This window comes from Lynx canadensis, chromosome B2 (assembly GCF_007474595.2).
Source record: "Lynx canadensis isolate LIC74 chromosome B2, mLynCan4.pri.v2, whole genome shotgun sequence".
Taxonomy (NCBI): domain Eukaryota; kingdom Metazoa; phylum Chordata; class Mammalia; order Carnivora; family Felidae; genus Lynx; species Lynx canadensis.
The window spans coordinates 68,594,013-68,715,908 of NC_044307.1; the positions used below are offsets into that span (position 1 = coordinate 68,594,013).

General features: G+C 35.1%; 1 protein-coding gene, 1 non-coding gene and 1 pseudogene across 3 annotated transcripts; 2 read left to right on the forward strand and 1 right to left on the reverse strand.

The window, feature by feature from the left end:
• The first annotated feature begins 4,617 nt into the window (after positions 1 to 4,617).
• Positions 4,618 to 121,696, forward strand: SENP6 (SUMO specific peptidase 6). Of its 2 annotated transcripts, XM_030315860.1 has the most exons (24): positions 4,618 to 4,771; positions 27,266 to 27,359; positions 29,306 to 29,366; positions 37,954 to 38,096; positions 39,139 to 39,243; positions 43,931 to 43,951; positions 54,463 to 54,533; positions 68,202 to 68,347; positions 74,570 to 74,867; positions 80,527 to 80,759; positions 83,525 to 83,695; positions 88,946 to 88,979; positions 89,387 to 89,581; positions 90,520 to 90,746; positions 92,069 to 92,178; positions 92,563 to 92,679; positions 103,817 to 103,939; positions 105,087 to 105,179; positions 107,804 to 108,231; positions 114,590 to 114,693; positions 116,256 to 116,344; positions 117,977 to 118,045; positions 118,145 to 118,295; positions 120,147 to 121,696. In XM_030315860.1, the coding sequence occupies exons 1-24, from the start codon at positions 4,720 to 4,722 to the stop codon at positions 120,354 to 120,356; spliced, it is 3,345 nt and encodes a 1,114-aa protein (XP_030171720.1). In that variant the 5' UTR covers positions 4,618 to 4,719; the 3' UTR covers positions 120,357 to 121,696. The 2 variants fall into 2 exon arrangements, with proteins under 2 accessions (XP_030171720.1, XP_030171721.1); XM_030315861.1 differs by lacking the exon at positions 43,931 to 43,951.
• LOC118517989 lies at positions 12,089 to 12,999 on the reverse strand (annotated as a pseudogene).
• Positions 50,400 to 50,502, forward strand: LOC115515133. The gene has a single exon (XR_003969186.1). It is a non-coding gene; the product is annotated as a U6 spliceosomal RNA (small nuclear RNA).
• Positions 121,697 to 121,896: the final 200 nt, after the last annotated feature.

Below are 121,896 nucleotides of genomic sequence, written 5' to 3' on the forward strand. Positions count from 1 at the left end.
AGATTTTGTAGCCAAATACAGAGAGGAAGCTTTGTTATTATGTATCTATTACCAACACAAATCCTCCTTCAGTCAGTTCCTGGCCTCCTGGAAAGAGCTCAAGTTGCTTCAGCATTGTAATCTTCAAACCCAGGCCCCAGGTTCACATCTGGATTGCTGATCCTTTTTAGGGCATTTATCATAGCTTTTTACCACAATGTTACTTTGGGCAAAGACATTTTCTGGACTTCTGAGAAGACTGAATTAGATGGTAACTAAGGAATCCAGGTTCTAGAATTCTACAATTCTGAATGTTCCTTGACAAAGATTATTTTAAATATGTTGTTTTATTCAGCAGATATGTATTAACCTACTGGTGCAAGTCCCTATTTAGACAAAAAAATGCATTGCAGATGGAGGATAAAACGTGTCCAAAGTCTTTAAAGTAGAAAAGAAGATGAAGCATTTGTGGAACTGAAAGAAGAACAAAATGGCTGGAACTTAACCGAGAAGGTGAAAATGCTGTTAAAGATGAGGCTGGTGAAGTAGGTAGGGAGGGCCCAGTAGATCGATTAAGGATTTAGGAGTTTATCCTAAGAGCAACAGGAAACCTTTGAATGGTTTTAGTGGGAAGGTGCTTTGATCTGATTTTTTAATTTTTTAAGATCATTATAGCTTTTGTGTGAGAAATGGATTAGAGGGTGGGCAGAGAGACCATGGAATGGCCTGTTTGAAGCTGTTATTACAGTAGTATGGCTGAGCCACCCTGGCTAAGACTAGGATGGGCTCATTGGAATTGGAAAAAATGTGAATAGATTCAAGATATATTCAAGGACATGGGGTGCCTGGGTGGCTCAGTCGGTTAAGTGTCCAGCTCTTGGTTTCGGCTCAGGTCATGATCTCATGGTTTTGTGGGTTCGAGCCGCACGTCAGGCTTCGTACTGGCAGTGCTGAGCCTGCTTGGGATTCTCTCTCTCTCCCTCTCTCTGTCCCTCCCCCCACTTGCACTGTCTGTCTCTCTCAAAATAAACAAATAAACTTAAAAAAATAAGCTAAAGATATATTCAAGGATGTAGATTCAATTAAAAAAAGCAAGTAAAAGATGATTCCTAGGTTTCTAGTTTGTGAAACTGGGTGGATGCCAATACTATGTACTGAGTAAAGAATCTCCGCAGAAGAGTAGCTTTGGAGAGGGTCTCATGCTCTTGGATCCTCCAAAAGATCCTGTCATCAGTCTCCACCCTGTTTTCCTCTGAATTCTGTTTGCATAGGATGATTGTGTTGCCTTGCAGATATGGGTCCTTTGGTCAATACCACTGACCATTGTGGTTGGAGATGGGATGTTTGCATTGTTGAGTATGGAAGACCGGGTTTAGAATTTAAACTTGGTACTGGATGACCAGACTAAGTAAGTAAAATGCTATTAGAAAAGAGAGGGCTTTAGAATTAGAATTAAAATTTTGGGGGGGCGCCTGGGTGGCTCAGTCGGTCGGGCGTTCGACTTCAGCTCAGGTCACGATCTCACGGTCCGTGAGTTCAAGCCCTGCGTCGGGCTCTGTGCTGATGGCTCAGATGGAGCCTGCTTCAGATTCTGTGTCTCTCTCTCTCTCTCTCTGCCCCTCCCCCGTTCATGCTCTGTCTCTCTCTGTCCCAAAAATAAATAAACGTTAAAAAAAAAAAATTTGGGTGGCAGATCTCTGCTTTGTTTTTCCTTTTTTCCCAAAATTTTTTTAATGGAATAATTAGAAAAATAAAGTAGCTTTTTTTATCTACTGTAATTACACATCCATTCAAGCTTTAGTCTAACTTTTCTATTTATCTTTTATGCCAGAATTAAATTGTGTTAAATATGCCAGGTTAGCTTACATCTTAATAGAATTTGCTAAATTTAAGCAATAAAGACATGCTAAACTTGTAATAAAAATTGATTGTATAACTCAGAGAATTGGTTTTGTAATTCTAACATTTTGTATTTCTACCATTCAAAAGCATTCTTAGTAACACCCCTGGGTATCATTCAAAATGTACATATAAAAAAAGGCTACATTTGTAAATATATTAAATATATACATATATATATGCATATATACTAAATATAGCTATATTTCAGGGACATATCCTCAATCTGACTTTTTCTAGGCCGGAATACCTTAAGAGTCACATGATGCTATCAGTTTTTAATTGATAATGTTCACAAGGAGGAGTAGTGATTTCTGAAATATCTTTAATCTTATACTTTAACATGGAAACTGATCATTTCACTTGTAATTGCAGACTCATGGAATTAAACTGAAAGGAAATTTAGAGATTGTTTAATCTAGTGGTTTTCATAATGTGGTCCCCTAATCAGCAGCATGTTGTAACACCTTGGGAACTTATTAAAAATGCAAATTTTCAGGTGCACTCCAGACCCGCTGAATCAGAAACACTAGGGGTGGGGTAGAGCAACCTGTTTTAACAAGCCTTTCCAGGTGATTTTGATGCCACATTTTTAAAGTTGGAATTATGTGTTCCCATAGACATTAGCTGAAATTCGTAACACAAAACAATGGACTTTGTCTTAAAGATCCTACCTCAGGCTGCTCAAAAGACGTCTTTTATATAACTACACCTTGTTTCCCATTCCATGTATATTAGTTTTCTGCGGCTGCTGCAACAAAGGACCACTAATTTAGCAACTTAGCAAAAATTTATTATCTTACAGTTCTGTAAGGTCAGTGGTCCGGACGTTCTGTCTCACTGAGTTAAAATCAAGCTGTTGGCTTTGCTTTCTGGAAGCTCTAACAGAATCCATTTCCTTGCCTTTTCTGAAAGCTGGCTTCCAGAGGCCACCCACATTCCTTGACTTCCCACACCTTTTTCCATTTTCGAAGCCAGTATGCATCTATTTTTAAATGAGAGATTATTTTTTAAAACTGTATTTTGGAGTCTGTACAAAGGAGTCCAGTCACCCACATCTGCCTGTTATTTACACACCTCAGTATTATACTGTCACTGGCACAGACTATGTCATAGAGCATCACAACTGGATCATTCAACATCCTCAAGCAACAAATTATAATAAATTATACTCATTATGTTACTTACACTAAATCAGGAAAGGTTATTCATGTTAGGATAAGGTTTTAAAAGAAGTTTTAAAGGGAAAGATTTTCTGCCTATGCCTTGGCTAACAGGACAAACGAATTAGAGCAGTTCATTCCTCAAAGACTGCACTTTAATCATACCTTTTCTGCATCAATTTAGTGGCTGTTGGATTTTCAATGATACATAGCAGAAATTTTCGTTTTTTAAAGAGGAATAATGAGGGATTTAAGAAAAATGTTCGCTTAGAGGACTACACACCTAAAAGAATTGAGTTTTGGTGGTTGGAGCCAGGCATCACTTCCCTTTCCTGTATTCCAGATTTTCGTTAATGAATGCCTTACTTTTATAATTGTAAAAAGCCAAAGAAAAAAGGAAAAGAAAAAATAAACATGATATAATAACCTGCAATTAATTAGAAGACCTGATTTGTAAGGCAGGGTATGGGTTTTGAAGTCTCAGGCACGTATGACAGGATTTTTTTTTTTTTTTTGTACACTGTCATCCAAAATGTACTGTAGACTCTTCCTTGATAAATTATTTTGAAAGCTTCTTTTAAAAATGAAGACCACAAATCATTTTCTTAACATGTGGTTGCCCTACTTCACTCTACCTACTCTCTTCAGTTGACTATGGTTTCAATTCTAAGGCCTGGTCAAAGAAAGGAACTTCTAACATTTTCTTAGGCAACTGTGGTGCCACAGAACCCAAGCTCATCACCAGCCTGGCTTAGAAGGGCTCACACACCAGGTCTGCCATGGGGCCCTCGGCGGTCGAGACTTTTTTTGGACGAAACGCGTCCAGGCCGAGTCGGCGCCGCGCAGGGCCCGCTCCACCGAGAGCCACGGCGTCTGGAGCCTCAAGTCGGTGTTCCGTGCGGCGCCGCAGACCGTTCTGCCCGCGAGCCGAGCCCGGGCTCCTGAGGGGGAGCGGCGCTGGGGGCGGCGGCGTCGCGGTGGGGGCGGGAGCCGGGCGGCAGCTCCAGCGCCCGTGGGGGAGGAGCGGCAGCGGCGGCGGCTGGAGCTGCTGTGGCGACGGACGCGAGGCGGTGGCAGAGGAGACCCACCCCTGTCCACATGGACAGTCGCAAAGGCCTCCGCTGATGCATTCACGCCTGGGCGGGGTGGGCGGACGGCCGTAGCGGCGGCGGCGGCGGCAGAGGGAGCGAAGGGCCTGGGGGCGCCTGACGGTCGCCGAGACCTCGCCGCCCCGGCGCGGCGGCTGCGGCCATTTTACGGCCCGGGACGAAGGGAGGTGTGTTTGTGTGCTCGCCTTCAGCCTCTCTTCCTGGGTCCCGCGGCTGGGGAAAGCGTCTCAGGCGGCCTGGGTAGGCGGTGGATGGGGAGTCGTGGGCCGAGAGGAACCGGGCCCGGGAAGCGCCGTCGCCGTCGCCGCCGCTCGCGTTCCCCCGGAGGGGCCTGAGGAGAAGTCCAGGCCGCGGGCCTTGCCACCCGCCAGCCCGCGGATAGGCCCGGGAGCGCCTGGCCTGCTTTTGTGTAGGCCCATCTGGCCGTGGGAGCGCCGCCCCCCTGACGGCCGAGTTCTAGGCCCGCAACCCTGCGGCGGCTACCCTCCTGCGGCGCGGCCCCTCATCCCGGCAAGCGCGGCGGTGGTGTGGGCCATGGATTAAGAAGGAGGCGGCGTGGGAGGAGGAAGATGGCGGCTGGCAAGAGCGGCGGCAGCGCAGGGGAGATTACTTTTCTGGAAGGTACACCTATTTCTGCCCTTGCAGGGGATAGGGTGGGGGAAATACAGGGAAGTGTGGCCCTCCTGGTCTCCGGATATTCAGTTATTCGCACAGGGTGGGTTTGGGGGCGGCAGAGGTACTGGGGGGGGGGGGGCGGGAGCTGCCCGGGCGATGGCTGGGAGGGAATGTGCTGCGAGCGCGCTGGGTTCGAGTCCGCCGGTGCGAGGAGCTTGGCTGGGGGCGGACATGGCCGAGAGGGCGCGGGTGGATACCGCTGCGAGCTGGAGTTGGTGGGTGTCCCTTGAGAGTGCACGCGTTAAGTCTTTGACATTTTAAATTTTTTGGTGGTGGCCTAAAGATGAGAGCGGATGGCAGTCGCATCTTGTTTGGTGTTGATGGAAAGTTTCAGATTGCTAAGGTTGGGTGAAATTGGGGGCCAATCCTAAGTAGGGAGGGGAGAGGTAGTTTTACTTGGGTATGTTTCATGTACGCTCTCTGCTGTTTCTGTTTCGCAGAGCTTCGGGCTTCCTTTTGCATCCAGTATTCAGATTAAGTCTGGCCATGTCTGATGTTCTTACGAAATGTTTTGCTAAAGATATTTTATAACATAATTTATCTGAAAATATAGAACGAGATTCACAATGTCAATTTGGGGACGGTCACCAAAGCTAATAGACAAAGTTTGGGTGGTTCCATTTTTATTCACTTGTGAGGGAAAGCCAAACATTTGTTGTAGGTGGACTAAGTCTTAAGAAAAGCTGCATGTTATTGTTGGGAATGGTGGTAATGGGTAACAATATTGGTTCCTTCCCCATATAAATACGGACTCTCAAATACTGATAAATCCGTTGTGACTGTGGACCAGGAACTTGAGTGTTTGCATTGCTCAATTTGAGTATGGGTTCAGTGTTTATCCCAAATTAAATATAAATTGTTTATAAACATGTTTGGAAAAACGAGCTTACTGTGCAGTGATTGTTAAAAAGGATTAGCTGGATACTTTCACAACGTTGATTTTCATATACAAGATAAGCAATCTTTAAAAAAAATAATTGATTAGAAACATTTCTCAATTAAGAAAATATATCTTAACTGTGGTGTAGGTATTCTGTAAGAGGGTGTAGAGGGATAGGTATTGCCTTGTTTATGGTTTTATTAACAGCACCTGGAACAGTGCCTGGACTACAGTAGGTCCTCAATATTACTCTGAACAAATAGGGCCTAATAGAGGTGGATAGGGAAAGAAATCTTAATTTTCTTAATTCTTCCTTGAGTATAGCAAAGCAAAAAAACAAAAACAAAAGAAACACTTACATGGCTATGCAAGCCAGCCTTTATTTAAAAGTGATGGGAGTTTTGTATGGGATTCCTAGTGGGAAGATGTGGAAAGCTTCTAAGTTTTTCTGGGTTCATTTCATATTACCTCTGTTTTACCTCCATTCTTGTTTGGGCAGAATAGATATCTATTAGAGGCCGAGAGTGGTGCAACTTGTGTTACAGGTGGTGTTGTGTGCTGTTATTTTTTGTTTTGCTATTGGAACCTCCAAAGATGTCTTACTGTTACTGATGCTTACTTAGTACATTCAGTATGCAGATGATTGATTATATTTTTGTACTTAGGTAACTTTTGGACTTCTATAGGCTTCTGGTTCAGTTTAAGTTCTAACTAGATGAACATAGGAAGGATGGAAAGAGCATAAATACAGCCAACAAATATTGGGCTGATTGTGAATTTCAAGCTATCGTTCTTAGTTGGCTCTAACTTAAGGGTCTAGGAATGTACAGTTATAATAATTTTGAGTTTCACCTTGTCTTCAACATTCTCATAAGGAAAGCAAATGGTAACTTGTTTAGAATATGAGCATAAGGGAAAGCAAGGATTTCAGTTTCTCATATCTGGTTTTCATATATTGTACTGCATTAATAAATAAGTAAAAATCCATTTAGAATAATTAAAAAAAATTTAATGTTTGTTTATTTTTGAGCGGGAGAGACAGGCGGAGTGCGAGCGGGGGAGGGTCAGAGAGAGAGACAGAATCCGAAGCAGGCTCCAGGCTCTGAACAGTCAGCACAGAGCTTGACTCAGGGCTTGAACCCACAACTGTGAGATCATGACCTGACCTGAAATTGGACACTTAACCGACTGAGCCACCCAGAAGCCCCTAGAATAATTTTACTCCATGTTTTCATAAAGTTCCCTTTTTCACTTTGTTCATGTCTACTCAGACCTGACGACCTACATAAAATGTCCCGCTGCCACACATACAAACCCATGGTATTCCCTTATTCTGTTTTATTTTTCATAATGCTTGTCACTTGATAAATTTGTTTTTCAATCTTACTAAAATATAAGCTCCGTGAAAAAAGTGACTTTGTTTTTTCACCATTGTATTTCTTACTCTTGGAACAATTTGTTGTTAATGAAGTAAACAAGGTGGTAGCAGTGTGATAAAGACAGGAATATATAGAGCAATAAAGGAGTGGAAAAGCTATTTTACATAATATTAAAATCAGTAAACTCCCTCCCGAGGAGGTGACACCTGAATTAAGGTAACATGTTAACTATAGGACACTTCAGAGTATGGCAGAGAGGATGATGCCTGTGAAGTTTTGAGATGCTGTATGGTTCCATTTTTGAAACAAAAAGGAGGTCATTATGGCTGAAATGTAGCAAGCAAAGGAGAGAATGATAAGAAAGGGAGGCAGCAGATCTAATATTCAAGACGAATTTTTATTTTATTGTAAGAAGTGGGAAGTCATTGAAGAGTTTGGGGCTAAGGAGTGTCATGATATGATTTATCTTTTTAAAAAATCACTTTGGGTAGAATGAATTAGAGTAGAGGAATAGTAAAAGCAGGGACATGAGTTAGAATATTGGAGTAGTCTAAAATAGAGGGGTTAGAATAGATAAAGGGTGTTAAGAGGTACAAACTTAGATTATAAAATAACCCACAGAAGTGAAAAGTAGAGCATAGGGAATATAGCCAGTATTACTGTAATAATGTTTTATGGTAACAGATGGTGACTACATTTGTAGTGGTGAGCATTGAGTAATGTACAGAATTGTTAAATCAATATGTTGCACACCTGAAACTAATATAATATTGTATATTAATTCTATTTCAGTAAAACCAAAAGAGGATCTTGGATTAGAATGGTAGCATTGGAGATTGGGGAAGAGTGGGTAGATTGAAGATATGTTTGGATGTAGAAGCTTACAGGGCTTCTTGGTAAATTGTATATTGAGGATCAGAGAATGGGAGGGATCATAGATGACCCCCAGGGTTTTGGTTGGAGGTTTTGGGAGTTAATTCCATTTACTGAAATGGAGGAGACTGGTAGTAGAGGAATGAGAAGTTAATAGTTCTGCTTTGGTTGAATTAAGTTTGAGATGCTTATTTGTCAATCATGTTCTAAATTATGTTTTATTTCCAAAGCGAGAATCATACCCCTAGACTAACAAGCCTGTTTTATTTCCTTATAATGAAGTAAAATGTTAATTCTATTTCCTTTTCTGACTTCATTAGAAAAAAGGAGACCTACTGGCTACTATTGTACTTAATATTTTAGTATAGTATCACACTGAAATTACTAAGATTTAATTAGGACCCAACTTGTATTGAACTCTTTTTTCTCTGTTTCTTTCTCTTCTATTAACTTAAGGTTGTTTTATACCCTTTTCTACTTGTGATAATAGCATGGCAGGATTCTCTTTTCCTTCATTCATTCACCAGGTATTTATTGGACAACTGCAGTGTTGTAGGTACTATGCTGAGAGAGGCACAGTGTTGAAGGGGAAAAAGAAGTGGTTTCTCCATGGAGTTTCCAGTTGAGTGAGGAGAGCCGATGGTCACATAATCACACTTGTAAATGTAAAGTTACAGCTGTCAGGTACAACAAAATAAATTATTCATAATAACAAGAATTTGATTTAATTAGGACATTTTGAAGGATGAGTAGGAGAAGGAAAGGTGGGAAGGATTTCCAAGCTGAGGAAATAAAATAGAGAAAGCATGACATGTTTAGGGAACTAAAAGGATAGTGTGGTACTGGCAAGGAGAGTGGTACAAGATGAAACTGGAGTTAACATTATCAGATTTGTTCCCAGAAAGGTCATTGGCTACCACATGGAAAAGGATGCTTTAGAGAAGAGCAAAAGATTATCAGCAAGATCAATTTAGGGCAAAGTTGATGGTAACTAGCTTGTTCTTGTTTCTTCCTCCTCCTCCTCTTCCTCCTCCTTCTCCACCTTCTCCTCCCCCTCCCCCTCCATCCCTCCCTCCCTTTCTTCTTCTTCTTCTTCTTCTTCCTCTTCCTCTTCCTCCTCTTCTTCTTCTTCTTCCTCTTCCTCTTCTCCTCCTCCTCCTCTTCCTCCTCCTCCTCCCCCTCCCCCTCCCCCCCCCCTTTATCTCCCCTGTGGAACCTTTAACAAATCTACTTGCTCTCTCATTTGTTCCTTTTTTTTTTTATACTACACTTACTCAAATAGAGCTTTTTTCTCCCTTTTTTTTTTCCTTTTTCTTACCAACTAATTGCTTCACCATTATTTACTCCCATTTTTCCTGGTCTTACCTTTTGTGTACAAACACACATATACCTACGTAACTACTTTGTTTCCCTTTTTACTTTGGGTCCAATTCCTTTTGTGGACTTTGACCACTAGCTTGAAAAGCCTGATGCTGAATTATTGCCCTGTTGCCCTCTATACCAGCAAAATGTATTAAATCTCCAAATGAAAAATGTTTTCTATTTCCCCTTAACCATACTTTTATTTTACATATAAGTGTAATTCAGAACCCAATCAGTTTGTCAGTTTTACCGAGAACTGTAAATAAATACTTCATAGGATCTCTTGAACTAAAGCACAATTTCTTCTAAATGATTGGCATTCCATGAATATGTGCAAGGTCTTTAGTTTCCACCTGCTAAGTGGAACACACCACAAAGTTACCCATTTAGCCCTGTTTCTTTTTCTGTTGATAGGACTACTCTTAGAAACTGCATCACAGTATCATTCCTTATTTACTCCTTACTTAAGTGTGCTTATTTCCTGGTTTTATCCCAGTTGAGTTGATTTCATAAAAGGTATTTTCCTTTCATTAGAAATGTAATGAGAGTGTGAACTCAGAAGCTGGATTGCCAGGGTTCAACATTTGGCTCACCACTTTTGTGTTTTCATATCTGTGAACCAAGAATGGTAACTGAAGTTACCTCATAAACTTTCCATGAACATTAAATATGTTAATATGTTTGATAGAACAATTCCGGGCATATAATCCTGAGCACTATGTGTTACTTGGTATTGCTATATTGATTTTCTTAGTAGTCAGAGAAAAAGAACTTCCTTTTCTTGCTTTCCTTCTCTTTCATATTGCCTTTGTTTTTATTTGAATTCTAGTTTTTACTTTTCTTTCACTTACTACCTTTCTTTTTCTAGGTATTAGCTTGTTGTTTTTGGATTTTATTTTATTTTATTATTATTATCTAGTAAGTAATCTCTACACCCATCGTGGGGCTCAAACAACTCTGAGATCAAGAGTTGCATGCGCTACCGACTGAGCCCACCTGGCGCCCATTAGCTGATTGTTCTTGATATTATAGGTTCATTGGTGTAGTCAGAGAGGAAGGAGGAAATGGAATTATATAGTCTACATGTCTACATTTCCATAAGTTGATTGTTTCTGTTGCCATTACAAAACTATGTTGAGTATTTGAGGAAATCAAGAGTTGTAGAGGGGTTATATGATCTAGAACAACTTGGTGGGAAAATCAGAACTGGAGCTTGGCACCTGACATATATAATCTTAACTTCCTTCAGCATTTCCTTCTCTCTTCCTTCCCTCCTTTCCTTATCCCTTTGCTTCCCCACTCTTCCTCTTTCCTACTTTCCCTTTGAGAGGGGTCTAGACAAGAGAAGGAAAAATAATAGGGAATTATGGGGAATTATCAGTTATTGAAGAAGCAGCACTCTAAGAGGACAAGAACAAGAGCCACAGATCTCTTAAGGCTTAATTTCAGGAATTTCCCAGTCACTTCTGCCACATCTATTGGCAAAAAATGTCACAGAATCAACCCAGATTCAAGGGGAGGGAAATAGACCACCATTCAGTGCCAAGAGTGGCAAAGAATTTGCAACCATCTTTATACAGCCACCTTTCTTCTCCCGTTTACCTGGTATGTATATATTTTTTAATTCTTTTCACAAAGCCAAAATATTGCTTAAACTTGAAAATGACAGTTCTTACGAGATCCAAAAGTTTCTAATTTCTTGGCAGTTGGAAGCTACAGAAGATGGAACAAAGTAGGCCACACAATTTGTAATTTGTTTCACAGGTATAAAGAGCAAAATAAACAGTCATTGGTTTGACTTCTCTTTGATCAGGGACTGATTCAAGAATTTCTGAATCCAGGTAAGCGTAAGTAAGAAAAGAGGAAGAATGTTAGAAAGTTTTCTTTCCTTTTTTCTTTCACTTGGTGATGTTTGGGTCATGCTGGAGTTGTTATTGTAGTCTTTTTCATTTTCATTACCTGAACTCTTAGAAAACGTGGTCACACTATTTATGGTATTAAAAATTAAACACTTTCTCCGTACAAAACACAACAGTTAATATACAAAGTCAAGGACAGCAGTCTATTAATGATCATGATTATAACCCACTTAACTTGTATACTTAAAGTCCTGTTGCTTGGAATGATGCAACAATGGATGGTAATCTGGTATTATGAACTGCAAATTATGGTTGCCAACATCAGCTTAAAAAAAAAAAAAGACAACAAGTATGGAAGGTAGATAATCTATGCAGTATCTGTTTGATATTACAAATGGTTTTTCTTTAGCCCTATTCTTTGGATTATCTTAGGTTTTGTACTTTACATAATTTTCTGCATCCATCACCAAAAATTAGGACCCCTTTCTCCTGAGGATACAGGACTTTCATTGCTAAAATTGGTACAATCATTGGGGTCACATGGAGACGTTTAGACATTCTGCCTTGTCGCAGGTTAACAACAATTACCTTGAGGACATCTGAAGCTACAAGCTTGAGTAGCAATACAACAAACCATATTCTGATCTTGCTTTTGGAGGCTTTTGGCTATTTCAAATACATTTCATGTTTGCTTTTTAGTATGGTTCCCCCCCCCCCATATTAACTGCATTATAGTCTTTGAAATAGAGTAGGGAGAACAACAACAAAAAAAGCCAGTGTGTGTGTCCAGCATATAGTAAATTCACTTCTTCATTTTTTGCAAAGATTGAAACCAAATGGCAATCTAATGAAGAACTAGAAATTCCCTGAGACCTGTTTGTAGACTATGTAATAACTTTGTTGTCTTTCCTCATTCAAAAATCTGCAAGCTTTCTACCCCACTACCTCCTATATATGAATCTGCCACTAAATTGTGAAAACATGGTGAAGATACTACCTCTTCACCATCATGACCTCTGTTGACTCTGCCTCTATAACTCCTATGACCACTGTTTGGATGAAGTGGGATTCCAAATATTTTGGCATTTGATCTTTCTTCAGCCTAGGTTCGTCTCCGTTCTATAATATCATAGGAGATTTTATCAAAGAATGATTTAGTTTTGTCATAATAGCGATTAAGTCTGGGAGTCTTCATCAGCATTTCCTTCCCAGTTTGAGTACCAACTCTTGAGTCTCCTTTGTCTTCACCATTTACAAGCTTTGCCTGTTTCTCAAGTTTACCTTCTAATTTAAGTTTTCTGTCAGTTTTTTCCTTGTTGAATTATGCATTTCATGTGCAGAATTAAAATGTCATTGGTCCATCTCCCTGGATACTGAATTCCTCTCTTACCCTGATGATCTTCTCACCTTTCTTTGACACTGTTTGTCTCTTACAGTCATATCTGAGTTGTTCATTTCCTGACTTTGGAACTTTGTGTGCATCAGCTTGAGATAACTGAATTTTTAGAGATAACTGAATTTTTTCTATCTTGTAAAGATAGAACCACCTGTATTACTTTGGGATAAGATACCACTGCTTGATATTTCTGTTCTATAGAAGATCAAGGAACTTCCAGAAACACCAGTAGCACCAAACAGCTGCCTGATAAAGACCTTGGACAGAACTAACTGTATGCTGGCATCCTGCCAAAAGGTCCATAGAAATCCACTGAATGGAACAAAGAAGTAGATAAACAAAGAATACTGAGCAGTAGTAGCTCCATCCCAATGCAAAGAGTATGTGGTTTTGGTGACTCCTGAGAAATCTAATTTAATATCACTCCCAAGAATATAATATATTTAGACTTCATTTTGAGATCGTTTTGGATAATCTATTGGTCTGTTTTCTGTTCAAAAGTACAAAGGCTTTATAGATTAGGGATTTGAGAAAGTCACCTCAGCTGGGTGATTCTTCTTTACATAACATATGTCCCTGGTCTGGAGGTTCCAAGATGGCTTCATTCAAATGTCTTGACTCTAGTAGATGTGGAAAGGTGGACCCTTCTCTTTCCATGTAGTGTAAAGGCCTCTTCACCTGGTCTCTTCAGCAGGGTACCTGTAACATGGTGCTTGGAGCTCCAATAGAACTGTCTTTGGAGGATCCTGACAAGTTCTTAAGAAAGACTGGGGCGATAGTGCTACAGAGCCACCTGAAATTGCTTTATTGAGATTTTCTGACATTGACATTTAATTCCTCTTTATATTTTACTGCTTTTACATTTGTCAGTTGCAGAAGTTTCAAGTTTAAAAAAAATATCCTATTTTTCATTATTGTAAAACGTTATGGTGATAGTTTAAAAGTTATTAGGAAATATTTTATATCTATGAGAAATATGAAGAATAGTGTAGCAAAAACTCATGTTCTGTTTACTAGCCGAAAGAAAACATTACCAGTATAGTTGAAGCTGGGGTAAACCCTATCGTTTTTGCATCCTCCTACCTCCAGGGGTAACTACCATTCTTAATTTGGTAGTTATCTTTCCCATGCATTTCTTTGTACTTTACTCTTTATGTATGTATCTCTAAACTGTGTGTGTGTGTGTGTGTGTGTGTGTGTCTGTGTGTCCGCGCGCACCCACACGTGCGTGCGCACGTGTAAATTATCTTGCATGTTTTAGAATATGAGTTATGTTCTGTATTTTTCCGCAACTTGCTTATCATTCTTACAGCATTGTTTGAGGGATTAATGTTGATAAGAACTTCCATTTTCATTGTCAATTAGTATCTCATAGTATGGATATACTACAGTTTATTTATACATTCCCATTTGTAGAAGTTTAGGTTGTAGCCACCTTTTTATTATTACATACATTGCTACTATGTATACCTTCATATGTTTCATATTGCTACTATGAAATCTTTTAAAAGTACATTTCCTTGTGCACGTGTGTGTGTTTCTGTAGGGCAGAGGTCAGCAAACTTTCTGTTTAAAGGGCCAGATAGTAAATGTTTTTACACTTTGCAGTCTGAACACTCTCTGTCCAATTACTCAATGCTGCTATTTTAGTAAGAAGGCAGTCATAGATGAGACATAAGTAAACAAATGTGGCTGTGTGCCAGTAAACCTTGATGGACGCTCAAATTTGAATTTTTTTATAATTTTTATGTGTTATGAAACATTGTTTTGATTTTTTTTTTTCCCTTCAACCATTTAAAAATGTTAAAGCCATCTTAGCTTTTAGGTCTCATAAAAACGGGCAGTAGTCCATATTTAGCTGGGCCATACTTCACTGACACCTGATCTAGTGTATCCCTTAAGCGATGGAATCATTGGGTCATGTACAGTTCCAGCTTTATGTAGATATTGTCAAATTGGTCTCCAGAGTGGTTTGATTAACAGTTTTTAAATTTTCCAGTTTATACACATCATCACCCACTTCGTAATGTTTGATGTTTTAGTTTTTGCCAGTCTGATGGGGTTATCAGATGGTGGTTTTAATTTATAATATTCTGGTCTGTAGTGAGATTGAGTATCTTTATTGCTCATTAAAAAACATATATATTCCTGGGTGCTTGGATGGCTCAGTCCATTGAGCATCTGACTTTGGCTCATGATCTCATGGTTCATGAGTTACAGCCTTAGGTCAGGCTTCGTGCTGATAGCAGGGAGTCTGCCTCCAAGTCTCTGTCTCCCTCTATCTGTGCCCCTCGCCCGCTAGCACACACTCTTTCTGTCTCTTTCTCCTTCTTTCAAAAATAAACATTAAAATTTTTTTTAAAAAAATACTCCTTGTTCATTGAACATTCAAAAAATATTGAGTGCCAAGCTGGAGCTAATCCCTGTTCTGTGAGCTTCAGGCTCTTGAGTAAACAAAATATACTATGAGTTTCTTTTTGTGCTTTTGTTTTTGTGTGTATGTGTTTCTGTTCTTAATTCATTCATATCTTCTGCCTAAAATAGGCATTTTCTTGGAATTTTGGAGTTCTATATTATATACTCTGGTTAGGAAACTTTCACTGAATTTATGGATTAAACATACATCTTATGAAATTATTACTTATTTTTTAATGAATAATTTTATGAACAGAATTTTTTATTTCTATTTTTATTTATTTTGAAAGACAGCGTGCATGCAAATAGGGGAGGGGCAGAGAGAGAAGGGGGTAGAGAGCGCTCCCAAGCAGACTCCGTGCTGTCAGCGCAGAACCCGATAGGGGACTTGATCTCACAAACCGTGTGATCATGACTGGAGCCAGAATCAGGAGTTAGACACTTAACAGAGTGAACCACCCAGGAGACCCTTGAACAGAATTTTTTAATGTAATGTAGTCATTTGTTGTTTTTTTTCCCAATGGCTTGTGCTTTTCGTGATGTAAGAAATCCTTTGGTCTTATTGGTCCTTTGTATTATAACTTTTTTGTTTTATTAGTTTTATGGCAGGAGGAGAATGCCAGTCAGGTATACAGGCTGGGTTAACAGAATTTGGAAGTCTATTTATAGTGTATATATTATGTTTTCTTTATACTGAAAAAGTATTTTAAAGACTTTATTAAGTATTTGTAAGTCTTATATTGTAAGGGATTAATATCTAAAATATATAAAGAACTCCTACAACTCATTACCAAAACCCCCAAATAATCCAATTAAAAATGGACAAAGGGCTTGAATAGACATTTTCCAAAGAAGACATACAGATGCCAACAGGTACATGAAAAGGTGCTCAGCATCATTCATCATTCCACTTCTGGGAATATATCGAAGGAAACAATGTCAGGGGGGAGATGGATGGAGGGATGGGTGAAATAGGTGATGGGGATTAAGGAGTACACTTGTGATGAGCACCAGGTGTTGTATGGAAGTGTGGAATCACTATATTATACAAGTGAAATTAATATTACACTATGTAAAAACTTAAGAAAAAAGTACCAAAAAGATAGCTGCACCCAGATGTTCACAGCATTATTTATAATAGCCATGACATTTAAAAAGCCTAAGATCCGTTGACCAGGAATGGATAGAGAAATAGTCATATACATACTTATATACTGTGGAATATTACTCAGCCATAAAAATCAAGGACATTGGCAATTTGAGACAACGTGTATGAACCTTGAGGGCATTATATTAAGTGAGAGAAGTCAGAGAAAGACAAATACTGTATGATTTCACTTATATGTGGAATCCTAAACAGATCAGATTTGTGGTTATTAAGGCAGGAAGTGAGGTGAGGGTTGGGGACTTAGAGAAGGTGGTCAAAAGGTACAAACTTCCAGTACTGAGGATTTAATGTACAAAATGATGACTCTAGTTAACATCTGTATGGTATTTTTTTTTTAAGTTGTTGACAGTAGATCATCACAAGAAAAAAGTTCTCATGAGTTCTCTTATGTGATGAGTTGTCATCACCAGGAAAATAACTTTTTGTTTTGTATCTCTATTAAGTGTTGGATGTTAACTGAACTTATTGTGGTGATCATTTCACAATATATGTAATTCAAGTTATTATGGTGTACACCTTGAATTTATACAGTGTTATATGACAATTACATCTCAGTGAAATTGGGAAAAAAAAAAAACAGGCTTTTTTTTTTTTCCCTAACCGTGCAAAGTATTTACTTATTTATTTTTTTAAAGACTTTTTTTTAAGAGCAGTTTTAGGTTCACAGCAAAGTTGAGAGGAAGGTACACAGATTTCCCATGTACCTTCTACTCCCACATGTGCATAGCCTCCACCCATATCAATATCTCCCAACAGAGTGGTATATTTGTTACAATTGATAAACCTACATTGGCACAGCATAATCACCCAAAGTTCATATATATAGTGTAATTCACTCTTGCTGTTGTATATAATTTGTGGGTTTGGAGAGATGTATAATGACATGTATCCATCATCATAATATATGGAGTATTTTCAGTGCCATAAAATTCAGTGCTCCACCTATTCATTCTTCAAACCTGCCTCCCCCAAAATACTCTTGGCAAGTACTGATCTTTTTACTGTCCCCATAGTTTTGTCTTTTTCAGAATGTCATATAGTTGAAATCATATAGTATGTAGTTATGCATTTAAGTTTTCTTCATGTTTTTTCATGGCTTGATAGCTCATTCCTTCTTAGGGAAATAATATTCCATTGTCTGAATGCACCATAATTTATCCATTCACCTACTGAAGGACATCTTAGTTGTTTCCAAGTTTTGGCAGTTAAAATAAAACTGCTATAAACATTTGTGTGTAGATGTTAGTGTGGATGTAAGTTTTTAACTCCTTAAATGCCAAGTTAAATACCAAGGAGTGCATTTGCTGTATGGTAACAGTATGTGTAGTTTTGTAAGAAATCCCAAACCGTACCATTTTGTGTTCCCACTAGCAATGAGTGAGAATTCTTTTTGTACATCCTTACCGGCAGTTGATGTTGTCAGTATTCCAGATTTTAGCTATTTTAATGGGAGTGTTTCTCATTGTTTTAATTTGCATATCCCTGATGACCAATGATGTGGAGCATTTTTTCATGTGCTTGTTTGTCATCTCTATCTTCTTTGGTGAGGTGTCTGTTAAGGTCTTTGCCCCGCCCCTTTAATGTTTATTTGTTTATTTTGAGAGAGTGAGCGTGCATGTGTGCAAGTGGGGGGAGGGACAGAGAGAGAGGGAGAGAGAGAGTATCTTAAGCAGTCTCCATGCTCAGGGCAGAGCCTGACGTGGGGCTTGATCTCACGACCTGAGCTGATATCAAGAGTTGGATGCTCAACCAGCTGAGATATCCAAGGCCCTTTCCTTTTTAAAAAAATTGTAGAGGGGCGCCTGGGTGGCGCAGTCGGTTAAGCGCCCGACTTCAGCCAGGTCACGATCTCGCGGTCCGTGAGTTCGAGCCCCGCGTCAGGCTCTGGGCTGATGGCTCAGAGCCTGGAGCCTGTTTCCGATTCTGTGTCTCCCTCTCTCTCTGCCCCTCCCCCGTTCATGCTCTGTCTCTCTCTGTCCCAAAAATAAATAAACGTTGAAAAAAAAAATTATAAAAAAAAAATTGTAGAATAGTTGACACACGGTGTTACATTAGTTTCAGGTGCATAACATAGTGATTCCACAAATCTATTATGCTCACCACAAGTGTAGCTACCGTCTGTCCCCATACAATGCTCCTATGGTACTGTTGACTGTATTCCCTGTGCTGTGCCTTTTATTCCTGTGATTTATTCATTCCACAATAGAAGACCTGTATCTACTCCCCTTCACCCATTTTGCCTGTCCTGCAACCCTCCTCCCCTCTTTTGGCCCATTTTTCTCCTCCTCCCCCTTCTCCCCCCTCCTCCTCCTCCTTTTTTAACAAGCAGGAGGGGCAGAGAGAGAGAGAGAGAGAGAGAGAGAGAGAGGGAGGGAGGGAGAGAGAGGGAGGGACAGAGGATCTGAAGTGGGCTCCGTGCTGACAGCAGAGAGCCCAATACTTGGCTTGAACTCACGAACCACAAGGTCATGACCTGAGACGAATTTAGTCGCTTAACTGACTGAGCCATCCAGGTGCTCCTTGGCCCATTTTTAAATTTGTTTTCTTTTTAATGACTTTAAGAGTATTTTGTATATTTTGGATACAATCCTTTATCAGATGTGTGTTTTGCAAATATTTTCTCCCAGCCTGGTTTGTCTTCTCATTTTCTTGATGTTGTCTTTTGCATAGCAGAAGTGCCTAATTTTAATGAAGTCCAGCTTATTAATTCTTTCATGGATTGTGCCTTGGGTGTTGTATCTAAAAAGTCATTGTCATACTCAAGGTTATTTAAGTTTTCTCTTATGTTATGTTGTAGGAGTTTTATAGTTAGTTTTCCATTGCAATCTGTTTTGAATTAATTTTTTTGAAGGATGTGAGGTTTGTGTCTAGAGTCATTTTGTTGCATGTGGATGTCCAGTTGTTTCAGCACCATTTTTTTGAATAGACTAACTTTTCTTACGTTGTATTGCATTTGTTCCTTTGTCAAAGATCAACTAATTATGTTCACGTGGGTCTGTTCTGGGTTCTCTGTTCTTTTCTACTGATTTGTCTATTCGTTTGCCAACACCACACTGACTTGATTACTGTAGTTTTATAGTGAGACTCAAAGTTGGGTGGTGTTAGTCTTCCAGATTTGTTCTTCATAAATATTGTGTTGGCTATTCTGGGTCTTTAGCCTCTCCACATAAATTTATAATCTGCTTCTCACTATCTACAAAATAACTTGCTGAGATTTTTATTGCAATTGCATTAAATCTGTAGATAATGTTGGGAAGAATTGGTAACTTGACAATATTGAGTCGTGCTATCCATGATATTTAGTTCTACTTTGATTACATTTATTGGAGTTTTGTAGTTTTCCTTATAGCTCTTGTACATATTTTGTTAGCTTTACAGCTAAGTATTATATTTTGGGGCATGCTAATGTAAGTGGTATTGTGCTTTTAATTTCAAATTCCACTTTTATATTATTGGTATATTGGAAAGCAATTGACCTTTTTGTATTAATCTTATATTTTTCAGACAGTATAATTGCTTCTTAATTGCATTTTTTTTGATGGATTATTTTGGATTTTATGTGGAAATATCATCTCTGAACAAAGTTTTATTTCTTCTTTCCCAATCTGTAGCTCTCTTTTTTCCTTCTCTTGTTTTATTGAATTAGCAAAATTTCCAGTGCATTATTGAAAAGGAATGATGAGAGGTCATTCCTCCCTTGTACCTGATCTCAGTGGAAAAGCTTCAGTTTCTCACCATTATGTATGATGTTGGCTGTGGATTTTTGTAGATGCTCTTTATTAAGTTTAGGGAGTTCCTCCGTATTCCTCGTTTACTGAGTTTTAAAAATCATGAATAAGAGTTGAATTTCATCAAGTGCTTTTTCTGCCTCTATCGATAGGATTGTATGACTTTTCTTTTTCAGCCTATTGATGAAATGGATTACATTAATTTTTGAATGATGAACCAGTCCTTCAAAGCTGGGACAAATCCCATTTGGTCATGGTGCATAATTCTTACACATTGTTGGATTCAATTCGTTAGTAAATGTCTCTATCTGGTTTGATGCTAGGGTGCTGTTGGTCTCATAGAATGCTTCTATCTTCTGAAAGAGATAATAGAGAATTAATACAATTTATTCCATAAATATTTGGTAGAATTCACTAGTGAACCCGTCTGGGCGTGGTGTTTTGTTTTGGAAAGTAATTATTGATTACGTTTCTTTGATAGAGGCTTATGTAGATCATTTGTTTCTTTTTGTGTGAGTTTTGGCAGCTTGTATCTTTCAAGGAAGTGGTCCATTTCATCTGGGTTATTAAATTTGGATGTGGAGTTAATACTATTACTTTATTCTTTTAATATCTATGAGATCTGTAGTGATGTTCCTTTTTCATTTATGATACTAGTAATTTGTGTCTCCCCCCCCCCCGCCGCCTTTTTTTTTTAAGTTTATTTATTTTGAGAGGGAGGGGGAAAGAAAATCCCAAGCAGGCTCCATGCTGTCAGTGTGGAGCCCGCTACAGAGCTTCATCCCGAGAACCATGAGATGATCAACTGAGCTGAAACTAAGAGTTGGATGCTTAACTGAGTGAACCACCCAGGTATCCCTGTGTCTTCCCTCTTTTTAATTAGCCTGGCTGGCAGCTTATGGATTATATTAGTCTTTAAAGAACCAGATTTTGGTTTTGTTGATTTTTTTTTTGATTGATTCCCTATTCAGTTTCATTGATTTATGCCCTAATTTGTATTATTTCTTTTCTTATGCTTCAGTTTTGAACTGCTCTTTTTCTAGCTTCCTAAGATAGAAGCTTAGGTGATGTAGTTGAGATATTTCTTTATACATGCTTTCAGTGCTATAAATTTCCCTGTGTATCTGCTTTCACTATATCTCTCAAATTTGGTAAGTTGTGCTTTCATTTTTATTTAGTTCAAAATATTTTTAAATTTATTTTGAAGTTTCTTCATTGATCCATTTGTTATTTAGAGGTGTTTTAATCTTCCACGTATTTTGGAATTTTCCATTTGTTGATTTCTAGCCTTTCACTTATAGATTTCTAGTTTAATCCTGTTCTGATCTCAGAGCAGACGTTGTGTGCTTTCTGTTTCTGTAAATTTTTTAAAGTGTTTTATGGCTTAGAATGTAGTCTGTCTTAGTAATCGTTCCATGTGAGCTTGGGAAAAATGTGTATTTTTGTGTTGTTGGATGAAGAAGTGGTCTGTAGATGTCCATCATCTCCAGTTGGTTGGTGGTATTATTGAGTTCAACTTTGTCCTCAGTGATTTTCTGCCCACTGTCACAGTCCATTTCTAATACAGGAATGTTACAGTTTCCAATTATTATAACAGGTCTCCTGTTTTCTTCTTGGAATTCTATTATATTCTGCCTTATATAGTTTAACACTGTTGTTAGGTACATACATATTAGGGATTGTTATGTCTTCATTGAAAATTGACTCTGTTGGGGTGCCTGGGTGGCTCAGATGGTTAAGCATCCTACTTCAGCTCAGGTCATAATCTCATGGTTCATGGGTTCAAGCCCCTCATCGGCCTATGTGCTGACAGCTCAGAGCTGGAGCCTGCTTCAGATTCTGTGCCTTTTCTCTCTCTGGCCCACTTGCGCAGGTGCGCTTTCTCTCAAAAATAAATATTAAAAAATTAAAGAAAATTGACTCTGTTAACATTATGTAATGCCCTTCTTCACGTCTAATAACTTTCCTTGCTTTTACACCTGCTTTGTCTGAAAACATAGCTACTCCTGCTTTCTTTTGATTATTGTTAGTGTGGTATATCTTTCCCCATCTGTTTACTTTTAATCTGTTTGTGTCCATTTGTTTATTTAGTGTCTGAAGTATGTTTCTTGTAGATGGCTTATGGTTGGGTCTGTTATTTGATCCACTTTGACAACTCTGTCTTTTGATTGGTGCACCTAAACCATTGATGTTCAGAGTGATTATTGATGTAGTTGGATTAATGTCTACTGTATTTATTAAATTTTTAAAAATTATTTTTTTAATTTTTAAAGAAATTTTTAGAAGTTTATTTAGAGAAGGAGAGAGAGAACACACAAGCAGGGGAGAGGCAGAGAGAGAATCTCAAGCAGGCTCCACACTGTCAGCCCAGAGCCCAACGCTGGGCTCTAACTCAGGAACTGTGAAATCATGACCTGAGCCAAAATCAGGAGTCAGGCGCTTAACTGACTGAGCCACCCAGGTGCCCCTAAACAGTATTTGTTACTGTTTTCTGTTTGTTGCAAAGTATTTGTTTTGTGAGTTATATTTATGATTTTTAAATGTTGATTCTTTTGGAATAAACTCTGCTCGATTAGTATATATTTTTCTTTACATATTACTGGATTTGATTTGCTGATATTTTATTTAGGGTTTTATATTTGTCTCCATGAGAGAGTGGTAATTTTCCTTCCTTGGGTGTCATTGTCAGGTTTGGAATCCAGATACTCTTACTTTGCGAAGTCAGTGCAGGGTATTTCCCCTTCTTTTATTTTCTGGGAAAATAAATGTGTTGCTCTTTCTTAAAAGCTTGAAAGAAATTACTATAGGGGCACCTGGCTAACTCAGTCATTAGAGCATGTGACTCTTGAACTTGGGGTTGTAAGATTGAGCCCCATGTTGGGGGTAGAGTTTACTTAAAAAATAGGACGAAATTACTTACTGTGAAATAAAAATAACCTGTATAAAAAAATTACTAGAGAGGCCTTTTGGGCCTGAATATTTCTTTATGGAAATATTTGTAATAATTCAGTTTCTTTTATTGATGCAGCAGTGTTCAAATCTTCTTGTGTCAGTTTGGTAATATTTGTGCCCTTGTAGGTATTTAGGTGTGTTTTCTCTAGTCAACTAAGTCAGTGCCTCCCCATCCATCACGTTTTCATCTTTCAGTTTAGTTACATCTCTCATTTACTGTTATCTCCTTTCTGCTTTTCTTTTTGTTCTTAAGGTTTCTACTTTTTCTCCTCTCCTTCCTTTACTGTCATTTTAGTGAAGCATATGGAGAAAAATGCATTTATTTTTGTGATACTTACTGGGATCCCTTCTTAACCTTTATCTCTTCTTCCACTTAATTTTGTAAGTGGAGTTTAGTGGACATAATTTTCTATTCTCATTATTACTAATGTCAGCTATAGCAGGATATTGAAATGTGAAATGCTCTCCAGGACTTTTAAGGATTTAAGGTTTTGCTCCTACTGTAAGTTGCCCTAAACTTATGTTTTAAAAATGTTTGTTTCTTCTAACTTATTTTTTTTTATTGGCAGTAATCACTTTCTCGAGGTTATTGTTCTTTTATTTATACATTTAGAAGTTCTAATCTGTTGATTGTTCTTTCATTTATACATTTAGAGGTTCTAATCTGTGGATTGCGAAATCATGTGACTAGATGTGTTAGAATTGTGTGTTTAGAACCCTAGTTCCTTCAGTGCATAAATAATAAACATTTCTTGACTTTTCGCTGCCTCGTGGCCTTTTTGACTAACTTGCCTATTTGATGGATACTAGTTGCTCGATTATGAGTCTTCATTAGCTTAGAAATCATTATAGTTTAATTACCTTTTCTGTCTTGGTACCATAACTTTCACCTAACCATCTTTTTTTTAAAACAGGTTCATTTTACTTTTGATTTTTTTTTTTAATTTTTTTTTTCAACGTTTTTTTTATTTTTTTATTTTTGGGACAGAGAGAGACAGAGCATGAACGGGGGAGGGGCAGAGAGAGAGGGAGACACAGAATCGGAAACAGGCTCCAGGCTCTGAGCCATCAGCTCGGAGCCCGACGCGGGGCTCGAACTCACAGACCGCGAGATCGTGACCTGGCTGAAGTCGGACGCTCAACCGACTGCGCCACCCAGGCGCCCCATTACTTTTGATTTTTTAATGTTTTTTTGGGGGAATAATTTTAAATTCATAGACAGGTTTCGAAGATGTCATAGTTTCTATATACTATTCATTTTTTCTTAATGTTAGCACCTTATATGATCATAGTACATTTGTTAAAAACTTGGAAATTAACATAACTATAATACTATTACCCAAACTACAGACTTTATTTGCACTTCCCTGGTTATTTCACTAATGTCCTTTTCTTATTCCAAGGTCCAATCCAGGATACCGCATTTTGATCGTTACATCTCCTTAGTCTCCTCTGATCTATAATAGTTTCTTAATCTTTCCTTCCTTTTTAAAAGCATACTAGTCAGGTATTTTGTAGACTGTTTCTCAGTTTATCTGATGTTTTCTCATGATTAACTGGCATTATGGGTTTTTGGGAAGAAGACCACAGAGCTGAAGTGGCATTTTCATCACATCATATTAAATACTACATCCTGTGAATAAGACGTCACTTTTGATTTTAACCTTAATTATGGCTGAGGTAGTGATTGTCAGATATCACTGTCAATTGACTTTTTTCCCTTTCTGTAGTCGATGCTTGTAAGTGAGTTACCAAGTCCAGTCTATACTGAAGGGAAAGGGAATTAAGTTTCATCTCTTATAGGAAAGAGTTTGTGCATATATCATTTGGAATTCTTTTTTAAGGAAAGTATGTCCCTTTTTCCCATTTAGTTATTTATTCATTCAGTCATTTATGTCAGTATGACTTCGTGAATATTTGTTTACTTTTGGGAGTTATAATTCAATACTGTTGTTTATTTTTGCTAAAATTGTTTCACCCTTGTTCAACTATTGGGAGGTTCAGTTTGGCTCCTGTAACCTTTTGATATTCCCCCATCTTTTTTTTTTTTTTGAAAAAGAACCTCCTTATTTCCTAGTATACAGAATATTCTAGGTTTATCTTGTATTTTCCCTGCCCCATCCTTAGAATCAGTCATTTCTTCTAGGAGCCTGAGCTCCGTTTATTAGAGAATGATATTTAAAAATCAGGATCTGGCTGTAAGTGTACTTGTTGCCACTAGGCTATCGCTGCTTTTTAGACTTCTCAGAGAAGAGAGCCTTAGTTCTGTATACTAACCCATGCTACAAGACATGCCTATATTTGTTCTTTTACCTATCTGTATATATGTCAAACAAATATGGATTCATACTGATATCTCTTTCTCTAGTACCATTAGAATAAACAGAGTTCATTCTGGTTTTCTTTTCTGTTGCTTATTTGTAACCTCTTTCTCTGACAGGGAGAAACCTTGCATCCATTATACACTATTATTTGTCCAACCCCAGTATACATGTAAAGAGGTTTCAGATTTGCTCATAGTGACTTCTTCCTTCCCATTTCATAATTTTGGTTGTGAACTCCTATTCTTTGAAACTCTTTTTGAGGCTGTATTGAAATTTTTCGAGAGGATTTATATTTGATTCTGCTAGTCACATAGAGGCTTTTTGCAGGGTGGGGCTTTAAAAATGGTTTTTTATTGTAGCAGAAATATACATAACAAAATTTACAATTTTAATCATTTTCAAGTGTACAATTTGGATTGTCATTAAGTACTTTCATAATGTTGTACAATCATTACCACCATTCATTTCCAGAACTTTTTCATCATCCCAAACAAAAACCATATGCCAATTAAAAAAATAACTCTCCATTCTTCTCCTTCTCCAACCCCTGTTAACCTCTGTCGCACTTTCTGCTTCTGAATTTGCCTATCCTTGATACCTCATATAAGTGGAGTCATACAATATATGTTATTTTATGGCTAGCTTGTTTAACTCATTGTAATGTTTTCAGGGTTGATCCATGTTGTAGCATTATTCAGAATTTGATTCCTTTATGGCTGAATAATATTCCTCTGTGTGTGTATGTATATGCATATATACACAGAACATTTTATTTATTTATTCATCTTTTGCTGGACATTTGAGTTGTTTTCACCTTTGGCTATGTGATTAATGCTACTATGAATATTGGTGTGTAAGTATCAGAGTCCGTGCTGTCCCAATTATTTTGGGTACAAACCTAGAAATGAGATTTCTGGAACATAGGGTAATTCTGTTTAACTCTGAGGAACTGCCGAACTTCCCATGGTGGCTGCACTGTTTTACATTCCCACCAGCGATGCACAGAATTTCCAGTTTCTCCACATTCTTACCAACACTTACTATTTCATGTTTTTTAAAAATAATGGCTATCCTAATGACTGAGTATCTCATTATAGTTTTGATTTGCATTTTTCCAACATCTAGTGATACTCAGCCTCTTGTGAGACTGTTTTAATTATAGACTTTCCTGGGTCCTGTAGGTTATGGTTATGAAAATTCTGGTCCCAAACCTGAGTAATTGTGAGCTTGTGGTGGTTAGGAATTCCCTAACCATGAGATAAATACACTTTGTCATCAGTTTAACCTAAAAACCCAGAGCAAAGGAAAGACATCAGAATTATTCCTACTTTCTTTCAGTTTCTTTTTTTCTCCTAGTTCACCTAATTTTAAGGTTGCCCTTCAGATCTTCTGGTCATCAGTTTAACCTCTCATCTTGCTGGCATCCCAAACTTGATCTTAAAGCCCAGGATCTAGGCCATCAGGTTTTTGACTCTGAGACAAATGCCAGCTTCAGAACTCATTTATCTCTCAGTTCCCACTTTCTGGTTGTTTATGGTTTCAGAGGGTTTTAGCCACTCACTTAAAATTTTAAAACTCATCATGAGTATATGTGGTGTTCTGATCTAGAGGATTTTCCTGGACGTTGAGTTCACCATATTGTCAACACAGAAAACATTGATTTCTCTTCTGTTAAAAGGCAGAGATGATTGACTGAAGTAAACAAAAGGCTAGTGTCTGGATATAGTTCTCATAAATGGTTTATAAACAAAATAACAAAGTAACAGGTAGTAATTTGATCAGTGATCAAATATGGACATACAGGGTTGGCTTTTATATATTTTATACATACTCATATGCTCCGCCTCTATTTTTATTGTATCAAATCTTACCAATTTGAGTTTTCTTCTTGGTAACAAACTCATGCATATGGACAACTGTAAATTAGCAGAAACAGATTTTAATGTGTTCTTTTTCATTTTGGAGATAAGATGTTTATAAGAAATATTCAAAAAGCAAGAAAATTAAGAAAACATCTAGACTAATCAAAGAGCTTGAGAAATGCTAAATTTTATTTCATATTGAATAGCTTTGTTAATGAATATTTATCTCTGTTTTATTTCAGCTTTGGCTAGATCAGAATCTAAGAGAGATGGAGGTTTTAAAAATAATTGGAGCTTTGATCATGGAGACGAAAGTGAAGGAGATACAGATAAAGAGTAAGAACTTTTTTTCTTCCGTCACATATTTTATAAGAATGACATTTCATTGAAGAATGATTTATATTCCATGGAAGTATTTTTAAGAGTATGGTATTCTTAAGAAAACATCTTTTATAGTAGCATCAAGGAAAGAAAAAGCAGATTTTTATTAAATAATTTTGCTTTTTCATTTCTCTTTTGAATGATTATGTGCATGTGAATGATTATGTGTCTTTTGAAATGATTATGTGCATGTAATACATGTAAGCTTATTAAAAATTGATCATTAAAGATTTTCAATTAAAGAAATTGTTCTTTTTTTTAAATAACATTTCTGATTTGAAAAGCTACTGTTTATCATGAGTAAGTGAACCCACATTAAGACCCCTGAGTTTTTTGTGAAAGTTTAAGTCCTATAGTGTATCTTTCTTCCCAGTTGCCCTATCCATCTTAGATCACATTACTACCAGAGAAAGCAGAAACTATATAAATGATAAACACAGATGTTAACTCAGGCAAAAGTTAAACAGAGTAGTTATTACACTTTGTTAGTGTGCTTAGAATGACTGCTTTGTAAAATTTAAATGATAGTTTTAACACAACCTTTTGCATATCATGAGATTTGTATTACAAAGTCACCGTTGCTATTAGGTGCCTTGGTTTGTTGATCTGGTTTTCCACTGGGCCAGAACAAATTCAGAGATACATAAATATATACAAGGAGTTCTACCAAACTATAAGTATTTTTAAAAATTTCTACACAAAAAGTCATTCAGAAGATATTGGCTAATAAACATTGTAGGTGCTTCACTTTTCTGTCTGGGCAACAGCTCCATTCATCATTACCACTTTCATGTGTTTTCATCTATGAGATATTGAACTGACTGTAAACTTTTATTCGAAGGAGAACTTCGAACTGGTAAGGTTTTCACCTAAAATTGGTATTTTGTGGTTATCTTTCTCTCCTGTCTTTTATTATTATATAATAAAAATAAAATACAAGTATTTTATTATAATTATATATATAATATTAGTATTATATTTTATCACTATAAATAATATATTTTTCTTATGTAATTTTGAAAATTTTGAATTAGATCCAAAATTGAGTAGAAAGTATACCACCTTTTAAATATTTTTGTAAAATGTTTGGAAAAAAGAGAATTTTTACTAGTAAAAAAGTTGGGATGTGTATAAACAGCAATGAAACAAATATTTTACATTTTTATTATAAATAACTAAGATTTTTCTAAAAATAGGTTAACAGTTGTCTTTAGAAGAATGTATTTTGACTTTCTTTGTTAGATTTGTCATGATTATATTACTTGTTCTGTATATTTCATTTATGAATCATACTCTTTGGTTTATCATTGTAAGAGGATCCTTAGGAGCTTCAGCTTTTTTAATATTTTGAGATTAAATAGATATATCAGTCTGATCTTTTAGAGTCTCAGGCCAGTGATTCTAAAGTGTTGATATTTCCAGGAGTTGCAAAGGTGTAACTGTTTTACTGTGGTAACACCATTGGAATTACTTTCTTTATATCAGCTAAGGTTTTCTTACCAGCTTTTTCTCTATTTTGTTTCTCTGTTCTTTTCCCCTAATTTTAAATCCAAGACAGAAAGGAAAAATTAGTGACTATAAATGGAATCTACAGTTAGGAAAACAAAAATTATATGTTCACTTATAGCAAGGGCAACAAACGATGGCCCATTGGCTGAATCTGGCCCATCATTAGATTTTGTTAATAGTTTTACTGGAACACAGCCACACCTGTGGTCTGTGGCTGCTTTCATACCAAAATGGCAGAGTAGTTGGTATAAAGACCATGTTTACTCTCTGGCCCTTTATAGGAAACATTTGCTGATCCCTGAATTAGGTGAGCAAAGAGAATAAAACTTCTGAATTAATGTATGGGTTGTAATTGTCACTTAAGGTTTTTTTCCCCCTTGTTTTCTGTGTAGTGAGGCAAATCTACTCAGTGTGGGTGAAGATGAGGATTCTGAGACCTCAAAAGGAAAAAAGGCAAGTGTTGCTTTTCTGATTTTTTTTTTTTTTGGTAATTTTTTTAGTTTATATACTAAAAACTAATACTTCAAAAGAAGATTTTTATATATGTATTTCTAAAGTTTATTTTGAGAGAGAGAGAAAGTGAGTGGGGGAGGCGGGGAGAGGGAGAGAGAATCAGAAAGAGAGAGAGAGAGAGAGAATGAATCCCAAAGCAGGCTCTGTGCTGTCAGTGCAGCCTCAGATGGGGCTTAATCTCACAAATCATGAGATCATGACCTGAGCTGAAATCAAGAGTCAGACGCTTAACTGACTGAGCTACCCAGGCATCTCTCAATATAGTCTTAATTTGCATTTCTTTTATTATGAGTAAGGTAAAATGTGTTTTCATATGTGTAGTCCATTTATTTTTCATTTTTGATAACTGTCAGTTAATATCTTTGCCCATTTTTTAAATTTAGTCTGTAGAATATTATTGATTCATATGAATTCTTACTATATTGAGTCTAAGTAACACTTTTTTGACATCTCTGAAATCTATCTAGATGCATAATAATAATGGCATGACATAGTTCATTTAGAAAAATTTGTTTGCACGTTTGTATTTACAATGATACGTGTCTTATAATGGTTTCATAGATTGATGAAATAGAGTCTTTTGGAGAATTTGGCCCCTTGCTGTGATACTATCTGCTAATAGTTTAAACCATTTTTTTTTGACTAGTCTTTTGCATTTGCTTTTGACGATTATTGCCTTGGATAAAAAGTTTTCTTATGTTGTCAAAATATTGATCTTTTTTCCTTTAATGGCTTTTGGGTTTAGTGTCTTTTTTCCTAATGATGTTAACTTAATTACTTACTTGCTTTGTCCTACGAGATTGTTTCACAATACCAGTACGAATATAATTACTAATAAAATGATTAATTTTTTTTTCCTTCTGTTTGCTTGTTGGTGTTTGGTGGCACCGTCAGGTATATCCTATTAGGAATGAGTATTTAAATTACTATGTTGTGTGTTTTTGTTTTTTTGAGTGAACTTTAAAAAAATTTTTTTTTGTTTATTTGTGTTAAGTAATCTTTACACCCAACCTGGGACTTGAACCCATAACCCCGAGATCAAGAGTTACATGCAGCTCCGACTGAGCCAGCCAGGTGCCCCTACTACTTTTTTTTTTTAAATCAATTAAAATGAGTTTGTTTTATAATTATACAAAAAACATTTTTGTGATTTGAAAGTCCTATCTATAAAAGAAGTTTTATTCAGAGAAGTCTAGGTTTTGTTCTGATTTCCTCTATCCTTTTCTCTTTCACTAATAGGTAACCTTTTTTAAAAATTACATGGTTTAGCCTTTCATTTTAATTTTCTTCCTTCCTTTTTTTTTTTTTTTTAACATTTATTCATTTTTTGAGAGAGAGAAAGAGAGACAGAGAGACAGAGCGTGAGTAGGGGAGGGACAAAGAGAAAGGGAGACACAGAATCCGAAGCAGGCTCCAGGCTCTGAGCTGTCAGCACAGAGCCCAATGCAGGGCTCGAACCCACAAACCATGGGATCATGGCCTGAGCTGAAGTCGGACGCTCAACCGACTGAACCACCCAGGCACCCCTCTTCACTTTTTTAATAGAATATACATCCTTTCTTGGAGAAACTGCCCACACTATTTGATACTTCGATTGTTTTGCTTAACAGTATAGTCTGCAAAGTATTTAGAGATCTTTATCATCTCTTGGGGCACCTAGGTGGCTCAGTCAGTTGGGCATCTGATTCAGGTCATGATCTCACGGGTTCGTCTGTTCAAGCCCTGCCTCGGGTTCACTGCTGTCAGTGCAGAGCCCACTTCTAATCTTCTCTCCCTCTCTCTCTGCCCCTCCCCGGCTCACGCCCTCTAGCAAAAATTAATAAAACATTTTTAAAAAAACCTCTGTATCATCTCTTTTATTGTTACATAGTATTCCTGTGAGTGGATAAACAGATATTTAGTTGATTGCCTAGTGATGAGCAGAGGTGTTTCCTAGTCTTTTGTTACTATAAGTAGTGCTTTAATAAAGCCTTATGCTTTAAAATAAATAAGTAAAGCCTTATGCTTATATCTTTTCATATCTTTACAGTATACTTTTGGGATAGATTCCTAGAATTGCAGTTGCTGTTTCAGAGGGTAAATATATATGTAATTTTGCTAGTTATTACCAAATGCCTCATTCATAGGAGTTAGCATTTGCCATTCCCGCTAATAATATATGAAAGTTCCTATTTTCTTGTAATCTTGGGAAGTATGTGGTCAAAGTTGAATTTTACTATTTTGACATAGTACCCTCTTCACAGATTTCTTGTATTTACAGTTGAATAGTATTATAGGGGCTTTTAAATTTACTTTCCCTCCATCTTTGTGGGGTTTTTTTTCTCCTACAACATCTCTATTTTGTTGTAATTAAGGGAATTTATAGAATTTGAAGATTTTCTCTTAGTACTCTAAAATTTTTCTTTATGAAGTTACAATGAAAAACTATGAGGTTTTTTTCACATTGCAGTTTTCCCTAGCTTTTTTTTTTTATTAAAAAGTTTTTTTAATGTTTATTTTTCAGAGAGAGAGAGAGAGATGGAGTGTGAGCAGGAGAGGGGCAGAGAGAGAGGGAGACACAGAATCCGAATCAGGCTCCAGGCTCTGAGCTATCAGCACAGAGCCTGACGTAGGGCTTGAACTCACGAACCACAGATCATGATCTGAGCCAAAGTCGAACACTTAACTGACTGAGCCACCCAAGTGACCCTCTAGCTTTTATTTTGACATCTGGATTGCTTAGAGTGCTACTGTTTAGGTGTTCTTTAGGTGGACAGAAATATAGTAAACTTTGCAGGGAAAAATAAAAGGTGTTTTCAGTTACTAACTTCTGTGACATTGGTTTTCAGTTTATGTGGTGTGTTTCTTTTCTTTAAACAATTTTTTAATGTTTATTTATTTTTGAGAGACAAACAGAGTATGAGCGGAGAAGGAGAGGCACAGAGAGAGAAGGAGACACAGAATCTAAAGCAGGCACCTGGCTCTGTGCTATCGACACAGGGCTCGAACTCACATACCGCGAGATCATGACCTGAGCGGAAGTCTGACGCTCAACTGACTGAGCCACCCAGGCACCCCTTTAATGAACTTTTTAAAACATTTATTTATTTTGAGAGAGAGGGAGTACGAGTGGGAGAAGGGGCAGAGAGAGAGGAGAAAGAATCCTAAGTAGGCTCTGCAATGATGCGGTGCTCAATCACAAACCATGAGATCATGGCATAAACGAAAATCAGTAGTTAGATGCTTAACCAACTGAGCCACCCAAAAACCCCTGTAATGTACGTTATAAATATGTAATCATTTAGTAGATTCTTTTAGGTTATCTTCTTATCTGAAATTCTTACGTGCTATATTTCTTGAATACTTATTTTTTCGTTAAATTGATTTATTTGATGTGTGATAAGTTCGGGTGGATGAGAACCATATGTTGATAATTTTTGCACATTTCATAGTCCCAATGAAAAATTTATTCATGCAACAAATATGTATTGATCACAGTGTTCCAGATGCTAGTGAACAAAGTAGTCAAGTTTCTTTTTCCTGTGGAGCTTAAATTCTAGTAACTGACTATGCTCATTTGTTGCTTGATGAATATATAATACAGAATTGGCAAACTAAGGCTTACAGGCCAATTTGGCCTACAATCTATGGCCTAAGAACCATTTTTAAATGATTTTCCCCAAAGTCAAAAGAATACTGTTTTATTACATGCAAATATTATATGAAATTTAAATTTGTGTTTATAAATAAAATTTCATTGGAAAACAGCTGTGCTTATTTGTTTATGTATTATCTATTACTGCTTTTATGCTATAACACAGATTTGAATTTTTTGGACAGAGTTGAGTAGTTTCAACAGAGACTGTTGACCCACAAAGTCTGAAATACTTGCTATGTGACCCTTTACAAAAAAGGTTTGCTGGAGCGCCTGGGTAGCTCAGTTAGTTAAGCATTGGACTTCGGCTCAGGTCATGATCTCATGGTTCGTGGGTTTGAGCCCTGCATTGGGCTCTGTGCTGACAGCTCAGAGTCTGGAGCCTACTTCGGATTCTGTGTCTCCCTCTCTCTCTGCCCCTCTCCTGCTCACTCTCTGTCTCTCTCTCAAAAATAAATAAACATTAAAAAAAAATTACAAAAAAGGTTTGCTGATACCTGTCCTATTGTTTGTACTGTGTAAAGGTTTTCCATGTGGATTGATACTCAGTTGAGAGAAACAGCTTTTTTTGGACGAGTGAAGTATTAGAGTAGTTCATCAGAGTATCAGATTCTAGACCTGCTAATAATTGTCCATTTTATAGGATGGTTGTGAGAATTGTGAGGCTACGTAACCTATATAGTGCATGGCTCCACTGAGTCTTCCACCAGTGGCTAATGCCTGTATTTAAAGTTGGTTTTGTAATCACGATTGTTTTGTGCTAATCCTTCTGTCTACAGTTCTCCTGATCTTATGCTTGCATTAGCTAGAAAACTGTGTTAGGCTATTAAACAGAGGGGCAGAGGGGAAGAAAAATTAAAATTTTTCAGATTGAATATATCATCTTGAATTTTATTTTTTTATTTATTTTTTTTATTACGCTTTTTTTTTGAGAGGCAGAGAAAGAGCACAAGTGGGAGAGGGGCAGAGTGAGAGGGAGACACAGAATCCAAAGTAGGCTCCAGGCTCTGAGCTGTCAGCACAGAGCCCGATGTGGGGCTTGAACCCATGAACCGCGAGATCTGAGCTGAAGTTGGATGCTTAACTGACTGAGCCACCCAGGTGCCCCTTGGCTTAAACAATTCTTAAAAGGAAAGATGAACTTTCTACATTTATATAAAGGAATATTTAGTGCAGTTCCTTTTTGGTATCTGTAGAATAGTTGGTATTCCAATGGTGAGTCCTTTCTGGAATAACACAGTTTGTTTCTGCTTTTTTCTTGTTAAGCATCATTATTTATATTTCTACAGCATTATAAACAGCATTATAAAAATTTCTCATGCAGTATAGTATGGGAGCACATAGACTTTGGAATCAGACTGGTCTTTAAATGTTTAAAGCCATTTAACTAGTTTGGACAGGTTACTTTGCTTTTTCAGCTCACTGATCTTCATAGCACAAGGATAGAATGTCAATAGAGTTTAAATGACATGTGGTGGAGAGATTTTGTTAAGGAGAGAATTGAAGTGGGAAATTAATCCTATCACTCAACAGCAGCAAGTAATTGACCTGTTTTAAGTGTGGTTGCTGAATCCCAATCTGAAGAACTACTGAAATGTGTAAAATATGGAGATTGAATATAAAGTAACTAACATAATGCCTATTCATAGTAAGTATTCACTAAATATTAGCTTTTGTAATTGCCTAGATAGAATGAAATTGTATGATCAGCCTTTTTTTTTTTTTAAGTTTTTTTAGAATTTACTTATTTTGAGGGGTGCCTGAGTGGCTCAGCCAGTTAAGCGTCCGCTTACATAGGTCATGATCGCATGGTTTGTGAGTTCGATCGCATGGTTTGTGAGCCCCATCATCGGGCTCTGTGCTGACAGCTCAGAGCCTGGAGCCTGTTTCAGATTCTCTGTTTCTCTCTCTCTCTCTACCCCTCCCCTACTTGCACTTCTGTCTCTATCTCAAAAAATAAACATTAAAAAAATTTTTTTTAATTAATTAATTTATTTATATATAGCTCAGGTGGGGGAGGGGCAGAGAGAGGGAGAACAGAATCCCAAGGAGGCTCTGCACTGTTAGCACGGAGCCCAACATGGAGCTTGAATTCAAGAAACCGTGAGATCATGACATGAGCCGAAACCAAGAGTCAGATTCTTAACTGACTGAGCCATCCAGGTGCCTTTATATGATCATTCGGTAATGGAAACTTTTTGCTTCTGAGATTCTTAACAGGCTCTATATATCAAAATCACCCAGAGCATTGACCCTCCAGTGTTAGTGTTCGTCAGAATCACCTGGAAGCTTTGATAAAAATATTGCTGGACCCCACTTCCAGAGTTTCTGATTTAGGAGATCTGGAGTGGGGCCTGATAATTTGCATTTTAAGTGTTTGCAAATGATGCTGGTTCTGCTGGTCCAGCAGCCACACTTTGAGAACCATTCATTGACTTAAGGCATTTTTTCAGAATAACATGGGGAAAGGGCTAGGTCACAATGACTAGACAGGCCTAATTTTCCTCAGATGAATGCATCTTAATGACCAGTTGTTAGGCTAAGAGAGAATACTTGTATTTCTAATTGAGTGGGAACTGTTGATAACTGAATTCCTACCCATCTGCCCATTGCAGGGATAGGCAGTTTGTGTATATTTTTGTTAATGCATGAAATAACCCTATGACTATAAGGAAGGTTACCCAGCTAGAAAGAGACAAGTCTGTTTGATTCCTAAATTGTTATCTTTCCACAATAATGCTATTCACCAAATGCAAAAGAGATGTATTCTTCTTCTAACAGAAATGAGAGTGTGATAATCCCATTATCTTTATCCCCTGTGGGTTTTTTTCCCCGTTTTTTAATTGTTTCTCTTGATTTGATCATGTGTCTAATTTCTTTGAGTCTGCTATGAATGTTAATTGCATATGAAAAATCATGGAGGTAGTTGGAGGCCTAGAAAATTATCTTTTTGGAAGAGAAATATATTTACTTCTGGCTTGTTACTAGGAACATTAGCAATCTCAGTCTCGGATCACCTTAATCCAGTGGTTCTCCAGATGTGGTATCAGCATCACTTGGGGACTTGCTAGAAATACAGATTCCTAGGCCCACCCTAGACCTAATGAATAAGAATAAACTGTAAAAGGTTGGACACAGCAATTTAATTCTGTAATTAATTATGCAAGTAATTCTGATTTACATTAAACATTTGGAACTTCCTTAATTGAACTGAAGGTTGAGATGATTAGAAGCTGGATTTCAGGTTTATGAAGGCTATTATTCATAGCCTATCATTCTGATCCAAATTTTGAAGGTTTATGAGGCCAGTCACATATGGTAGATGTGCATGCCTGCTTTTTGTTTCTCTAGCTCTCTGTTGGAAGTTCCGACTTAGCCTCTCAGTTGCATCTTCTGGAATCAATAGATGCATCAGGGGAAAATACAAATCTGGGCTCAGGTCTCTTGTGTTTCTTGTTCCTGATCTTAGTTCTTAATTCTTCACTGCCTTCGGAGTCCTCAGCTGTCTTAAACATACATTTTTTTAGTTTGCATTTTGTCCAGGTTTTTTTCTAGTTGTTTTCAGATAATGGAAGGAAATTGATCTGCATTACTTAATGTGCCATTGCCAGAAATGGAAGAGTCTAAGCACATGGCTGTAAAAGATTAGGAAGTAACAAAATGTCTCAAGGAGGAGAAAGTGATAAGCAGTGTGTCAAAAATAGATCTTTTTGGAATTTTGTAATGTAGATTTGCCTAAAAATAAGAATAGTGTTGGCAAAATGAACTCTGTACTCAGGAGGACTTTTTTGTGAGAGAGATTTTTTTAGGGAAATGTTAGGTTTCTATGGAGATCAATTGTGGAATAAAAGCCAAGTTCCTCTCTTCTTACAATTGTATTTTCTTGTATATGAGTGGAAAATAAAATATTAGGCCACTGATTCAAAAATAAAGTAAATAAGAGGGGTGCCTGGGTGGCTCAGTGGTTGGGCGTCCTGACTTTGGGCTCAGATCATGATCTTATTATGGTCTGTGGGTTCGAGCCGCTCGTTGGGCTCTTTGCTGACAGCTCGGGGCCTGGAGCATGCTTCGGATTCGGTGTCTGCTTCTCTCTCTGCCCCTCTCCCACTTGTGCGCGCGCTCTCTCTCTCTCTCTCTCTCTCTCTCTCTCTCTCTCTCTCTCTGTGTGTGTCTCAAAAATAAACATTAAAATAATAAAAATAAAAATAAGAATGATTTTGAAAGTGTTGTTTTTGGGTAAATTATCACTAAGAACTGTGGACCTTTGTCTTAATGAGTCTGAAAGTAGCTTTTAAATGTCTGATGTGATGAATGTAGTAAGAGTAGGTTTCTTTGTTTAAAAGAATTTTCCAAGGAATGGGCCATCCTGTTGTCACACTGTAATCTCCCAAAAGTGATTGTTGATATGCTATATATTATCACTGGCAACAATGAAAGTATCAAGACATTTCAGTTTCTGTGTTTGTATAGAAACTTTGATGCTAAGGCCAAAGTCCTTGTGTAAGTTGAAATGATGACTTATTAACACATTTGGCTGTACTTGTCCTACAAATAGCAGTAGCAGGGGAAATATTTTTCTTTACTCTCAGTAAAGCTCTGTTTGAAGATAGTCTACCCTTCATGTCTTCTGTTTTTCTCTTTTAATTATCTTAAAGACGTTTGGAGACACTTAAATGAAGAGAAAATAATATGAATACCCCTGGTCCTACATATTTGTGTTCTCTTTAGGAAAAAAAAGTATTACAGTTGAATTATTCTTAAATTCATGACACTGTCATCCTTCTCTCCCGTCTCCAACAGCTGGTACTATTTTTACAGCTTTTTTAATAAGTGAGTTTTCAAACAACCATATTGTGTTTATTGACTCTTTAACATTTATGGATCTTTTTACAGTTAAATCGTCAATCTGAAATTGTTTCTACCAGTTCTGGTGATCCCTGGAAGACATGTGCGAGACGAAACAAGGCTGACAGTTTAAAACCTTTGAAAGGCAACCCAATTGGACTTAACATGTTGAGCAACAATAAGAAATTGAGGTATAGTCATTTCAGAAAAGATAAAGGGTTTGACACCAAAAATTAGCTGCCTTTGTGGCCAGTTGACCCAGCCTATACTTTCACCTTTTTAGCAAGGTAAAGTTGTACCAGGGCGTGAATTCTTTGCTTTGAATTTGGGATTATGGTTGACTGCAATGATTTTTTTGGTTCTGAATAAAAATATTGCAAGAAAATTTCCAGTAGAGTGAGATTTCATTAGATGAGCTTCCTCTCATATAGTTAGTAAAATCTTGGTCATAATACTAGAAGTAGAAGGCACTGGAGGGTAGAAGGGTCATGTCTCCTTTAGGGGACACTGAATCAGGATTATCTCAAAAGGGATTTTTTTCTTTTTCTTTTTCTTTTTTTTTTTTTAAGATTTCTTATTCCTCTTTCTTTTCTAGTTATAATCCTTAGGGGTTGTCCTAGTGAACCACTTTTACTGATATGATTGATTGTGCTGTTATACCTCCCAGAAATAGGATTGAAAAGCACTGTTTCAATTTCAGTTTTGTCAACTTATAGATAGAAAACTGTGGTACATGAAGGCTAAGTAACTTTGAAGTCAATGGCAGAATCAGAAGTAGAATTTGGGACTCCTGACTTTTTTTTTTTTTCTTTTTCTTTTTTTTACAGTTAGTACATTTGATTTTTATTTTGACATATAAGAAATCTTTGTAATACAGTTTAAAAGCTTTTTTTTATGTATAGTTCCTAACAGAATAAGAAAAAATATATCTGAGTTAATTTATAGGATATCTTACAGTACAGAACATTCATTTGGATTCCTGATTTCTATTCTAGTGTTCTTCTACTGTTTTATCTTCTTTCATGAATTGTATTAGAAACATTTCAGAGACAAATTCAGAAAGTGGAAAACTCTTGGTGGACAATTTAACATGGTCATTGGATTGATCTGTAAAAATACATATTTTAGTGTGGAGCTTTTTGTGTATGTGTTCAGATTTGAAAGGATTTATTTTGCATGTGTGTATGTAATTTTTCCTCTGTTCAAATTATTCTTTGTTTCTTGCATCTGCAGTGAAAATGTACAAAATGCATCAATATGTTCTGGAACTGTAGTTCATGGTAGACGTTTTCAACATGCTAATGTACAGACGTCACTAGTAAAAACAGCAGCCCAAAGGTAAGGATTCTAATTGCCTTTGTTTAGTATATACATACCATCCTCTTTAATACTTCTTCACTGTTTTTTTTTGTTTTTCCTTTAACCAACTTTTTTACTTTGGGGAATTTTACTGTGTTTCTGTTGTCTGTAACAAGATATTCATGTCTCTGAAATAATTCATGTCCTAAGAATTTTATTTTATATCTGCTTTTGAACAAATCACGTTCTGTGAATAGAGACATAAATAAAAACCTTTCTATTACATTATATTCCAGTTAAATTAATCTGATTTTACAACATTGACTGTGCAACATTTGACAAGAAATCTTCAGGTGTTAGGTTTGCTCTGATAAGTAAAACTAGTTATTAGCTCATTTTAAGATTTATTGGATTTCATAGTTTCAAAACAAATCACATTATTAGCTTTAATTGGGAAAATTTTGTGTTTTAATAGTTTTAGTAGATTTGGATGTTCTCATTGATCATGAAAGTAATACTTAAACCTTGAAATAATGAAAGTAACAGTGGGGAAAGCTTGGTGTTTTAAATGCTTTGGAGGTTTTTCATAACCATTTTTTGAATGGTTATGAAATTTCAGTTCAATTTCAGTTCTGGGTCTATTTCAATTGACTAAGAAATTCTTAGGCTTCAACAATAAAATAAATAATCTAAATTTTTGCCTTATGAATAGTTGTGTAAAATGTTTTTATGAATAGTAAAATTTGAAGATTTGGTATATATGTTCTTCATTTTTTAAAAATGTCAGTCGAGATTATTGCTCATCCATAAAATGTGTCCTGACTCTTAGAAACCCTTGCTATGTTTGCTATGTACATAGATAGATTGGCTATAGCATAATAGATTTTCAGCCTAAAAACCTTAAATCTTTCTCATACTTTCAGATAATAAAATCTTTTGCTTAAATGTATTATTTTATCATAGTTTTCACATATTTGAGAAATGCAACTAAAAAGACCAAAAGAGAAATTACTGCACATACCAAAAACTTGTCTTATCTTACTGTAAAGTACACAAATCAAGCTCTCTAGCCAACATGTGGCACAAACATGAGAATAAATAATAAAAGGAGAGTAATTAGTAGAGAGGCAAAAAGGAGAGACACACTATTTTCACACACTGTTCACACTGATAGAATCCATTGCTGACAAAGATTTGTCTTTTTTCTGAAATGTGGTCCATGTTGAAATACTCATCTATAATTTATAATTAAGTGATATATTCTGCAACCAAAGTTATTGTTGCTTTTGAACTTATTTTTTAGTTTGGAGTTATTTGCAGTGTGACCTAGTTTCTCCATACCTCCTTTCATCATTGTTAATGTTAAAAAACTGATTTCAGTCTGGAAATTGGTTTGTGTTTTGTTTTATTCTAGGTCTTGGCACCTATTATACCTTGCATATGTATTATTGTTCATCTGCATAAAAGGCTAGATTCTGTTAATAGGAAATGGCATTTACTAGCAAAATATTGTTTCTTTAAAAACAAACAAACCTGAATTAGTTTATATTTAGAGAAACAATCCTGAATGAAAATACTGTTCTTACAACTAGGGGCAGTAAGGAAAACTGAAAAGTCATATCAGCAGGGCAGATTGTATTTATGTTTGTCTCTTATTTACAGAATAAACATTTCTTATACTTACTAAAGTGTGATTGTCGTTAAAAAGATTTTGACATTCAAAAACAGGTCACTGGGAGTTTTTCCAATTTTCTTCCTTCAAAATCATTGAGTGATTTTATGTTACATACTAGACATAGATGAGGTACAGAATAGTCAGAGGTGAATATAACAAAGTCCCTGCCTTCCAACTCAAGTTTGATTAGGGTAGAGGACAGAAAGACAAGTAAACAAATGATTACATGGTAAGTGCTGTGTAGTAGACACAGTTTGCATAGTGCTATTTACAGAGAAGGAGGCAGTGAAGAATTCACAAAGGAAGTATTAAAGAAGCTTTTTTTTTTAATGTTTATTTATTTATTTTGAAAGAGAGAGAGAGCATGCGGAGGAGGGGCAGAGAGAGAGAGAGAGAGAGAGAGAGAGAGAGAGAGAATCCCAGTCAGGCTTTGTGCTGTCAGCACAGAGCCAGCGGATGCAGGGCTTAATCTCACACACCCTGGGATCATGACCTGAGCCAAAATCAAGAGTCAGGCACTCAACCAACTGAGCCCCCCCAGGTGCCCCCAAAGAAGCTTTTGAGTGTACTCATTAGAAAAGACTCCATGCAGTAGGAACCACATCTCCAAAGGCATGAAGAAAGCTTTCACCAAAATGGTTACCACGAAACTTTTGGTTTTAACTGGTATAGTGTTGGCACAGTTGTCATGCTTCAGATGAGGTGAGCACCCTGGTTTTTACTGGCTTTTACAGTTTCTCTTAATTTTTCCTATTTTCTCAACTCTTAATTTGAAATTAAAGGAAATGCCATAAGCTGGTAATTCATACACACAGTCCTCTTGGGGAGAGTGGTATAATTTGTCTTTTAAAAGTAAATCATACCTGCATTTTGAATAATTTGCAGTTGTTTAATAAGATGTGGGAACAAGTACATCACACCTTTTTAATCCAAAGGGAATAAATGAAGATTGTTAAAATATCTGATCAGATTACTACTATTAGAACTACTCTTTGGGAGAACATTAGGATTTTAATCTATTTTCTTACTGCTACTACAAATGTTAATATAAGTCATATTTAAAAGAGGTTGTTTGCATACTAATAGTGATGAAGGAGGGTAGTCTTAGTATGGAAAAATGAAATGCAGAAATTAAAAGGTCTATATAACTCTATACCATCTCCACCCCTGACTTCAGTGAGACTTGCTAAAAGAAAACATTTACTGGTTTATGTTTTATTTACATTTTCACTTGTTTTTGTTTTTGTTTTTTATTAAGGATAGGTGAAAAGACTTGTAAGGACCATAGGGGAAAATGAATGTCTACAAAAGCATATATAATCCATAAATGGGAAAATGGGCTCCTGGAATAAGCAAGATTTAATTATTAATGAAAAGCACCACTTTGAAAGAATTTTTGAAGTCTTAAATCAGGTCATGGATACCAGAATCAATCAGTCTCTCTTTTTTCCTTCCTTTTTAAAAAATTTTAAGAACACTAGTACAGCACTAGTTCAAGAATGAAATAGTCCAACAAGAATGTAAGTTGACATTTTTACAAAGTCCTACATTACTAATAATGGCTTCCCTATCCATTTTTTAAAAACTTTTTTTTCTTTTTTTTTTCTAATATATATGCTCCTCCAGTGCAGGACTTGATAATAAACACATATTGAGGAATTTTATAGAAGTACAGTGACTTATAAATTAAATATCTTATCATAATAAATGCATTTTCTTCAAGGATAAGAGAAGTGAGCATGGGCATATGTATATTTTTTTGTTTTTTGTTTTCTTCCTAACTCCCTTGGTTTATTGGAAAGAACCAAACCTGTTTCTACTGCTACTCTGTCTTCTACTTATTTCCTTTACTCTATACAGGTGAGTTTATAAAACAAAAACGATAGACTGCTAAACTCTTCTCACTTCTTGGGCACAACAATGTAGAGCTAGAAATGGCTATATTAGGTATTAATGCCTAACTTTCAGTTTTCATTTTAGTTTTCCTGAAGCTCCAGAAGAAATAAATATATAAGATAAGCTGGACTTAAAGTTTTATGTTTATATTTTATTTACTTTAATAGGGGTGTAGTAATATTCCCTCAGTTTTTTGTTATTTTTCTAACATAAATTTATTTTATAGAGATCATCCTATTTTTTTTAATGGTAGAGATAAAATTTCAAATATGGTATTCATGTAAGCTTATAATTCTTTACTATTGAAATTAAAAAAAAACAGGTCTTTTCAGTGTTGTTTGTATAAACCCACATTACTATTTTTTCCCCTTAATTTACTATGATTGATGTTTTACTTGTTTGTTCCACATTATTGGAATGTGAGAGTTTATATGGGGACTCAGGGAGTTTGTAAACTATGTTTTGCTTACAGTTTTGAATATTTTGTTCATTTTATAATAAATAATTCTAGGTTATGAATCTTACTCTAAATTGAAGGTTTTTGTAATTTTACTATTGAGTAATTGATATTGATAGCTTTTTAGGTTTTCCTTGAATGTGGAGAAGGGTGGACCTGTTATAAATTGTATTTTTGATTGGAGGCCATGATTTTAAATCCAAGGCCTTTCCTTGTGTCTAAAACCATATGCTGCTGTATTTAATCTATGGCTTTTATGCAAAAGTTCCAACCTTAAAAAAATTTTTTTTCTTATTCAGAAGCTAATTTATCACACCTGATAACAGAATTGGAACCACTAAAAATTTGTAACTTTCAGGAAATTTTATTGTTCTTTGAAGACAATATAACTACTCTAAAATAACCTATCATCAATTGGTTGATGGTTAAATAAAGCTCTCCCAAGAATCTTTCATATCTTTGTACATCCTTTTTTCTTAAATATGTTTAGATATAAATTTTCTATATTAACAAAAACTTAAAAATAATTTACTTATCTGACAAGATTCAAAACTTAGTATATAGTATATATATAATGTGTTTAAAACAAATTAATCACATCAGAGTTTTGCCTTATTGACCGCAATTACTAAAACTACAATGATATATCAAAAATGAGGTCTTGCCTCTTACATTTTTTTTCTTTTTCATGTTTTAAGCAGTCTGGACCAAAAGGAAAGGTAAGCTTAATATTGATGAAATTAGAGCATGGATATAACAGTAAGATACCAGATTATTTATATGCTTTGAAAAATATCCATTGAGTTCATCATTAAAGTATATTGATAGGACTACTTTGCTTTTACTGATATACTTTTGTTTTTATACTTTACTAGATAGAGTTGAGGGGGAAGTGGAATTAGAATGCCTTAAATGTAGAGTTAAAACTCTAAACATCAATGTATGCCTATTCTGACCCAAAACAATTTTATGATTGCTGATTGTTCACTTTGTAATAACATTGGCAGGCACATGTCCTTTAGCAGAAGTGTTGAATGACGTAAATAACTTCAAAATAATTTTTTAAGAATGCACAGTTGTTTAATTACATAATTTTAACTCTATAGTTTCTTTAAAGGTGTATAGAAAGTAAAGAGGACAACTTGTATTATTTTATAAAATGCATATATTCCCCCTTACTGAACACCACAGTTCTGAATTATAAAGATGATCCTGTCAACAAAAAATTTAGTCATATTTTATAATTCTGAAATACTTCACAATTCTTACATGTTTTAGGTGAATGGATTGTGCAGATATTTTAATCTACTGGGGAAGAAAAATTATTTTCTCATTATGTTTATTTTTCTCTTTGAATGAAGCATTATTTTCTGTCAGATATAGATGGGTCATTATATCTTTAAAATTTTTAACTCATAAGTGCTACATATTTTTTGGAAATCCATTAATAAGATTTTTAAAATATAATTGCTAAAGAATATACATTAACTCTTTATACAGTCATAAACAAAACAGACTCATTTTATGTAAATACTTTCCTGTATGCTATAGTAGATAAAATGTAAGTACTCTAATATTCTCACAATAATATAAAGATCTTAAATTATTCTGTTTTTCACAATAACTTTGTAGGGTTTATGCTGATTTTTTGTACGGTTTTGGCTTATGCATATTTCTGTAGTGGAAATTTATTCATTGATACATTCAGCAAATATTTTCAATGACTTTATGTGCCAGGCACTATTCTAGGGGCAGACAGAAATCCCTACCCTCTTGGAATAATACTGGAACAGGAGTCAGAAGATGTGGAATTAAGTAACCAGCAGTATCAGTAGGCACATAACTTACTGTAAAATGAGGATAATAATATTTGCCCGATTTTAAGGAGATTTGTGAGGAACAAGTGAGATAATGATTTAAAACTGACTAAACTGTAAAATTTGAAATTTCTTTAAGTAATAGATGATGGAAAAAAAAGTAATCTTGACATTCTGTTAGTCTCTTGTACTAAAATTACTGCCAGGGATTAGATACGAAGCAGCTACTCTTTATAAAAAACTTGTAATGGATATACCTGAGTGCTTTATTCAGCAGCATAGTTATCTTTAGGTTGAATTTAGCCCATTAATCTTTGGATCCTTATCTAAAATTATTTTGTGTTTATCTTTGTTGGAGATTAGCTGAGAACTTTTGCGACAGTACATTTTACTTTGTGAATTCTTTTCACATAAGCCTTTTTGTTCCCTTCATGTGAACACTAAGCTACATCTTTTTTCTGATCTTTAAAGAGTACTAGAAGGTCCTTTATCTTTATCCCTCAATACATGAGAGACTATACATTTTTGAACTAAATTATTTATAAGAGAATGGTTTAATAAACAAAAAATAGATACTTGTGGAAGGTAAGTCTTTTCCAGGCTTTTTTTCATTTGTGTACTGAGCACAGTGAGGTGTGCTTTGAGTTTGAAACTAAGCTGGAATAAATAATAAATAGCAGTATTAATATCTAGAGCTTGAAAAACTTCAAAAAATTGCTGCCATTTTGTTGTTGTTGTTGTAGGTGACTTTGACAACTTGAATGACTCGACTTCCTTTCTGACTCATGGACAGATAGGTTCTAAATACAGTATATTTGGTAGCACCAGTAACCTAGAATATTTAATCTGGTATTAGAACTGGTTTTTCCTCTCTAGGTAAAGAATCTGTTGGCCCATTATGAAACTGAAGCATGCAGTGATTTTCCAATTTAAAATTTTTAAAAATACTTATCATTTATTAGTGTAAAAAGTATGTGGATATTGTAGAGAATTTTGAAGCATCAATAAAGTACAAAGATGAATAGAATACATTGAAAGAACATAGGTAAAATACTAGAAATGTTTGCATAAAGAGTATGTTTGAAAGATAAGTATTATAGAGATTTTATAATTTTCTGAAGGCTCTCAAAATAGAAAATTAAATTATTAGGATTCTGACGCATTTCTTTTTCAATGTTTTTTTTTCTGTGTGCTTTTTAATGTATGCATTTCACCTAAATGCATTGTAACATTTTTCACTTTTATTTATTAATTCATAAGCTTTTATTTATTCATTAAAAAATTTTTTTTTAACGTTTATTCATTTTTTGAGACAGAGAACACGAGCAGGGGAGGGGCAGAGAGAGAGGGAGACACAGAATCCAAAGCAGGCTTCATCCAGGCTTTGAGCTGCAGCACAGAGTCCAAAATGGGGCTTGAACTCACAAACTGTGAGATCATGACCTGAGCTGAAGTCAGACACTTAACTGACTGAGCCACCCAGGCGCGCTTAAGTTGACTTTTAAAAATGATTTTTAATGAATGCATAATAGGTTATCCTGCATATATTCATTATTTACTCATTACTTCATGACTTTTATATATGACACATTCAAGTACAACTTTGTGTGTAAATTTCTAAATGATTCTCTTAAGATAAATTCTCTGTGAAAGGATTCTTTGGACTAGGTTACAAATATTTTTAATGCTCTTGATAAGTGCTATTAAATTGTTGAGAGAGGTGGTACCAATTTATTATAGTATTATAAGTTGCTGTCTAAAGATATCTGAAAATAAAATTGTATTTAGATGATACTGTCTTCCTTATAAGAGTCATCTGAAACTTTAGAAATAATAAAGTTGAGCAAGATGGTAGGCTACAAGACTAATAGTATTAATAGTTTCCTTCATTCAACTCTGATCAATTGGAATATATATTGGAGAGACCAAAATTTTATTTACAGCAACAATTAAATATCCAGTAATAAAGTTAATAGTTATAAAGCCTTTATAAATGTATCTAAAGATACACTCGAGACCTCTATTACATTCTTTATTGGTTTACTCCTTAAATGCAATTTTAGACAAAATCTCAGTGACTTTGTTGTCATTTTAAGAAATTTGACCAGTTAATGCTAAAGTTCTTTTAGGAGAGTGAATATTTGAGAACAGCAATAGACTTTTTGTTTTTAAAGAATAAATGGAGGAAGAGAAGAATGATTTGTCTTTCCACATAAAATGTATTGAAAACAGTGATTGAATATGGAAACTCTAGAAGACTAGGAAGAAGGAGAATAAACAGTCTAGAGTCTGGGTATATTGTTTCCAACCAAGATGTCCAGTCAATATATATAAACAAATTTGCAGTGTCTTGTTTTTTTGTTTTTTTTTTTTTAATGTTTATTAGAGAGAGAGATTCAGAGTCCCAGGCAGGCTCCACGCTCAGCACAGAACCTCATGCAGGGCTTGATCCCATGACCATGACATGAGATCATGACCTGAGCTGAAATCAAGAATTGGTTGCTTAACTGACTGAGTCACCCAGGTGCCCCTGCAAGTGTCCTTAAATGCCTGAATTATGATATTTGCACCTTGGGTGAAAAATTAGTATTTTGGATTTTTGCATGGTGGCTAGTAGTGGCTCAGTTTTTACCAACACAACCATTCTTTATACAGTTATTTTATACAGTTATTTAACCTGATAAATGGACTCCTGACTGCATACAGCCTTTTAGATATACACGTTTATTCATTCCAAATATTTATCAAGTGCTTGCTATGTTCTAGCCGTAAGGATATAGTGATGAACAAAAAGGACAAGATCCCTGCATTCCTGTGGTTTACAAATTTTATGGGCAAAGACTAATAATGAACAAGTAAAACATGAAATAATAAGTTCTATGTAAAGAGTATAATTGAGTGATGTTACAGAGAGTGACAGTATGGTTTCTTTAGATTGCATGTTCAGAGAAACTTTTTATTAGGAAGCTAACATTTTAAGCAAGGACTAAATGAAGAGTCAGCATGCCATGATCACAGAGATAGCTTTTCCAAATAGGGAAGAGAAGGTGCTAAGATAGTTTTACAAGAATGAGTTTGGTGTGTTCAAGGAAAAGAAAGAATGACCACTATTGCTGGAGTTTGGGGAGCAAAGGAGAAAATGTTATACCATGTGGGTTTGGCAAGGTCAGCTAGGACTTAGGTCTTAAAAGGCTTTGTAAGGTGATCTGAAAAGTTTCCTTTTTTTTTTTTTTTTAAGTTTATTTATTTATTTATTTTGAGAGCAGGAGCGAGAGGGAGAGAGGGAGAGAGAATGAATCCCAAGCAGGCTCCACACTGTCAGCATGGAGCCTGATGCAGGGCTTGAACTCACGAACCTTGAGATCATGACCTGAGCCAAAATCAAGAGTCAGACGCTTAACTGACTGAGCCACCCAGGCACCCCTTTGAGAGTTTTGTTTTTTTTTTAATGTTTATTTATTTTTAGAGAGAGTGTGTGCATGTGTGCACGTGCACCAGAGGGGCGGAGAGAGAGATTCCCAAGGAGACTCCTGTGCTGCCAAGTGCAAGCCCAATGCAGGATGCAGTCTCATGACTTGCACAAGATCATGACCTAAGCCAAAATGAGAGTTGGACGCTTAACTGACTGAGCCACCCAGGTGCCCCAATCTTTGAGAGTTTTTAAAAAACAATCTTTTGTATATGATTTATAATTTGGTACAATAAACAACTTCAGTGGAATTTAATTAAGAGTAAGCATGTTCTACTTTCCAAATATCAATGTACTGCAAAGGAAAATCAATGTAGTCTATGACTACATATTCAAAACTATCTCAGCAAAATGTTGGGAGTTGAGGAGGTAGAAAAGTAGAAATAAAAGGAATCTTAAGGCCTTTTTCTGGGAGAATTGGGAGGGGTAGAAGTAACAAGATTTTAAAGACCTCATCTCATTAGGGATGCAATAGAACATCTTGCTTGAATAAATGTTTGGAATCTTGATAACGTGTTAACAGAAATATGTAATTGGAATAAAGGTTGAGAGAGGAAAGGTAACTATTAAATTAATTAGGGAGGGAAAACAAATGAATAGTAATTATGCAAACCAATAAAAATAGGGGAAAAGAGGAAACTGAAATATATACAAATATTAAAAAATGATAGGTAATAAAGATGAAAGGAAAATGTGAAATCTGTCAGTTGTTACAGTAATTGTGATCAGGTTGAATATATTTAATAGCAGACAAATTGGTTGGATTAAACCCAGTTATACTATGTCGTTTCTAAGAATCAGGCATAAACTAACAATCTATAAGGTAAAGGGTATTTAGAATCACAAAAGGTGAAAACAGCATGAGTTAATTTTAATAACAAGATGGAATTAGGAATTAGAAGTACTAAATAGGAAAGGCACCTGTGTGACTCAATCAGATAAACGTCTGACTCTTGATCTTGGCTCAGGTCATGATCTCACAGTTCGTGAGTTCAAGCCCTGTGTCAGGCTCCACACTGACAGTGCAGAGCCTGCTTGGGATTCTCTCTCTCCGTGCCCCCCCCCCCCCAAACTAGATAGATCTCTCTCTCTCTCTGTCTCTCTCTTTCTTTCTCTCTTTCTCTCTCCCTCTGCTTCCCTCTCTCAAAATAAATAAACTTTTTTTTTAGAAGAAGTATGAAAAAGGAAAAAGCATGTTTTGTAACAGGCATAGTCTATAAAAGTATAACACCTTAACATATAAAATGTCCCTAAATATTTAAAATGCAAGAAGTTCTTAGAGTATAGCTGTGGGAGATTTTTAGTATATCTCAGAAAATTACACCAATTTATGAGTTTAACATGAGTTTGGAATAATGAATTTTAACATTTGAATATGAATACATTTATTTCATAGAAATGTACATCTTATAGATCAGTTAGAGCAATGAAAAGATTAATAAAATGAGCTATAATTAAAACCAAGCAAAAACCAAGACAAAAACTCAGCACCTAGATCCTGGTTTCTTTTTTTTTTTTTTTTCTTTTTTCCAACGTTTATTTATTTTTGGGACAGAGAGAGACAGAGCATGAACGGGGGAGGGGCAGAGAGAGAGGGAGACACAGAATCGGAAACAGGCTCCAGGCTCTGAGCCATCAGCCCAGAGCCTGACGCGGGGCTCGAACTCACGGACCGCGAGATCGTGACCTGGCTGAAGTCAGACGCTTAACCGACTGCGCCACCCAGGCGCCCCTAGATCCTGGTTTCTAATACCACTCTCTAAGAAAAAGAACATGGAGAAATGGCTGATTTTAGGGATGGGGTAGGGAAAATACAAAATGAGTGTGGAGTGTCCTGTATTGTTAAAAACCAAGCCAAGTACTGAAAAAACAAAAGGGTATTTGCTTCAACAGCACATATACTAAAGTTGTAACATTAAAGAGAAGATTTTCAAGGCCCTTTGTAAAAAGATGACCTGTGGATTATGAAGCATTCTATATGTCTGTAAATTTTACATTATATGTATTTTATCAGAATTTAAAAAAAGAACTGACATCACATCAAGCAAGTGGACAAAGGAGCCAACTGAAAGCACTCCCAAAGACCAAAACTAAAACAATTGGATTATAATCTGAAGTATAAAATAAATACCCATATATCTTATTGATAAAAATTGGTTGAATAAATGAATCATTTATTTACTCAAATTATCCTGGGGTTTTACAAGCTATTTAAAATGAATTGAAGGAAATGGACAGTTGTTTATCATAGAATTCCAAATAATTTGCGTAGATATTCCACTCTTCAGGAAGTGGGGTTTATCTACCCTCATCCCTTTTGTGGGCTGGCCTGACTGATTTGTTTATTTCCAAACAGAGTGTTGAAAGGGAAAAATAGTAACTCTAGAATGGAGAAATCTGGCAACCACTACCTTAGCTAAATGATCAAGGTTAACATCACCAGTGATAAATTGTACTGATATTATGTACTTCCTGATGTGATGTGATGAGAGGGGCACTTCAGCTCTGCAGTAACCTTCCCCCTAAATTCATAACGTTGGTCTAATCATTAGAAAAACATCAGAGTGACCAAGGCTGAAGGGCCTTGACAGTTCTCTTCTAAAGTGCCACGGTCATGAAAGATCATGTAAGACTGAGAAACAGAGGAGCCTAAAAGAGACATGACAATTAAATGAGGTGGATCCTGGAACAAAAAGATATTTGTGGAATAGCTGGTGAAATTCAGGTAAAATTTAGCACTTAGTTATAGTAGTGTACCAGTGTTGGTTTCTTTTTTTGACGTATGTATGATGATGCTGAAGGTGTTAACTTTAGGAGAAGTTGGGTGAGGAATATAATTCTGAATTGTCTTTAACTCATGTAAATCTAAAATTATTCCAAAATTAAATTTATTTTAAAAACCTTTCAGAGCTGAGGCCTATCTAACCTCTAATAAAGCAAAGCATTTTGATGTTATTTCAATATTTCTGTACAGAAGAAAAAAAGCTTTCCAGTTGTTTCTGCAGGTTGTAAAATGTTGAGTTCATGAGGTGGGTTGTTGTTGTTTTTTTTTTTTTTTTAACTATACAAACAGAAACCCTCCCAAGCAAAAAAATCCTCCCACCTTGTAGATATCAGATGACAAAGAAGCTTCTGTGCTTCTGCTTGGTTTGAGGGAAAGAAATATCCACTGGTAAATTAAATCCTAGACTTGAGCTTCATACTGGCTTGGAGTTTGAAATGTTAGTATCTGTAGAGCGATAGCACCCTCAAACCAAGAAATTAGTATAAAATTTGGTTTTTGATCACCTAACAATTTTTTAAAAACTAAAAATTAAGGAACACAAGATAGTTTATGGCTAGAAAGTTTCTAAAAATTTTCTTGTCAAAGTAATGCTACTTTTGTCCTGAAATCCTTGTATTGTTATATTAAACTTTATGGTATGCTTTTATTTCTGAAATTTATTTATACACTATTTAAAAGAAAAATTAGTTTCCCCTGTTTAAAGAAAAATTAGTTTCCCCTGTTTCCATAAGGAAACATGGAGCAAATATTCAATACATTATGGCTATTAAGACCTGGGAATTTTGGTAAATACACAGACTAGTTTATTAACATTACAATACATGATAAAGTCATGGATATTATATGATGTATTCTGTGTGGTGTTTGTTCCTCATTAGCAAGGCATAGTTCAGTGCACTGTGTCAGATTGCAAAAAACATGGTGCATTCAGTGCAGCATTTTCACCAACCCCTGCACATGTATGATTGGTTGTCTCAGATGATTTATGTCAGTTATTACTGAGTAAACCTGTGTTTATAGCATACCCCGGAATAAGTCATCAAACAGGTTCAAAGTAACAAAATCTAAAATATCTATTTTCAGATTTTGTGCCCATTCTCTGTCAAATAAGTATTTTCTGTATTGATAATCCTTAGTATTTAAGAATGTATACTATTTGTGTTATTCACTATTTTACCATAATAGTATCATTGTATTTTGCTTTAGATTCATTGCCTCTGTTGCATTTTAAAGTTGATATCTTTATTTTTCCAAGCATATAATTATAAAAATTAAAGGTTAAAAGAATGAATTATCTGCTTTAAAGATAAGACTATATTATATTCCCTTTAGTGTGAAAGTGTATGAACTATAAAACCATGAGTTTTGTTTTAAGTTTAATAAAATTAGCTAAAAACCTATCTTCTTCATAGTGCTAGTACTACTACTATCTCTAAGGCAAATTCTTATCTTCACAACTTACGTCCTCATGAATCTAAAATTTTCTCAGGGTAGACATTGCCCAGTTGTACAAAAATGCAGCTCAAAAATGAAAATTCCATTACTTATCAATATTGATGCAATTTCCAGATTTCAGATTCTGGCATTGCTATTCAATAGTTATGTGAATATAGGCAAGTTAATTAACTTTATTGTGCCTCCATCTCCTCTATAAAATGCTAATAATAGTATATACTTCGTAAGGTAATTGTGAAGATTCAAGTACTTGATAGATATAAAGCACTTAGAGCAGTACCTGGCACATGATGCTCACTATCTGCTAACTCACAAACACACTACTATCCTTACTCTTTACTGTTTTCTTCTTGTGTCATTTTCTTATCTTCTTTTTAATTTAGGTCCTTTGACTTTTATAACATAAGAATATAAAATTCTTTTAGAAAAATTTCTTTAGAATTTTAGTTTACTTAATTATATTACTCCGATAGGTATTGATCACCAGTGTGAATGAATTTACAAATAATAGAATAGCCTCTTTTATTTTTAGTTCCCTGGTTAAGTAAAATGGGAATATGTTAGAAGTTTTTATTTAGGGTGAGTAAGTAGGTATTGTAGTTCCCAGGCTTATTGCACTTTTTGTAAATCTTTAATGCTTTTATCCCACAACTACCTGTAGGTTTTTGGCTTTACCCCCAAATTAGTGTGTATTTGGATTTATGTGGTATTTTAGGATCTTTATTTTCTGAGGATTATGTTCAAAATCCTGAAAATTGATTGTATATAAAGTGACAGTGTAATTTGATATATTTTTTCAAGTATAATTATATCTCCATAATATAGTGTGAGAATAAAATACTTGTTTCATATTGCTGGTTTGGGACATAACATTTTTTGTACTGTTTTTCAAATTGTCCTCAAAGCCAATATCCTAATCATCATTTATTCCTCTAGTTGTTGAATTGTTTTTAATTGCTTAGAAACATTTACAGCAAAATTGGGCATTTTTTTAAAATTTCTTTTTAACATTTTATTTATTTTTGAGACAGGGAGAGACAGAGCATGAACAGGGGAGGGTCAGAGAGAGGGAGACACAGAATCCGAAACAGGCTCCAGGCTTGGCTCTGAGCTGTCAGCACAGAGCCCGACGCGGGGCTCGAACTCACGGACCGCGACATCATGACCTGAGCTGAAGTCGGCCGCTTAACCGACTGAGCCACCCAGGCGCCCCAAATTGTACATTATTAAATAGCAGATTTTTTTAATTCAAAAAATGTGTGACAATGAAGTATTACATGCTCTTGTTTTTAATGTGTTTTATAAATTGTGATGGCAGTTTCAAAAGAAAACTAAAGTTTTGTACATTGAGGGAATAAATATATAACTTTGGTGACTACTTTGAAAGGACAATAATAACTTGGATCCATTTATAAAATATTTGTATGAAAGTTTGCAGTGGGGTCTGATGGATTAAGAGTCCATCTAAAATGTAGTCTAAAATGTAGTCACTGTTCTTAAAGATCTTACAATTTAGTAGGGTTTAGCATATTTGTATCATATAGTTTTATTATTTTATAGTATTTTTTTATACGGCAAGGAAGCTGTGGTTTGCCTTTTTGGGGGGGGTTACTTTTAATAAACACGTTGTAAGTGATTCCTCACCTTTTTGTTCTGAAAATATATTTTTCTGTTAGAATAATCTATGTAAATTTCCTTTTTTAGGAAAGAATATCCACCTCATGTCCAAAAATTTGAAAATAATTCTGTAAGGTTGAGTCGGCCTCAAGGTGTCGGTAAGTGTACGGTTTTATTTATTAACACCTGTGAAGGGTTTTGAATAGTTGTATGAAAGAAGGGTGGAAATAGAGATATGACACTGGTTTTAGAATATTCCCAAGTATAATAGAAATACATAGAAAAGCATTTTTTGAACTGATTTGAAGTTTTACTTACCTGTGACCTAACATTTTCAGGGAATAGTTACATACTGAAGAGATTACAGTTTGAAATCTTTTTTTTAATTAGGATTTGCACTACATTCAGGATCCACATATTAACTGTAGATGGATTATAGCTTCAAAATTGTGTTTGGGTGAACTATATTATAATCTTGTATAATGTAGTTTTCTTGCTTTAAATGGTTATGGTCCTAAAATTTAGAACATATTAGGCAACCACTGAATTTTAAAGAGACCATACCTGATACAATTATGTTAATAATAGATGTGGAGAAAAAAAGTTGTGGGTAGAAATTTTTGTTTTTATTGACATAATCTATTAATATACTAATATTAGTGCAAAAATAAAGGCAAATAACATTTACAGAAAATGTTTCACCATCAAATTGATTTTCGTTATCTAGAATAGTGATTTTTTAAAAACATATATATTTTTTAATGTTTATTTTTGAGAGAGAGAGAGAGAGCGAGAGAGAGAGAGAGAGAGATAACGACAGAGAGGGAAGGAGGGAGGGAGGCGCAAAGAGAAGGGGACAGAGGATTTGAAGCAGACTCTATGCTGACAGCAAAGAGCCTGATGCAGGGTTTTATCTCACTAAGCATGAGATCATTACATGAGCCAAAGTCAGACTCTTAACCGACTGAGCCACTCAGGCACCCCTAGAATATTGAGTCTTAATCTGTGAGTTTGTCCCAGTCCTTTACTTGCTTAAACCATAGCACTGCTTGTTCTTATCCAAAATCTAATTGATTTAAACAGCTGGGTTTTCCTGATAGCTAAGAGTTTGTTTTTTAAAGCATCTATATTCTTTTCTACTCTTGAGTGGAAATCTTTTATTTGTTTATTGAACATGGCCCTATTTTATAAAGAGAATATCCCAAACTCCTATTCATCCTTTTTTTTTTTTTTAAGTTTATTTATTTATTTTGAGGGAGAGAGAGAGAGAGCATGAGCATGTGTGCAAACATGAGCAGAGGAGGAGCAGAGAGAGGGGCAAAGAGAGGGAGGAGGAAGAATGCCAAGAAGTCTCCATACTGTTAGTGCAGACCTAACACGGGACTCAACCCCATGAACCATGAGATCATGGTCTGGGCTGAAATCAAGAGTTGGACACTCAACCAACTGAGCCACCCAGGCACCCCTCTTCATCCTTTATTAATAACTTTGTAGTTATTATGAACATGAATTACTGTACTTGGCACTACCTAGTTATGCTCATTAAGTTTAGTAATAATTGACTACCCTTTTCAACATTTATTGTGTTATACCTTAAGTCTTTATTGAACTCTTACTAAGTACTGGATGCTGAGTTAAATGCTTTGTATTCATTATTTACTTTTGTTCTAGCTCCTTATCCAAGATCCTTTAAGCTAAATTTAACTTAACCTACATTGGATACAGAGGAAACTGAAGCACAGAGGGATTAGATAACTTACTCATGGACACAGAGCTGGTATTGCAGTCTAGGCCTAGATGATGCCAAAGCTCATGCTTGAAACCACTGTGCTTTACCGTTTTCGTGCTGGATCAGAAAGTAAATTATTTCTGATCCTCAGAGAACTGCACGATAGGTGTTATAATTCCCATTGCACCAATGCATTTTGGTAAGTTAAGTGATTTGGCCCATTCATATGGTTTTAGATACAAATCAGCCCCAGGTTTGTTGCAAATAATTTTTAAAGTTTGATAACATTCATTTTGTGGATAAGAAATAATCCTTAAAAATTTTTTTTAATTTTGAAATAATTTTAGACTTACAGAAAAATTGTAAAAATAGTACATAGTATCCATTTATCCTTTACCTAGCTTCCCCTAATGTTAACATCTTACAGTCACAATAGTACATTTATCAAAACTATGAAATTGGCATTGGTGGCTCAGTCGGTTGAGCATCCAACTCTTAATTTTGGCTCAGGTCAGGATCTCACAGTTTGTAGGTTCCAGCCCCGTGTTGAATCCCTGCTTGAGATTCTTTCTCTCTCTCTCTGCGCCTCTCCTCACTTTTTCTCTCTCTCGAAATAAACTTTTAAAAAATATTAAAGATAAATCTTGATTTTATTTTATATTGAAAATCAGTCATGGTGGCAGCTACACGATAGAGAAGACAACTGTTTTTCTAGTTTGAACGACTGTAAAAATAGTTTAAAAAGCCAATACATAACCAGAGTAACAATAGTTGTTTATGTTCTGTCCCTCTTCTTGGGACGTATATCTGCTTCTATTATGAAAATTTTCAAACATACGGAACAGTTGACTTTTATGGTGAATACACATATTTCTACCACATGGCTTCTACAATTAACACTTTTCTCTGGTGCTTTATTATATCCATTTGTACATGAATTCATTTTTTTATGCATGTTAAATTGTAGATATCAGTACACTTTACTCCTTCCTAAACCTTTCAGCATTTCTATCATTAGAGGTCAATATTTGCTCATAGTTCTCTTTTTATTAAAAAGTTACATACATTGAAATGCTTAAATCTTAAGTGTACAATTGAATAAATTTTAATAAGTACACAAACTTTTCCAACGCAAACCCCTGGGAAGACAGCACAGATAGTATCATCAAAATTTCCTCATATTTTTTCTCAGTCCTCACTCCTGCCCCCTCAAAGGTAACCATTGTTCTTATTTTTCCCTGCATAAATTAATTTTGCTTATTCTGGGACTTCATATTAGTGGAATAAAACATTATGTACTCTTTTATGTAAGACTTTTTTCATTCAAGATAATTTGTTTTGAGATTGATCTGTGTTACTACATGCATTAGTATTTTTTCCTTTTTAGTATTCCATTGTATGATGTACCAGTTTGTTTATCCATTCGCCTGAGGTAGATTATGGGTGGTTTCCACTTTACGACTACTATGAATAAAGCTACCATGAACATTTTTTTTTTTAATGGAGGACCTTGTTTTTTTTTTTTTTTTTAAATTAGATTAAAAATTTATTCTGTATGTTCAACCAGCTAGTCATTTTTACTTGTAATAGCTTCCATATTCTGACCTTTCTGCTTAGCTGGAAGTAGTGTGGTATATTAAAAAGATGTTGCGCTGGAGAATCCAATAAGAAATATTCTAATCTTGATGTTCCTACTATTTGGTCTTGGGTGAACATTCTGTTTTCTTCACTTGTATAGAAACTGCTTTTTGTATACAATGAGTCTAACAAAGTAATTTAATCTTTATAGGAATACTGACTAAAACTCGGATGCTCTAGACTGGAGTAGCTTCTCTGTAACCTCTGGTGTTAGTTGTTAAGAGCAGTTTTCAGTTCCTCTCTTTGCCTAGAGGCCAAGTCTTTATGTTTCTAGATCTTCGAGTGAATGAGTATCTCTGTGTGACAAAGTTAAGACATTTTCAAAGATGATGTAGTAACAGCGTTTCTTCCTTTCACTCATGTAATTTCATCTTTTTAAAGTATGTCATACGGTTTTATCTTTTGCTGTGTGATTCATTAATCCATTAAACATCTTTTGAGCCCTTAGCTTGTACGGTTTCTAGACACTAGGAAAACATGTGGCCAAACATTATTTTCTGCTCTTTCAAAGCTGACAATATAATGGGAGGAAACAGATCAGTACAAATAATAACAGTAAAATACAATTAGGTGCTAATAGAAATACAGATTAAATGCTGTGGAAGCTCCAAGGATTGTTTATTTATGCTTAGTGTGGGGCAGAGGCAGCTTCTTAGCAAAGAATGGTTTGAATTTACTTAAATGGGGAGGGCTTTACTTGTGAAGAGAACAGTAATATGTAGAGCATGATAGGACATACACCCTGGAGAAATGAACCTCTTTGAGGAGCAGTTTGTTTGGAAGACTGGAACATCAACACAAACTTTTGCTTGCAAAGAGATAGGGTTCTGAATTTTTTCCTTAGCTACTAGAATCATTGAAAGATATTAAACATTAGAATGTAGTCATATGTTTTGTTAGATCACTTCGGCAGTAATGAGGAAGGATTCATTTGGAGTGAGGGAAATCAATGTAGGCCAAGAGTTAAGTATCTGAAATGTACTGGCAGTGGTGTTGGAGAGGAAGTAATGAATTTAAGAGCTGTTAGTAGAATTCCCTTGAATGTGAGGAAGGAGGCACAAGGAGAAGTCAGCTATTATTTAGATTTTCAGCTTTCTTGTCCAGGAAAGTAAAGTGTTTGAACTGTACAAATGCTGGAAAGGTAGAATTCACTTAGTGCAACTCTGTGATTACAGTAACAAGAATAATTGTATAGACTTCTTTTTTTTTTTTTTTTAATGTTTGTTTATTTTTGAGAGAGCGACAGAGTATGAGCAGGAGGAGGGCAGAGAGAGAGAGAGAGGGAGACACAGAATCCGAAACAAGCTCTAAGCTCTGAGCTGTCAGTACAGAGCCTGATGTGGGGCTTGAACTCATGACCGTGAGACCATGACCTGAGCTGAAGTCGAACATATAATCGACTGAGCCATCAGGCGTCCAAATTGTGTAGGCTTCTTAAGACAATATCGTATTTCAGACTCAGAAATATTACATAATATTGATTTGTATGTGTAGGTAACCTCCCTATTTAAAAAAATTCAAAGATAAGAGGATATTAGAGGCACTTGGGTGGCTCAGTTGGTTAAGTGACTCGATTTTGGCTCAAGTCATGACCTCACGGTTTGTGAGTTCAAGTCCCATGTTAGGCTCTATGCTGGCAGTGTGGAGCCTGCTTGGGATTCTTTCTCTCCCTCTCTACCCCTACCCCACTCGTGTACCTGCATATGCACACGCTCTCTCTTTCTCTCAAAATAAATACACTTTTTTAAAAAAGAGGATATTGGGGTGCCTGGGTGGCTTAGTCGCTTAAGTATCAGACTCTTGACTTCAGCTCAGGTCATGACCTCATGGTTTGTGAGTTCAAGCCCCTGTCAGCCCAGAGCCTGCTTGAGATTCTCTCTCTCCTTCTCTCTCTGCCCATGCCCTGCTTGTTCTTTCTTTCTCAAAATAAATAAATAAACTCAAAAAAAAATTTTTTTAAAAGAGGATATTGAAGATAGGAATATGGAAGTATATAACAAATTTGGGATTATGAAGGTAGAAAATTTTGGTTTGTAGACTCATTAACTTGTGTTTTAGAAACATGTATTGTCTTGCATACTTAAATCTTTGCTGATAAAGTCAGAGTGTAATAAATTATACTTTTTGGGTGTTCATTCAATCACTTAAAAATTCTAATTATGTCCTTAATGAAAAGTATTAAATTTGCATTGAAAAATAGTGAGGAAAATCCTTTTGTATTTCTTGAATAACAAACCATTAGGCTGAATATTAGTTTAGTTTCCTTTATCTAAACAGTTGCACCCAATGTTTGAATTCTGTTTTTTTCTTATTACTAATCTAAGAAGAGTCACTAACTTTAAGTGTGTATGTGTGTGTATGAGTGTGTATGAGAGAGAGAGACAGATTGATTGACTGACTGATTGGTTCGTTGTGGGAAGTCCCTCTGCTGTCTTAAAAACAGAATAAACTGAAGAGAATATTGGTACGCTTGATGAGAGTGGTCCACAGTGTGTGCAGATCCTGATGAGGAGTGAAAAGTAAAGCTACCAGGACATGATTATAGGCTACAACTTAAAGTTCTGGTTATTCTTTTATTATTACTACTTTTTATTGATGTATAGTTGACATGAAATAATGCATGTTTCAGGTATACAGCATAGTGATTCAACGATTATAAATTACACGGTGATCACAAATGTAGCTACCATCTATCACATGATTGTATGTATACAACACAATTACAATACCACTGACTATTCCCTATGTGTGCCTTTTATCCCTGTGACTTATTCATTCCATAATTGGAAGCCTGTGTCTCCTACTCCTCTTTACTCATTTTGCGTACCACTTCTCACTCTTGGCAACCATCAGTTTGTTCTCTGTATTTATGGGACTTTCTGCTTTTTGTTAGTTTGATTTGTTAGATTCCACACATAAGTGAAATTAAAAGGTATTTGTCTTTAGGGGCACTTGGGTGGCTCAGTTAGTTAAGCATTCATCTCGGCTCATGTCATGATCTCACAGTTTGTGGGTTTGAGCCCTGTGTCACGCTTTGTGCTGACAGCTCAGAGCTTGTAGTCTGCTTCAGATTCTGTGTCTCCCTCTCACTCTCTACTCCTCCCACTTGTGTGCTCTGTCTCTCTCAAAATTAAATACATAAACATTAGGGAAAAAAGGTATTTGTTTTTCTGTTTGACTTATTTTGCTTAGTACAGTACCCTCTAGGTCCATCCATGTTGTCACAAAAAGCAAAATTTCATTTTTTTTTTTATGTCTGAGTCATATTCCAGTGTGTATGTGTGGGGGGCACATCTTTATCCCTTCATCTCTCAGTGGACACTTAAGTTGCTTACATATTGTGGCTATTACAAATGATGATGTAATAAATATAGGGGTGGATAAATCATTTCAAATTAGTTTTTTAGTTAGTTTTTTTGTTTTTTTTTTTTTTTAATTCTTTGGGTGAGTATCCAGTAGCAAAATTATTGGATCCTGTGGTATTTCTATTTCTTAGTTTTTTTTTTATTTTTTATTTTTTTATTTTTTTATTTTTTTTTCAAAGTTTATTTATTTTTGGGACAGAAAGAGACAGAGCATGAACGGGGGAGGGGCAGAGAGAGAGGGAGACACAGAATCGGAAGCAGGCTCCAGGCTCTGAGCCATCAGCCCAGAGCCTGACGCGGGGCTCGAACTCCCGGACCGCGAGATCGTGACCTGGCTGAAGTCGGACGCTTAACCGACTGCGCCACCCAGGCGCCCCTCTATTTCTTAGTTTTTTGAGGAACCCTTATACTGTTGTCCATAGTGGCTGTACCAATTTACATTCCCACTCACAGGGAGCAAGGATTCCCTTTTCTCCACATCCTCATCAGTACTTACTTCTTGTCTTTTTAATTTTAGCCATCCTGGCTGGTGTAAGGTGATATCCCATTGTGGTTTTGATTTGCATTTCCCTGATGATTAGTAATGTTGATTCATCTCCTCGTGTGTCTGGCTTTGGAAAAATGTTTATTCAGATCCTCTGCCCATTTTTTAATCTGATTGTCTTTTTGTTGTTGAGTTGTGTAAGTTCTTCATGTATTTTGGATGTTAATCCCTTATCAGATAATAACACTTGCAAATTTCTTCTCCCATTCACTTGGTTGCCTTTTGTTTTATTGACGGTTTCCTTTGCTGTGCAAAAGCTTTTATAGTCCCAATTATTTATTTTTGCCTTTGTTTCCCTTGCCTGAGGAGACAGATACAGAAAAATATTGCTAAGGCTGATGTCCAGGAGTTGACTGTCTATGTTTTATTTTAGGAGTTTTATGGTTTCAGGTCTTACATTTAGGTCTTTAATCCATTTTGAGTTTATTTTTGTGTAGGGTGTAAGAAAAGTGGTTCAGTTTCATTCTTTTGCCTGTGACTGTCCAGTTTTCCAAGCACCATTTATTGAAGAGACTGTTTTCCCCCTTGCATATTTTTGCCTCCTTTGTTGTAGATTAATTGACCACCTAAGTGTAGGTTTATGTCTGGGCTCTCTATCTTGTTCCATTGCTTTATGCATCTGTTTTGTGCCATTTCTTTACTATTTTAATTACTGTAACTTTGTAGGATAGTTTGAAATCTGATATTGTGATACCTCCAACTTTTTCTTCTTTCTGAAGACTGCTTTGGCTATTCAGGGTTTGTGGTTCCATACAAACTTTAGGATTATTTGAGCTACTTCTCTGAAAAATATTATTGGTGTTTTGATGGGAGTTGCATTGAATCTGTGGACTGCTTTAGATAGTATGGACATTTTAACAATATTCTTCAAATACATGACATGGTATACCTTTCCATTTATTTGTGTCATCTTCAGTTTCTTTCATCAGTGTCTTACAGTTTTCACAGTACAGGTCTTTCACATAGTCAGCTAAATTTTTTGTAGATAATATTACTCTTTTTGATGCAGTTATAAGTGGGATTAAAAAAATTGTGCTAGGTTATTTGTGTATAGAAAATCAACCCATTTCCATATATTTTTTATTCTGCAACTTTACGGAATTCATTTATTACTTCAGATAGTTTTTTGGTGGTGTCTTTAGGGTTTTCTATATGTAATACCATGTTATCTGCAAATAGTGAGTTTTGCTACCTTACCAATTTGATTGTCTTATAATTTTTTTCTTGTCTGATTGCTGTAGCTAGGGACTTCCAGTCCTATGTTGAATAAAAGTGGTGAGAGTGGAAATCCCTGTCTTGAGAAAAAGCTTTCAGCTTCTCACTGTGCGTTTGTCCTATGTGGCATTTATTATGTTGAGGTATGTTCCCTCTAAACCCACTTTATTGAGAGTCTTCATTATGAACAGATACTGAATTTTGTCAAATGCTTTTTTATATCTATTGAGACGGTCATATGATTTTACCCTTTATTTTGTTTTGAGATGTATCACATTGACTGATTTGTGGATACTGAACTGCCCTTGCTTCCCTGGAATAAACTCCACTTCATTGTAGTGAATGATCCTTTGATGTATTGTTCAATTCAATTTCCTAATATGGGGCGCCTGGGTGGCTTGGTCGGTTAAGCGGTTAAGCGTCCAACTTCGGCTCAGGTCATGATCTCATGCTCCGTGGGTTCGAGCCCCACGTCGGGCTCTGTGCTGACAGCTCAGAGCCTGGAGCCTGTTTCAGATTCTGTGTCTCCCTCTCTGTCTGCCCCTCCCCTGTTCATGCTCTGTCTCTCTCTGTCTTAAAAATAAATAAACGTTAAAAAAAATTTTTTTTTAATTTCCTAATATTTTATTGAGGATTTTTGCATCTGTGTTCATCAAGGGTGTTGATATATAATTTTCTTTTTTTGTAGTGTTTTTGTTTGGTTTGGTACCAGGTACAATCAACCATTGTATTGATTTTGTACAATGAATTTGGAAGCATTTCTTCCCTTTTTTTTGTTTTGGAAGAGTTTGGAAAGGATAGGTATTAACTCTTCTTTAAATAGAATTTACCTGTGAAGTTATCTGGTCCTAGACTTTCGTTTGTTGAGAGCTTTGATGACCAGTTTCGTTTTGTTACTAGAAATTGGTCTGTTCATATTTTCTATTTCTTCCTGACTCACTCTTGGAAAATTATGTTTCTAGGAATTATCCATTTCTGCTAGTTTGTGCAATTTATTGGCATATAATTTTTCATAGTTATCTCATAATTCTTTGTGTTTTTATGGTATCAGTTGTAACTTCTCTTTTATTTCGGATTTTGAGTCCTCTTTTTTTCTTGGTGAAAAAGGTTTAGAAGTTTTGTTTATTTTTTCAAAGAATTTCTCTTGGTTTCATTTCTTTTCCATTGTGTTTTTAGTCTCTGTTTCATTTGTTTCTGCTCTGATCTTTATTATTTTCTTTATTGTATTAACTTGGGGCCTTGTTCTTTTCTGGTTCCTTTATGTGTAAGGGAACATTTGTTTATTTGAGATTTTTCTTGTTTTTTTTTTGAAGTAGGGCTATATCTTTATAAACTTCACTCTTAGAACTGCTTTGATCTATCCCAAAGTTTTCAAACCATTGTGTTTCCATTTTCATTTGTCTCTAAGTATTTATTTCCTCTTTGATTTCTTCATCGACCCATTGGTTGTTTAATAACTTGTTGTTTAGCTTCCGTATGTTTGTGGGATGGTGGGGTTTTTTTCCCCCTTCAGTTTTTCTCTTGTAATTGATTTCTAATTTCATATTGTTGGAAAAAATGTTTGATATATTTCAGTCTTTTAAAATTTGTTGAGACTTGTTTTGTGGCCTCACAATTGATCTCATCTGGAGAATGTTCCATGTACACTTGAAAAGAATGTGTATTCTGCTTTTTGGGGATGAAATGTTCAATATTTATGTGTTAAATCCATCTACCTAAGAATATGTTACTTAAGGCCACTGGTTCTTTATTGACTTGCCATTTGGATGCTTTTTCCATTAATGTGAATGGGGTGTTAAAGTCCCATATTATTACTGTTTTACTGTCAATTTCTCCCTTTATGTCTGTTAATATTTGTTTTATGTTTTTAGGTACTCCTGTGTGTTGGGCACGTAGATATTTACAATTGGTATACCCTCTTGTTGATTGATCCCTTTATCATTATTTAATACCCTTCTTTGTCTTTTGTTACAGTCTATGTTTTAAAGTCTATTTTGTCTGATATAAGTATTGTTACCCCAACTTTTTTTTCCAATTCCATTTGTATGGAATATATTTTTCTGTCCCTCCACTTTTAGTCTGTATGTGTCTTTAGGTCTGATGTGAGGCTCTTATAGGAGCATATAGAAGGGTCTAGTTTTTTCTTTTTATCCATTCAGTCACCTTTTGTCTGGTCTAGTTTTTTCTTTTTATCCATTCAGTCACCTTTTGTCTTTTTATTGGAGTATTTAGTCTATTTACATTTATAGTAATTATTAACAGGTATGTACTTATTGCCATCACGCTCATTGTTTTTGGTTGTTTTTTAGTTCTTTTTCTCTTGCTCTCTTCCCCATGATTTGATAACTTTCTTTAGTGTTATGCTTGGGTTCATTTCTTTATATTTTTTGGTGGTTTGTGGTTACCATGAAGATCATATATAACATTCTATATATTTAGCAGTCTATTAAGTTGTTGGTTGCTTAAGTTCAATATATACTAAATTCACTGCCGTTTTACTTCTTCCTCTCACATTTTATGTATATGATGTCATTTTATATTTTATATTTTGTGTATCCTTTGACTAATTTTTGTAGACGTAATTGATTTTACTACTTTTGGTTTTTAACCTTCATATTAGTTTTGTGTGTGATTGATCTATTGCTTTTACTGTATGTTTGCTTTAGCAGTAAAATTTTTTCCATAATTTCCTTCTAGTTATGGCTATTTCTTTTCTGCTTAAAGATGTCCCTTTAACCTTTCTTGTAAAGTAGTTTAGTGAGGATGAGCTTCTTTAACTTGTTTTTCTCTGGGAAACTCTTTAGCTCTCCTTTAATTCTGAATGCTTATCTTGCCTGGTAGAGTATTCTTGGTTGTGAGTTTTTTTCTTTTTAGCACTCTGAATGTATCATACTACTCCCTTCTGGCCTGAAAAATCAGCTCATAGCCTTGGTTTCCCCTTCATGTAACCATTTGCTTTTCTTCTGTTGCTGTTAAGATTCTCGCTTTATCTTTAATGTTTGACATTTTATTTGTCTTGGTGTGGTCTCCCTGGGTTAATCTTGTTTGGAGCTCTCTATCTCTGTTATCTCTTCCTCTATCTCTGTTAGGAAAGTTTTCAGTCATTATTTCTTCAAATAAATTATTTGCCCCTTTCTCATCCTTCTGGAACCCGTATAATGTGTTATGTTAGTATGGTTGATGTTGTCCTAGAGGTTCCTTAGCGTGTGCTTTTTTTTTTTTTTTTTTTCTTTTTTTAATTTTGCTTTTGTTCAGCTTGGGTACTTTGCACTAACATATCTTCCAGATCGTTCATCCATTCTTCTGCATCCTCTAATCTGCATCCTCCAATGTATTTTTCATTTCACTTACTGTATTCTTCAGCTGATTGGTTCTTTTTAATTTTTTACATCTATGTTGAAGTAACATAGATATAATTTGTTCATCTACTCTTTGTTCATGTCTAGTGAGCCTCTTTATGACCATTACTTTGAGCTCTTCATTGGGTAAACTGCTTATCTCCATTTCATTTAGTTCTTTTTCTGAAGTTTTGTCTTGTTCCATTGTTTGGAACGTATCTCACTGTGCCCTCCTTTTTCTGGCTCTTGCTGTTTCTATGTATTGGGTAGATCAGCTGCTTTCCCCGATCTTGAAAGTCGTTGTCTTATATAGAAGGCATCCTATGAGACCCAATAGCACACTTACCTCTAGTCACTAGAACTAGGTGCTCCAGGGGTATCCCTTGTGTAGGTTGTGTGTGCACCCTCCTGTTGTGACTAAGCCATCACTTCTGCAGGGTGCACTGATGAGCAGGGCTGGCAGAAAGGCCTGGCTGTAGCTGCTGCAGGCTTGCTGATGGGTGAGGTTAACTCTTGGCACAGCAGGCTGAGAGGTCCAGCTACAACTTTTGTGAGTGTGGTTGTAGGCAGGGCACTGTCCCTGTAGGATTGCTCACTGGGTGTGGCATTGTAGGAGTTGCTTGGGGTCACATGGGGTTTGGCTGTTTGATTAAAGTGGTTTCGCAGGGGAATGCCAGGGTAGCATGAGCACTGCTACTAAGGAAGATAGATAATGTCAAAACTGGCACCTGCAAGTGTCCAGTTAGCTAGGCTGAAGAAGAGCAAGGAAAATGGTGCTTCCCAGCATTTCTATTCTTGTATATCCCTCCCCCTTTCACACATGCCCTAAACTTAGTCAAATGAATGTCCTTCATATATAACCCAGGTGCTTTTCAAGGTGCTGTTTCTGTCCTGGGTCTTGGACTAAGTGATAAAATGCATTGATCCTTTAAAATAGAGTCTTTTTGGGGCGCCTGGGTGGCTCAGTCGGTTGGGCGTCCAACTTCAGCTCGGGTCACGATCTCGCGGTCCATGAGTTCGAGCCCCGCGTCAGGCTCTGGGCTGATGGCTCAGAGCCTGGAGCCTGTTTCCGATTCTGTCTCTCCCTCTCTCTCTGCCCCTCCCCCATTCATGCTCTGTCTCTCTCTGTCCCCAAAATAAATAAACATTAAAAAAAAATTTTTTTTTAAGTAGAGTCTTTTTTTTTCCCCCTTTATAGCCTTCAGCTTTCCCAGAGTTAAGGCCTACTGATTTTCAAAGCTCTTGGAGTTATCACTGCTGATTTTCAAAGCCAGGTGTTATGTGTAGCTTGTCTTCTTGGGGCTAATTCCCAGAGCCAGGGTGCCTAACTTGATCCCCTCACTCCTCTGGGAGGGCCTCCACGCCTGTGATACCACTCCCACTTTTGGATTACCTGCCAGGGATTTTGTTCCCGACTGCATCTCTGCCCCTCATACCCTCTCAATGTGTCCTTTCTTTTATACTTTTATAAAGATTTGTTCTTAGGGGCGCCTGGGTGGCGCAGTCGGTTAAGCGTCCGACTTCAGCTCAGGTCACGATCTCGCGATCCGTGAGTTCGAGCCCCGCGTCGGGCTCTGGGCTGATGGTTCAGAGCCTGGAGCCTGTTTCCGATTCTGTGTCTCCCTCTCTCTCTGCCCCTCCCCCATTCATGCTCTGTCTCTCTCTGCCTCAAAAATAAATAAACGTTAAAAAAAATTAAAAAAAAAAAGATTTGTTCTTATTCTTAAAATAATCTTAAGATTATTTTCAGAATGAGTTGCATTATATGTAGTTGTTGCCTTGGTGCCTGAGGAAGGAGGTGAGCTCAGGATCCTCTTAGCCATCTTCCCCTGCTCCCAAGTTTTGCTTACTCTTTGTTGTACATTTTGAAACATTAATTTATTTTAATCAAACTATAATAATTTGATAATATAAATTAGTATTGTTTATAGCAAAAGTCACGAGGAATTTATAAGATTTAATTTCAGTACATTTGTTTTTTTTTCTTCTTCCTTTAGATCGTGTAACAAAGAAAATTGAAGAGTCAGAATCACATCTGGAGTCTGAAATTAAAAGGAAAGTACCGCAGAAACGTCATAGTAGCACATATCAGTCTCTATCTCCTTTGTCTCCTGCTTCAAAAAAATGTTTAACTGATATAGAGGTGGGTAGAGAAATTCTTCTTTGTTGCTAATCAATTAGTTGGTATTTTTATCAGTATAACATTTAGTACTTACTAAATTCTAGGGGATCTTTCCTTATAGCACTAGAAGAGACATAGAAAAGTTTTTTTTTTTTTTTTAATGTTTATTTATTTTGAGAGAGAGCGAGTGTTGAGTGGGGGAGGGGCAAAGAAAGAGAAGAAGAGAGAGAATCCCAAGCAGGCTCCACACTGTCAGCATGGAGCCCAGTGTGGGGCTCAGTCCCACGAACCATGAGATCTTGACCGATCTGAGACGAAATTGAGAGTTGAACGCTTAACCTACTGAGCTGCCCAAGAGTCCCTAGAAAAAAAAATTTTTTTAATGTGTATTTATTTCTGAGAGAGAGTATGAGCAGGGGAGGGGCAGAGAGAGAGGGATACACAGAATCTGAAGCAGGCTCCAGGCTCTGAGCTGTCAGCACAGAGTCAGATGCAGGGCTCGAACCCACAAACCATGAGATCATGACCTGAGCCGAAGTCAGATGCTTAAGTGACTGAGCTGCTTAGGAGCCTCTCCTAGAAAGTTTTTTAAGCAGACTTTTCTGCCTTCACTATGTCATTTTTTTCATTATCCAAAATGTAAAACACATATATCTGGAAAGAATTTATCAGTGCCTTCCTGCAACATACTCCAAATAATAGCTCTCAACCAGAAATATTTTGAAATTATTTTAAATTTGCAAAAAAGTTGAAGAAATAATAAAACAGCTTACATACACTTCTATTAGATTCCTCAGTTTTCCACATTTGAAATATTGATCTCCCTCCTTTCCACCTTCCCTCTGTATATGTGTGTGTTTCTGCACCATTTGAGTATAAGTAACAAATATGATGCCTGTTTATTTAATGTTTTAGTGCATGTTTCCTTAGAAAAGGCAGGGGAGGGGGCAGAGAATGGGGCATGTTCCTATAAAACCAGAGTATGCTTGTCAAAATTTTAAAATTAACATGGATCCAAAATTACTGTCTAATCCACAAACTCCATTCACATTTCACCTAATTAATTTCCTTCACTGGAACGGGATCAAATTCAGGATTGTGTTATATTTCATTGTTGTAATCTTTAGTCTTCCTTAATCTGGAATAATTCTTAGTCCTTCCTTTCATTAAGTTGATATTTGTGAGGAGTATGTTTCTTCATGATTTATGCATTTTTAAAGAATCCTCTCAAATGATTCTATAATCTCATCATTGCATCATATCAGAATGTATACAATTTTCACATTATAACATTTATCTTAAGATGTACTTTCCTATATTTGTCCACCTTAAAGTTAATTAGTAGGTATTATTTATTAATAAGATGAGCTGCTGTAAGGCAGAGTGTATATAAAGTATAATAAAAGGATGTACCACTCTAAGGTAGAAATTTTCCTTATATTTACTTATTTCTTTATACAGCTCAACACATAGATCTTTTCTTTTTTTGGAAGTATAGTAGACACAACATGGATTCTTACTCAAAAAAATTATACTCTGTCACTGTCATTATTTTGATGCTCAGATTGTCCCAGTCTTGGCCCCCAGGAAGTTCTTTAAGCTGGCTCCTCTTTCTTTTTGACATAACCACATCATTCTTTGAATACTTCCTTAAGTTTTGATGTAACCAGATGGTCTAGACTTCTTTGTATCTTCTCTGTCTCAGCTCTAGAGTTATGTATTTCTCCAAGGGCCATTGTTCCTATAAGTGGAGGGACTATATTTGGGCATTAGTTATGCTTATTGCTAATTGGTATCATGTGCAGAGGCCCTCTCAGTGGGCAAAACTAGCAAATATATGTGTGTTTATGTGTTAATATTTAGTACATGTTAAAATGCATGCATTCACACTGATAGTTCCAGTTCTGGTGTAATACCACAGTGTTTATCTTAGCCTTTCCCACTTTGCATATTTGTAACTTCCTTCTCTGAGTGAGAAGCCTGACTCCCATCATTTACTTATTGGTTCAGTTGCTTTTTATCTGATCATTCTCCTGGAGTGCCAGCCTAAGGTTGGCCTAGCCCATACTGGCATTTTCCCGCGGCCTGGCCCACTGCTTGATCCAGGTAAAGAAGCAGAAAGGACACACTGTCCTTCTCTCCCCTAAGCATGCCAGTTGAAAACCTCAGAATTTTTTAACATCTAAAATAAATCTTTCTTTTACTCTTTACTGCATTCCAGTTGTTCTTACTCTGTTCTTAGTGAACATAAAGAATAGATTCTAGCCACCCTTTATGTAATTTTTAATTCTTAAACAAGATTAGTGTTTTTTTTTCCCCACATGTAGCTTGTGAAATGCTACACTATGTACTGTTTACAAGGAAACACAGTCTTTGATATTTAATGAGATTATACATCTTAAGGATATTTACTAAAAATGACATCTCATTGGTGTCTCATCAGAGACAGGTTCATTCTTATTAAGCTTACTTGGTTATTATTTATCTATAGAGTCTGGCAGATAGTATGTGTTACTGACTAGGATTTATTTTATTTTGTAATAGTCTACCTACCAAGAGGGGGAAAATGAGACTTTAATTAGTCTTTGTTTTCCAAAAGAAATTTTATCTAACATGAAATTATTATGGAAATATATAACTTCATACACACTTTACTAAAAGTAATTGAGCAGTTTTGAGATTATAGTGTTTAGATTGTTAGGTTGATACAGTTCTGAATCTGTAGTTTTTATCATGGAAAATTTAATATTATATTTGGTTCAGCTAACATGCATTTTGTTTTTGTTGCAAATAGTTCCAAGGTATGTGTTTCTTAGCTGATGGAAGGCATATGATAATAGTTTACAGTATAGGTCATTCTGCATTTTAATATCAGAAATTTGAATACTATGTGCTTTCTGTGTTTAGTATCAACTTATAAAAGGAAATATGTGGGAGTATTACCTTTTCATGGGGTTCTTTCCATTGAAATATGTACTATTTATCTTTGTTATAGGCAATGAAAAATTGGAGTCAGATTTTTTTTAAGTTTATGTGTTTATTATGAGAGAGAAAGAGAGAACACAAGTGTGCACACTGTCGGTGGGAGCAGAGAGAAAGGGGGAGAGAAAGAATCCCAAGCAGGCTCTGCACTGTCAGCATGGAGCCCGATGCAGGGCTTGAACTCATAAACCATGAGATCATGACTTGAGCTGAAATTAAAAGCGAGACACTTAATCAGCTGAGCCACCCAGGTGCCTCTGGTGTCAGATTCTTAAAAGACAGGGTTAGCTTATATGTAGTTGATTCCCACTACAACAGATGGGGCTCGGTTTTCCACATAAATTAATATCTTTAAACTTTTTTGGGGTTCACCAGGATATTTTGTAAACCTATGTAGAAATGGAAGTATTTCTTTGCTTATTATGAAAAGAGTGGGGTTTAGATTTTTCTGAGATGATTAGGTATTTTATCACAGTGTGGTATGCATAAGATGGGCACTGCTGTTTTGTTTGAGTTTCCCTTTTAGGTGCATTGTGACATGGCCAACCATTTGAAGTCCATTAGGGAATAATTATTTCATTTAAATGTACAGTTGACCCTTGAACAACACAGGAGTTAGAAGTGCTGATCCCTGCACAATTGAAAATCTGCATATTAACTTTTAACTCTTCCAGAATTTTATTCATTTATTTACTTCATTTAATTAACTGTTGTCTAGAAGCCTTACCAACAACACAGTTGATTGTCACATACTTTGCATGTTATGTATTATATACTGTATTTTTTTAAATGTTTATTTATTTTTGAGAGAAAGCACTAATGGAGTAAGGGTAGAGAGAGAGGGAAACAATCCAAAGCAGGCTCCAGGCTCTGAGCTGTCAGCACAGAGCCTTATGCAGGGTTTGAACCCACAAACCATGAGATCATGACCTGAGCTGAGGTCAGACGCTTAACCAACTGAGCTACCCAGGTGCCTCTGTATACTGTATTCTTACTATAAGGTAACCTAGAGAAAAGTACATGTTGAGAAAATAATAAGGAAGATAAAATACATTTACAGTACTGTATTTATCAAAAAATATTGTCATGTAAGTGGACCTATGCTGTTCAAACCTGTGTTGTTCAAAGGTTAACTATACTAGTATTTCTTTCCCTTATTGACAATAAGCTAAAATTCGAGAGGTAGGTAATCTGTCCCATGTTTGTGTCTAACGAGTTATTTGCATAGTTCACCTGTTAACTATACATCCCAAATACACAGGGCACTGTCACAAGTGCTATGAGAAAAAAATTCCTTATACCTAGATTCCACAAATAGTATAACAGAATTCTGCTATGTATTGGCAGAGAAAGAGACATGTTCTTTTTTTTTTTTTCTTATAATCTACATATGCTGTGATAGTGAACAATGTTCTAAGTTCAGCTTTGCCTTGGTTGAAGATTGGTTTCATTCTTTGTTGTTATCTGGGGTAGATCCTTGAATAGATAACATGGTTTGATAGAATGGCTCTGTTGTGAGTCATGTAAGACAAGGGAAACAGTTTTTGTCAGTTTTCCCTTGTTTAAAACAAGAAGATAAGACTAGACCAATGGTCCTTAGACAATTTCCTAAGTGTATTTAAGGTATAAATTTACATAGAATAAGATGTCCAGAACTTAAGCTTTTAGCTCAGTGAATTTTGAAATTTATGTTTATACAACGTGTTCCTCCTACAACTACTTGATGACTTCTGTCACCTAAAAGGTTTAAAAAATTTTAAACAACTATACATTCTCTTACATATTTTTAAGTTGACATTGAACATTTTTTGTTTCAAGATTAAATGGTTACATAGGAGGTAATAGTTGACACAGTGAAAAGAGTAACATTTTATTATTTTTGAGAGAGAGAAAACGCAAGCTGGGAAGGGGCAGAGAGGGAGAGAGAGGATTCCAAGCAGGCTCCATGCTGCCAGCACAGAGCCCACTGTGGGGCTCGAACCTACAAACTGTAAGATCATGACCTGAGCCGAAACCAAGATCAGATGCCCAACTGACTGAGCCAGTTGGTGCCCCAAAAGAGTAACATTTTAAAATAGAGAGTGGTTAATTAAATCACTCTCCTCATACATGGATCTGGTAACATCCAAATACTATAACACTTGATAATTACTATTTCTTTCTATTATTTCACTGTCAGAAGTATTTATCCACTTATTTCCTATTATATAAGACTCAAAGTGTTAAATTTATTTTTGATTGAGTTATTTCTGTTATTAATAGCACACTTGATTAAAACTATATGTTATAAAGTTTGATAAGTTATTTGACATAAAATTATTGGAAATGCATGTTTTAATTAGAGATACTGATTGTTTTTTTCAACTGCTTCCTGTGTCTATGAATAAATATTATGCTGGGCATAGTGAGACAATTCAACATCTATTCATATTTTTGCTTCTTAAAGATCTAAGTGCTAAAGAACCTTTTTCACATAAATAAGTACATGAGTATGAAAATAATCCTTAAACTTCTTCTAAATTATATGCCCCAAATCACAGGAAGCTCTACTATCAAGAAACATTTTTAATAATCTCACAATTGTAACCTACACTAGGCCTTCCTTAAAATATTTTTGAAGCACTGTCTTAGAAATCAGTTGTCTTGTAAAAGTTTTTATTAACCAGTGTTTAAAATTGATTCTTTTTTCCAACATTTAAATTATCCTTTGGTTTGGCTTGGTGGTTTTTATACTCCAGGGCAATGCACCATTGTAATATTTCAAATGGAAGTGTTTTGTTTTTTTAAGTAGGAGAACAATTCTGGCAGGAGATAGCTTGACATCAGAGGCATAATCAAGTCAGGTTTTGGAATGATATGTGGAAATTGAGAATTTTAGATGTTGATTCCCTTAAGATTATTTACATTCTGTATGCCATAGAAAATCTTTATATAGCCCTTAAGTAGTGTACATGGTCCAACATAAGGATTGCTGGATTAGATGGTCCCGAAAATTGCTTCCAGCATCCTGATGCTAAATCCCAAGTAACATGATGTATTCAGGATTTTTTGGCAGCCATGGTGATGATGATGTGGAGTGAGAGACTTAATTTTGAAATCTTATTTTTTATTCCATAATGTTGAAATAAAATGCCAAAGTCTTTTGATTTTTTTATTCTTTTGGAACTTAAGGTTTCTAACCAGTGTGGGTATTGTCCAAAATGTGGAAAACAAAAGGAAAATCAGACAAAATGCCAAAGTTGTGGTATTCTTTTTCCTAAGGATGTGCAAAGAAATTGCAGACAAGCTATAACTTTGAGTGAATCTACTGGACCATTATTAAGAACATCAATTCATCAGAATTCTGGAGGACAGAAGTCACAAAACACAGCATTATCATCCAAGAAGTTTTATGGCAACAGTCTGGGAAAGATTCCAGTTGATATTATTGTGAATTGTGATGATAGTAGACAGAATTATTTGCAGACTAATGGGAAAGTCATTTTACCTAGGGCAAAAGTAGCCAAACTCACAAACCTGAAAGAAAGGAAAACAAGCCTGTCAGACCTAAATGATCCAAGTAAGTATTTTACTCCCTTTAGTATTATTTATATCAATCCAGTATTTTTTACATATGTTTTTAATGTGAGCATGAGCATATTTGAGAAGTATAGTTTTAATAGGTATTTGTGTCAGTTATATAACATGTTCTTTGGGTAGATGATTAAAACTGTCCATGTAGTTGGAAAATAATAACTGACTTTGTTTTCACCCCATCCATCTTAAATAGTGGGGAGGTGGGGGGAGCACAGACCTTGACCCTGGTCTTAGGTCAAGTGCCAGTTATGCCCAACTTTCTAACTTTGGTCCAGTTCATTTAATCTCTCTGATTTGTAAATGGATTATTTTCTGCCTGATAGGGTTTTTGAGGAAGTAAATGAAGTAACATATAAAGTGCCTACCATAGCCCAGTAAATAAAGTGTTTGACATGTAGAAAGAACTCATTGAAAATTAGTTCTCTTACCACATTTACTCTTCCCTTAAATCTTTTTTTTTTTTTAAGTTTATTTATTTATTTTGAGAAAGAGAGTGAGAATGAGCGGAGTAGGGGCAGAGAGAGAGGGAGAATCCCAAGCAGGCCCCACATGGTCAGCATGGAGCCTGGCATGAGGCTCAAACCCTTGAAGTGTGAGATTGTGACCTGAGCTGAAACCAGGAGTCAGACGCTCAACCAACTGAACCACCCAGGCACCCCATCTTCCCCTAAGTGTTTTTCTTACCTTTAGATATATGTGTGTATATGAAATGCAATACTGTTTGTAATAAGTAGCGAAGATTAGAAACAAGGAGTAGTTGAATAAACTATAGTGTACGTAGCTGTAAGAGGAGAGAAAGATCTCATTTAATATTCTATAGAGTGAGTTTTAAGATCTTTAATAACATGAATAAAGCAAAGTACAGATCACAGTAGATAATGTGCTACCCTTTGTGAAGGTGGGAGAATGAATATAGAGGATTTTTTTTTAAAAGAAAGATACACTAAAAACTAATTTTAAAAATAATTGATTAGAAGGGAGGAAACAGTGTAGGAATTAGGCATAGATGCCGGATATCTCCAAACATACCTTTTTTGTAGATTTGACTTGAGAACCATGTAAATGTTTTACATGATTATAAAGCAAAATTAAATAGGAAATTTAAAAAAATCAAAACCAAGATGAAACTAATGAACCTAATTATATATCTGGTTGGTGGCTTGAACACACAGAATTATTTCAAATAAATTTAAATTAAAATAATACTGTGGCTATGCATTCCTAATGTGATATATTTTAAGGTCAAACAGAATTGCAAAGAAATTCTAAGTGCATTCAGTAATACTGTTAATAATATTGGTATTGCCATTTTTTGTATTGTTATTTTTAAACACATATATCGATAAAACAAATAAGCAATTTTATTATCTCCAGAATCCAAGATTTTCAGTGTTAGAGCAAAGGAATTCAAAAGTAAAGTCAAAGAAGTAACAATCTCATAATTTTAAACTTGGATTGGAGAGAATGGCATGAAATTATTATATATATTCTCTTAGATAGAAGTGAACAATTCTATTTCCCATATTTGTGTTTTTGAATACTACTTCTCACTAAAAATAAGTAGAACTCCTCAGAGAAATGGCTGACTCCAGGTCTGGAGCAGGAGTGTATGAGATAAATCTAGATCATTTACTCAGGAAGCATGGAAGCAGTCAAAAACTACTATGGACATGTCAAAAGACACAGGAGCTAAAATGAAAGGGCTCCTACTGACCAGTAATGGGACTGTATGACTCACAAAAGGTTTCATAACTGCTATTTATTGAAATATGCCAAATATATTAAATTTTTTTTTTTTTAGCTCGCAATGATATCATCTCCCTACTCCCCCAAAAGAAAAAAAGCGCCCAGTTGGTTACTTTTGGAGGTTGCTTAGGTTCCAAATCATTACTCTGAAAACTGGTAAATGAAAGGGGGTGACATAAAAATTTTTTTCTTAAAATAGATTTTACTTTTTTTAACGTTTATTTATTTTTGAGAGAAAGAGCACACGGGAACGTGAGTGGGGGAGGGGAAGAGAGAGAGAGGGAGATACAGAATCTGAAGCAGGCTCCAGGCTCTGAACTATGAGCACAGAGCCTGACGTGGGGCTCGAACTCACGAATTACAAAATCATTACTTGAGCCAAAGTCAGACACTTAACCGACTGAGCCACCCAGGTGCCCCTAAAAATAAAAAAAAAAATTTAATCTGAGAAATATGTCAAGTTCTATTTTAATTCAGTTCAATAGAAAAACCTTAGCTCAGCGGCCCCTACCTGGCTCAGTTGGGAGAGCATGCAACTCTTGATTTTGAGGTCATGAGTTCAAGCCCCACAATGGGTAAAGAAATTACTTAGATAAATAAACTTAAAAAAAAAAGCAAACCTTAGCTCATAACAGTGCATTAGCTTATTTTTCAAAAAGAACTATTAAAAAAATTATAACTGTGATAGGTATCAGCCAGCAAACACATCTGTTATGATACTATGATGATGTTAGTATTTGATGAATATTTTACAATACATTTTAGTGTTTTATCAGTGCGATATTAAATATTGTTAAAATAATTTAAATCTTTCCTAATAGTGAAGGTTTTACATTTTTATGGTTAGATATGAAGAAAACTTACTTATTAGTTACTGGGTACTATTACTGAGCCAAATGCTATACCATCCTGATGAAGTTTCTAGGATGAGAGAACTGGAACTTAAGGCTAATGTGATTAAGTTAAAAAACAAATTCATGTGGTTTTGAAGTGGCTTGAGTAGTTTACTATTCAGAACTTAACCTAGGACCATATCAACCATGCATTAAAACTGTAAAACGTAAATTTGTTCCCTTCCTTGCTCAAAAAATGAACAAACAAAACAATTGAAGACTAAGTATTTTCTATTAAAGTCCATGGAAAAATATGTTTTAAGGACCTTTTATACTAGTAATAAAAAATCTCATTTATTGAATGCTTACATGCCTTACTTTGTGGTAAAGGTATATACACTAACCAAGTTTAGTTTATTGTAAAAATTATTATAACATGTGAGGTAGGTACAGATATATCCCATTTTATTAATGAGGCAACCCATGATTAAGAAGATTAACTTCTCAATATTATTATATACATAAGGACTGTTGGAGTTTAGACTCTAAAAAACAGATTTTTCTGGTTCAAAATCTTGTTTTCCTTGTATAGTTAATTATTCTTAAATTCGTGTTCCTATTAAAATAGTTTATTTTCATGAAACTTCTCTTATGTCTTGGGTGGTGAAATAATAAAATGTACAGTGTCTGAAGTAGTGGTGATAAATTCTATATAGAAAAGTGAAGCAGGTCCAGGGAATAGAGAGTGCTAATTGTTAGATGTCAAGATGAAGAAGGGTGCTATTTTAAAAAGGTGGTAAAATAGACACTTCTGATAAAGTAACTTTTGAATAGAGCCCAAAACGAAGGAAGGAGAAAGACATGCTGATATGTATGGAAATAAGGTTGGAATGTAAGTACAAAGACCCTATATTAATCTGCTTGAGTTCCCATAACAGAATACCATAAACCAAGTAGTTTAAACAACAGAAATTTATTTTCTCACAGTTCTGAAGGCTGGAAGTCCAAGATCAAGGTGCCATTACTTTGTAGACAGGTGCCTCTTCACTGTGTCCTTACATGGCCCATCTTCTGTGCTTCCACACAGAGAGAGAGAGAAATCTCTGCATTTCTTTTTCTTATAAGGACATCAGTCCTATTAGATTAAGGCCTCACCTTTATGAACTCATTTAATCTTTATTACCTTCTTATCAGCTCTATTTCCAAATATAGTCACAGTGAGGGTTAGAGCTTTAACATATGAATTTTGAGGGGACACAATTCAGTCCATCATAGACCCTGATGCAGAATCTTATATATTACATAGGATGTATTCTATATACAGAATGAAAGCAGCTATGAGACCAGCTTTTTAAGTATATGTTTGTTGTCTTTGCACACTTCTCATTTCCTTTCAAATTATGGTGACATTGAGCACAATCCGCATTTATGTTAAGTTACTAAAACAAGAGGTATATAGTACAATTCTATCTGTTGCAGCTTTGGGGCTTTAAAGTAAGTTTTAAAGTACATATAGATGTTTTAATGTCCCTTAAGCACCATAAGAATAATTGTCAATAGAACAGTAGACTTCCCCCTTAATATATATTCATATATAATATATTTCTGTATGGTTTTTCATAAAGCAGTTCATGAACTTTTTTTAAAGCTTACATATGTCAGGCATTGTGCCAAATCTTTTACGTATTAAATCATTTGTTCTCATAACAGGTCCTTTGCAATAGGTACTATTTTTGTCCCTAATTTCACAGAGGCAAATAGTAAGTTACAGAACCTAACTTTCAAATGTGTATAAATGTATTTAGATCTTGTAATCTGGCATGTTAGATTTTCTGTTAATAAAATAACAGTTCTGAAAAAGATCCAGCTTTAGCATTTGCTTCCGAGACCAGATAACAAAATAAAAAAGACAGGTAAATGGTGATGGGAATGATGCCTCTCTGGGGCATATTTAGTAACTAAACATTTACATGTGGGTTTCTAAAAAAGAAAAATGCTTCTTCAAGTTTATATGTTCTTCCAACACATGATTTTTGAATTGTTTTCTTCACCAGGCAGTTTTAGACTGGGAGTATAGCAGTGGACAAGGCAATGATCTCATAGTTTATATGTAGTGGGGAGAGAGCAAGTAAACATCTAACAACAGAAAACAAAAAACAACAGAAAATTTATATCAGTTGTTGTGAATAAGCCAACTAGTTGCTTCCTTTAGATTGGGTAATGAATGAAAAAGCTAATATTTAATGACCAAAATGCAAAGTGTTAGGGGAATTGCAATCCAGACAAAATCAAACTTTGATGTTTGAGGAACAAAATAAATGGATGTTGTGCTTGGTGCATAAAGAGGGAGAAATGGAGCAGTATGAGAAAGTTGGAGAAGTAGGCAATGGCCAGATTATATACATTTGTAAACCATAAAAGGGTTAGGATTTGACTCAAGTGCATTGTGGGTGGCTTGCGGAAATTACGATATAAAGATGGATTTGTTAAGATCCAATATCATTATTCTACTCACGTAGAAGATATAAGAGCAAATTCCCTTCATTAATGTCTTTTCAGGTCCACATTCATTTACTCCACAGAATTTACTGAGCAATTTGACACTGGTTCATGTTCTCCTAAGGACCAATTACGATTTTAGTGATTACCTATGTAAAATAAAATTATTTGGTCACATGGAGTTTCACACACATTTACAATGCATGCTATTTTGTGCACAGTTTCTGTGCAGGTTATCTTTATACTTGAGACTTTCTAGAACTCTGAAATAGATCTATGACATACGGTTAAATTTTGCTGTAACTTGGGTGTATATCTTGTGTGGGTGATGGTAATGGACTATAGAATACTTTCATATTTGTAAGTCTATATAAAAAATGCCAGTTCTTATCCTTTCTTCATTTCTAATTGTCTTCAAATTTAACTTTTCATCAGATAGAATGGATTGTGTCTTCTTTCATTTTTATTAATCTTGGTTCTAGAAGAGATCCAAAGCAAATTTGGTATATTTCCCATTAACTGACAGAAATGAAATATCTGAAGTATTTAACATTTTCTTTATAGTCATTTTGTCCAGTGATGATGATGATGATGACAATGACAGGACTAACAGAAGAGAAAGCATATCTCCTCAACCTGCTGATTCAGCATGTTCTTCCCCAGCACCATCCACTGGAAAAGTAGAAGCAGCACTAAATGAAAATATCTGTAGAGTAGAGCATGAACTAAGAAGCATTCCAGCAGATTCAGAGTTAAATACAGTTACATTGCCAAGAAAAGCAAGAATGAAAGACCAGGTACTTTTCACATTTATTGACCTTTTACTCAGATTGGCTCTCCCCTTTGGGATGTAAATTTTTTTTTGGAGGGTAATTTGACAGTATCTTAAGGAGAAAAAGAATTATTTATTAAGTGGGGCTTAAAATACCACTTGGAAGTTTATTTAAAAGAACATTAAAACATACAAAAACAGATTTCTATTAAACTAAAAGCTTAAGGTGTAAAAAATTTCAAAATGAAGAAAAAACACCAACCTTACAAGTGAAATATAAACACATACTCTTATATAATCTGGTGGACAGGAAGAAGCTATATCACTGACTTTTAGGATTTCTATGGTGCTGGTAGGAGGAATACCAAGGTACAGAAATACGTGCTTTTTCTTTTTTATGAAGAACTTTTTAAAAAAATAAAAAACATACATGTTAAAAAATTAACGTGTGTGGGTGCCTGGGTGGCTCAGTTGGTTAACTGTCCCACTCTTATGTTATTTTATATTTTGTGTATGTGTGTATTTATTTATTTATTTAGAGAGAACATACAAATGCAGGGGAGGGCCAGAGGGAGAGAGAGAGAGAGAGAGAGAGAGAATCCCAAGCAGGCGGAGTAGAATCCTCATTGAGTGCAGAGCTCGATGTGGGGCTCGATCCCATGACCCTGAAATCATGACCTAAGTTGACATCAAGAGTTGGGCGCTCAACTGACTTGAGCTCCCCAGGTGTTCCAAACATCCTTACTCTTCATTTTGGCTCAGGTCATGGTCTCACAGTTTGTGAGATCAAGCCCTCCGTTGGGGGCTGTCAATGCAGAGCCTGCTTGGGATTCTCTCTCTCTCTACTCCTCCCCTGCTTGCGTGCATGTGCTTACACTCTCTCTCTCAAAACAAACTTTAAAAAAAAAAAAATTACGTATGTGTGTAAATGTTAGGAATTGTTATCAGTATAGATAAAATATGGAAAAATACATACTCAGTTGTTAAAATGGAAAAATAAAGTATGATGATAGAAGAAATATGGACTAATATTTTTAATATAATCTTGGGAATGCCTTTCCAAGTATTTCAGCACAAGCAAAAATAGTAAATAAAGAGATGAATATATATTATTAAATGAAAAGTACAGAACACTGTACCAAAATACCATAAACTGAATTTGATGGGTAGATGTGAGTGGGGGAAACAGTGAACTGTGTGACAAAGTGTGAGTTGGTCCTTTATAGAAGCAAACCATAGAAAAATGAATAAAGGAAATGAATAGAGTTTTTACAATGTAGTGAAGTACTGAAAATGAAATTAAAATACATTTTGTTAACTGTCAGATTGTTGAAAATTTTTAAAGTATATAATAGTCTGTAATTTTGGTTAGTGTTGGAGAAAGAGTGTTGGGTGTGTAAATTGGTATAGGTATGCTAGAGGGCAATTAGGCATTAGTTTATACACACACACACACACACACACACACACACACACACCCATGATTGAGCAGCAAAAATGCTTGGAGGAGAATAGTGTTGTCATGGGGTAAGATCAGAAAGAACTCACATGTCCAGCATAGGAGGGTTCAGTTAAATAAATAATGGATTTCCATACGATGGAGTTTGTGAGTGAACAGTTTTCAGACTGGCACAGTGAATAGTAAGAGTTTCTCAGTGCTCTTTCAGAGGCTCCTTGGGAAAGATGTGGACCACTCGTTTCTAGACTCAGTCTCTCCACTTTGGATTCAACTGGAGCAGCTCTTATAATTACCAATTTTATTATTGAGCTAAATGACATTTTATTTGAAGAAATAATTCTGAAACTGAAAAAGCTTTTAAACCTCTTTAGTAGGTTTCTGTTAATAATTTGGGGAAATATTCATGATTGATCTGTTAATGAGCCTGAAAACTCAGTATTGAGAAATAAATATGTGTGTGTGTGCACAGTTGTAGATATAGGTATATATACATATATAATATTTTAATACATATTTTTACCTATACCATAGATCATGGAAATGTTTCTAGAGGGACAGTGGGAGAATAGTGCCTGTCTCTATGCAGTGGTTTTGTTTTTTTCTTGCTTTCTATCAAGATCATGTTTTATTCTTGTGATAATTATTAATAAAATTTTTAGCGTAACTTTAGTTACATTTAAATTATATACTCCTAAAATGGTATTTTATATTATGATTAATTTGCATGTGGAAGTGACTGAAATTTTAACAAATCAAGTACATTTTAAAATATGTTAAAGAATCTTTTTGTAGTGTAAATAACCATTCCCCTAAATTATCTGTTTTCTAAAGAATTGCTGATTTAGTCCAAATATTACAGCCACTATCACTATTACTAGCTAATTTTTATCCAGCATTTTACTGTGCATGAAGCGTTGTGCTCAGCTGCTTATATACTCTACGTCATTTGAATAGATACTCTTCTATCTATTTTAGTTTAGGAAAGGAGTTTAGGAAAAGAGTTATTATTGTTTTAAAAATCAGATAATTACAAGGTGGTATAGCTATGATATGGACCTAGGTAGTCTGATTTCCCAAAGTACATTCTTGGTGCTATGCTATTACTGTAATTTCAAGTAATGACTAGGTGTAAAGTATAGTATAGCTGGACAAAATAAGAAGGATTTCTGTTATATGAAATCAATAAATATTTACATCCTCTGTTGAAGTAAAATTAGTCTTTAATATTTTGATAATTATGTTTTTTATGTTGGGTCTTCTTTGCATATTCGGCTTAGTTTCAACCTTGTTTTAGTTGCTTATAAAGTGAAAACATTTTTTTTCTTTTTCAGTTTGGTAATTCTATTGTCAACACACCTCTAAAACGTCGTAAAGTGACGTCTCAAGAAACTTTAGTTGATCCTGTATCTTTAAGCTGCCAAAGTTCCTTTGACAGTGTCATTTTAAACTGTCGAAGTATACGAGTAGGAACACTCTTCCGACTATTAATAGAACCTGTAATTGTAAGTACATTCTTAAGCTTTTTACTGTATCAGTTATAATTTTCAAAATTACATGGCTAAGGCTAATATATAATATTTTAAAACTTATAAATTAAAATATTTAATAGAATATTAAAAATTATTTCAAGATTTCAAATTGCTTTAAGAGTATATAGACAATTATAAATAGTTCCTTACAGTAAAAATCGTTGGATAAAAAATTCTAATGTAATGTTCAAGGTAGTGACATATCCATCATAAGAAGATACTTACTCTCACTGAGTTAGAAAACTAATACGTTACTGTTTTATTCTCATGCCAGCTCAGTGCGTGAAGAGAGTATTTTAAAGAATGATAATGAGAGAAAGATGAATCCAAAAACTTTGGGGTCTGTAGAAAAATGTCTTGCAACATTAAGACTCCTAGAAATAGATTATTGGAATACAGTCACCACACAAGAGGCACTGTGCTTTTGGACTAGTTCAGTGTCCAGGAAGCCCAAAGGACTTTCTGTAGTTCCTTTATCTTACTTGTCATCCATGTTATTCTGCTGACACCAATTTAATTCAAATGTTTATTTTGCATTTGAAATTTTAATATAATTTTAATATAATATAACCAGCTTTCTTAGTCATCATTTTTCTTCTTCCTAATGTATTCTGTACATTATTGGTAAATTAATCTTTGTTTAGCACTACACTTAGTTTGTAAGCTTTTATTTTATGATTGCTTAACTTGGCATCCCCAACTGTCTGTTTTCATCTATTGTTTGAAGCCTGGTCCCCTATTATTGTTCTTTAGACATAAAGTAATGTCTTTAAGAAAACACATTATGCCACATAAGGAAAGTTAAAACGTAGTTATACTGTTGCTATTTAAATTATGGTAAGTAATAGCTATTTATTTTCTAGGATTCATAGTTTCAGGATACAATATGGCCAAATATGGCCAAAAAGAAAAAATATATATAGGTTAGTATAGGAGAAAATGATATATGGACTTGATTTCTTATCAGAGCAAAACGGTATGTGAAACCTAAATTTTTTTTTTTAATTTTTAATTTTTGTTTTTTTACTGGGGGGGTGCAAATGGGGGAGGGGCAGAGAGAGAGATTGGGATGAAGAGAATCACAACCCGACTCTATGCTATTAGCATAGAGCCCAATGCAGGGTGGGAACTGTGAGGGCATGACCTGAGCCACAATCAAGAGTCAGACACTTAACTGACTGGGCTACCCAGACATCCTGTGTTTTTTTGGTTGTTTGCTTGGTTGGTTGGTTTTTTTGTTTTGTTTTGTTTTGTATTTTTTAATCAAAAAACTCCAGCTTCTCACCATTTAAAAACTAGAAGTACTCCAGAGATTTAAAGCAAATTATATATAGACTAGACAATCCATTATTACCCAATAACATTGTAACATATGTCAAGGTTGTCAAGGATTTATGAAATTTGTGTTTTGTTACAAGTCTTCATAGGACAGATTATCTTTCCTGGTTTCTGTCAGTTAACAAAAGTGTCATTCTAAGTCAAAATAGCTCAAAAATTCTCAGGGGCACTCTATAGGTTTTCTGGCTTTTTCCCACATTGACACCGTTAATCAGAACTTTACACGATGATAATTAAGGCTTTGCTGGCATTTTAGATATTTAGTTGAAAGGTGCACATTTGGTCTCAAGGCTAGCTATCAAGAACTACATTCGGGGGCCTGGCTGACTCAGTCAGTAGAGCATGCAATTCTTGATCTTGAGGTTGTGAGTTTGAGCCCCACATTGAGCATAGAGATTACTTTAAAAAAAACCTACATAACATCAAAATCAGAATGAAAAAATTTTTTATATGAAAATTATAGGTTAGTGTATATATGATTTAGTGAAGAAAATTAACTTCATGGATTTACTTTAAGAAGTAAAAGGCAGTATATGTACTATAGAATGTATTCACACAGATAATTTTTCTTTAAATGCTTAAGTGAAATATTTCAACCAAAAAGTTGTGCTTATAATGTGGAATTTTGCAACTGTGGTGTTAACTTTCCTTGTACCATGGGATTCTTCCAAAGAACATTCTTTAATGAAAGATAATTAATCTGTAATTTCTTCAGATAATATATTAAAGATGATTTGACATTTTCTTCTTGAATATAACTGCCTTGTGTTTTATAGTGAAGTGATTTATCTTCCATGTCATCATTAATCTCAGAAACAGATTTTAAATGTTTTATTGTTTTAAATATTTTATGAAATCTCATTTATTATTGGATAATTTAATTACTTTAATTTCATTCAGTGTAAGAATTGATACTATCTAGAAGTTCCACTTTTAAATCTTTATATTATCTTATTTTTAAGTAATCTGTCTATGCCCATTGTGGGGTTTGAACTCAAAACGCTGAGATCAAGAGTCACATGCTCGGGGTGCCTGGGTGGCTTAGTTGGTTAAGCATCCAGCTTCATCTCAGGTCATGATCTCACTGTTTGTGGGTTCGAGCCCCATGTCGGGGCTGAGAGCCTGGATCCTGCTGAGAGCCTGTATCCTGCTTCGGATTCTGTCTCCCTCTCTCTCTGCCCCTCCCCTGCTTGCTCTCTCTCTCTCTGTCTCTCAAAAATAAAAATATTTTTTTAATTAAAAAAAAAGAGTCACATGCTCTACCAACTGAGACAGCCGGACACCCCTAGAAGTGCCAATTTTATTTAAAAGTAAATACTTTTAATTTACAGGAAAATGGCTTACATTATTAGGAATAGCATTTATACCCAAATATAATACAATCCCTCTTTTTTCCAATGAGAAGATATAAAATTTAAGGTTTTCAGCTACCTTAAATTTAGAAACTCTTGGATATGATGGTGAGAAAGCGAAGTGTCTACTTGTAATTTAGTTACATACAAGTTTTTTTTTTTTTCAACGTTTATTTATTTTTGGGACAGAGAGAGACAGAGCATGAACGGGGGAGGGGCAGAGAGAGAGGGAGACACAGAATCGGAAACAGGCTCCAGGCTCTGAGCCATCAGCCCAGAGCCTGACGCGGGGCTCGAACTCACGGACGGCGAGATCGTGACCTGGCTGAAGTCGGACGCTTAACCGACTGCGCCACCCAGGTGCCCCACTTACAAGTTTTTAAATGACAGATACTTAGATATGCTTCTTTCTATTCTTATATCTCATACAGCAATTTTATTCAAATGCTTCCACATTAGTGTTTATGTCATCCTTATTGCCACTTTTTGAATCATCTAACATACTTTTTAAAGCATGTAACTTCAGCTTCTATGTATGTTGTAATGTTTCCCTAGCTACAAGTAAGCATTCTTGGTGTCCCCATTTATCATATTATCTACAGGCATAGTCTTTAGAAGGTATGTTTAGTAACATTCTAGACTTAGTAATTATTGTAATAATTACTGAATTTATTTTATATCTCTTTGCTTCCTTTTCTTCATTGTGAAAATTTTATTTACTTTTTAAAAATGTTTATTCTGAAAGAGAGAGGGAGAATGAGAGCAAGAATTCCAAGCAGGCCCCATGCCATCAGTGCAGAGCCCTATGTGGGGCTTGATCTCATTATCTGTGAGATCATGACCTGAGCCAAAGTCAAAAGTCGAACAGTTAACCAACTGAGCCACTCAGGAGCCCCTACATTGTGAAAATTTTTAAACAAAAGAGTTGAAATAATTTTACAGTGAATGCTCATAAAACTCCCAGCTAGATTCTGCCATGAGCATTTTACTAATAAACTTGCTTTTAATGTACCTGTTTGTTCTTTGGTATATCAATCCAACCTACTTATTTTTAAGTAGGCTCCACACCAAATGTGGGGCTTGAACTCATGACCCTCAGATCAAGAGTTGCATATTCTACCAACTGAGCCAGGTGTCCTCTAACTTATTTTTAAATGCATTTTGAGGTTCTTGTCTGCCTTTTGCATTCTCTTAATGGTAACACAGAAAATGAGTAGGATATATTGACTTAATATGTCTTCTCCATGTTAAAATTATTAGCAAATCGCCTTTTTAAAATTTTTTTTTCAACGTTTTTTATTTATTTTTGGGACAGAGAGAGACAGAGCATGAACGGGGGAGGGGCAGAGAGAGAGGGAGACACAGAATCGGAAACAGGCTCCAGGCTCTGAGCCATCAGCCCAGAGCCCGACGCGGGGCTCGAACTCACGGACCGCGAGATCGTGACCTGGCTGAAGTCGGACGCTTAACCGACTGCGCCACCCAGGCGCCCCGCAAATCGCCTTTTTATAAGTACCAATAATAACTGATTGAGGCAGAATTTTCAATGGAATGTAAAACCATTGGCGGAAAGGTTATTAGGGAACAAGATATTCACAAGCTTTCAAGTATCTCTCCACAGGTTACTATTTAATTACTGAGGGAAAAATAGTATCTTTACAGTGGAAAACCTGACACACCTTTGCTAAGTGATTAAGCTTGTTATTAGTACAGCCTGACATCCTGTGCCTTCCAGTGTGATGTCGTAGGAGGTATAAGACATTACCTGTGTGCTAAATTTGCTGGAAATGTGTGGCCTGAATTTTAAATTGAAGAAACACAAGTTCAAGATGTTGTACATTTTGTAGAACCTAGCCTGGATTCTTCAAAGGTCATGTCATGAGGAACAGAGGGGGACATATTTCTGGTCTAGACCAAGTTAGACAAAAGAAACAAATGTAACCTTGACAGAATTATGGCTTGGGGAAGGTAAAACACAATAAAGGAAAATTTGGAACAGTTGGGGAAATTGGAGTAAGAAGTACATGTTGGATGGAATTAATCGTGATTTTCTTAGGTGTAGTAATGCTGTTTTGGTTGTATAGGAGAATGTCCTTGTTCTTGGGAGATACATGCTGAATGACTTAGGGAATGTCATGATGTCCTCTGCTTGTTTTATGCTGGTTTAGCAAAAGGAAGTGTATATGCATAGAAAGAGTGATGGGGAGTAGTTGTGGCAAAATTTTAACAGTTGGTGAATCTAGGTAAAGGGTATTCAGGTGTTCATTGTAATGTTCTGTCAATATCTCTTTGAGGTTCTAAGAAATATAAACCAATATAAGAAATGTTCTAAGTATTTGAATAAAAAGGTGAAGCTTGCCTTTCTGAAGGAAAATTTGGAATGGGGGGGAGATCTCATATTTAAGTACATGGTAGATGGTTTTGTTTTTCTGCCTTCTATAGTCTAAGTCTCAAATAACAATACGACACTTAGGATATTTGTAGCAAAATCTTTGTAAGTTTATGATTGATACTAATTTATCTTACTTTTTAGTTTTGTTTAGATTTTATCAAGATACAGCTAGAAGGTAAGCTATTTTGTGTCTTTTTAGTCACTATAGCTTTGTTTACAATAAAACACTTTACAAGAATAAAATATTAAATGATATTCATAGAATTCATGAAGATGAATTCATTTTTACATGTTTTCTGGACAAAGGGCATGTATCTTAATAGTGTAATTTAATTCTCTAACATTATAAAGCCCGTGTTTAATTTTGTAAGTATACTTCATTAGAATCCTCTTTTCATTTAAAAAAAAAAATGTAGAAGCTTCTTTAAGATAGTTATAAAGATTTTTCATTTCCCACTACAGTTACTGTTTATAGAGCGTAGCAAATATGTGGTTAACTTTAAACTTGTATTTCTTCACAGTTTCCTCCATTCTTGATTTTTAGAATTAATTCCTTTTCTATTTCCATTTATTTTCCTCCAGAACCAGAAAATGATCCTGTAGGGATTACTTTAAATACCTCTGATCTAACTAAATGTGAATGGTGTAATGTCCGAAAATTACCAGTTGTATTTCTTCAGACAATACCAGCAGTTTATCAAAAGCTGAGCATGCAACTGCAAATGAATATGGAAGATAAAGTTTGGAATGATTCTAAGGGAATAAATAAATTAACAAGTAAGTTTTGTGGAACACATTAAAATAATACAGTGTGAGTGCACTTGAATAGATGTCCTATCTACAGTCCTTACAGTGATCTCGAAATATCTATATAGTCTCCCATTTTATAAATGACGAAAAAAGCCCACAGAAAGTGGAAGTTCTAAAGATAATACCCAGGTTTACCCATTTAGAAGGTTTTCAAAACGAGTTAAAACTCAAAAAAGATCTGCATTCCTTATTTTAAAACTATAATCGGAGTAAAATGAAAAAGAAAATTAATGCGCTAGAAGGAGTGCTAAGTGTAAATCAACCATATAATTCTGGAATCTTTGAAACAGCCTGAGTAGGAAGTTTGTGGCTTCTTAGAATGAGTCTTCATCCTCTACAATAATAGATGTAGTTCTCCAGTTTGTATCCCTTCACCTCTGACGTTTATGACATAGGATGACTAATTGTAAGGTAAATACTTTTCAGCAGTAATTGCTGCTTCAGCTTAATGATGAAAATTGATAGTTACTATTAAAGCTGTAAGAATTGGCATATTAGTGAATAGTAGTTTTTGCAATTAAATTCTCTAGAGCTACTAATAGTGCACCTGGCAATTTGTGTTTTACAAAAATGTTAATTAAAATATATTTAAAACTATAAATATATTTGGATTCTATTAGACGAGGTAAATTAATACATCCATGAACAGGTTTGTTCTTATGCTTCCTGCTAGGGTAATGTGTCCTAGTTCCTTTTTCTTAATAACTTTTAGGTGACATTGTTAGATGACACCGTTACTGGTCTTTATTCCAGTATTTATTATACATCCACTGTATACCAAACTATTTTAAACATATGTACCAGGATTTCTAGTGATATCCTTGGAAATAACTAGCTGTTACTCTTTTTTTAATATCTATCTACCTATCTTTTTCTTTTAGACTTAAAGTTATTTTTTTTTTCAGATTTGGAAGAACAATACATAATTTTAATATTTCAAAATGGCCTTGATCCTCAGGCAAATATGGTATTTGAAAGTATCATTACCGACATTGGTATAAAGAATAATGTGTCCAATTTTTTTGCGAAAATTCCCTTTGAAGAAGCCAATAGCAGACTTGTTGCCTGTACAAGAACCTATGAAGAGAGCATCAAAGGAAGTTGTGGGCAAAAAGAAAACAAAATTAAAAATGTAATTATGTTTTTTAGTTTTTTAATGTAATTTTAAATAATGCCTAGCTTTAAAGGGAAATATTGGAGTTAGATCTTTTTAATTCCATTTCAGAATTATTTGCTTTTATATGTGATTCATAAACTATCTTGTGTCAGAAAATTAATGGTGGGTAGGTGACTTGGGACACAAATAGTACTTGGTACAGGTCTCAAAAGCATTTTTTTAGTTCTTTCCACATTGCATTATCTTTTCATCTTGTCTTTTTCTCTTATCCTGTTTTCTTTTTACCCCAGTCTAAACATACATGTTCATACTGCTACATTCAAATTAATCGTTACTCTTAAATTTGCTAGTGGTTCCTAGTGATGTATTGGATTCAGTACAAATAAAGGAATTTTGGTCCTTGATGTACATTTATATGTACCATGTGTACACATAGTTGAAAATTTGAGAACCAAAGAATACATATCATTTGATTGTGACTGTCAACATATATATCCAATTCTAGAATAACTAATCATACAGTAGGTAACTCTAAGGCCACCTGAAACAAAGGCTGTGTACTATAATACATAGTATAATGTTACATAATAAAAATTTGTCTCCTTATCATGCAACTGAATTTTGCCAACTTAATTTATTAGAAATACTTAAAATCTTCCAACCTGCCTACAAATTGGAAATAGGGCTATCCAAGGCACAATCTTGGTGAAGCTGAGTAAGGTCTCACCAGAGAAGAGCTATTCACACAGTAAGTGGGTTGAGGAAAAGAACAGAAGGAAGAGGAACCATTCCCCTTCTTTTGTAAAACTTGCTATAAGAGATTGTTAATGAGGAAGAAAAAAGCAACTGGAGCTGTAAGGCAGCTGCAATAGAATAAAATTTCAATGCAGGGTCTTTCTTTGTTTTTTTGTTTCTTTCTTTGTTATTTTGGAGAACTAAAGCTCATTGGACTGCGTTCCCTGAACCTCTCCTCCCATATCCCATGGATTGCCTAGCCATTGAACTTAGATAGACCTCCACTCTCAGAAGAAAAAACCACTATATTTGTTCTTTCGATTTACAAACATAATCTAAATAAGGATGATAGGGATCTTAGATAAGATACCATAAAACCTTTGTTACAAAAATTGGAAGCATATCACTGTTCTTGAAACTACACATACAAAGAATGTGGACCATAGTTTTGCCTGTTTCTTTTTAAAGTCATGTATACTTTTTAAATTCATATTTGTAATTTTCTTTAATTGAAAAGTATTCTTGTCTTGTGCTTGCTTTTTTTTTTAGTGAAAAATTTCTCAGTTGACTTTGTAAACTGGTAATTTAATTTCCTTTACTAGGTGTCCCTTGAATCTAAAATACAACTTAAAAACAAACAAGAATTCCAGTTCTTTGATGATGAGGAAGAAACTGGAGAGAATCATACCATCTTCATGGGCCCCGTAGAAAAGTGAGAGTATTCATTTATGTTTGCAGTGCTTTTAAATTTCTTTTCCGTTTTATTAAATTTCAATTCTGGGGGTGCCTGGGTGGCGCAGTCGGTTAAGCGTCCGACTTCAGCCAGGTCACGATCTCGCGGTCCGGGAGTTCGAGCCCCGCGTCAGGCTCTGGGCTGATGGCTCGGAGCCTGGAGCCTGTTTCCGATTCTGTGTCTCCCTCTCTCTCTGCCCCTCCCCCGTTCATGCTCTGTCTCTCTCTGTCCCAAAAATAAATAAACGTTGAAAAAAAAAATTTAAAAAAAAAAAAATTTCAATTCTGTACATACACACACACACACACACACACACACACACTTGTGGTTTTTGCTTGTGTTTTTTTGTTTATTTTGTTACAGATTGATAGTATATCCACCACCTCCAGCTAAGGGAGGCATCTCCGTTACTAATGAGGACCTACACTGTCTAAGTGAAGGAGAATTTTTAAATGATGTTATTATAGACTTTTATTTGAAGTAAGTTAATTTTCTTTCTTTTAGCACATTTTTAACATTCTATAATGTATATCTTTGTTTTCTAGAGTCAAAACTTTTTAATTTTTTTATTCTATCACTACCACTTATGTGACATTTGGGAAATTATTTAATGTCCCTACCTATGTGTTTTCTCATTTAAAAAATGAAAATAATATCTAAAAGGGTATGAGAATTAAATAATACATGTCAAGCACTAGGAAAATACTTGGCAAATACAACATGTTCATAAATGCTAGATTATTATGTTGTTATTGTTATACTGCCTCAAGCCTTTTAAAAAATGGTTACTACCCTAGGTTAGGTAATAAATTATTGTGTAAGCACAAAAGTATGATTTTTTACTTGGTATTTCATCAAGTGCCAGCTATGAACCACGTACTGTGTTAGAAGTTTATGGTTTTGTAGGGAGCAGAAAAAGGGATTCAAGCTTTGACAGAAGCATTAACATGGTATAGATATAGCAGCAAAAGAATGTTTCATTCTCTTCATGGGTACAGAAATAGGAAGGACCAAGAAGCTTTCCTGGAAGAGCTTATATCATGACCCAGTATACACATGCTTAATACATGTGTGTGCAGTGTTTCTGTATGTTTAAGTTTATATGTGTTCAGTGGTTTGTGATATAAAATGAGTGTGTATATGAAACAAAACAGAACTTACCTATCAGTATGTCTAGCACTTGCCAATATTTTCTAGTTTATTCAGGGCACCTGGGTGGCTCAGTCAGTTAAGCATCAGACTCTTGATTTTGGCTTAGGTAGTGATCTCACGGTTCTTGAGTTCGAGCCCCCAAGTCAGGCTCTCAAAATAAATAAATAAACTTAAAAATATATTTCTTTCTAGTTCATTCAAATGTATTTCATAAAACAATATTTTTTTAAAGAACTGGTTGTTGAAAGCTGCTGAATTGATATTATAGCTTACTAATGGTTGCACTCAACAGTTTGGGAAAAGAAAACATTGTTATAAAGAGTGAAAGGTTTGATCAGAGAAATGTTTGATATTATAATTGAGCTTTCTTAAGATCATTTTGACAAGAATGTTCATTGTGGGTGTGTAGTTGAGAGATGACTTAAGGAAATTAATTAAGGTGATATAAGAAACCTGATTAAGTCATTTTATTTGGAGTGAAGAGGAAATAAATGTTTTTTAGGAGGTAGAGTTGTTTAGCAACTGATTGAATGGATATGAAGAAAGAGAGGAATGGATGGCAGATAACTCCTCGCTTTCTAACTACTGAGACCTGCCTAAATGATTTTGTCACTACCTGTGAGGCAGTGAATGCAAAAACAGAACAGGTTTGGATGGAGGACAGGATGAGTTCCTTTTAGATGTCTTTAATAACAACAGAAGGGACAGTGCCAATAAGCAGTTGAACATATGGTTCTGGAAGTCATTTGAGTTCTTGCTTGGAGGCATAGAGAGTTAGGAGGTTTTATTTTGCAAGTGGTAATTTAATTATGAGAATGGGTGAAATTGCTTAGGAAGAAATACAGAATGAGGAAAAGAGCTACAAGAACAGAATCTGGAAAGTTAAAGAGAGACAGGGAAGAAAGAGATTCTCTTGACTAAATTTTGAAGGATCTGATAGGTAAGAAGAAAAGTCTAGAGAGGGTTATGTCATGAAGTTGAAAGGAAGTGAAAGCTTTAAATAAAGAGGATACATTTAATGTCAGTACAGCAGAGGTCAAGGTAGATAAGGGCTAAAAGTAACTTTAAGGTTATAGTGACCCTGAGCTAGATCGGGGTCAAATGTAGAGCTGGACTTGTACCTGGTCCCTGGGGAATAATGAGATACTCTATTCTCTCCCTCTCTAGCAGAGGTGGTATCAATGGAGTCCTAGTGGGGAGCCTTCCATCCCTATTTACTATTAACATTGAGCCCCTCCACCTCTCATAACAATGGTGGCCTAGTAGAGAACCTGAACTTCACCTACACCTAGTGGTAATGAGATAGCACCCACCGCATCCACTGGAAGGCGGTGCCAGGGGAGGCCTGCTAAAGCACAAGAACTAAATCAGATCTAGAGTCCTCTAATATTCAAACTGTCCATATTTCACTTGAAAATTACTTATCTCATCAAGAAACAGAGTTCAAACAGAAAAACAGAGAGTAAACACCAAGATGGCACAGATATTAGAATTATGACATGGGCACCTGGGTGACTCAATTGGTTAAGCATCTGACTCTTGGTTTCGGCTCAGATCATGATCTCTCAGTTTGTGGGTTTGAGCCCCATGTCGGGCTGTGCGCTGACAGTGTACAGCCTGCTTGGGATTCTCTGCCCCTCCCCTGTTTTCTTTCTCCCTCTCAAAAATAAATAAACTTAAAAATTATGACAGATTTTAAAGCATCCATTATAAAAATTCTTTAATGAACAATTGTGAACATATGTGAAACTTAGAAAAACATAGATGTAAATGAGGAAGAAATGGAAATTTTAAAACTAAAACTGTAGTAACAAATGAAAACTTTGATAGGCTCAACAGCAAAATAAAGAAGAGAGAGGAAAGAATCAGTGATCTAGAAGATAGAGCATATTACTAACTACATTCAATTTAAATGCACTATTTATTTCAGTTAAAAGACCAAGATCAACAGAGAGTGGATTAAGCACCATAGCCCAACTATGTCCTGTTTACAAAAAAGTGACTTCAAAGATAATAATATATGTAAGTCGAAAGTAAAAGGATGGAAAAAGATATGCCATGCAAATATTAAAGCAGGAGTGAATTATGATATCATTAGAAAAATAAACTTAAGAGGCGCCTGTGTGGCTCAGTCAATTGAGTGTCTGACTCCTGATTTCGGCTTGGGTCATGATCTCATGGTTCTTGGGTTCAAGCCCCGCATCATGCTCTGCACTGACAGTGTGGAGCCTGCTTGGGATTTTGCCTCTTTCTCCTCCACTCTACGCCTCCCCAGCTTATGCGCTTTCTCTCTAGATAAATAAATACATAAATAAACCTTAAAAAAAAAAGAAAGAAAAATAAACTTAAGAACAAAGACAACTACCAGGGCTAGAGAGAGACACTATACAATGATAGGTGAATCTACTAAGAAGACTTAGCAATCCTAAATGGGTGTGTACCATACAACAGAGCTATAAAATATGTGAAATAAAAATAAACTGATCTAAAAAGACAGACAAATCCACAAATAGAGCTGGAGACCTTAATTCCCCCCTATCTACAATTGATAGAACAACTACACAAAACTGACAGTAACGACATTGTCAACCATCAGGATATACTTAACATCAGAGGATAATATTATATTACTATTATGTTAACTATATACCATTTCCAAAAGTACTGTTTTTCCTTTTGAAGATTTAATGGTATTGGAGTATGTTTCGGTAAGTTATAAAATGTATCAGATTTGCTAGCAAGAGAAACTGCCCTAGATTTTAAATGCTTGACTTTGCAGATTAACGTTAGACTCCTGTGACCTCTAACAAATTCATTCGAGTTCAAAGTTCTTCGTAGCTAAGTCAAAAGATGTTATCTCCTACAAATGGCCAACAATGAAAAAATTCTCGATATTATTCATCAGAGAAATACAAGTCACACCCACAATGAGTTACTATCTCATACCCATTTGGATGACTCCTATCAAAGAAAGAAAATAACAAGTGTTGCCAAGTATATGGGCAAATTGGAATCCTTGTGCACTGCTGGTGGGAATGTAAATGGTACAACCACTGAGGAAAACAGTAGGGTGGCTCCTCAGAAATTAAACATAGAACTACCCTGTGATTCATCAGTCCCACTTCTGAGTATATATCCAAAAGAATTGAAAGAATTTGCACACCCATATTCATAGTAGCCAAGAGGGAGAAGCAACTCATATGTCCATTATTGGATGAGTGGATAAACAAAATGTGGTATATAGATACAGTGGAATATTATTCAGTTCTTAAAAGGAAGGAAATCTGTCACATGCTGTAACATGGATGAATCTGGAAGACATTATGCAAAGTGAAATAAGCCAGTCACAAAAACAAGTACTATATGATTCCATCGTATTAGGTGTCTGAAACAGTCAGATTTATACAAAAAGAATATAAATGGTAGTTTTCAGAAGATGAGGGGTGGGGAGGGGAAAGGAATTGTTTAGTGAGTATAGAATTTCTGTTTTGCAAGATAAAGTTCTGGAGATCTGTTTCACAACCATGTAAATCTACTTAACACTGTTGAACTGTACACTTAAAAAATTCTTAAGATTGGGGGGCACCTGGCTCAGCTGATGGAGCATATAACTCTTGATCTTGGGGTTGTAAGTTTGAGTCTCATGTTTAAAAAATTGTTAAGATTGTAAATTTGATGTTACGCATTTTTTATTATAATTTTTAAAAACAGATGTCCTCTCTTAATTCTAATGTATACTAACTTAAGAAACCAAGCCAGAAGTCCTTAAGTCAGTGTGTAGAACAGTACCACTGTTGTTGGATGAAGTGTTGTTCTATGAGTGTCAATTAGGTCATGCTGTTTGATAGTGCTGTTTGGGTCATCTTTGTCCTTACTGATCATCTGCCCACTTCTTCTATCAATTATTCAGAAGGTTGTGGGCCTCCAAGTGTAATAATGGATTTGTCTATTTTTCCTTATGATTTGATTCATGTCTGGCATTTAAGGAACAAAACAAACTGAAAAAAAGAACCCAACCCCGACTTTTAAATACAGGGAACAAACTGGTGGTTGCCAGAGGAGAGGTGGGGGGAGAGGGGGGTGAAATAGATAATAGAGATTAATGATGAACACTAGTGTATAGAATTGTTGAACCATTATGTTGTACACCTATTCATTTTTGCCTTATGTATTTTGAGTATTTGTTGTTAGGTGCATACACATTTATGGGGTTTTTTTTTTTGGAGAATCAACCCTTTGTCCCTCTATATCCTTAATAATCTCCCTGTGCTTAAGCCGTCTTTGTTCAAAATGAATGTAGTTACTCCAGCTTTGTCTTGGTTTTTGTTTACATGGTATATATTTCTTCATCACTTTACTTTTAACATCTATTTATTTTTAAAATAGCTTTTGCTTTTGAAAGCATATAAAGTTGAATGTCTGTGTTTTGTTTACATTTAGTTTATTTCATACATCTATCTTTTTACATTGTGGTAGAGATTTTATAGTATGTGTGTATACTCTTAAATTTTTTACATTTTAGGGGGCCCCTTGACATTTTACATTAGTACTTTAAAACTACATTAAACGTGTATTATCTAAAGGTTCTGCCTTTTCTGATCCAAATCTGCATTCCAAATGGAAATGAAAACCTAACGAAATCCATGGTTTTTAGAAAAATCTGTTGTATTTCTCTCATGACATGTTTGGAAGTGAATTAAAAAGAAACTTTTATCTTAAATTTCACTATATTAAAATAAGTAATTCAGCTGTTACCAGAGCTGTTCATTCTTTTCCATTTCTAACTCTACAAGTAGGAAACGAGCTTTTTTTCACAGTGCTTTTCTTAATAGACAGTATTGTATTAGTTTCAGGTGTACAATATAATGGTTCAGCAATTCTATACATTACTCAGTGCTCATCAAGATAAGTGCACTCTTAATCTCTATTATCTATTTCATCTATCTCCCCAGCCACCTCTCCTGTGGCAACCACCAGTTTGTCCTCTGTATTTAAAAGTATAGGGATGGGTTGTCTATTATTTTCAGTTTGTCTTGTTTCTTAAATGCCATGCATGAGTGAAATCATATGGTATTTGTCTTTCTCTGACTTATTTTACTTAGCATATACCCCCTACATCCATCCATGTTGTTGTATATGGCAGGATCTCATTCTTTTTTGATGGCTCAGTAATAATCCATTGTGTATGTGTGTATGCCACATTTTAATCCATTCATCTGTGGATGACCAGTTGGGTTGTTTCCATGTCTTGGCTATTGTTAAGTAACACTGTGATAAACATAGAGGTACATATGTATTTTCAAATTGGTGATTTCATTTTCTTTGGATAAATACCCAGTAGTGTAATTACTGGGATCATATAGTAATTCTATTTTTAGTTTTTGAGGCACCTCCTACTGTTTTCCACAGTGGCTGCACCAATTTGCATTCCCACCAGTGGTGCATGAGGGTCCCTTTTTTTCCACATTTTCACCAATACTTAATCATTTCTTTTTTTTCTTTCTTTCTTTCTTTTTTTTTTTTTAAATCATCCTGACGGGCATAAGGTGATAACTCATTGTGGTTTTCAGTTGCATTTCCCTGATAATTGATAATGTTGAGCATCTTTTCACGTGTCTGTTGGCTATCTGTATGTCTTTGGGGAAAATGTCTATTCATGCCTTCTGCCCATTTTAATTGGATTGTTGTTGTTTTCCATGTTGAGTTGTAGAAGTTCTTTATATATTTTGAATATTAACCCTTTATTGAATATATCATTTGCAGATATCTTCTCCCATGTAGTAGGTTGCTTTTTTATTTTGTTGATGGTTTCCTTCACTTTGTGAAAGCTTTTTTTTAAATTTTGGTTTAGTCCCAATAGTTTAATTTTGCTTTTGTTTTCCTTGCCTGAGGAATCCTATCTAGAAAAGCATTTCTGTGACGATGTCAAAGAAATTACTGCCTATGTTTTCTTCTAGGATTTTTACAGTTTTCAGATCTCACATTTAGGTCTTTAATCCATTTTGAGTTTATTTTTGTGTATGGTATAAAAAAGTGGTCCAGTTTTAATCTTTTGCATGTAGCCATCCAGTTTTCCTGACACCATTTGTTAAAGAGACTGTCTTTTCCCTGTTGTGTATTCTTGCTTTCTTTATTTTAGATTAATTGACCATGTAAATGTGGGTTTATTTCTGGGCTCTGTATTCTGTTCCATTGATCTCTGTGTTTATTTTTGTGCCAGTGCCATATTGTTTTGATTACTACTACTTTGTAGTAATTCTTGAAATCAGGGATTGTTATACCTCTAGCTTTGTTCTTCTTTTTCGAGGTTGTTTTAGCTATTCTGGGTCTTTTCTGGTCCCATACAAATTTTAGTATTACTTGTTCTACTTATGTAAAAAAAAAAAAATTGCTATTTTGATAGGGCTTATATTAAATCTTCAGATTGGTTTGGGTAGAATGGACATTTTAACAGTATTGATTCTCCAAATCCATGAGCATGTAATCATCTTCAGTTTATTTCATCAGTGTTTTATAGTTCTCAGAGCATGGGTCTTCCACTTATTTGGTTACGTATATTCCTAGGTACTTTATTAATTTCTCTTTCTGCTACTTTATTATTAGTGCAGAGAAATGCAATGGATTTCTGTAGATTAAATTTGTGTCCTGTGACTTAACTGAATTCATCAATCAGTTCTCGTAGTTTCTTGGTGGAGTCTTTAGGGTTTTCTATATATAGTATTATGTCATTTGCAAAAAGTAAATTTTTATTTCTTCCTTAACAATGTGGATGCCTTTTATTTCTTTTTCTTGCCTGATTACTGTGGGTAGGACTTCCAGTACTATATTAAATAAAAGTTTTGAGATTGGACAGTCATCTTGTTCCTAATTGTATGCGAAAAGCTCTGTTTCTCACTATTGAATATGATGTTAACTGTGGGTTTTTCATATATGACTTTTTGTAATGTTGACATATGTTCCCTCTAAACTTTGTTGAGAGTTTTCATTATGAATGGATATTGTACTTTGTGAGATGCTTTTGCTGAATCTATTGAAAAGATCATCTGGTTTTTACCCTTTCCCTTATTAATATGATGTATCATGTTGATTGATTATGAATATTGAACCACCCTTGCATCCCAGGAATTAATCCCACTTGATAATGGTGAATAATGAATTTTTTAAATGTATAATTGGATTTGGTTTGCTAGTATTTTGTTGAGGGCTTGTGCATCTATGTTCATCAGAGATACTGGTCAGTAGTTCTCTTTTTTGGTAGTGTTTTTAGCTGGTTTTGGTATCAGGGTAATGCTGGCCTCGTAGAGTGAATTTGGAAGCTTTCCTTCCACATCTACTTTTTGGAATAGTTTGAGTAGAATAGGTATTAATTTTTCTTTAAAGTTTTGGAAAAACTCACCAGAGAAGCCATCCAGTCCTAGACTTCTGTTTGTTGGGAGATTTTTGATTACTGACTCAATGTCATTGCTAATAATGTGTCTGTTCTAATTTTTTGTTTCTGCTTCAGTTTTAAAAGGTTCTATATTTCTAGGAATTTATCCATTTCTTCTAAGTTGTCAAATTTGTTGGCATACATTTTTTCATAATATTCTCTCATAATCCTTTGTATTTCTGTGGTGTTTGTTATTTCTCCTCCATTTTGATTTTATTTATTTGAGTCTTTTTTTCTTGATGAGTCTGGCTAAAGGATTATCAATTTTGTTTATCTTTTCAGAGAATCAGCTACTAGTTTCATTGACCTGTTCTTTTTTTTTTTTTTTTTTTTTTTGGTCCCTACTTCATTTATGTTTGCTTTAGTCTTTATGATATCCTTCCTTCGACTTGTTTTCAGTTTTGTTTCTTCTTTTTCTAGCTCCTTGAAGTGTGAGGTTAGGTAACTTATTTGAGATTTTTTCTTGCTTCTTAAGTAGGCCCGTATTGCTATAATTATCCCTCTTAGAACAACTTTTGTTGCTTCCCAAAGATTTGTTTGTTTGTTCATTTTTGGAGGGAGAGTGCATGAGTGGGGGAGGGAGTAGGGGGGTAGAGAATCTTAATCAGGCCCCATGCACAACATGGAGCCTGACGTAGGGCTCAATTCCACAACCCTGGGATAATGACCTGAGCAGAAATCAAGAGTCAGATGCTCAACTGGCTGAGCCACCCAGGAGCCCCTGGACTGTTGTGTTTTCATTTTTATTTGTCTCTGTGTAGTTTTGATTTCCCCTTTGATATCTAGGTGATCCATTCATTGTTATTTAGCCTCCATTTATTTGTGACAAACTTAAACTTTGCCATTATTAAAAGAAATAGTATGGTATTGCATCTAGAGAGTGTTAATGAAATGTGGAAAAGAAAATAATTATTTTAGTAAAAACTACCTTCAAAGTCACACAGAGTTGCAGATTAACCTTAAAGTCATCTTTTAATTTAGTGACACAATTTAAAAAGTTATAAAATGATTGTTAGATTGTTCATTTTATGAAGTAAGCAAGCAAACAGCTTTACTATGATATCTGATATTTAAGTGATTTATGCAGTAAAAGAAAAAAATGCACCCAAATCAAAGAAATTCCTACTACTTGGTTGTAATAAACTTGGATTTTCCCTTTTATTCTAAAATAAGTGACATGGGGCACCTGGCTGGCTCAGTCTGTAGCACATGCAACTCTCGATCTTGGGGTCATGAGTTTGAGCCCCACATTGGGCATAGAGCCTATTTTTAAAAAATAAATTTAAAAAAATCATTAAAAAAAATAAGAGACATGGCTCTTCTAATTAATCTGTAGTTCTAATAACGTGTGTAAAAAAAAAAATCCCCAGAATTATATATAGTCAAAGAAATACTTATGGATATATATATCAGATCATAAAGACAAAACTAGGTACTTTTAATTAAAAAGCATAGATTTATTTACATATGAAGTAGAGCATCAGTTTTCTTAAATCGCTTATATCTTTCCTTTTTGAAGTTGAATTATGTGTTTATTCATTTTAATTTTACAAAATAGTCATGTAGTTTAGGGAAGTAAAAGCTGCCTGGTTCATCCATTGTGGTGTAGGTCCTACATTCAGATCTAGTTCAGGACATGTTCTGTTTTGAGTATGTAATTGTAGAATTCAGCAGTTGATATAAATTATGCCATGAGGTAATTTATTGTCTTAGAGTATCTTTTGTGGGCACACACTGAGTTGCCGTAAAGCAAGAAATCTATAAGTTCTATCCTGTTCGTCAGAAGTTGAGCTTTAAAAAAATGTTCAAATATTATGGTAAAAGTGACCAGTCTCAAAGATATGTCCTGTGGGATATTTGCTGTTTCTGTGTAAGATTTTATAAGGCTTTCAGATGCTTTTCATAGTAATAAAATGAATATGGTCATAAGCCTGAATTTGCATAGCTTCTCTGAGGGAGCTTGGAGCATTATCAGTTAATCATAATTTCCTTTTATAATATTAAGGATCACCACTGTTTGTTTTGATATAGACCCATAGAAAAAACAACCAAGCAAGTAAAAATTAGAACCCATGTAAGATCACTTTTAAAAAAGTCATTATTACAATTTCACTTTCGTACAGCTTCTAATTTTTTCTGTCTTTATAAAAAGTAGTCTGTGGTTGGGTCTTCATGTTTTATTAACTGAAGTACTTAAAATAGAAAAAAACAGTTCATAAAAATAACAGCTTTATTGAGAAAAAATGCACATACCATTATAGTACTCACTTAAAATATATATTCAAGGGTGCTTGGCTGACTAAATTGGAAGAGTGTGTGACTCTTGATCTTGGGGTTGTGAGTTTGAACTCCATGTTGGGTGTAGAGATTACTAAAACAATTTAAAAAATATTTAAAATATATATTCACTGGTTTAATATATTCAGACAGTTGTACAGCCATCATAATCAATATTAGAACATTTTCATCCCTCAAATGAACCCCAGTACCCATTAGCATTGAGTCCTCATTTCTCTCCAACCCTACCCCCAACAATAGGCAACCACCAGTCTCCTCTGAAAATTTCATATACATGTAATCATGCAATATGTGGTCCTTTGAGACTAGTGTTGTTCACTCAGTGTATTGTTTTCAAGGCTATTCTGTGTTACAGCATGTATCAATACTTCATTTCTTTTTATTACTAAATATTCTGTTGTGCAGATATATCACATTTTATTTTTCTCTTCTTTGGTTGATGAGCATTTTTGTCATTTCCACTTTTTGACTTTCATAAATATTTCTATGGACGTTCATGAATGTGCCCTTGTTTTAAAAATCATATCTTGCAAATCATAGTTCTATCCTCAAATATCACTTTCATTCCTTGAAAATAATCTATTAATCATTGTCTAGAATATGATGTAAACTTGGCTAATAAATTCTTTCAGTTTTAAGAAATAGAGACAGTGGTGGCTAAATAGATTCTTGACCACTGTTTGTTTCTAATATAAACTGTTAAATTCATTATATTTGTTTCTTGTTTTAATAAAATAGATATTTGGTGCTTGAAAAACTGAAGAAAGAAGAAGCTGACCGAATTCATATATTCAGTTCTTTTTTCTATAAACGCCTTAATCAGAGAGAAAGAAGAAATCTACATGAAACAACTAATCTGTCGTAAGTCAAAATCTGAAAATATTTAATAGATCTGTAGTAAGTCTCTCAAGTTTAATTTAATTTAAAAAGTACTTAATTTATATTGCGGCAATATCTTTTAATTCTGTTGTCAATTCATAGTCCTCTAAAGCCTCAAGAATACCTGGAATTCAATAAAGATTATTGGTCCAATATCTAAATCAGTATTTCCCAAATATGCCTGATAGTTTAAAAAAAAAAATTACTTGGATACTTATTAAATACAGATGGCTTTGTTTTACCCTAGATGTTCCATTCATAATATTTAAGAGAGCAACCTGTGAATCTGTACTTTTTTTTCTTTAGAAGAATTTTTTTTCTTTAATGTTTATTTATTTTGAGAGAGAGCAAAAGAAGGAGAGAAAGAATCTCAAGCGCTAAGAGCACGGAGCCCAAAATGGGGCCAAATCTCATTAACAGTGAGATCATGAACAGAGCCCAAATTAAGAGTCAGGCACTCAACCGACTAAGCCACCCAGGCACCCCGAATCTGTACTTCTAACAAGTTATTTGGATAATTGTGCTCAGACAAGTTAAGGAAATACTGTTCTATATATTAAGCTCCAGTCAGTTTGTTTATAATTCCTTTCCACATACTGATTACGTCCAGCTCTAATATGTACTGATAATTGGTCAAAAGATATATACAGAGTGTCCTAAGTTCTGTCAAATGTCTTGAATTGATGGCTGCTGTGCATATTTCATACTATTTCAGTGATTTCCTAATTTAGATCTTAGAGTTGATGAGAGTGATTGGTTAGACCAATGTTCATAGTCTTTTTTATTTCATCTACCGTAATGCTCACTTTTCCTGCTCTCTTCTCTTCAGGTCATGGTCTGATACACTTCTCAATATAGTTGCTAGTATGTAGTAATATAAATGGTAGCACTGGTTCACCTAGTAAGTAGTAGCGGGAATTAAATAATTCTTGCAGATTCAGTAATGAGCAGTTTCACATCTTCCTGGGTCCATCTGAAATGTTCTGTTTTCTTTTCCCAGCTTGTTAAATCATCTTACACAATTGTTTTCTTTGTTAACATCGTAGCCTTCATAATTTTAAATGGCTACATATAAGCTGAAGCACTGGAAACACTTCAGAAGCTTGATACTTTATCTCTTGTCTTACAGAATACAGCAAAAGCGACATGGGAGAGTAAAAACATGGACCCGGCATGTAGACATTTTTGAGAAGGATTTTATTTTTGTACCCCTTAATGAAGCGTGAGTAAGAATTTTCTTTATGTAAATATGAAAACGTGTTATTTTTAGAAAACGTGTTTATGAGGTGAAGAACTTACTCATTTTAAACTTCTTTCTGAAATTTGTTGTATATATCCATATTATACTGCTTATTTTATGAAAATGCAGTTTTCCAGTGAATCATTTAAGACATTGTATTTTATAAACACTGGCAAGAGGTTTTCCTAATTTTAAAAAGGTTTTATGTGTCCATGTAGAATAACGTCAGTTTTAAAAAGTGGCACTTGTGGTCTACCAAACAGCCTGTGAAAAGGCTTCCTTATAGAGAGTAATGACTAGGTCACATAGAAGATTTTGTATCTTTACTTTAAAAAACACTTTGACTCTTAACCAAAAAAAAGAAAAGATGACTAGATTTATGTAATTTACTTAAATTGAAAACCATGCTGACTACTTGAAGCTGTTTTCTAAATAAATGGAGGTGGTTAAATATTTTCTGTTATTCTCCCACAGTGACCAGAGAGGCATTGATGTGTAGGATCAGAGTGTAGACTTGAGAGTTTTTATATTTCATTTTTCTGTTCTCCTGTGCCTTCCAGCCAAAATCCCCTAGGAATGCACCTGTAGTTGGACAGCTTGGATTTGTTCCTTGCATCAAGGACCACACACCATGGGCAACCATGGAGCCTCTAAGTAAAAGTGTGTTTGAAACAGCCTCTAACACAATTTGGGCTTTGGTTTGGTCATGTGGGGAAAGGTGTAAGGAAGCAGTTGTTTGGGTAAAAAAGTGGCATTTACCCATTTAGCAAAAAGGGGGAGTATTTGGTATTCATTTGGTTGTGCTGTGACCTAGTTTGTCTCTGCTTAGACAAATTGAGAAATGGCCTTGCATTGTCTCAATTTATTATGGTTGTGGAGTAAGTTTGTCTGAAGTTGATATTCAATAAGATTGTTTATGTCTAATAAGCCTAAGTGTGCCAGACTAGCTTCTGAATGTGTTCTCTTTTTTTCTCACTATGAAAAACAAATGCAGTCAGTAGTATAATGAAATTGTTTAAAATCATACGTTAATCATGAGACCTGTGGTTTCTAATGAGTGCAGCCACAGATAGGTATCTGTTTTTTGCTGTTTGGTTTTTAATTTTCCTGGTGGTGGTAGTTTTTTTAAAGTCTGTAAGCTAATCCATCTTAAGTGAAATTGTTCTAGCCTCTTCTCCCACTGGTGATTTAAGGTCAATGTAGCTGCTATTAAAAGGGATCATAAAAGCAAAACCCTGTCTCTTAGAGGTTGAAAATTACCTCAGATGTGTCTGATTCAACCTTATCCTTTCAGCTAGGTGAAGAAAGAATTTTTCTTAGTTTTTAGGTGTACAACAGAAAATTTATGGTTTATATGTATTGTCATACCTAAGAAATGTTAAAAACTATGATGGACTTAGGTTATACCTTTAGGTTGGGAATTAGTATGATACCATATTAATTTTCAAAACACATTTTTTCACATTTAACTTTTCTGACATTGAGATGTGATTTACAGTCAACTATGTCTTGGAGTTAAGGAAGGGAGAAGGATGGTGTGTTGCTCTTTGTACTACGCCAGCCCGATCTAAGTCCCTAGGATACTGAGGATCAATACTTAAGAACAGGGAGAAGCATTCCTCCATCTTGCCTTTATAATGCTGAGGATGAAGCCAGGCTCTGTCACCCTGTTTTTAATGCAATCTGATGAAGAGACATTGTTTCTTAGTATTACCTTGGGGAAACTTAACATTTTGTAAAAATGAGAATGTAGAATAACTTCTATTTATGTCAAGTTAAGCATTTTTCCTCTCAGCAAATACCTATTGAACACCTACTATATGACAAACGCTGTACTCAGCTAATAAGTTCTCTGACATCTATAGCATGTAACACTGTCTAGCAAATGGTAAGTTAATAAAATTCCTTTTTAGATTAATATTAGTCAATGTTAGCTGTATAGCTCTTTACTCATGGCTTATAACCTATTTTTGGAAACTGTGATACCTGAATTCAGCTATATCACGAGCACCCACCTGATAGCTGGAACTCTACTAATATTTGAAGTTTTCTAATAATGCTTAAAGTAGAAAAAAAGACAAAGAATTAGTATTTTCAATAGTAAGCAATTCCTAATCTTATTCTTAAGAAAAACATAGTAAAAGTCTTTTAAAAGCTACATATGTGCAATATTTAGAAAGTGTTCAAAATTATAGTCTAATTAGACTTCTGAAAACATTTTAATCTTGAGGCTAGTTTTCTATCCTTTGACATAAATAGGTCAAGAAACAAAGGTAAATGGAAATGGTGAATTACAGTGATCGGAGTTCTATTTTATTAAGTTGCCTAGAAATAAGAATGAATTTTTCATTCAAAAGAATAAAGATACAAAGGATTGTTTGCAAAATAGAATGCAGGCTACATAATTCTGAACAAAATATGTTATTTTTGAGTAGATATTGCAGTCTATTAGTGACCATATAAAACATAAGAGAATCTTAAAAATTGAACATTCTTAATAAGTTTGTTGGCAAAGGCTTTAGAAAAAATATTTCAATTGATATTGCCAAATATAATAGGCTCTTCTAATAAATAATGTATTCAGTAGTTTCATTTGTTTTTTACAGTGCACACTGGTTTTTGGCTGTTGTTTGTTTCCCTGGTTTGGAAAAACCAAAGTATGAACCTAATCCTCATTACCATGAAAATACAGTCATGCAAAAATGTTCAACTGTAGAGGACAGTTGTATTTCTTCTCCTTCAGCCAGTGAAATGGACAGTTCACAAAATTCTTCTGCCAAGCCTGTAATTAAGAAGATGCTAAACAAAAAACATTGCATAGCTGGAATTGATTCAAGTGCTGAACAGGAAGAAAGTGACCCTCATTCTCGGAGAAACATAGGCAGTATGAAATGTAGTCTGAAAAAAATAAATCATACTGCAAGTGAAAATGAAGAACCGAATAAAGGAGAATCCACATGCCAGAAAGTTGTTGATAGGATTAAAAGCGAAAATGGCCTACAGAATGAATATTTAAATTCTATGCACCATACAGGTATGTTTCTGAATATTTTGAAAGAATGAAGGAATTCAGAATAAACTGGATTTCTTGTACATAGGATTTAAGATTTTAGGGCACACTTTTTTTTTAAAGTCATGTTTATTGACATGACTTGCTTACAATAACATTTGCCCATTTTTAAGTATAGCCCAGTGAGCTTTGATAAATATGTACAGTCATGTATCTCTATAGCAATCAAGATTTAGAATCTTTCCATCACTCTAAGAAATTCCCTTGTGGCTTTCCACACCTCATAGAACGTTTAAAAATTGTGCTATAAGGTCTACATTTTTCATTTATAACAACTTAGTTTTATTCTTATTTTATAGGAAATTTATGTATTTGGCAGAAACAGTAGTTGGACAGTCTTAGATCTTAGATCTTTAAGATGAATTCGTTCATTTGTAATTTACAGATGGGCAAATACAGATCAAATAATTAGAGTCAGAAAATAAAGCTTTTTCCTCCAAAATAGTTGTTGACATTCCAATTAAAGGTCAGTTCCTTATTCCTCACTCTCTCCTTCATGGTTCTTAGTGGGAAGAAGGGCACTGCTCCAAGCTTCTGCTTTTTTATTTTCCTTCAATTTTGTTGAATCAGTATTTTTTCCTTGAATTGGTTCTATATTTCTTGCACTTGTTAGAGAAATCTAAAGTTTCTCTGCCAATACTTAAATTTCATATCAAATCATTTAATTTTCTCTCCAACCCAAAAGTAAAATAGTTACTTGATAAAATCCATAATATGCTAATGATATGTGCCTTGCTTATTAAACTGTGAGTAAATCTAATATGTTTTCTTTGGAGGAAAAAAGAATAAGGCATAGAAGAGGTTACATGAATTCAGAAAGAACCTATCAAAAATTAAGAATGCTGAACATTGTCTTGGTACTCTTACCACTTTATTTTAGTAACTCAGCTAGTGTTGAGTTTTGTAAGAATATTTTTTATTTGTTTGACATATTTTCTGCTTGGGTAAAATAAAAAAAAGAGGCAACGAATAGTCATATTAAAGATTAATTACTGGGGCACCTGGGTGGCTTAGTCAGTTAAGTTTCTGATTTCGGCTCAGGTCATGATCTCGCAATTTGTGAGTTCGAGCCCTGCGTTGGGCTCTGTGCTGATAGTGCAGAGCCTGCTGGGGATTCTCTCTCTCTCTCTCTCTCTCTCTCTCTCAAAAAAATAAACATTAAAATTTTTTTTTTAAAGATTACCATTTTGGCACTCTTAAGACCAAGTGTGCATGGTTTCTCATCCCCTTTAAAACAGTCTTACCAATTAGCACATGAAAAGGTGATGGAGATAATTAGACATAAAAGAAGTGTAAATCACAACTGTAATGAGATACTTCTTCATATCACACTAGTATGGCTACAATTAAAAAGTCAGATACTAACATGTGGGTGAGGATGTGGAGAAATCAGAATCCCTCATATGTTACTGGTGGAAATGTAAAATGGTACAGCTGCTTTCTTTGGAAGACAGCTGGATAGTTCCTCAAAAAATTAAATGTAGGGTGCCTGAGCGGTTCAGTCAGTTAAGCAACCAAGTCTTGATTTCAGTTCAGGTCATGATCTCAACGGTTTATGAGTTCAAGCCCTGCATCAGGCTCTGTGCCTACAGTGCAGAGCCTGCTTGGGGTTCTCTCTCGCCCTCTCTCCCCCTCTCTGTACCTACCCTGCTTGCTCACTCGCTCTCTCTCTCTCTCTCTCTCTCTCTCTCAGAATAAGTAAAGTTGAATTAAATGTAGAGTTAATATATGACCCAGCAATTTCATTCTTACTACATATATATCCAAGAGAAGGAAAAGCACACAAAAACTTGGACACGAATGTTCACAGCAACTTTATAGTAGCCAAAATGTAGAAGCAACCCAAATGTCATCCACTGACAAATGGATAATCAATTAGTGATATATGTATCCAATGGAATGTTATTAGGTCATAAAAGGAATACTGCTACATGCTACAACATGGATGAGTCTTGAAACTATTGTGAAAATAGTCACAAAAGACCACATGTTATATGATACCATTTTCATGAACTCTCCCAAACAGGAAAATCTATGGGGTAGATTAGTGGCTGCTTGGGGCTAGTGTGGTGTGACAGACAGGAGTGTGAGGAGGAGGGAAATGATGGTTGAAGGGTACAGGGTTTCCTATTGAGATTTTAAAATTTACTGTGATGATAGTTGTACATATGTGTAAATATATCAAAAACAACTGAATTGTACTTTTTTTTTTGAGAGCGTGCATGCGTACTAGCAGGGGAGGGGCAGAAAGAGAGGCTTAAACCACAAACCATGAGATCATGACCTGAGCTGAAACCAAGAGTCAGACCTTAACTGACTGAGCCACCCAGACACCCCCTGAATTGTACACTTTAAATGGGTGAATTGTATGATATGTGAATTAGATTTCCATAGAACTATTTTCTTTAAAGTTCTCCGTTGATCAGTAATCTCATACACTGTAATGTGAATTCAAATTAGAAATGAATTAAAGTTTGGGGCACCTGGGTGGCTTATTCGGTTAAGCATCGACTTTTGGTTTCAGCTCAGGTCATGATCTCAGGGTTTGTTAGTTCAAGCCCTGCATCGGGTTCTGCGCTGACAGTGTGGAGCCTGCTTGGGATTCTCTGTCTCCCCCCAACCCTCTCTCCGCCCCTCCTCTGCTCCCTCTCTCAAAAAAATAAATATATACACTTTAAAAAATGAATTACAGTTCAAGACTTAAAGCAATGGGGCAAAACCTAGGGCTTCATATGAGCATAACCCCAGAAATTCCTGGTAGCCCTTTCCTTCAAATTAATGTTCTAGTCAAGTAGTATCCAGTTAAATTTAAGTAAATACCCTCACAAATCCTAGTGGAGATCCAAGTGTAGAATCATGTGTTTGCCTTTCTAGTATTTGTTTATCCCCCCTTTTTTTTGTTTTTGTTTTGTTTTTAGTATGTGTGTAGCCATATCAAATGTATCTTCCTTAAGGGAAATTAATTTACTTTTATTGGGTGTGATACCCTCATATTTTCTCTTCTTTTCAATGCTTGCCTTCATCCAGTGATGATAGTATCCCACAGTTTGAAAAATAGTACCCTAGAGTAAGTCTGTACATTTCTGTACTTTTATCAGATGTTTCCAAGGGATCACTCACACAAAAGTACATTAAATAAGAGTGCTCTCTAGAGGTGCTTCTACTACCTCAGAGAAGTTGGTTATATAGTCTGTTCTATATAAAATGATGGCATGTTAAAAATTAGGATAAGAACTTATAACAATTTTTGTGATTATGATTAATATTTCAAGAACTGATTTCTATTTGGGCTGGGAATATAATTGAAAAGATTTAAATGAAGCATTTAGACAGTTTTAATGTGGGGTTTTTTTTGTTTTGTTTTGTTTTTTTAACCTTTATTTTTGAGAGACAGAGAGAGACCGAGCATGAGCACAGGAGGGGCAGAGAGAGGAGGAGACAGAATCTGAAGCAGGCCCCAGGCTCTGAGCTGTCAGCACAGAGCCCGATGCAGGGCTCGAACTCACAAACCGTGAGATCATGACCTGAGTTGAAGTCGGACGCTTAACTGCCTGAGCCACCCAGGCGCTCCTGTAGTTGTTTTTTTTTTTTTTTAATGTTTATTTATTTTGGGAGAGAGAGTGCAAGCAGGAGAGTCAGGCTCCATCTCATGAATCATGAGATCATGACCTGAGCCGAGATCAAGAGTCCGACACTTAACTGACTGAGCCACCCAGGCACCCCAGTTTTAATATAGTTTTAACCATCAAACATACAGAGTCACAAGTGTTGACTTCTGATGTCAGGTAATATGCTGTAGTAAATAAGTGGGAATTGTATCTTATCACAAGAATTAGGTTAAGGTCAATTGTAGGAAAATAATGTGTAGTATCAGTACTTCATTTGCTGGTTTTTCAGTTGGGCACTATATGAAATGTTGTCTTGCTCTGGTACATGAAAAATGTATATGTTTTAAACTCTAGAATCTCACTCGGCATCTTCAGATGATCTCACTATGTGAGAAGCTCTCAGGAACTGGGACTGATTAAAAGAACAGCTGATTGAGTTACCACCTCTCAGTTTATGCCAGAACATTTGTTTACTGAATGAAAGAATTGACTACACCATTTAAATTATTTTTTTCCATTTTTTTTGAAATGTACATATTTTTAACTTGTGTAAGGTATATTTTATATGATGCAGCTTCTGTAGAATTGGCTGCTAGAGTAACTTGATTACAGTTGATTAATAATGAATTGCCTGAGGATTTGGACAGATTTTATTCAAATATAGATATTTTAGCTTCAAACATAAAAATACAGATGTTTGAAAACAATTGAAAGGTTTTTTTTTTTTAATTGAAAAACTTTGTGTGTGTGTGTTTTATTATTTGTGAGAGAGAGACAGAGCTTAAGTGAGGGAGGGGGCAGAGAGAGAGGGAGACACAGATCCAAAGCAGGCTCAACATGGGGCTCAAACCCACGAACTGTGAGATCATGACCTGAGCTGAAGTCGGACGCTCAACCGACTGACCCATCCAGGTTATTTTTCATAAAGCAAAAGGATTTACCATAGTGTTTTATTATTATATTAAGTAGTATGTTTCCAATCACAACATCCTATCCTAAACTGATTATTTTCATTTTAATATTTTTCTTTTATTATTTGTCCAAAAACAAGCCTATTTTACTTAATTTTAATCATGTTTTTTTTTTATTAAACCTTTTTTTGCTTTTTTTTTTTTTTAATGTTTATTTTTAAGAGAGACTTAGAGACAGAGTGCAAGTCGGGGAGAGAGAGAGAGAGAGATGGAGACACAGAATCCAAAGCAGGCTCCAGACTCTATGCTGTCAGCACAGAGCCCGACGCAGGGTCTGAGCTCCCAAACTGCGAGATCATGACCTGAGCCCAAATTGGACGCTTAACCAACTGAGCCACCCAGGCGCCCCAGAGCTTATTTATTTTTGAGAGAGAGAGAGAGCACGAGCAGGGCAGGGGCAGAGAGAGAGGAGACCAAGAATCCCAAGCAGGCTCTATGCTGTCAGCACAGAGCCCAATGCATGGCTTGAACTCACAAACTGTGAGGTCATGACCTGAGCCAAAGTCAAGAGTCAGATGTTTAACCAACTGATCTACCCAGACACCCCATTAATCATTTTATTTTTTAATCTGTATTGTACAATATTTCATATTTTTACAATTTTAATTTTAAAAATATATAATATTTCATTTTATGTTCTACAATTTGCTATTTCTATTTTTGGACATTAGGTTATTTTCAGACTATTGTAGCTTCTGTTACTAAAGATAACTAGCAGACCTAGTACAAAAATGTTTTATATATCTACATGTATATATCTATATACATATTTAAATATACATATATTTTGGGGCGCCTGGGTGGCGCAGTTGGTTAAGCATCCGACTTCAGCCAGGTCACGATCTCGCGGTCCGTGAGTTCGAGCCCCGCGTCAGGCTCTGGGCTGATGGCTCAGAGCCTGGAGCCTGTTTCCGATTCTGTGTCTCCCTCTCTCTCTGCCCCTCCCCCGTTCACGCTCTGTCTCTCTCTGTCCCAAAAATAAATAAACGTTGAAAAAAAAAATTTTTTAAAATATACATATATTTAATAATATAATTGACATCTAGTTTTAAATTTTAATGAATTTTAGGGTCTGAGTTGTAGAAGTAACTTTGTAATTGACATGTCAATCCAGGGTTGTTGTTTTGTGTTTTGTTTTGTTTTTAATTTTATCTTTTTTAATGTTTATTTTAAGAGAGTGAGAGTGTAAGCAGGAGAGGGGCAGAGAAGGAGAGGAAATCCCAAGCAGGCTCCACACTGTCAGCTCAGAGCCTGAGGTGGGGTCGATGTCACAAACTGTGAGATCATGATCTGAGCCAGTATCAAGAGTTGGACTCTGAACCAGCTGAGCCACCCAGGTGCCCCTTGGTCCAGGTTTTTATTAAAAGCAAGTTATATTTGTGAGGGGTGCCTGGGTGGCTCAGTCCGACTCCAGATTTTGGCTCAGGTCATGATCTCCTGGTTTGTGAGATCAAGCCCCATGTCGGGCTCTGTGCTGACAGCATGGAGACTGCTTGGTATTCTCTCTCTCCTCTCTCTCTCTCTCTCTCTCTCTCTCTCTCTCACTCTGCCCCTCTTCCACTCATGTTTTCTCTCTCTCAGAAATAAACTTTTTTTAAAAAGTAAGTTATATTTGTGATATTACATGTTAATGCAGGTTTTGGATCTATATTTACTATATAATTGGCATTAATTTTAACATCATATACTGTAAGTTATATGCATGTCCTTTTAAAAATTATGTAATGTTTCTTACTGATATAGATGGTTTAAGCAAAATTAGACTAAACTATAGTGATGAGTCAGCGGAAGGCAGTAAAATGCTTGAAGATGAACTCATCGACTTCTCAGAAGATCAGGATAACCAGGTAAAACCTAATGCTTGGCAAAAAGCTCCAATATTTTATCTAATTAAATTTTTCCCTGGAGTCCTATAGGCAATTCCTTCAACCAATAACACAGGCCTTCTGAATTTGGGTCTCATCTCAAAGCACAAACTGAGTTTTTAATTCAGAAGTTGACAGCATAAATGTATTAATGTTGTTTTGCATTATTTTCTTTTAGGGCTTTTGTTGTAGTTTTGGCCATCCATTTAATAGAAAATGAATTCTCCCACCTGAACCCAGCCACCACCCCAGTAGCCCTACCATCCCTTTCCCTTCCTCTTTTAAAACATTTATGGGTCATACTTAACCTTTGGTCTAACTTCTTCAAGAGGCAAATGTTTAGATACTTGATTATATGGTACATGAGCACCACAAAATTATATTATTTTTTCCACTTTTCCAGTGATTTTTTTTCTTTCTTCTAAATTAATGTATAAGTATCATGGCAGGAGCACATAGTATTTAGTTAAAACTAACATAGGTCAATTCTCATTATTTCCTTAGAGTTTCATTTGCTATAATAAATTTTATTTACACCAAGAACAAAATCTATTTTTGAAAATATTTTATGACTTCAGTTAAAGAGAGCTTTATATTGAAGGAAAAGTTTGTAAGAATTCTACAGCATTTCATTTCTTTAATTCTTTGACCTCTCTTTAGTTGTTAAGATAAACTTTGAGTTTATCTAGTAGTGAAGATAGCTCTGTACTGTACCATTTGTCCTTTTTGTTTAATCTTCTTGTGAACAAAAGCCATTTTTTGTCATGTCCCTTGCTCTACAATATATGTTTAAGGAATATAGTTTTTCTCTGCAACTTATACAGGCACATTGTATGTATTACATTAAAGGCTTACAAAGAGCACTGTTCTTACACTCCTTTGGTTGTAACAGTTATGTGAACTAGCTAATCTATGTATTATTATTACAATTACTATTATTATTTCCATTGTTGATTATTTAATTTATAAGGTTGCCAGAAACTTTCTAAAGAATAGAAAAAGTCTTGTTTTACATTCAAGATAACCGACAGAATAAGACACAGTGTCACTAAGTTTTCTTCTCTCAAGTGAAGCAGATATATGGTTTTGTCAAGGAGGTGTTTCCAAAAACTCTTTAAATATTTCTGATTTGAGAAAATTATTTATGTAAAAGAATAATAAATATAAGTCCTTCATGCTCCTATTGTGAAACAGTCGTCTTAACCAACAAACTAAATTTTTGTAGAAATATCTAAAATCAGAGCAGTAGTATTTGACTGAAGAAGAATGAATCATAATATTTTCAATCATTAAAATTTTCTTTTACATTGAGAAAATAGATGTAACAATGGACTTCTGATCAGTAATTTCTTTTCATTAAAATGTCAGTGTTATGGCATTACAGAATTACAATTGAGTGACTGCATTTTCTCATGTCTGATCACTTAAATGGAAAAGAATTTACATATTTGCTACAAAGATTTTTATCATCAATAGTGCTACTTTGTGAGGTTATTAATTATTTAGATTATATATTTTTAATACTAACAGCCTGTCTTTTATAGGATGATAGCAGTGATGATGGATTCCTTGCCGATGACAACTGCAATTCAGAAATAGGACAGTGGCATTTAAAGCCTACCATCTGTAAACAGTAAGCATTAACTTTATATCTTGAAAACTGCATGACAAATTTTATTTACATACCCTCCTAAAATAAAACATAACTGGACAGTTTTTATTTAAACTAGTGCCTAAAAGTCACAAAGCGTGTCAGGATGGGTGAGGAGAATGTCCAGGGCTCAAGTTGGGCAGAATGGATAATCCTTTCAGTTCTCTGTCCATTTTCTATTTGTGTATGCACACACATTCCCATAGACACCTACTATTTCTTTTGGATATACATTGATTTGGAGCAAAGAAAGGACAAAGAACTGTCATTCACATTCAGATCAGTAACTTGGGAATTGACGTTTACAGTGGTTCAATAGCTACTATGTAAAGACTGTGGAGTGACTCAAGGCAGTCCTTAGGGACATGTCTCAAGAGTGAATCTGTTTGGTTTTCAGAAGTACATGTCTGGAGCACCTGATTGGCTCAGGCTGTAGAACATGTGATTCTTGATCTCAGGGTCATGAGTTTAAGCCCCACGGTGGGTGTAGAGCTTGCTTTAAAAAAAAAAACAACAGAAAACAAAAAACAAAATGAAAAAACAGTACATGTCATGAGGGCTTTCAGGGTCTATGAATTACTTAGTTGATGAAGTATTACCTATTTCTAGACTCCATTTCTTTTGACTTTTTTGTAGAAAATGTTAGGTGAAACTCCATTAATAGCTTTTGAAAAGCAAACTTCATTAATAAATGAAAATGTAGAGAGCTGGAGCAATTAAGAGATCTGCATCAAATCCCATAGAATTTTAGTCAAGAAGAACCCAGATCTTTAAACATTCAAGACTTTTTGTACTACGTTAGACTTCCTCTTAGGTTTACAACAATATTTTAAAGGTTGAGTGTTACTTATATCGAGTGTTCTAAAGTAGAATCTTACACTGATTCCTACACCAGATTCTAAATCTTACACTGGATTCTTACATTGGATTCAAAAAACACTGGATTCTAAACTAATTTTTTTTTTCTATTTTTAAGTAATCTCTACACACCATGGGGCTTGAACTCACAACCTCGAGATCAAGAGTTGCATGCTCCACCAACTGGGCCAGCCAGGCACCCCTAATTTTTCTGTGTGATGATTACCTGTTTTGCTATCTATAACAGGTTTTGGTTAACCAAAACCTGTTATTTGGGGGCATCTGGCTGACTCAGTTGAAAGAATGTGTGAGTCTTGATATTGGGGTCGTGGGTTTGAGCCTCATGTTGGGTTATAGAGATCACTAAAAAATATTAATGAACTTTTAAGAAATGAACTTATTTCTACTTTGCTTGGTCCCACTTTTGGTGATTTGGAATCTGGGGATGTTCAAATTTTCAGAATTATTTTGACTTTTTACTAAATTTTGAATTCTTTTAAGGAACTAACTATAGAACTTTAGTGAAATATATTCCTAATAAGATATGGTTCAGTTAGTATTCTACAATTTGGTATTTAGTATAACCGTGGATATTTAAGTATTATTGGGGTGTATGTGTCTGTAAGATTTATTTTTCACCCAAGCTTTACGGAGTCAGGGGAATTTTGAATGTTTTAAATTCTCTTGTTAATGCTCATCTTTTTATGTGTTCTTTAACATTATAAAGTGTTAACATTTGGTCATTTTACCCTGCAGACCTTGTATCCTACTGATGGACTCACTTAGAGGCCCTTCTCGATCGAATGTTGTAAAAATTCTAAGAGAGTAAGTTCAAAGTCATAACTTGTACTTTGTATTCTGGTGGGAATGAGGGACTGTGTATACTTATATATGTATATTCTTACTGTATGTGCATTATTGCAGGTATTTAGAGGTGGAATGGGAAGTTAAAAAAGGAAGCAAAAGAAGTTTTTCCAAAGATGTTATGAAAGGCTCTAATCCAAAAGTACCCCAGCAAAACAACTTCAGTGATTGTGGTGTATATGTATTACAGTATGTAGAGAGCTTTTTTGAGGTGGGTTTCAGTATGTTGGATCTGATATGATAAATAATAAAATAGTTTATAGTGGACCCTTAGACAAAATGGGTTTGAACTGCATGGGTCTACTTTTTCACAGATTTTTTTTTTTTTTTTTTTGAAAAATATAGTACAGTACTATAAATGTATTTTCTCCTCCTAATTAATGATTTTTGTAATATTTTCTTTTCTCTAGCTTACTTTATGTAAGAATATAGTAATATAATACATATAACATACAAAATATGTGTTAATTGACTATGTTATTAATAAGGCTTTGGTCAATAGTAGGCTGCTATTAGGTAAGTTTTTCGGGAGTCAAAAGTTATATATGGATTTTGGACTCAGTAGGGTAAGCACCCTGAATCTCCACATTGTTCAGGGGTCAACTGTATTTGACCTTACATTAATGTTAAAAACATTAATAAGGAAATATTTTAAGTAGTTTGAAAACTATCATTTCAAAAATTTGTCCAGGGAGCAAAAACTCCCAAATTGGAAAATTTTTTAAAAATAAAAAGACTATTTATACTTCATGAAATCCAAGGTTTGTTGACCTCATGCCTCATCACTGATCAACTCTCCCTCTTCACTCGCTCTTTCCACCTTAAGAAATCTCTCCCATCATTTGGACTTATACCCTCTTTTCTCCCCTTTACAGATATATTTATGGAGAAGTATTTATATGTTCACTGTCTTCATTTCCACAAATCCTACTCGTTTCTCAAATCTTTGTAATCTGGCTTTACTCTTGCCCTTATGTTGAAATTATTCTCAACCTCCCGGCACCATTTTACACTGTTGACCATTCCTTATTCATAATGCTTTCTTCCTTCGACTTCAGAGATACAAAACCATGCACACCACTCTTGGATATCCTTTATAATTATCTTGATTCCATCCTCTTCCTCATCCATTATCCAGTATAGCACTCAGTCCTGTGAATTCTATCACTTAATGTCATATATGTGCAATCCTTTATTCCTGCTGCTACTTTCTACGTCCAGGAAACTGGCATCACTATTCTGAACCACTACACCAGTCTCCAAGCCTGCTGCCTTTTATTTTTCAGTTGATTTCCATAAGCTGAAGTCTAATCATTTTATGCATGTGAAAGATGAAAATCCTTCATATGGCCTGTGTGACCCAACTTCTGTTCGAGCTTCTAGCCTCATTTCGTACCATTCTTACTCTAGCATTCTATGTCATTCAGTTTTTTATATTGTGTCATGTTCTTTCTTGCCTCTAGGCCTTGGTACATATGTTCCTACTTGGGATACTCTTCCCAGTTGCTTCTGTCATTCTTTATTGGACCAACTTCTTCTCATTCTTCAGGTCTCAGTGTAAATATCACTTCTTGGAATTGTGTTAAGCCCCCAGACATGGATTTTCATAGGACTTTCTGCTTCTACTGTCATAATACCTGTCGTGTCCATTGTTTTAATTGTTGAGTTATCTGTCTGTCTAGACCAGAATCAGCAAACCATTTATAAAGGGGCCAAGTAGTAAATATTTTAGGCTCTGTGGCCATGCAGTTTCTATGCCTGCTCACAGTTCAGCTATTGTGGCTGTTTTTCAATAAGGCTTTATTTACAAAAACAGGCAGTAGGCAGAATTTGGCCCAACAGCTATAGTTTGCTGACCTCTGATCTAGACTACAAGACCTATAGGCAAAAACTGTCTCATTATCTCCAGTGCCTAGCACAATATCTGGCATGAGACAGATAATGAGTACATACTTATTAAATGAATTTACTGATTATCCATTTTTAACTCTAATGCTTTTGTGATTGAAATTAAAATACTTATTATGGTTTTCTAATGTGCATTTAATGTTTTTATTTCCAGAATCCAATACTCAATTTTGAACTACCTATGAATTTGGCAAACTGGTTTCCTCCCCCAAGAATGAGAACAAAAAGAGAAGAAATCCGAAACATAATTCTGAAACTTCAGGAAGATCAGAGCAAAGAAAAAAAGAAACTTAAGGACACTTATTCAGCAGAAACATCTTTAGGTGAAGGAACAGAACAATATGTCAATAGCATCTCAGATTGACCCATTTCTGATGCTTGTCAGTATTGCCTTCAGAAACTGAGTGACTTTCAACTTTGGGTATAGACAGTAAAGAACTGAAGTGCTCATTACTCAGAGTGATCTGGAAATGTTAATGCTTGTATAAATGTCATATAATTAATTTCCAATGGAGTATGTATTAAGTAAAAGTTTGTAAATATGTTAATGAGGCCAATTTTTCCAGCATTTATAATTATTTTTTTCACTTGTTAGGAAGCTTTTGTTATGTATTTTCTGTTAATAGTACTTGAAACTGCAACTTCTCAACACAAAATAAATAAAAAGAAAATATTTATAGGAGGAAATGATTAATTTGATATTCTTTAGTGAACTTGTATTAAATTCCTTAGTGGGTGTGACATATTTCATGGGACTATTAAAAGTATCTATGATAATCTTTTGACCTGCATTTGTTCTAAAATAACTTGAAATATGAAAATATGATTAAATATAAGGAATTTTGAACAAGAAAGACATCTTCATATGCTTGTATAGTGGAAAAAAATAACAGCTTTTTAAATCATACACTCCCTTGTGTTCAGAGAATCCCCAAAATGTAATAAATATTTATAATTTTACACAAATATTTAAGAAGAAGCAGTATTAAGAGAAATTCAAAGAAAAATAATCTTGAATTATACTACTAAATAATAATTATACTTTATCATATCTTATTGTCAAGTACATTTCTGAAGACATCAAAGACTCAGGTTAAAACTATTTTGGTAAGTGCAGCTTAAATTTCAAATATCCCATGTTACCTTTCTATATTATAGCTTAAAGTATGCTACAATTTGTGTGATATAGTTGATAAACATTTTTAATCTGTGTGAACACAGGAATTTAAATAGGAATTTACTATTTTTTGTAATGGCTTTTGCTATTTTTTCATTGCTCATTTTGTTCTCGTTATTTTGATAAACAAAATATCAGACTTCTGTGCTTGAGTTTTTTAGTGTAAATTATTTTTACATGTAAAAGTACTTGTCTTTAAATCAATTTCATAATGCAGAAAAAGTTCTCCTATCTTGAATTCTCCTTTAAAAATACTAAAATGTGATGGTTTTGATGACAGAATTACGACTCATGTAGGCATTGTGCATATATCTGCTGAAACTATTATTTTCAAATGAAATGTTACACATTTCTTTCCAATTAACTTTGAGACTTGAAATATATCTTTTAAAAGTCATTTTTTGTTAAATAATGAATTTTAAAATACACATATAACAAAAGTAGTTGAGAATAAAATGAAGGCCATTTTTATCATTAGCTATTTTTTTTTTTTTTAACCTGGCCAAATACACCAATTGTGAACAACATTTTAGGCTGTTTTCTTGAGTTTAATAAAGTCCACAGGTGTGTTTGGAGTGGGTGGGGGTGTGGTTAATAACAACCAAAAAAAAAAAAAAAAGTATGAGACATATTCATTAAGGGAAATATTAAAATGTAAGCTTAAGGAAAGTCACCATTGGTCACCATTAGTGGCATCAATTACAGATTTGTTACTTTGCATATTTTA

Coding starts and splice junctions, on each gene's coding strand:
- SENP6 (XM_030315860.1), top strand. CDS start 4,720: ATGGCGGCTGGCAAGAGCGGCGGCAGCGCAGGGGAGATTACTTTTCTG. Junction 74,868..80,526: donor GTCAGACCTAAATGATCCAA/GTAAGTATTTTA, acceptor TTTTCTTTATAG/TCATTTTGTCCAGTGATGAT. Junction 83,696..88,945: donor TATTAATAGAACCTGTAATT/GTAAGTACATTC, acceptor CTTACTTTTTAG/TTTTGTTTAGATTTTATCAA.